Source organism: Prinia subflava, chromosome W (genome assembly GCF_021018805.1).
Source record: "Prinia subflava isolate CZ2003 ecotype Zambia chromosome W, Cam_Psub_1.2, whole genome shotgun sequence".
NCBI lineage: Eukaryota > Metazoa > Chordata > Aves > Passeriformes > Cisticolidae > Prinia > Prinia subflava.
In genome coordinates, this window is record NC_086282.1 from 8,985,563 (window position 1) to 9,129,741 (window position 144,179).

The 144,179-nt window shown below is 44.0% G+C and overlaps 2 protein-coding genes, 1 long non-coding RNA gene and 1 pseudogene across 5 annotated transcripts; 2 read left to right on the forward strand and 2 right to left on the reverse strand.

Moving 5' to 3' along the window:
- The first annotated feature begins 29,192 nt into the window (after window positions 1-29,192).
- On the forward strand, window positions 29,193-52,354 carry LOC134563458 (insulin-like growth factor-binding protein 7). Of its 2 annotated transcripts, none has more exons than XM_063421381.1 (5): window positions 29,193-31,893; window positions 45,461-45,567; window positions 46,847-46,963; window positions 47,326-47,456; window positions 52,086-52,354. In XM_063421381.1, exons 1-5 carry the CDS (start codon window positions 31,428-31,430, stop codon window positions 52,138-52,140), a joined length of 876 nt encoding a protein of 291 aa, XP_063277451.1. In that variant the 5' UTR covers window positions 29,193-31,427; the 3' UTR covers window positions 52,141-52,354. The 2 variants fall into 2 exon arrangements, with proteins under 2 accessions (XP_063277451.1, XP_063277452.1); XM_063421382.1 differs by lacking the exon at window positions 52,086-52,354 and adding an exon at window positions 48,828-48,964.
- LOC134563457 (DNA-directed RNA polymerase II subunit RPB2) lies at window positions 49,007-73,307 on the reverse strand. Of its 2 annotated transcripts, XM_063421379.1 has the most exons (25): window positions 73,152-73,307; window positions 72,849-72,921; window positions 71,864-72,014; window positions 70,255-70,367; window positions 69,780-69,999; window positions 61,209-61,367; window positions 60,022-60,186; window positions 59,323-59,519; window positions 58,499-58,618; window positions 57,951-58,137; window positions 57,111-57,254; window positions 56,725-56,864; window positions 56,486-56,597; window positions 55,869-56,023; window positions 55,425-55,623; window positions 55,144-55,312; window positions 54,577-54,673; window positions 53,443-53,537; window positions 52,919-53,169; window positions 52,743-52,832; window positions 52,361-52,468; window positions 51,778-51,891; window positions 51,533-51,693; window positions 50,149-50,344; window positions 49,007-49,259 (listed from the first exon to the last, which is right to left on the reverse strand). In XM_063421379.1, the coding sequence occupies exons 1-25, from the start codon at window positions 73,168-73,170 to the stop codon at window positions 49,170-49,172; spliced, it is 3,525 nt and encodes a 1,174-aa protein (XP_063277449.1). In that variant the 5' UTR covers window positions 73,171-73,307; the 3' UTR covers window positions 49,007-49,169. The 2 variants fall into 2 exon arrangements, with proteins under 2 accessions (XP_063277449.1, XP_063277450.1); XM_063421380.1 differs by lacking the exon at window positions 61,209-61,367.
- On the forward strand, window positions 73,227-91,966 carry LOC134563460 (nitric oxide-associated protein 1-like; annotated as a pseudogene).
- Window positions 91,967-103,620: 11,654 nt separating this feature from the next.
- On the reverse strand, window positions 103,621-106,497 carry LOC134563411 (uncharacterized). The gene is made up of 2 exons (XR_010083365.1): window positions 106,220-106,497; window positions 103,621-104,540 (listed from the first exon to the last, which is right to left on the reverse strand). It is a non-coding gene; the product is annotated as an uncharacterized LOC134563411 (long non-coding RNA).
- Window positions 106,498-144,179: the final 37,682 nt, after the last annotated feature.

The following is a 144,179-nucleotide window of genomic DNA, read 5'->3' on the forward strand; positions in this document are numbered from 1 at the left end:
AACTGGCTGTCCTGTTGCCGCTGCCCCACCTCGGGACACTGGCTACAAACTCCTGGTGCTGCTGCCAGCACCACCTGAAACACAAACCACAAATACCAGACTCCACAGAGCTTACAAAACCCAATGAGGTCTCTGCTTTGCATAAGACGTCTCTTATGACTTACAAGCTGTCTCTATTCAAAGGTATCCGTTTCCAATAATTATTAAACATCCCTTTTTCGCTGTAGTTTTGGCAGGTCCTGGTCTTTCCCTAGGGTGTCAGCGGGGCCGCGGGAGCCCTCTTCCCAGAAAATTCTGGGTGGGCACCCAGAGGGGTCCCAGACCCCGATGGCCCCTCGGCCAGAGAGAGGAGTCTCCTGCTTGGCTCGCCAGATGATTTATTAAAATATGAATATTGATCTCATATCAATATTCAACTGTGACGGACAAAAGACTCTCTAAAAAGTTAGAAAGTGTATGTTTTTTGCGACGCCAGGCAGCGGGTGGGATAGTTCCCTAATGCGCACTGCAAAGATCACAGGTAATTACAAAGCCTTTTATTTACAAAAATGTTGAATACACAAAATACAAATGCATAATCATACCCCTGTCACTTCCTCTTCTCCGCTTCATATGCTAATTGACAAAAAGGCTATTAAGCATGCATAGTTTGTTCCCTGAAATGGGGCTGTGGTCCTTTTGTGAGGAGTGGTCACCAAAAGGAGGAAGTAAAATGAATCTTCCTCGTTCTAAACTTTCAACCTTTTCAATGCAGATGTGATTGATGGCTGGTAGAACTCCCTGTTTCCTGTTTTCCAGGACTATTTCAGTGGGTTTCTGGAAACAGGAGGTCTTGTGTTGTATTGATTAGTTTCTCTGTTTGACAAGCAATGAGTTATTAGATCCGGGGTAGCTTATCTTAAATCCGGTTTCTTTTAACCATCCTATAGCTTTTAACTGATTTCAGCAAAGCTTATCTATTCATTTCAGCTAAATCAGCAACATCTATTGTTAACTGTAACCTTAGCTTTTCTCAAACCCTCAAAATTAGTGTCTCAGTATCATGAAAAACCCAATAGGATGTGAGGCGAGTAAAGAAAGTTTAGAAATAATGACAGAGAGAAACAATGAGTTTGAAGTTCCTATCATAAAAGATGTAGTGATTAGCAGAAATACCAAAAGATGGATGAGTAATATTTTATTAATCCCAGAACTAGGTCTCAGTGTGTTAGGAAAAGATCTGGAAGTGTTGTTGGGAACAGAAGTTGTACCAGAGAGATCGTGAAAGTGACAGAGTAGGATCCTCCTAGAAGGAGAGGGAATATATGTTGATAGTTTGTTTAAAAGTTTTACTAGGAAAAGAATGTCAGGATGTGCCTTTGTTGATAGAAGAAAGTGTAAAATATACTGATCGTGTGCATGCTTTTGGGGATAGTACACACTTTTAGAAAATTTGAGGAGAAAGAGAATTCTCAGGGTTACTGTTCCCTGAGATTCTCCTCGGGGTTGCTGTTCCCCGAGGTAATAAGGTTTTCTCCCAAGGTTGCTGTTCCCTGGGAGCCTCCTCGGGGTTGCTCTTCCCCTAGGTAATAAGGTTTTCATCTTCTCTAGCCCTAAGTGTTTCACACTGGAGCCAGAGAAGCAAAGCTGAGTCCGCCGGTGCACATTTCCAAGGTTGTTTATTCTTCATTATCTCTTAGTTCTTTCTCAGCTCTGCAAGGCATCTCCAGCAGAGTGGGACATGCGGCGGACTGGGGCAGATCAGAGAGTCCTGGACCTTTTGTACCATTTCTCTGACCCAACCACCATTCACAACGTACTTTTTATTTACAAAATCTTACCAATACTCACTACCTATGTTAACATGTCATTTCTATTCTAAACCAATCTTTGTAATACAACTCAGCAGAAAATGGGGGAAAAGAACAAGGAGGACAGGACCACTCCCCAATTCCTCCATCTTGCCTCTTCAAACCCATATACTAAAAATCCTAGATTCTACATTTACACTCTGTGATTAACTACTACTTATTTTGAATTCTCTTAGCTTGTGATTCTTCATATGATGTGGGCATTCACTCCCATGGACAGGGATCAGAGGCAGTATGCTCCTGGGCTCTGTGTGAGGCTAGCTGACCCCCTTGTACAGATCCCAGACCCCCCTGTCCGGTCTCCAAACACTCCAGGGTGGCCAGAGGGATGTTCTGGACTCCGACAGAGAATTAATTGAAAGAGAATAATACATGAGAGGCTCATTTTTACAAGTTTTAGAGGCATTAAAATAATTATAAGATATAAAAGAGGAATAACTTCAGAAATAAGAGAAAATAATTTGATAGTTTAATAGAGCAAAAATTAGAGTCAAAAGAGTTGTGGTAATTCTAATGTTTGATGGGGAAATTGGAAGTTTCAAAACATAGTGAAGAAAAAAATCAAAAAGGAATTATAGATGGAATTAGATTTTTTTTAAATGCCATAAGTAAAATCTGTATCTTTGGCTCTATTGAGAGTCCAAACACAACCCAGGTTAAAACCTGAAAGTAACACCCTATGAGATAGTGTTTTAGATTATGAAACTGTTGCTTATGAAGTAGAGAAAATGGTGTTTAAAAATATGCCATCACAATTGCAAAAACGGAAAGAACAGTCCTTTAACCCAACAATAGGAAGATGCTTTTTCAGGTATTACAAGCAACTAAAGCTGCAGTATGACTGACAACTGAGACTGCAAATATGAATCAATGCCAGAAAGATCAAGAGACAAGTTTAAGAACCTGAGAATGAACTATAACATCTGAACCAGGTGATACCAAGTTGAATTTTAAACAAGACTGAGTAATAATAAACTAAAAAGACACAAATAATTCAAGAAAATTGGACAAAGAACTTTCTAATCAGTGGAAAACGATCTAGTCTGTCAGGTCTTCCTACTTCTGTTTCTTCACAGCTGAAAAGAGAATAAACATTCAGGTGACTTTAACAAATGTAAAAAGCTAAAGTTAAGATATGCAGCATTATTTTAAAGATATTTATGCCATCCCACTGTGCAGTATTACAAGTGCATAGAGATCACAAGAAGTAACAAATCTAATGTAACTAACTTCATATTCTTGCCCCTTCTCACCACTTCAGTTAGTTGTTTCAAGTTAACACATGTGAATCAACTAGAATTTTGGCTAATTTAAGTTTGTACCTGACGAGACAGACAATATGTTTTTGCCTCTTTTATCTTCCCTATCATTTTGTGTATTTAAGTATATAGTTTGTCTCTTTTGTAATCAATCTTGTATGTTTCATACAATGTTTTAGCATGCCCTTTTGAAATTTCATTTGAATTTTTAACTGTGTTATGCATTTCGCTTGAAATGAGATTTTGGGCTTTTTTTTGGTACCTCTTGTGTGAGTAGAGACACTGCATTTCAGTTTGTTAAATCTTTAAGTGTTTTTCAGAAGGTCTTGGAGAGAGATACCTGAAGCATCATTGATGATTTTTCCATCAGCTGTTGATCCTGTGATTGTTTCGATTGGTACTCAACTGTTTTCAAGAAAAGTTCCAGAAAAGACAAGTTCCTGAGTGATCTGATCAATTTTTCATCTTAAATTTTAAATGTCTCTTTTATGTAAAAACGTTATGACAGTTTGTTGTATTTGGGGCATTTTATGCTCATTGTTGTTAGAGGATTTATTTAAAGAATATACTAAAGAGCATCACTCCAACTTGAAGTTTGAGTTCTGGCCAAACTCCGATTTTAACTTGGATGGATGCTGTTTGCCAACAAAGCCCAGAGATTTCTGCTCCAAAAAATAATATGCAAGTTATTTTGACTTGGCAATTTGATCTTATTAATATAACAGCTGAATCAACTTTGACATGAGACCTGATGTACTTGCCCGGGAAAGAATATCAGGATCTGCACTGAAAGAAAGTGTTTCAGCAGTTTGCAGTCTCTGAGGTGATGGCAAAAATGATTTGATAATCACGTTTCATTTTCATTGGTATGCCGAATTTTTCCTTTGTGTTGAGCATTTCCTTATAGAATTCTTTTGTCATGCTTTATAGTACTCATGCTATGTTTTATATCTCCAAAAAATTGAAATAACCTTCATGATGCAAAAGGAGAGGAGAGGAATGCTGAGTGTAAATTTAAGCAGAATGTTGAGGAAAAAATAGTATGTTTTAAACTTTTGATAAGTTCTTTTGTAGAGTCTACTTCACCGAGCAGCAAGTGGAACTGGAAGAGAAATGTGAAGAGAATCCTTTAGTCTTGAGCAGAAACCCAGAGACAGGATGGATTGGAAAATCATTTAAATTTAAGGTTTGGGGCAGGGATTGTGCTTGTGTCTTCACAGGAGCCGAAAATGAGCATCAGCAAGGCATGAGAACCTCTGCCAAAGTCAACGGAAGCAGGCGTTGGTCCAGAAATGGAAAAGCAGGCACACAGATGTGGCTGTCAAGACTGCGGACATTTCTTCATTCGGAATGCAAAAGATTTTGGGACTTGGGATTTCTCTTGGGACTTGAGTGGTGTTGCATTTCAGAGATTCCCACAGAGAGTGAGGCCTTTGAACAAGCAGTTCAATTAAGTGTTGTACTTGTGCCTTGTGTTCTCACCGATTGTCTTGGGCAGCTGAACAGTTTTGCCCATGATTCAGTCAAGGAAGAATGGTTGGGAAACTCTGGCCAATGTATCAGAGCTGAGCATCTTTCATTTGACATACACAAGATCAGGGAAATTCTTTTTATCATGTTCTATGAGTTTGTTAGTAGGCAGGTGACTGAACAAGTAGTCGATCCCAGAGAACATCCCTCCAGCAATTTCACAGTTCATTTTCAACCAAGTGGACAAATGGGATGTTCAAATGAAATTCTTTTCTGTGGTTCTTTGTGAACCTCGGGAATGAAAACTTTTGGTTCAGCAAAAGAGAATTTTTGCAAAAAATTTGGTCTTTCCTGGAGTGACACAAAAAAGATAACATCGTAGACGTCACTACAAATCACATGATTTGTAAAAGTGCATCATCTTGGTGTAACTACACTGAGATGTCAGATAAACTAGCAAGCCAGGTTTCAGTGTTATTCCCGAAAGGAATCTTTTTCATTTGTGAAGACAGGATTCAGTCTGTGCTCCCTGCAGATGTCAAGGATGGTCCATGCAGCAACAAGAGATGTTCTTTGTTAACACCCAGCATGACATTGATAAAAGAGCAAGAGAGGAAAGATCTGTTGAACAATATGATCCAAGTTGTGATGGCAATGCAGACAGTATCAGGGATGATTTTAATACTATTGGATCAAAGGGGCTCTTGTCAGAACAAGTATGCCCATGCCACTTCTCTTACACTGAATGATTTGTTAACTGATATTGACAGTGTGAGACAAAAACAGAACAGCAATTGATTATTCATTGCTGATGCTGAGACACGAGTAGATAAGTTTGAAGGAATATCATGAGAACATAAGACAATTGGAAAAAGGCTGTGAACCAACTTATGAGAACTGAGCCTTGAATGGATGGAGTGTTCAATGTGTTTAACCTTTTATCATGGTAGAGGGAACTTTTGAGAGTACGTGTGTATTTCCTGTTGAAGCTTGTGATTCTTCTGATGTATGTGCCGTGTTTGCTTCAATGCATACGGAGGCCAAGAACAGAGTTGTCAGAGAAGCATTTTTACTGCAAAGAGGAAGGGGAGATGATGGAGTCTAGAACAGCCCTCTAGCCACCCTGGAGGGTTTGGAGACCGGACAGGGGGGTCTGGGATCTGTACAGGGGGGTCAATTAGACCCACACGGATCCCAGGAGGACACTGACTGATTCCTGTCCATGGGAGTGAACACTCACATGCAGGAAGAATCACAAATCCTAAGAATTTAAAATAAGTAGTGGATGGTTTATTATAGAATATAAATATAGAAATTAGGATTCTTAGCATATGGGGCTGAAGAGACAAGATGGAGGAATTGCGGAGTGGCCCCTGTCCTCCTTGTTCTTGCTCTCGTCCCCCATTTTGTGCTGAGTTGGGTTTTAGAGATTGGCTTAGAGTAGAACTGACATGTTAGTATAGGTAATAGGTATTGGTAAAATTTTGTAAATAAAAAATACGTCTCGGACAGTGGTTGGGTCAAGGGGACCGTACATAAGGTGCGGGGCTCTCTGATACGCCCAGTCTGCCGCGTGTCCTGCTCTGCTGGGGATGCCTCACAGAGCTGAGAAAGAACTAAGATAAGGTACCCTGCCAGGGAAGTGCCTGGCAGAGCTGAAAAAGGACTGAGATAATGAAGAATAAACAACCTTGGAAATGTGCACCGGCAGACTCCGCTTGTCGTCTCTACCTCTGGTGTGTAACTGATATTCCCTCCTTATTCCCCTCAAGGGTCTCAGCTAGCTCAGCCCTTCTCAGGCCTAGGAAGATTATATCAAGAGAGACAGGAAAAGGATTCAAAGGAGGCTCTCTCACCCTTTTTAGCTGCAGGTCTTTATTCCAGGATGGTGTCCCAGGAGAGAGAGAGGAAGATCCCAGGGGACAGGGGTCTTTTCTCAGGGTTTCTGAGGGAGGGGCAAGCTGGCACACAGCCAATGGGGTCAGAAGGGGAAGGAAGGGTCAGACTACATGACAGGAGTTCCAGGGGTCCCTGAGGGAGAAGAAACCATTTCCCCAGGGGGATGTAACATCTCCTCCTTTTTTTGTTTAAAAAGATACAGAGAGAAACTCTCAAATTCTGTTTGACACGGAGTGTGGGTTTTCCCACCACTTATGGTTGGTAGGGAGATCAGATCGCTTTAGGTTTGCCAACTCTATATGGTTGACTTCTGAGGTAGAAGATATGAGGCCATTAGTAGCCTTGAAAATCAAACAGCATAGGATCCCGAATGCTATGGTTACAAGGAAAAGGATAACAAAAAGTAACAAAATTGTTTTGACTACAGAAGTCCACCACCCAGTGAATCCCCAGCCCTTGAACAGTTCCTTGATCCAATCTTCTGATTCTTGCTTCACTTGTCCGATCATGTTGTTCATGCTTCGGAGGGCAGCATGGATGTTTGGAGCCTTTGAGGACAAATTCATGCAACAGAGTCCTTCAAATTCCTGGCATTCATGTCCATGCAATAGCAAAAGATAATCGATAGCGGCACGGTTCTGGATGGTGGCCTGTCTGGTAATCTCCTCATCTTCTAGGAGGGAGCTGATGGCGATGGATGTTAAATTAGCTTGCTTGACCACTCAGCACTCTAGGTGGCCCAATTCACCTAGAGCTTTGGCTGCTGCTACCCACGGAAGAAACAGGGATACAGCAACTCTTTTTGACTTTGCCCAATGAAAAATGTCTGAATTACAATTTGGGTCCAAATTGTCAGCACTCCTTTTTTGAATTTTGTCAGCCGATTTGTTTTTGTGTGTCCATTCACGAATTAAAGTTTGGTTGGGTGTCAACACGGACAATCGCCCTATGGTACATGGCCCTCCGAAAAGCCGGGATGGAATTCCTGCCCATGCCCGATCCCCACAAACCAAGAACAATCCTCTAGGGAGGCTTCTGGGTTTGGAGTGAGATGGGTTGTCTGGTGCAATGTGGCTTATATTATGACACCACCTCTTTGCAGTAAATTCTCCCCGGAACTGCCTTATAAGGTGGTACTCGTCAGTGTTAGGGGGTATTGGGATGATAGAGAACTGGATGCAGTATGTGGCAGGGGAGGAACCCAATAGTTCTAACTCCTGGGGTTCATGAGCTACCCTGGGCAAACCCTGCACCCATTCCGCTAAGGGGTTCATGGCGAACACACCTTGCTTTTGATGATCTTTGTGTGGTTGTGGGGTGTGTGCCTCTGGAATTTCGTTGGACTTGTATTTGTCCAAGCCTGCTGGAAATTCTCCAGCCTGCAAAGGAATTCCTACCAGACAGGTAGACATAGGATTCTTAGCTGCTGCAGTGGACAAACATATGTTTTCTTGCTGAAGTGTCTGTGCCAGGGTTACCCAGACGTTCTGACGTGGTTGAGGGATGATCCATGCAGCTGCCAGACTGTTCAGCATTAGCAGGATGACAACTTGGATGGGGTTCATCATAGGGTTGAGTGGGAGGTAGGTTTTCTCTGGAAGGGAAAAATAAACATTTTTAAAACATGTTAAAAAGGTTCCTGTTTCTGCCAGAAGGAATCCACCTCTAAGGAGGTTCTTTCTCTTCCATCCGGCGGCGTCTTCTCTTTGAAGCATCAGTCACTTGCTTCTCGTCCCCTTCTGCTGGAGCTGGATTTTTGGGGACAAAAGGTTTCACCCACTTCTGGGGAATCCACCGAGGGCCTGAGGGAGTAGCCACACATGCATAGCCACGACCCCAGGTCACCAGCTCATAGGGACCTCTGGTTTCCCAAGTTTCAGGATCCCTAATCAAAACCGGTGGGCGCTGAGACAATTTTAAACTGATCACCACTGTTAAAATGACGTACCACAGGTGGACTCATGTTTTCAAATGAACAGTTCAGAAAACTGATGGTGAACATGGCTTTGCAGAGCTTCTGCTGTGGTGTCATCCACGAAGCCGAGGAGCTCTGCCTAGCCAGAACCTGTTTGAGCGTCTGGTGTGCACGCTCGATCACAGCTTGACCTGTGGGGGAGTGAGGGATGCCAGTTTTATGCTCCACTCCCCACTGCTGGACAAATTCTAGGAACTCCTTGGACACATACCCTGGGCCGTTATCAGTTTTGATTGTTTTTGGAACTCCCAACACTGCAAAGGCTTGCACTAGGTGCTGCTTGGCATGTATGGATTTTTCTCCTGCGTGGGCAGAGGCATACACTGCACCTGAATATGTGTCAATGCTCACATGAACATATTTGAGGCGACCAAAACTAGGAATGTGTGTGATGTCTGTTTGCCATACCTCACAGCTGCCCAGGCCCCTGGGGTTAACCCCCATGCCCATCGATGGCATGACCTGGAGCTGGCAGTTCGGACAGGTACCTACAATGGCTCGAGCCTGGCTCCGTGTTAGCTGGAATTGTCGGATCAGGGCTGGCACATTTTGATGGTAATGTTGGTGACTCAGTTTTGCCTGCTGGAAGACATCAGGGAGATGTGCCTTTTCAACTGGTGCAGCAAGGGAGTCTGCCTGGCGATTCCCCTCTGCGATCTCACCTGGCAAATCAGTGTGTGACCTCACATGCATCACATAAAACGGGTGCTGTCGATGAGAAACCAAATAGATTAGCTTTGAAAGCAACCTGAAGAGATGTTCATTCTCTATTTCTTTGAGCACAGCCTGCTCCGCTCTGGACACTACTCCCGCCACATAGGCAGAGTCAGTTACCAAATTGATTGGTTCTGAGAACTTCTCAAAAGCTCTTACCACTGCGGCCAGTTCAGCCACTTGGGGGGATCCCTCCACAAACTCAACATCAGCTTCCCAATGCTGAGTCTGTGGGTTCCTCCAAGTCATCACCGACTTGTTGGAAGCCCCCGATGCGTCTGCGAAGACTGTGAGAGCTTTGAGTGGTCTCCGACTCCTTTTCTCATGAGGAATGAGGTGGAATTCCTCATTGAACAACTTGTGGGACGGGGCATGGACTGATATTTGTCCCCTGTAGCTGTCCAGAGATAATTGGAGACTGGCATTACTCTGCAGCAAATGCTCAAACATCTCTTTGGTCAATCTCTCAGGAGAGTTCTTTCCCTCCTCTGAAAGTCTGACCGGGAGGTGAATGCATGCAAAGTCACAACCTGCCAATTCACACAATCTTACCCTGGCCTTCCGAATCAGCTGCACTATCAGCTCCTGTGGCTCTGTGATGGTCTTGGATCTTTGGTGGGAGAGGAAAACCCACTCTATTATCAACAGTGAATCTCTCTCTTCCTCGATCCATTGAAAGATCAAACCATGCAGGTGTGGCAGTTTTCCTAGAACAATGAACTGGAAAGGCACCTTTGGCTCACACCGGTGAGCCTGTCTCTCTGACAAGGCCTTCTGTACTTTTTCGATTGCTGTCTTCGCCTCTGGGGTCAGCTCCCTGGGAGACGTCAGCTCCTTCTCCCCCTTCAATAAATTGAAGAGGGGTTCTAGATCTTGATTTGTGAGGCCTAGCCAGGGTCTTACCCAATTCAAAGACCCACACAGGGAGTGGAGATCTGCTAGAGTTTTTGGATTGCAACCAATTTCTAAGCTCTGTGGAACAACAGTCCTTGCACTGATTTGCAAGCCCAGGTATTTCCAAGGTGGCATCCTTTGAACCTTGTCCTCCTGTAATTGAAATCCAGCAGAGGTTAAAACCTTAACCACTAGGTCAAGCGTGTGTTGGAGTATAGAGTCATTGGGGCCACACACTAGCACATCATCCATGTAGTGAAGGATGATGGCTTCTTTTCTCTGTGCGCGTATTGGAGACAGTAATGAGGCTACATATTGTTGGCATATGAAAGGACTCGATTTGAGACCCTGGGGAAGGACCCTCCAGTGATAACGCTTCATTGGGGCTTGTCTATTAACAGTGGGAACTGAGAAGGCAAACCTAGGGGCATCTTCAGGGTGCAATGGAATTTGGAAAAAACAGTCCTTGATGTCTAAGACAGCCAATTTCCAATCTCGGGGGAGCATTGTTGGAGTGGGCATCCCTGGTTGGAGGGGTCCCATGTCTTCTACTATTTTATTAATTTCTCTTAGATCATGGAGCAACCTCCACTTGTCCTTTCCCGGTTTCTTTATCACAAAGATCGGGAAATTCCAGGGGCTTGTTGTCTCCACAATATGTCCCTGAGCCAATTGCTCTTCCACGAGTTTTTCCAGCGCCTTGAGCTTTTCTTTACTCAAAGGCCACTGTGCTACCCATCTGGGGGTGTTTTCCAACCACTTTAACTTATGGGTAGGGCGCTCCACAGTGGCTACTTGCAAAAATCCTGGGGTGTTTTAGGAATGACCAATTGGACTCCCCACTGGGACATGGTGTCCCTCCCCCACAGTGGGGCCTTGTAATCTGCTACGAAAGGACGGACATTCGCCACCTTTCCATCAGGTCCCTCAATTTGCACCACGTTTTTCGAAATCCTTGCCATTGAGATTCCTCCTATGCCCTGAAGTTTGCCTGCCACCGGCTCTAATTCCCAGTTCGAAGGCCACATGCTTTGTGGCAGTACGGTAACCTGAGCTCCCGTGTCGAGCACTCCTGCCACTAGGAGGCGCTCTGACCCACAGGTAATGTTGCACATCATAGAGGGTTTAGGTTCCCCCACCACCTCTGTCCAGTAGACCTCTGGTGATTTACTGTCTGCTGTGATCTCTGCTGGAATCGGTATGGCTTGGGCAAGAATTTGCCCCGCTACCAGATAAAAGGGTGGGTGCATACAACGAGCCAACAACATGAGGCCTATTATTTTTCCCTTTATGGTCATGGGAGCTATCTCAATTTCCAAGGGTGTGTGTGCCGTGTCCCCAATAACAAAATACTCACTGTCCAATCCCATGTGGTAAACCGTCAGGTCCTGTGAGATGTTAGACAGGTCAACTGTTATAACCATCCACTCAGTAGATCTGAAATGGAAACTTTTGGTAGTTACAAGTCTAAAACGGCCAAGTGGCTGCCAAACCTTGTTAGTTGAGCATTTAACATTTACATTTTTCTGCACCTCCACACCCCGTGACCTGCCCTCCCCCCCCTTTTTCTTTACGAGAGAAGCTTTTGCCAATGTGAGTCCCGCTATATTTATATCTTTGCGCGTTGTAGTATCAACAGCGGGCACGTTCTGTAAATTCAGTTTTTTTGTTTGTGAATTTTCTTCTGCTTCTGCGTCTGGGGGCAGGATCTGGCGAAGTGTCCTGGTTTCCTGCAGCGGAGGCAGATGATGCGCTGCAGCTGGTCTGGTGGCATCTGTTGCCTGCTGGGGTGTGGTCCAGCAGGGGCTGTATGCTGTGGGTGTGTTGTTCCAGGATGTCTTTCAGATGTGCAGAACATTTCTGCCCGTCTGGAACAAGCTTCTATCATCTGGGACAGAGTAGGTGGAGGGTCCAAGGGGAGAGTGAGGATAATTCTACGACAGGTCTCATTAGCATTTCTTTGAGCCATCTCTTTGATCAGCTCTGCCTGCACCACGGGATCTGGTATTTGGTGTTCCACCTGTGTCCTCAGACGATCAACAAACTGTAAGAAATTCTCCGTAGCAAATTGTTTAACATTGACATAACTTCCTTTCCCTTCCCTTGATGGTAGCTGATAAAACATTTTCTCTGCAACATTGCTAATCCTAAGTAAAATTGGTTTGGATAATACTCGGGTTTGTTTTTCGGGGCAAGCCCAGGCACCTTCACCACACAGATGTTCTAATGTAATATCATTATTTTCAGTGTCCTTAGCCATATTAGGGTTTTGCTGAATCTCCTGTAAAAGTGTTCTTAAAGCTCTTTTCCACATATTGTCCCACAGATCATACTCTGAGGGAGATAACAGACATCTGAATAAGTCTTTAATATCACTAGGAACCATTTCATTAGAATCAAATGTGGCTCTAAACATCCCTTTAAAGATGGGAGTGTCCCTCCCAAACTCACGTTGTACTTTGCATAGTTCTTTCTTGTCTTGGTAAGAGAGTGGCTGGTATTGCCTAGAACCTTGCCTTCTACCTACATATGTAACAGGAGCAACAGAGAAAATGTGTTCATCTGCATTTGCCAAGGGTCTGGAAACTGTTGCTGATATCCCTGTACCCGAGGACACTGAAGTTACCGCGTTTGCAGTCCCTTGGGTGTTGGGAAGGGAGGGAGTGCTCTCTCCGTGCTGGCTGGGCAGCCCAGGCTGTCCCCCTCCCCCCGCCGTGTGGCAATCATACCCCCCGCCGTGGCTGTGCAGGGGGTGGGGGGCGGCCCTCTCCCTGCTGCCGGGGCAGCTGGAAGGGAGGCAGGGGGAGGAGGGGCCGGCCCCCTCTGAGCCGCCGCAACAGCCGTGAAGGAGGCAGGGGGAGGAGGGGTGGGGTGGGGCTGCCGGAGGCCAGCAGGGGTTGGCACAGGGGTATGGGGTGGGGGCGGGGGCAGAGGGAGGGGGTAGGGGGGGGAAGGGGTTGTGGGAGGAAGCTCGGGGCACATGGCAGCCGCCATTATTACCTGTCACGTGGAGGGATAGCCCCAGGGGCTCTGCAGCCTGGCAGGAGTCCCGGGCCGCCGCTGCCCCCCCAGCGAGATCATGCGGGAAGAAACTTTCTTTGTTAAAAGGATCCCGGGACAAAGGTAAACCCGGATATAAAGGTGGATCAGAGGGAGGATTACATGGGGTAAGTTTTTGCTCCTGGCTGAGTTTGCTTAACTCTAAAAGATGTTTACAAGCTTGCAAAAATATTGGGATAAATACAGAAGCGGCGTGATCATTATTTTGGACTTTATCTGTGATCACAGTACCCACGTGGTCCCAAAAGGGAACAGTATCTATCTGTAACAATTCAGCTTCAGTAAATTCATGTTCTAAGCAGCGAACAAATCGTTTTTGCAGCCTTTTGGAAATTTTAACGTTAATTAAAAGGTCCTGGAGTTGTTTTAATACACTCTTTTGAGGAGCCGATAGCTGTATGCCCATGATTCGATATTATTGAAAGCTATTTGCTCAAAATCCAGCCTCCAGTCGCTACAGTCAGCTGTATGTAACTCCTGTGTCTCCTGTAACCAGAGAGAACAGGCGGAGAAAACTCGGGGGCTGCGGTCGCGTATTCGCGCCGTTTCTCCAGCCCCGGTGGCACCGGGGGGTCCCCGCAGCCTTGCTTGGCCGATGGGATACGTGCCCAGGCCGGGGTTTCCCCGAAAAGCAGGGCTTCCTATGCGGAGCCGCTCCACGGGCCCGCGGGCTGCGGCAATCGGAAACGAAAGAAAAAAAAAGAAAAAAAAATCCCAGCCGCTGGGTCCTAAAGCCACCCGCTGCCACTTGCAAAGGTAAAATTACGCCCTCCCAGTTTGCGGTACTGATCAAACGGAGGTCTTTACCTGGTCCGTGGTATCATATGCTGAGTCAGAAGCAACTGAAGGTCCTGTCTTTTAGCTCACTCGTGGCTGGGCAACCACCAGCTACGAGCTTATCCCTACCCACCTATAGCAACAACATGTGGCCAAAGTGGCTAGGGTAATTGAACTTCCCAAAAAGCTTCTAAGACCCTGAAAGGTCTCCAGCTCCACATGGGTTTCTATATTTAAACCCAGGTTGGGAGCCAATTGATATTCCCTCCTTATTCCCCTCAAGGGTCTCAGCTAGCTCAGCCCTTCTCAGGCCTAGGAGGATTATATCAAGAGAGACAGGAAAAGGATTCAAAAGAGGCTCTCTCACCCTTTTTAGCTGCAGGTCTTTATTCCAGGATGGTGTCCCAGGAGAGAGATAGGAAGATCCCAGGGGACAGGGGTCTTTTCTCAGGGTTTCTGAGGGAGGGGCAAGCTGGCACACAGCCAATGGGGTCAGAAGGGGAAGGAAGGGTCAGACTACATGACAGGAGTTCCAGGGGTCCCTGAGGGAGAAGAAACCATTTCCCCAGGGGGATGCAACATGTAACACTTAGGGCAAAGAGAAGACTGAAAACCTTATTACCTCTGGGAACAGCAACCAAGAGGAAACTCCCAGAGAACAGCAACCCTGGGGGGAAACCTTATTACCTTAGGGACCAGCAACCCCAAGGAAAATCTCAGGGAAACAATAACCCTGAGACCTCTGGAGTAGATATGTTAATGCTAAAGAGATATCAGGAGTGGATTTCAGTTGGTGTTCAACAGGCAATACCTAAGAGTATGAACTGGTCTAAGTTGTATGAAATTGGACAGGAAAAGAAAGAATCTCCCACTGCCTTTCTAGAAAGACTTAAGGAAGCAGCTAGAAGATATACTGATCTTCAAGTAGACAGTGAACAAGGAAGAACTCAGCTTGCCTTTATTTTTCTGGGTCAGGCACAGGAAGATATTAGGAAAAAGCTACAGAAACTAGAAGGTGAAGAGTTAAGAAACTTGGATAAACTCCTAGAGGTTGCCTGGAAAGTTTATAATAACAGGGACAGAGAAGTTGCCAAGAAACAGGAACAAAGCCTTTTAGCATTTTTAGAGAGACAGGGGTGAGGACGTAGTAGAGGAGGTCGTGGCAGTAATAGAGGTGGCTTTGGCAGAGGTTCTGATCGTGGGGGGCTAGGTCTGAACCAGTGTCCGTATTGTCGAATGGAGGGACACTGGAAAAGGGAGTGTCCGAGTCGGTTTAGCCAGAATGGTCAGCCTCAGTTAGACAGCATGTTTAATCAGAGTGGTGAGCCTCAGTTAGATGGTGTAGCCAGTCATGGTCTTAGATAAGAGGGAGCCAGGATCAAGAGAGCCCATGGTGACTTTGCATTTAGAAGGAAAAGACATAGATTTTCTCATTGACACGGGGGCCACACATTCTGTACTAAATTATCTTGAGGGGCAAATCGGAAACAAATCAGCGGCAGTCATTAGAGCCACAGGGAAGGAAGAGGTACGGCCATTCTTGCAACCCCTAGAATTGAGCTTTGAAGATAAGATCTTGACCCATGAATTCTTATACATGCCAGATTGCCCAACTCCGCTCTTAGGGCGCGATCTACTGGCAGCACTGGAGGCAGTAATTACTTTTGAGAATGGTGAACTCGTAATGAAAATACCTGAGTCTAAGACAGGAAAGATTTTGATGATAAAAGAAAAAACAATTTCTAATATTCCTAAAGAAGTAGAAGATGCAGTAATTCCCTCTGTCTGGGAAACAGATGTACCTGGAAAATCTAAGTTAGCACAACCGGTACATGTAGAGTTAAAAGAAGGAGCAAAGGCTGTACGAATCAAACAGTACCCTATAAAACCAGAAGCACGACAGGGAATAGCAAAGACCATTGATAAATTCTTAAAATATCGAATTCTAGAAGAATGTGAATCAGAATACAACACCCCAGTTTTCCCAGTGAAGAAACCCAATGGTGAGTATAGACTTGTACAGGATTTAAGAAGTATAAATGAAATAACCAAAGACATTCATCCAGTAGTTGCCAACCCTTATACATTGTTAGCATCCGTAAAAGAGATATATAAATGGTTTACTGTAATTGACTTAAAAGATGCCTTCTTCTGCATACCCCTTGACCAAGAAAGTAAGAAACTATTTGCCTTTGAGTGGGAACATCCAGAAAATGGAAGAAAAATCCAGCTCACCTGGACCCGATTACTGATGGGGTACAAGAGCTCCCCCACTTTGTATAAGAGTCAGCTAGCAAAGGAACTAGTAATCTAGACCAGAGAAGTGCAAGTTAACATGTGTATAATTTAAGCTATAAAAATCACAAATCGACTCTGTATTCTTGGGCACAAGATTTTGGCCTATCATCGCCCCTGTGTCCCCGCGCGCAAATAAAGAACCACATGTAATCGCCTTTGTGTGGTTATATGTTTTCCTACGCTAACAACCCCATTGGCAGAGAAGGTGAGGGTATAGGCCATACCGGACCTCTGTTATTCCTTTTACCGTCACTCATTTTCTGTCATTTCCCTTATGGGATACCAGCAAAGTCATGTCACAAGTGTTACCGTAAGCTGTATATAGAAAGACACTGAAGTTCCTTTCTTATTACACACACCTATATCAACAGTCACTGTTATAACCCATCCAAAGTAGATAATTGCATTTAAAAAAATAATACTGGATTGCAGAAAACTTAGGAACAAGTAGTAACACGTTGAGAAGTAAATGTCCAAAAAGAGAGAGAGAAATTTGTTTTGCATATGCTATTGAGAACAAAGTCCAAGACTTAGTAAAAGAACAACTAGTAAACAAAAAGACAAAGTCAGCACAACTGATGGTGGAGGGTTAAAAAATATAATTTCTGTATAAGTTAACCACGGGGTTAAGTTGAGGTATATGTGGGGGGAGGAAGGTAGAGAACGTACAACTGGAACTTGACGCAGCTCGGCTTTGGAACAAGCGTCAGCTTCTGCAACCAGCTCCATGCCGTTGTAATGACCGAATCAAGTGTGACTGCAACTTAGGGGATAATTGAGAAGCATTGTTTTAACCAAATCAAGTGTGGATCAGGGTAGAAGCGTAGGTATGATTTAAGATAGTAACTAAGGAATAGGATAATCAGTATCTAGGGGTGGAGGTTAGTTAACATGTGTATAATTTAAACTATAAAAATCACAAATCGACTCTGTATTTTTGGGCACAAGATTTGGGCACTGTATGCCCCTGTGTCCCGCGCGCTTGAATAAAGAACCACATATGATCGCCTTCGTGTGGTTATATGTTTTCCTACGCTAACACAACCACCTAACTTTGGGCCAATTTCACTTAAAGATTTGTATATTGAATTGTATATTGATTTGTATATTGAACTTGAATAGCAACTAAGAAAAGAAAAAGATATCTCGAGATTAAAAAAAAATCTGTAGAATTAAAGGAAAAGATAAATAAAGAACTCAACTGTTAGATTTGTAGAGAGCTTAAATCAGCTGAGAAATGGCCATAGAAAGGTAGGAGTCTAGCTCCAGAGCAACTCCTAAAATAGAACCACACTCAAATTTCTAAGACATTGAAGCGACCTGAAGGGTGAGTTTTGGATCATCGAATAATTAGAACAGTTTGTATCAGCAGAGAAAGAAAAAGATATATTGAAGTAGTGAGATATACTCCTTGTATGTCCACTTTAGCAGTAAATTCAAATAATAACACCAAGGCCTAGCAACCAGAAACTCCTGCCGAGAATTCGGACTTTAATCAGAGAAACAAATTATGAATGGACTGACCAAATTGAGTTAGGTTGGTATAAAAGCCCTGGAGCTAACCCTTACCAATCCTTAAAAGGCCTGAAGGATTACTGAGAAAACCCAGAGGCTGTAAATGACAAATAGAAAGCATAAGAAAAATTATTTTGCAAGTATTTTGCTTGCCAATAGCCATAATAAAACTTAAGCTGCTTAGTAATAAGAACTCTAACTTTAGAATACAATATGCACATGTATTAGTATAGAAGAAATTTAATTGAAGATTGAAAACTGATAGAATGTAGTAAATCCTGATAAAAGAAATCAAGAGTTAGAGTGGCCTGTCTTATGAAAAAGTTGTTAATTTTATGCACTGATTAGCAGTATAGAAAATGTAGTTGTTGAGTTTTATAGATGCTAGAAATGAAATTGAAAAATGTGTATTGAATAAGCCTCATCAAAATTTGTCACAAAAGCACGAATTAATGAACTGATATAGAAGGGGAGGGATTGTAATATATGTTATATATAATTTGTGCTAAAGCTACAGCGTTTCTGAAGAATGAAGTCCCAGCAACAAAAAAAAGAGCAATATGCACTAGTGATAAGAGATGAATATTTGTCTACAAAAAGGGTATTCCCCAGTCTGGCACCAGCGACAAGGAAGGAGACATGTATTGGCATACAAAAAAGAAGATAAGATCAACGATAAGAAAGAAGGAAGAACCCCACCCCCCCCCCCCCCACACACACAAAGCTTGGAAATGTATAAAAAAGACCCTGTGAGACCTGTATTTTGTGAGTCAAGAGGGAGCGATAAGAGTTCCCGTCTCACCCAGCGCTGTCGGCCTTGCGCTGCTGCATCTTTGCTTGTGGTTTTACCAATTTTACTTTGATTATTTAATAAATTCCTTTTAATTCTTAAATTGGCTGATTCATTTATAACACAAGTTAGCCTGTAGGTAAAGCACAGAAAAAACTGCAATAGACATATATACAAAATTGAAGTGCTACAAACACGGTGGAAAATCCAAATGTTTCCAGCAGTAATGTGGACAGTGGTAAAATCAGAAGCTATCAAATGTGCACATACCTTGTTCTCCTCCTTGCAACGGGCAAAACTTTGCTGTACTCCTGCAGTAATTGTGATCCCTTTTTTTGATGCACCCTTTTCTGTGAAAGAACAAAAAGATTGTTGTAGGAACATTTGAAGAGACAGCTATTATCTTCAGAGAGTTGCGTGCACAAAAGCAGAACATTAAAAAAACCCTTCAGATAGTAGTTATCTGCTGAAAGTTTGATTCTATAAGGCCACTACCCATAATAATCAAGCAGCAAATAGAATAACTCCTGGTAGAATTTGTTGGGCTGGCCAAGCAAGCATGAGACATAATATTTGCCTTTCAGTGTAAACATGAAATCAAGAAAGCAAACATCTTCATGGAAGAAACAAATATAGATTGTATGCATCTGCAGTGGTCATTACTCTGGCAGGATTTTCCAGTATTCACTGGTGAATTGATAGGAAGTGGTATCAACTGATTTGGCTTCCTCTCATCTTCCAATTGTCCTTCATCACCAAATGAGACACTATTGGTGATTGATGAGAGATGGGAAGACTGATTCGGTGATCAGAATTCGATTTTACTCAGGTTTCCCAAAAGCTTATATACTATTTCAAACAGGTTAATAATTTCTACTACAATAATCAGGTTAAAAATCACACAGAAAACTCATGCATTTTACAATAATTCTTTGCTTGCAGAAGTTGATTGAATCTTCTCTCTTCCCGTAAGCAGGTTTAATCTCATCTTCTGTAATCTTCACAGTTCTGTTTGCTCCTGCCATGGCATCTTGGTTATCAAACCAGCTCTGCTAATCAAGTCTGTTTGACTCTCTGTCTTGTGTATTCCCAGAAGACACTAATTTTGAAGGTTTGAGAAAAGCTAAGGTTACAGTTAACAATAGATGTTGCTGATTTAGCTGAAATGAATAGATAAGCTTTGCTGAAATCAGTTAAAAGCTATAGGATGGTTAAAAGAAACCAGATTTAAGATAAGCTACCCCGGATCTAATAACTCATTGCTTGTCAAACAGAGAAACTAATCAATACAACACAAGACCTCCTGTTTCCAGAAACCCACTGAAATAGTCCTGGAAAACAGGAAACAGGTAGTTCTACCAGCCATCAATCACATCTGCATTGAAAAGGTTGAAAGTTTAGATCGAGGAAGATTTGTTTTACTTCCTCCTTTTGGTGACCACTCCTCACAAAAGGACCACCGAACAAACTACGCATGCTTAATAGCCTTTTTGTCAATTAGCATACGAAGCGGAGAAGAGGAAGTGACAGAGGTATGAATATGCATTTGTATTTTGTGTATTCAAAATTTTTGTAAATAAAAGGCTTTGTAATTACCTGTGATCATTGCAGTGCGCATAAGGGAGCTATCCCCCCCCCCCCCGCTGCCCAGCATCCCAATAAGCATACACTTTCTAACTGTTTGAGAGTTTTTTTGTCCGTCACAGATGGATATAGATATTAGATCGATATTTTAATAAATCACAGAGCCAAAAAAATAGAATTTGTCCAAGGAAGAGACATAGACCAGAGTGTATTTTCTATTCAGGGGGAAAAAAACATAAGTGAAAACCACAGGGCTAAATAGAATAAAATTCAGAAATACATTTTCAGAGTGTAGACCTGAAGCTCGTCTTTAAAAGTCCTGAAAGTCCAGACAAAGAATCCCTTTAACCAAAGTGTTAGAACTCTTCATTGCATAAGCATTCAGCAATAAAGACACATATGGACTCAGATTTCCTATACTATCCTCTAATGTTTGTGATTTACCTCGGTTCCACATACAAAAATAGTGTTATGCCATGCTTGCTTCACACCCTTCGGTTTTCAAACCTGCAGCTTCTGTGCTGCTCAGCCTGATACCAAGCCCAGGTGAGTTGTCAGGAGACTTTTTCTGGCCCAGTTCCAGAAGGGCAAAGTGAAATGGGTAATAATCACTGCTCTTCAATTCTTATTAAGAACCTAAGTTTGTCAACCTGGATGGGAATTCTGTGACTTTCCTGATGCAGGCTTTTGACAGTCCTTTGGCCTTTGGAACCCAGTACAAATGCAGTACTTTGTTTATTAAATGAGAAAAAGACCAAGGACTTCTGGTGGTTTTTGCAGCTCTCTCCCACTGCTCACCAGAGACTAAGGATTCTGCTGTCACTGGGGCTCTGGCAGGAGGGTGGCTTATACCTGAACAGTGGATGGATACTCTGACACTGCTGACCTATTGTGATACAGGGATTTGAACATCTTGGTGACTCCCTTCCCTACTGTTCTTCAGTGATTCCCCTAAGGCATTGACCTTAGAAGACAAGTCATTGGCACCTCCCACCTGCCACAGGCAATGTGTGAAACCCTTGCTCCCCACAGCTCAGCCACCACACAAGGCAGGAGTTTATTCCGGGTGGAGTTGTGACCCAGCTGGCCAGATCCTCCTGCTCCAAAGGTGCACATCAGCCCCTCCTTGAAACGAAGAAGCAAACAACAGGATCACTGCATTATTAACAATAAAATGGTCACAACCAAGAATGAGCGCCAGCAAGACACGTTATATGGGACTTGATTCAAAACATGGCTGATTCAAACATGAGGAGGGTTCACTTTGCATCAAGCCAGATCATACATTGTAAAGTCCAAATCATTTAGCTCCTGAGAAAAGCAATTTAACTCTTGAGAATAACTCCCTGTTGCTTAAGAATTTTACTTGTATGAGTAAACCCCAGTGAATTAGATATCATTCACATCTTCTGAAGTCCCCAATGTACTATAAAAAAAAATTCAAAAAGTACTGGGAGTTGAACTGCACCTCTGCCTCAGTATTCCCATTCACCATATCCCTGCAAAAGATTGCATGCAGGTGACAGGAATATGAGAAAAGACTAGTTTCCCCAAGAGCTTAGGTAACATCCCTTTGCGATCGCCTTCAGGCTTAGGTGGAGGCAGGCATTACCATCCCAATTTCTCCATGCTGACTTTTAGTAGCATATATTTTCGCACAAGGTGAGAAAACCCTTTCTATTTCAGACTCACCTTGGAGAGTACTGCAGTATGATCTGCCCCACATGAGATAAATACAGTCTTCCAGTGCTCTAAAGCTCCGACATATGTTGGGCAGTCCCTGTCTAGAAAGAAGATAATACTGCTAAATTGAAAGAGTACTGGAGGGTCTCATATACACAAAAAAATAGAAAACAGGAGGATTAAGTGCTTTTCAGCCCTCTCTTACAGCAATTAATGTAATTACAGCTCAGGTTTGGGTCGTTTCCTCTCCAGTATAACATATTCTTTCTCATAATGTTCTGTCTTTTTCATATTACTTTTTTTTCATTTACTTTGATCTGAAACAAAATGCAGTAGTTTCATATCTTCTTGCCAAATGGCACTTGGCTTCAAAATATCTGATTTGCAAGGTTGTGGACACATTCAGATTAGATGTTCTGTCTGTCTAGGGCAACTCTTCTCTAGCATTCTGTCTTGGGTTGAAAAATGTAACCAAAATGTGTATTCTATTTTCATCTGTTGAAACCAGTTGGGAGATATTGTTCTTTATCTCTTGTAACTCTAGGGGGGAAAGAGGGCAGATGCCTTCTGTTAATAGGACAACTGATAACACCAGATAAGGCAGTGTTTCTTATATCTTTCATTGACTTTTTCTCCCCCTCTGGGGGATATCTTCTGCAAATGGGCCATTAAGGCTCACCAATGACATGACACATTACATCATCCCATTGTGAGATGCACCACCCAGTAGGGAGGACCCAACCATTCCCTACCCAGATAAAATGGGGACACAGGGACCCCAGAGCAGCCTGTTTCCACTGGATTCCCAGCCGAAGACTGGACCTTTTTCTTGAGGATCATCTCTACTCCAACGGAGCCACATCTGGCACTCCAGGAGGACTTACTTCGGACTGCTTCCAACACCCTGACCAACAGAGTGTCAGGTTTGCATTCTGACTGTCAGGGGTCCTTTGTACTATTGCATTTATTTTATTTTATTTTATTTTATTTTATTTTATTTTATTTTATTTTATTTTATTTTATTTTATTTTATTTTATTTTATTTTATTTTATTTTATTTTTACCTTGTTGTTTGTTCTTCTCTCTCTATTAAATTGTATTTCTGACTCCAAGTCTCACTGGTTTTGCTTTCAAACCAGTACATATTCTGTTTGAAGACAAGAGGTGATTTGAATTCTTTTTTAACTTTGTGTTTACAGAGAATTAAAGCAGATTAAAAAATATAAAATAAATTTCTTTCACGCAAGACTTCCTGGAGAGGAGACAGGAGTGGAAATACACTTGTAAGACCTCAGAGGTTTTAAGAGCTCACACTATCCAATTAGCCACATAAAATGATTGCAAGTTCTCTATAGAAAAACAGTCCCTAAATACACTGTTCCTGCATGCCTTTCCTGGTCAGGAAACAAAGAACATATCCAGATATACTTTCTTCAAAAAGCTTTACTGTCCACCGCTGCTGCACAGGAGCTTGACAATACTGAGGAGCAATTTGGTGAGCTCATTGACCAGCAAAACACCATGCTGGTGCTCTCCTTCCTTACCTTTTGTGTCTCTGAGTCCCAGCTGTCTAAAACTGTTCTTTCCCCAGGAGTACACAGCTCCAGACAGTGACACAGTGGTGCTGTGAGCTCCTCCAGCAGCAATTTGAACAAGTGGGATGCCCTTTAGTCTTTCCACCAGCTGTGGTATGGGAGTAAGCATGGTTTGACTCCCCACTCCAAGCTGTCCATGGGTGTTCTGGCCCCAGGTAAAGAGCTCACCCCCTTCACACACAGAACAAAAGAAAACAGCTCAGCCTCACTACTTCCCTTGAGTATTTGCACTTAGGGAGTAGAAGCAAAACAGTTTTGTTTTCAGGGACCCAGCTCCAAGGCAAGACCATCATGTGTGGCCAAATTTGTTTTCTTCTGACCTCTTTGGGACAGTCCCATGTTGCCATGTGACTCAGCACAGCAAGAATAAAGACCCCTAAAGTCATACTTGCAAGAAGTTCCCAACCAGAAAGGTGTTGCAACTTAAGAACGAGCAGGTCTGGTGACCACAGAGTGGGGCAGCCATGTCTGCTCTCAACATACACCTTTGTGGAGGGGCAGTGCTCAGGAACTGGAGAGACAGAGAGAGATGCAGGTCCCTGGGTGCTGGGAGGAAGGACAGCCAGTGCACTTTGTGTCTCCACTGCTCATTACTCTCTAATGGTGTCACCAACTGCTGCAAGTAGTACAAACAAGGCCTTCTCAGAGCAAGCCTGACTACTGTTTGGAGGAAAAGTGTCCTTGAAAGAGGCTACCTCTGGATAGTGTCATGGCATGCTGGTCCCCACACGCTATTTGAACAATATTTCGGTTTCCCATTTTTTGCACCAGCCTACAAAAAAAAAAGGGAAAAAAATCAAAATAAATAGATGCTGTGGTGTGAGACAAAGTAAAGGACAATGATCCTTTGCTCACCAAGCCCTATCACTCTTAGCAGGAAATATGTGGGAAAATATAGGTCACCTGTAAGCTGATTCACCCTTCTCTTATACTGACCTGCTGTGGTCACAGCCTGCTGTGGTTTGCTCCACAAGAAGCTGGAAAAGAACCACACTCAGCCTGATTCTGTTATCATGCCCTGGGCAAGAAAGTCACACAGCAAACTGCTGGGCCATTTGTAGATGATGGTTACCCTCACAGCTTCATCAGAAGGTGGCAAGGTTCAGACATGCTTGTGTCTTTCACCTGCAGTTTTCCCAAGCCATGGGGGATTTGCAAGACATATGCATTGCTCTGGTATGTTCTACTGATTCTTACTAAGTTTGAGAGAAACCTGTCTCACATTGCAGCCCAAGCAGCTCAGATCTTGGTATCATCCTCAAAATCTGTGCACTTCTGCCTGAGTTAAAAAAGAAGATAAAGTTTTGGGTACTAGGAAGGTATGTGTTCCAGTTCCCTCTCTACAACAGGAACGTGCCTCAAACTCTTGGATGTTACCTTGAGGAAAAGCAGGCTGCATTTTCTGACCATTGCCATCCATACCTCCACCCTTTGAAATCTTCTTACCTTGTCTTGGGGCAGTTTGCTGAAGCTTTAGCCCAGTGTTCAGAAAGCTTTCCGTTAGGGGAGCGAATGAGCTTATGTGTTCCATTGTAGTTTGAGCACAGCACCTCCTCATTCCTCTGCAACTGTGTGCGCTCTGCAGGACACACACACAGACACAACAGTCATGCTATGGCAGCAGGCACCTCGGCCCCCTTCCCAAGATGTCAGTGTGCTACTGCTTTCAGCAAGAGCTTCTGCTTCTCAGGAGAAAGTGAGACAAGTGTGTGTGACCTATTTTCTCAGGCCCCTTAGGGTTTCAGTGTCCTGCCTACCCACTGTTTTGTTTCATGCTGGATGACTACACCAAAGGACCTTTCTCCATCTCTTAGGCTGCTGTGCCACTCCCAAGACAACCAGTGAAACATCAGCAGAAGCACAGTCTGTGGCTCTCGTACACCTATGGAGAGTGTCTGACGGAGACAAAGCACTTCCTGAGGCATCTGGCCATACCAGACTTGTCACAGCCTTGGGGATAGGATGCCTTCCAGCCAAGCACTTTACAAGGTGCTAGAGAAGCAATGACAGAAGATTCACTCATTGCCTCTTTACAGCAGAAGGAAGTACCTCCTCGTCTACAGCTGAGGGGCTGCAGATGCTCTCCCGACCTAGAGGCACCAGGGTCTCAGGTACTCGCATGCAGCTCTGCTCCAGCACAAGTGTCTGAGACCCAGGATGTCCAAGAGTGAAAGGTGGTCATCAGCAAAGCCTGCCCTAATTTACCTAACACCTCTGGAGATTCGCTGTCCACTCTTCTCACACATCAGACATAGAACTAGAGAGGAAAATCCCTGTCCCCTATTCTTCCTCCTTCCAGTCCCACCGCTCTGAGTGCTGCGCACTGGGACACGTTTAAGCCCTTCATGCCCCATCCCCGAGGGGTTGCACAGCAGATTATTGCAGTTTCAGCTGTTCCACCTGCACGGACCCATCCCCGGGGGTCTCCCGGCGTGCTCCCGACCGCGCCGATCCCGTCGCTCCGTACCTTCCGTGTCGCTCCTCCGGTCCCGCTGCCGTCGTTCCTTCACCATCCCTCGCCCGCCGACAGCTCGGGAGTGCCCGGGCAGCGCCGGGAACGCCTCGCCGGGGAAATGGAAACCGAAACTCATCAGGGGCTGCGGTAGCGGGAGGAGGAGCGGGAGGAATTCCCGATACTTGGGAGCCCGGAGCTGGGAAACTCTGAGGTGAAAAGGCATGTGAGCTACTGGGCTCCGGAGGGTTCCTGGCTCTCCTCAGCCTGCGGAGCTGCTGCTGCCCCGGTGGGAGGAGAGGGCAAAGCAGAAGGCGGGTGCAGGGATGCCGGGGTCTTCCATGGGGAGAATGCGCCCTTTGACTCTATTATTCACATCGGAGAGTGACCTGCCCGTGTCCATCCTGTGTAGAGTCGAGAGACCTACTCTGTCGCTCAGCTGTATCCCAACTAAGAGCCCACACACTCAGAGGGGCTGCTTGGCTGGGGGAAGTCAAACCGCGAGTGAAACGCTCGGTTTGGAAATACATCAACATCTAAAAGCCATCTGCTTCCATTCTCATATAGTCTCTGCTAAATCTCCCCCACCTTCAAAGACCCTGCGAGCTTCCTCCATCCCAGAAAGACCACCCTGCCTGCCCCACCTCCCACACTGTCTCACTAAAGTGATGAACACAGGACAATCTTGGTTGTGAAAAATGCATATTATATGGCTCTACGCAGATATTTATTATATGTATTATGCTAGGTTGGAAAGTTATGCTGTATTAACATTTTAATAATATAGTAAATGTAGTTTTGTAATTAAAATTAAGCTTTAGTAGTTAAAATAGAAACTATGTGTGTGAGGTATTCTTTTTATTAGCTCAAGAAAAGGAGAAGATAATCAAGAAATTCTTCGCACAGAGATAACAATTACAGAAACCCCTAAATTTTCCAGAGGAGAGGAATTTATGGCTTTCCTTATCAACAGAAACAAACCTCTTCAAGCCTGACTTAGACTCAGAGGCGCCTGGGGATTAACAGAAAATTTTTGACAAGTACCAGATGGATTTCTTGTTTTAAATAAAATATATGCATAATCATGAAGTGTTTTGTATATGCAATAGGTTACTCCTCTTAAGGAGTAAATTCTCTTTTAATGGGGTCCTTTTCCTCGCTCACTTTTGTCCAGGAAGAGGTACCCAGCCCGGGCTGTAACTCTTTGCTGTTATTGTCTCATTAATTGTCCTAACTCTAATTGTTTAACCTTTATTACTATATTTGTATTATTATTTTTATAACCATTTTATTTTTATTAAACTTTTATAAATTTCTAAAACAAGTGATTGGCATTTATTATATTGGTGATGAAATAAGGGATACCCATGTTGTTGGGAAGGATGAAATATGATAAATATGATTGCTTGGCAAAAGACTTTAAGAATATGAAACCTATAATCGAGGTAGAAATGAAGGCGAACTTTGAGATATAAGATGTCAAGCTGTTATTGAACAACTGGAAAACAATGGTTGAGCCGGTTGAAGGAGAATCCCTCTTGATTGAACAATACCCTTGGCAAATAAAGGGATGCCAAGGGTCCAAAGGTTGGGGAGACCCTGCTGACATGGCAGGGAAGAAAAAAAGGGGTATAGAAACTAGCTTTTAGGGTTTAAAATGTAACACGGTATGGTAATGTAGTACTTCTAATAGGCTGTATGTAGATTCTATAGGATTTGTGTATTTTACTGGTTGGATGATTGTAAATTAGCATATTCAAGACAAAAAGAGATGTAATGTAATGTAACAAGAACTTAATCATCATTTTCATCATTTTCCATCTTCTTCATCTTTCTCCTTCTTGCTCCATCTCTCTTGGGCATGCTTCTAGCTGTGGCTGGCAGCTTTAAGCAGAGCTCTTGTACTCACGACCCTATGCAATAAATTGTATGTTTCAAGAGCTGCCCAGACTCCAGAGATCTCGTGACCGTCCCGCGAATCTCCTACACCATGTGAATGATGAAACAGATCAAAACATATAAGATCACTTTTGTTGTATTCCTAATAGCTGCCACTGATGAATTAAATTCAATCCGTTTATGAGAATTTTATGCTGCTGAATACTAAGCAGAGATTTTGGTGGGGCGCTCTAGAAAAGTCCCAAGCACAACATGAATCTACAGATTTACACTGCTGTTCACTGAAATTCAGTGGAAAATTCATTACTGAGAGAGCAGGAGCATCTAACTTAATGTATTTAAATGCAGCAGCCTGTGGTGCAAAGAGGCACCTGGAGGTCCCTGAGGTGAAGAAAACAGGATGTGGAGGAGCTATGGAAGCAAAGCAAGGTGAGGCTGGGGCATATAGTAATTGACTTCTGCCCAGGGAGTAGCAACCAAGACTTATCTCTCCCAGCCACTTCCCTACACGCACTTTGTGGATCCTATCTCCTTCCACAGTATGCAGCAAAGTTTTGAGATAGAGGTCCTTCTGCACCAAAGCATGAATTAAGCACTCCTCCCTGTGAGGAAAAACTCCAAGCATTGCCTCCTGCCTGGCATGGAAAGAGATTCGAGGGGAAGAAAGGGAAGGAAACTTGCTGATGTCCTCCTTTCAGAGCTACATTCTTCCTCCCACCAAGTGGACTGCTGAAAGTGATTTCATGTCAGAGAGGCTCACTCTGGTAAGCTACTGCAGGTTCATTAAACTCCCTGTGGTTCTCTGCCCAAGAGTTGGCTTGTGCCCAAGTGGGCTTGTGATACTCTGATGAACAGGAACCTAGGGGCTTGTGAGGGAGATGTGTGGCAACTGGCAGGAGACAGCGAAAAGAGGTGAACTGTGCAAAATGGTTTCTGTAGCTGGAACTGACAGATGTATCCATCTGTACATTTTACTCCTTTCCATCACTCCTCTAGTGAATTGCCAATAAAACCCAAACCAAAGTAAAACACAGCACAGCAACAACCAAAATCTGTAAATCTCCTCGAGTCTGGGGTACTGCTTGCTTATGAGGGCAGCCCTTCTCCCAGGAGAACAGCACGGAGCACTTCCAGAGTGAGAGGAATGGAGAAATCCAAGGACATGTATGCAGATACCATGGTCCCAGGAGAAATAGAGGAATGAATCATGCTGAGCCCCAGGGAGCCAAGGAAGCATGTGGTGGGAGCCTGTTCCCACAGTGTCAGCAGCTGAACAGGCATGAGTGGGTCAATGCCTCCAGAGCAGATTTGGGAGCATGGGGAACTTGCAGCTCCTCTCAGCTGGCCTGAGTCACAGCTCCAGCTGCTCTCTCCATGGGAAGGGACATGGTGACCTGGGAGCTACCCATGTTAGAAATGAGATGCTTGACACGGCCAATATATCAAGCAGCAATTCGATTTAATAATTGATTAATTAGCATGGTAAACTATGAGCAAAGACAGCGCGCTGGGTACAGTGGTAGGGGTTTTCCCTTCCGACTACACACTGATTGCTGGACTTGCTGGTATTTTATTGGCTATATTCATACATATTCATAAACTTTTCTCAGCAGTTTCTATTTCCAATTTTTAACATCACTATTCAATACCTAATAATCGTAAATCTATGATGGTGATGTTTGTTTCCTCTTCAATTTCTATACTCTGTTGTGATCTTTTAGATTTCAATATTCAATATTCCAGGATATGGATCCCAGGTGGTGGGGTCCAGCTTCCAGATGTGGGGTCCAGCTTCTGTTTTCCAGGTCTATCAATCTTTCAATAGTGATGTCCAGTTTCCCTTTTTCAAGAACCATAAATCAGCGAGCTGAAATCCTTCTTCCATATCCAGGATGTTTTCACCATTCTGTGAGGAAGCTTTAAGATCATTCTTACTTCTTTCTTTTGTCTAAAGCCTTTTTACATTCTAAAACTACAGTTTAAAATTCTTTAATACAAAGCAAGCTTCTAAAGTTATAATTCAAAGACTCATTACAGAATAGCTTGAGATTTATAATAGGTAATTGCAAGCAAAAGGTTTGTTCCAAAACCTCCTTCCACGCTTTCCTCGGTTGTTTATTAGAACTCATCTTTATAACTGTCCCATGGCCGTGTTCCACAATTACAATTACAGAGATTCTCTTTATTTACCTGACGCAAAACACAACTTTGTATTTCACACCCAGAAGGGCTCAGCCACTGGCAACCGAAACCGGACAGTGCCAAATCCCTCAGTATCACAGCATGGGACACCAACTACCTCTATCCTCCTCCTCCCCGGAGTGCCAAAGCAGCATCCATTGCACAGACCCTGGGAGAACCAAGGCTCAACATCATCTTAGCCTGGACTGCCCCACCAGAGATGGCAGCTCCTGCAGGTACAGGCAGGCATGAGGGCAGGGAACGTGCTGCCCTGCTGCCCCTGCCTGAGGGATTTATCAGCACCATGGTGCTTTAGGTTTTGCATTTTCAGGACACTGTTTTGACATCAACATTGCCCAGTGATGCCTGAGGAATATTCCCAGTTTCTACTGGTAGCAACAGCCCCCCACTCTAGAAGACTGTTCAGGAGCCATTCCAGGGCAGGAGCCACAAGCTAAGGTAAAAGAAGGCAGCAGAAAACAATGTCGGCCCCAAGTATGGACAGGAGAAACCAGACAACTCTCATTTTCTTCCTTGCCTCCACTCCTGAAGGAACCTGACAGGCTCCCCAGCACCTTTGCAGCCCTCCACAGCCAGTGGCTGTGAGCTGAACATGGGTGGGTGGCAAGAATCATAAAATCATCAAGGTTGGAAGAGACCTTTAAGATCATCAAGCTCAACCATCCACCCAGCACTACCACTGTAACCCCTAAACCCACTAAATCATCATCCAGCACCAGATCCAGATGCCTTTTAAACACCTCCAGGGATGGTGACTCCACTACCTCCCAAGGCAACCAATTCCAGTGCCTGACCACCCTAACAGTGAAAAAGGTTTCAAATATCTTTTATGAATTTTCCATGCCCCAGCTTAAAGCCTTTTCCTCTCATTCTCTCACTGCAGGCAGGGCAGAAGAGACAGATCCCCCCACCTCACTACAGCCTCCTTTCAGGGAGTTGTAAAGACCGATGAGGTGCCCTCTGAACCTTATAAACAAACCCAGCTCCCTCAGCCCTTCCTCACAAGACATGCTTTCTATAGACCTTTCACAAGCCTTGTTGCCCTTCTCTGGACACGCTCCAGCACCTCAATGTCCTTCTTGTAGTCAGTGGCCCAGAACTGAACACAGCACTCCAGGTACAGGTGTACTCCAGGAGTACAGGGGGACAATCTCTGCCCTGATCCTGCTGGCCACACTTACTGACCCAGGCCAGGATGCCACTGGCCTTCTTGGTCCCCTGGGCACAGGGCTGTTGTTCAGCCGGCTGTCAGCCCGCTCCCACAGGTCCCTTTCTGATGGAAGAAGAAGGAACAGACGCGATGCCGGAGCTAAGCGTGGGACAGCCGGGAGGAGCGGCGCACGAAGGGCCCAGCCAGCGGTGCGGAGTGTCCGGCGGCCGCGGGATGGCGGCGGTGCCCCGCTGCCGTGGCCGCGACCGTGGCTGTGACCGGGGCCGGGGCGGAACCGCCGGGGAGGGGTTTCCCCGCCGCGGCTTAAGCGGCTGCCGTGGGTGGGCGACGCCGTGCCGCCATGCCGCTGCTGCTTCTGCCGCTGCTGCTGACGGCGCTGGCGACGCCCGCCCCGGGCACGACGGCGGTGGCGGCAGCGGGGAACTGCGGGCCCTGCGATCCGGCGCGGTGCCCGGCGCTGCCGGTGCGGGGCTGCCCGCTGGGCCAGGTGCGGGACGCCTGCGGCTGCTGCTGGCAGTGCGGGCGCGGCGAGGGCGAGGCGTGCGGCGGCGGCGGCGCTGCGGGGGGACGCTGCGCCCCCGGCCTGGAGTGCGTGAAGAGCCAGCAGCGCCGCAAGTCGAAGGGCGGCTCGGCTCCCCCCGCCGCCGGCCCGCCCGGCGTGTGCCTCTGCAAGAGCCGCTACCCGGTGTGCGGCAGCGACGGGCTCACCTACAGCAGCGGCTGCCAGCTCCGCGCCGCCAGCCTGCGCGCACAGAGCCGCGGCGAGCCCGCCATCAGCCAGCGCAGCAAGGGAGCCTGCGAGCAAGGTGCGGGGCAGGGAGCGGGGCGGGCGGGGTGCGGGACGGGGGATGTCCGCTCTGCTGCCCGGCTTCACGGGGGGAAACGCCGCGCCCCCCGAGTGCTCCTCCTGCCGTTTTATCCTATCGGGGTGCTTCTTTGTAAAATGGACGTGATTTCAAACCCACCTTAAATGGACTGGAGAGTCCCAGTCGGATGGCACTGCCTGAACTTGGAGCAACACTTCGGACCAGCCCCAGAAACTCAGAGGAACTTGGGCGCTCACTGCTGGCTTCCAGCGGTGCTGGAACTACACGTCTTCACTTTTCACACTTTGCCTGAAGCTTACAATTGGGGCTGCTGTGAGATGGAACAAAAGGGGTGAGCTATCCAGGGGAGTGTTCTGCCCAGGATGGTTGCAAGCAGAGAGGAAAGGAAATGATTAAATGGATGTGAAAGCCACAGAAATTCAGAGCAAACATTCACTGGCTTGCTTTGGTTCAAAATGAAAACAATCAATGACTTTCCTGTGAGCTGTACGTAGCAGTTTGCATTTGCAGCATTTCCAACCAGGAGCTTGATTCATCCCAAGCTTTTTCTTAGGGATAGTGCTCAAGGAAGAAATTGTTCTGTTGTGGAGCCTCTACTAGAAATTCTGGCCTCTGAGAGTGGTTTTTGCTGAGTGGGAGGGAGGGGTAAGACATAGCATGCAAACCATATACCAAACATCTCAAGGACAAGATTGCAGCACCAGTGCTGCTTTGATGGAGGAGTGTTCTCATAAACACAGTATGTGCAGGTCACAACCTCCACCTCCTCCTTCTCTTTGCTTCTCATAACTGAGGCCAAGTATGTTTGCAAAAAAATATTTCTGAAACTCTCAAGGCAGGCACGAAAGACTGGGTGAGGATTGGGTTATGTACTTTGATGTTGCTCATTAAATGCCCTGGGTGGCTTTTCACAAACCTTGTCCAAAACATTAGGCTTACATATTAGCCAAAAACAGTGAGGTACAGTATTAACTCTTGGAAGGAAGGAATTTCAGCCTTCAGGGTAATGTGGAATGAGATGAGAATGGCCTCAGTCCATGCCTCTGTCTAATATTTGGAAGGAGCTTTTCCAGCCCAGTGGCCTCAGGAATCCTAAAATGCGTGCTGCTTCTTGGCTCTGCCAGCCCAGACAAGTGAGCAGATGGGTTTGAAAGACGTCATGCTTCAGGTGTGTACTTGAGAAGGCGGCTGTGTTCTCACTTGTCTTGCCCAAAGTAATATGGGAATTCATTGCAAAACAGGTATTGATACTTGTAAGATACAGTCCCAACCCTTGGCTGCACTTCCTGATGTCTGTCCCAGACTGGATGCTGATTTGACCTGATTGGGCTTTGATCCAGACTACAGAGACAGAGTTTGATGAGGTCAATGCAAACATGAGCCACTGGCAGAGGATGTGGAAGGCCACTGTTCTGCCAGCCTCCAACAAGCCCCACAAGGCCTTTTCTGTCCTTTGATCCTCATAGCAGCAGCTTTGCTGAAGAAGGGTCTCAGAGTGCGACAGCCATTCCATGCACAAACTGCATCCCTTCCTTGGAGAAAGTCTCTTCAGGTGTGCAGGTCTGTAGCAAGATACCGTTGTGGGCTGTTACATCTGTTAAAGTATTTCACTGGAGCATGCGGTACAGAGCAACTGGCAAAATGCTCTGTCCTCCATCATTCAGGGGACCTGTTCTTTTGGCTTCTGCTGCTGGGAGAGATCTGACCCAGCATCTCAGGGAAGGGAGCAGGATGGACCTGGGCTGCTCAGCAGTGGTGTCACAACTGACCCTTCAGAGATTTCCCTCAGCTGCATGAACCTTCCTTGTGCCATGGGCCTTCTGGTGATATGAACTGCTATGTGGTTTGCAGCGGAGGCAGGGACTCATCCCACAACTGCACAACTGTGCTAGACATCTGGAAGTATTGCTGTATCCCTTAGGGCCTCCAGGCAGTTAGGAGCATTGGGTGGGAAGTTGTAATCTTCACATGGACTTTGAAACTGACAGGAGAGAACATCCATCCCATCAGCCTGACAGGATAGAGCCTTTTCCAGTATCTTTCCAGAAAGGAGATGGCACTTTTCTAGGTTTCTAGAAGGACCTGAATACTCTGGTAGTTAAATAGTAGAAATTCTGGTTTGTGCCATTTTCCACTACAGATGCAATCTCCTTAAGGCACTGTCTAGGGTGGGATCCAGCACAGGGAGACCACAAACAGGCAGGATCAGTCATTTTTGTGACAGTTTTTGCACAGAAAGAAGTCCTTGGGTGACACGGCACTTGGGCTTCCTGCTTGTGGTAGATGGGCTCTGAGGTGTCTGCATGCCAAGAGAGCCTTTCAAGATAGTATCTTAGAAGAGATACAGAAACATATTTCCAGCAGTGGGTTCTAGGTGTGTTTGATTGCTCTTGGGATCTTGAAAATTTTTTTTGTTCAAGTGGAGCCGGAGAGGGAAGACTTGTTTTGCACATCCTGTTGGATCTTTCTTTGATATTAAATAGCAAAAGGAATGAGCACATTCTCACCCCTGAAGAATTTGCCTTGACCTTGTCCTTGGTTGTTTCCCAGACCTCTCAGATGTGACATCTGTGTTTTGCACAAAAATCATGAAGCCATGCAGAAAAATGTACTTCTGCAGCAGCCAAAACTTCCTGCTGGAGGGCAAAGGAAGACACAGTTGAGAAGAGTTTGAAAGGACGGAAAGAACCCTTGCTCTACCTGCACTTGGCAGATGGAGAGATTCAGCTGGTCCTTTCTGGAGTGGGTTTTATGTGGGCAAGACTGTTGGGAATGTATGGGAAAAGGCATCCCACTTGACTGCCAACTCCTTGAAGCTGGCTGGCTGGTCTTGGTGCTGTGCCAGCAGAAAAAGCTGTCTTTTTGCTCTGGGGGAGCAGGCAGTGATGCCATGGTGTACCCTACTGGCTGGGTTCCTGCTTTGACCTCACACTTGCACTCAGAGCTGGCCCTGGATTTGCCCTGTTCCCTGACAGGGCACCACTACCCACATCCCATCTCTACCTGTATGTCCCAGCAGCCTCTTTGTATCTAATCACAGTGCTGAGGATGCTGGAGGCAGATGCTGTGAAGTTTTCCATCTGCATTCCAACACTGCCTTTGAACAGATTGTCTGTTTGCTCTCTACCTATGAAACTGCAGCTCAAGTCTGCTGCCAGGTCTTGCAGGCAGGGCAGGTCCAGACACAAAGCCAAAGCTGGTGGGGCAGGTACAGGCGGTCTGGGGTGCCTCCTCTGGTGGCCCCCTTGGCAGGAGGGGAGGCTGCTCTGACAGCTGGGGAGCTGCCCTCTGTCACTGCTGTCACACAGCTGTGCACAGATGTTCAGAAGTGCCTCTTAAGGAGTTGGTGGCTTCAGGAATATAGATTGAAATTCAATTTGCAGTGCACACACTGAGGCTGTTTGCAGCCAGCTAGGACCTGGGGCAGGAGGACTGTGGTACCCACTGCCATGCAAAGCCAGCTGGCATAAAGAATTAGGGTTACATGGCTCAGCTCAAGCCAGGCAGAAAAACAACCTCAAAGCACCAAGCCCCATAAAAAAAAGCTATCAGGATTCCTGATGATGATCTCTGAGCTGAAAAGTACCAGGCACTAACTTGTTGCCTAACCAACGCAGGAAGGGACAAGTACCCCTGAGTCTTTCTTATCTTTAGCTACCAGCAAATATACCTGCTTTGAGAGATGTATTGTGATGCTGGAAATACTGCCAAAGTTGCCTCATTATATGGTTTGAAGTCCCTAATGCTTGTTCCAACAGGGTTGGGGTCTCCAGGTTGTTTTGCTGTTGTCAGTCAAGGCTTTCTCTTTGTGTTATGCTCCCTTCTGTCTTGGTGGAAGCCAAACTCTTGTTCTTGCTCAAATGCAGCATACCACAAAGCAGCTCTCAGCTGACTTCAGAGTACAGCGTTTCACTCTCAGGGGAACTGGTGCTGCTTTGTACCTACCTACAAAGACCTCCAGGGGGTAGAAATTCAGGGCCTCTCTGTGTGAAGGGTAAATTTGCTGCCTTGCCAAGCAGTCTGCTTTATTTCTGTTCATCTGAATGTGGTTTAAAACTGTGGCTCCATGAAAGTGTTTTCCCAGCACTGGGAACATGCAGAGCTTTTCCTTAAGATGATGAGGGCTCACAGGATCCCTCCCACAGACTACAGATGAACAGCAGAACCAGGAGAGATTCTTTTACAACTGACTGTAACCAGCATTAAACTTGGCTAAATCTCACCAGCAAGGAGATACCAGTCACTGGAGCTGTGTTGTCCCCTCAGAGAGATATCATTTTGGCTTCCCAGAAGCCCAGAGAGCATCCCTCATGGTAGGGTTTTTTTGCTAAGGTGCCACATACCAGCTCTGAGGCTCAGAAGAAGGTGGGTGCAAGGTTTCTTGGCTGTCCACAGAGTTTAAAAAATAGGCTGATTGATGTAGGATTGTGACTGCCAGGCTCTTGTGGAGACTGGCAGCCTCAAGGGCAAATATATCGCCCCCAAATTCCTGCCAATTTACCCCACCAATGGTTTTGCTTTGCTGATGCTTCACTGTTCCATAAAGGTTTATCTGTGCTGGAAACAAAGAAGTGCCAGGTTCCCACAGGTCAACTTTAAAACAAGAAACATGAATCACATCTGTTGGCTAATTCCATCCAAATTCAGCTGTTGAGGCTTTGCCAGAAATATCTTAGTTTTGAGGGTGGTTTGTTTTATTTTTTTAATCCACTACCAGAGTGGAACAAAAACAGGAGTTTGGAAAAAAAAAACAACCCACACCTTGTGGGAAACATCAGACTGCTGTTATCACTGAGATTAGCTCATCTTCTTCTGATACAGCTGCCTTAAGTACAAAGGCTCCCAGCTCTAGACACCACAAAACATAGTTCATAGCCAGGCACATTTTGCTAGAAATTCTTCTAGGTTTGTTAACAAGAGGCTCAGATTACTTTAGTTCTTTCCTCCCATTCTTCCTTTCCTGTATTTTAAAGGACTTACAAGAATATACACATTTAAGGAGTGGTTTTGTCTTTGCCAGGGAAAGATTTAGAAAAGTTTTTGCTAAGTCATCTGTGGTTGGAAATTAACTGAGTTCCCTGATTCTCCTAGAAATCTGGTTTGAGTTTCTTCATCAAGGTGGGAGTGAGGGTCTGTGGCCAAGTTTCTCAGGTATCGTGGGCATGATATGCTCACAGATACGATTTGAGCTATTCCAAACTAGGCCGAACTAGGCCTCAGGCCTGGGTCTAGTAGGCCGCAGAACGTTCAGCATACGTAGTAGCAGATAAACTTATCTGCTACTAGGAATGTGTTAAGGTATGGACACTTACAGCATAGAAGTCATGGCACTAAATCTCCGTAGCTACCTTAACCCTGGATTGTTTACATACTTCTGTATGTCCACTGCCTATCACAGTGCACCTGCTAAATGTAAACGACTCGCTCTGTATATAACCCGCCATCTCGGAGAATAAACTGGAGTACGTGCTGGAACACCATATTGGTCTGGTCTCACGTTACTCTAGCCCCCGGTCTTACCAGAGCTCGGCTTCAAGGGTCTTGCAGCCATGGCCTGCTCCCTGCTGTCATCCACTGCAAAGGAAAATGTTGCTTTTGTAGGTGGATCTTTCCAGCATTTTTGTGCTGCATCCTGAGAGTCTGTGGCTGAAAACTCTGGGGTAGATCCCATCAGGGCCCACAGACTTGTGAGCTTCTAATTGCCACAACAGGTCACTAATTGTTGCAGCAGCCCTCTCGTTAGAGGGTAGAAATGAGCCAAGACACAGACTTCTTGTTTATCACAGCATGAAAAGGGTCCTGGTTTATTCTTCTTTACACCTCAGCCATCCTGACTCCAACCATTCACTGACTCTGGCTGCAGCAAGCTCCTACTGTGGGTTTCCCTCGCAGGCTCTGACTGCATGTAATAGTTTGCAGACTGTGACTGCAGGTTCCAACAACAGGCTCTAACTGCAGACCCAGACTAACCTCACAGCAGTGATTCTCACTCCTCAGGATCCTTCTTCTTCATGATCCTCTCATTCCCTCTTCCTCAACAATCCTCCTCCTTCATGATCTCCCCTTACCAGCTAACCCACTCCCTTTTATCACACTTGTCTTTATTGGCTATAGCTGTCACTCATCAGGGGTGAGGCTGTATTGGGTAATTAACACAGCTGTTACTTATCAGATGTGAGGTCACCTGTGTTCCCTTCTCTTACAACTAATCATTTCCTAATGGATCACGGGGGCTTTGTTTATCTCCCCATCACCAACTTCCACCTCTGGGAGATGGATATCTTGAGGACAACTGGCCCTGATATTTAAGACAAAAAAGGCATTAAGTGCCTCTGCCTTTTTCTCATTCCATTGCTATATTACCCTCTGCATTCAAACAATGATGGAGACACTCCTTGACCCTCCTTTTGCTGCCAATGTATTTATAGAAACTTTTTTTGTTGTCTTTAACTGTAGCAGCCAAATTAAATTCTAGTTGGGCTTTGGCCCTTCTAATTTTTTCCCTACATGACCTCACAACATCCTTATAGTTGTCCGATGTTACCTGACCCTTCTTCCAGAGATGATAGATTCTCCTTTTTGTTTTTTTTTTTTTTTTTCCTAAATTCTAGCCTAAGTTCTCTGTTTAATGAGGCTGGTCTTTTTTCCCTGTCTTTCTACACTTGGGGACAGTCTGCTTTTGAATAATTAACGATTCCTTTTTTAAAACACATGCAGCCTTCTGGGACTCTGTTGTGTTTCATGACCGACTCCTGAAAACTACTATTCATTGCTCTCGGTGTTCAAAAATACTGGTCATTTAAAATTCATGTGTAACTTTGGGGGCTTCCACTGTAGTAGCACAGGTCATAAATTCCTCTTTAAAAGGCATTCCACTATTTGAAAAGGTTTTGGTTCATTGGAGCTTGAGTTTTTATGGTTACAGTGCTAAAAGCTACTATGGAAGTTGTTTAATACATTACTTGTCAGAGTCCTAGAGAGCAACAGTATGTCAGGGACTATGCAAAACTTTCTCTGCTCAGGAGGATCCTGTATTTCACCTGTGTCTTCATTCTCAATCATCACAGCATACCCAAATTCACTAGGAAGAAATTATTACTGATCAGCAAATTCCACCTTATGTTTGTTTTTTCTGTCACTGGAAAGGCATGCTGTGTTTAAAAAAATGTGTTTAATCCTTTGTTGGGCTGAGGTTGACTGAGGTTAGAACTAAATAGATTACTGTGTAACAGGTCTAATCAGGTTGGATTTTTGAAAGCCCTGCTTGCTTTTCCATGCATAAATGCTGCCATGCTTTTTTTCTGTCTCCCACTGTAAGCTTTTCACATTCTTTCTAGGCTTTAGCTCATGGAAGTAGATGATCTTTAAGGTCCCTTTCAACCCACACCATTCTATGATTCTATGATATGAAGGTCATGCTCAAGGTCTCTGAAGGCAGCGTTCCTAAGGCACGATCAAACAGCAGGGCTGGGATTTCCAGTGGCAGTGGTGTGCACCACGCTGACCCCAGTGGCGAGGAAAGCAGGAGTTGCTCCATGGCAGAACAGCCCAGGACCCTTCCTCATGCTGGCTCAGTCCCAAGTCTCCAGAGCTTGGGGCAAAGCTGTGTTTGTGTTTGAAGCCTTTCTAGGGCCTGCTGAAGTCTGAGGGGGAGCGTCCAAACAGACACAGCATCAAACACTCGCTTCCTTCTCTAACTCCTTAGTCTCTTCAAAGGCAGATTACAGGAGGATGAGAAATGCCTTCAGAAGAAGGTAACGGAGGAGGCTTTCAAATCTACCAGAAAGCAGCAGGCAGCTTTGGGAGTGGGGAAGGCCGGGAGCTGCTTGCACTTCCTGTCTGCTGCCACCTCTCCCAGGGCACTGACCTGGGAGGGAGCAGCTGAGGCCATGCCAGCTAAAATGACTAGATGTTGCATATGGAAGGTTTCCCTTTTTCCATATAAAGTAATTTTGAAGGGAAAGTACTTTACCAGCAACTTAGGAGACTGGGGAGGGCTTATTTTCAGACTTGCAATAGCTTGTGAGAGTGAACAATGTTCAGCTTTTGCTTGGGTTTGTCTTCTCAGGGACTGTTCCCAGCCTGTGTGTAACCTGGGGCTGTGGCAGGGCAGTGGAATGTGCAGGAGGGCTGGCTGGGAGCCAAGCTGACACCCACGTGAGCTTCAGCATGTGGTACATGGCTTTGTGTGTTCATGGTCTGGGCTTCCACACATTCCCAAGCACCAGGACATAGCCCACTGTTCTTAATGTCCAGCTGATTTTTGCCTTAAGTCACATACCTGTAGGCCCCTTGATTTTAGCAAAAAAGTTACTGCTTTGCTTGCTGTGTGAATTTTATTTGATTGTGTGTGTGAACACCAAAGGAAGATTGGTGAGGACCTGCTAACCCTCAGTTGTGAGTGACCATCCAGGTATCAGTGAGGGACAAGTGGATGGGCTGGGACTTGCCAGGTCTCTGCCAGCTGAGGCTGGGCACAGAAGGGGTGCCTGGTGTAGGAGGGGTGTCAGGAACAGATGCCAAATAATATCCTCATTGAGGACGTCAGAGGCTCTGCTGTGCACATTGCTGTGGCAGAAAAGCAACTACACACAACAATGGGAACTCCTTTCCAGCTGCTATTCTTGACATAACACAGGTTGTCAGTTCCCTGTGTGAAAAATAGGGTTATTTAATTCATGTTCTATAAATGATTATAAGCTGGAAACTGTAATATATTGTATAAAGGTATGTGTGTATGCTCAACCCGCGTGTTTCACGGACTTCTGTAAAGCACCTCTCCTGATCTCCCTGGTCCAGAAATAGAAGGTGAGAACACGAGGCACTGATGAGACAATGAACATTGACCAACCTACCCCTACCTACGTGCAGCGAAAATTGCCTCAAAAGCAAGGATTTACTCTGATCGGTTGCATACATGCAGGAAAGTCATCACACACTTCTACGGCTCAAAGCAAGGATTTACACTGATCAGTCGCCTACGTGCAGAGAAGTTATAACACACTTCTACTGCGGTTAGATTACTCAAAGCAAGGACTTACTCTGGACATTAGCATTTGAATGGACCAAGGGACTTTTTCAGGGCTTAGTGTAAACACTCTTAATTGCCGGTGCTTAGCAGAAACAATGGGAAGAGTGATGCCGAGGGGGGAAATAAAGTGTATTTAAGTTAAGCCTCTGGACGGGCAAAGGTGTGTACCCAGCTAGAGACACAGACGGCCAGGGTCTATGTCTATGGGTCACCCTTGACTCTTTTTCCCGGGAGAAACTCTGTCAAGTAAGTGTCGCTATTTGTGTGGGTTTTTTCTATTGCTTAAAATTCTGTGATTTGATTCCAAATTTTGTGATTTGAATTTTTAATAAACCAAATTATTGAATTTGGTAATAAATTGTCCTGGCATTTATAACACCTGCAAGCTGCAGAAAAAGTGCTTTCAGGCTCTGTCCCAGGGTGAATGAGCTCTGGGGCTCTGTAAAAAGCTTCTTCCTGGGCCAGGGAGAGCTGTCTGTTTTACAAACAATGGGCAGAGCAGAGGAAATGCTTGAAGTGCCTGTGGAGAGCAGCTGATCTCTATCAACAGCCTGGGCTGTCATCTTGGTCAGGGAGCTCCTGTGCAGTCAGGGAGCATCTGTACATCCACAGTGTCCCTGGCAGGACAGCAGGGACCACTCAGCCACCTTGATGGTAGTGACCATTTTGATGGGCAGGTGCAGCCCTCAGGTCTTCAGCCTGAAGGAAGCTGAGGGAGAAACCATCCCTCTGTAGGCAGTGCTGCCAGTAGAGCAGCAAGGCTTCCGAGGTGCCGGCTGTAGGTTGATGGTAGTGAGGGCTCCTTGCTGGCAATAATCAAGACATCTGCCCTGTACAAGGTAGGCTTGTTTCCAGTCCCAGCTTTGCTCCCTTCACAAGAACTCCTGAAGCAAGAGGGACACTTGGAGGAGGGAATGTCCTCACGTCTTCTGAAGTGCATGCAAGGCTCTGCCCTCCCTTGCATCTCCTGTTGTGTCAAGTTGCCATATCATCTGTCCATCTCTGTCCACTTTGGGGGACTGTGGGAAGGGCCCATGAGTGGGACCAGCACAGGCAGTAAGCAGGGTGACTGCCATGCACCTGAGTGTCAGCTCACTGTGGTGAGAGTTTAGCTACTGCTGTGGCTGGTTGTGATTTGACTTTAAATCTTGATGACTTCTTGGCCTTTCCCATTTATTTTTAGTGGCGGAAGAAGCCCAGCTCTAGAGTTTTGGTTGTATGGATTTAAGTCAAATGCCCAGGGAGAGCTCATTGACTTTTCCCATGACACTTGCTGCATCTCTCAGGATGTGTATTCTCAGAGCTGTCAGACACAGGCAGAGTCCTGTGGATGCTTCCAGCTCATTTTGCAGCCAAATTTAGAACGTCATGTTCTGCCTGGTTGGATCAGGATGTACATCCCGAACTTGGGACTAGCTTGTAACAGCCAAGCTCTCACCGTGCTATGACTGCTGTGCCAAGCCAGACAGGGCTTTGCTGTGAAGCTGTGCAGGCAATTCCCCTGTTGAAGAAGATAAACAATTTCTCCTCACCCAGGAGGTGTGTAGAAATTCCTTGTTCCTTTTCTCCTGACAGCGGTTGCTGCTGAAAAATCATGGTGTGACCTGTTCATGCTGGCAGGGTGAATAAACACCTCTGGGCAAGTGGGTGTCTGAACTCTTGGCACAGGGGGAAACCCAGCAGTAACCAAGACTGAAACACCTCAGGCAATGGATTTAGTGGTGTGCTGAATGCTGCCAGTTCCCAACCAGGGGAGAATTGAGCCGGATCCTGGAAGAGCATAACAATGCCTTAAAATCCACCTGGCTTTTAATGTAAGAGTCGGGATCCCTCATCTTCTGTGGTGAGAGATGGTGATCATTGGGGGGCACTTGTGGTTTTCCTGCCTCATGGAAGAACCCCAGTGACAGGATGGTATCATACAGGGGTTGACATAGCCCTGCCAGCTGGGGACAAGTCCCAGGCTCTGCTTTAGGAAAGCAAATTTGCATGTGGAGAGCTGGACAACAGAATAAGGACAGCAGCAGCAGGCTTTGCTGGGTGCATATCAGCTGGAGGTCCCACACAGAGCTGCCAGCTGAGCTGCCTGAGGACATTGTGTCCCATCAGAGCTTCCAAGCACCTTATTATCCTTATTGTTTAAGGGACACCAGAAAAAGAACAGCTGGGCTGTGCAGGAAATGCTGCACTGGGTAAGGGGAGCAGAGTGCATGACCTGAGGTGGCCCCATCCTGGGGATGGTAATGCCCTGGGCTGGCCACTGTGGGGTACTCGGGGGAAAATCTTCAGCAGGGTGTTAAAACACTGTTTAAATCCTCTTCTTGGCTGAGAGACTCATCTCTGTGCAGATAACGAGCACCTGGGTTGTGGTGTCTGCCAGGAAACCAGCCTGTGCTGACTACTAGGTGTGGTTTCAACCATCACCCAGGGCTGCACATAAAACTTTTCTGCTTCTCCACAGCTGCCTCCTGTTAAAAATAAGAACTGGGATACTTCTGTAACAGAGAGTGTTGAGTGCAGCCACCCCACGTCTTTTAGCAGCTTCCCACCAGCAGGCTGTGTACAGTCATTCCTAGAAAGAGAAGTCTCAAAAGTGGAGAGCAAACACTTCTCTGGGTTTGCACCAGTTGCTCAGGAGCAGGGAACCACCTCAGCATCTCTAGGACTAAAATAGAAGCATGGCTGATACCCTTTGGCTGATGATACCAGTGTGGATCTGCCCCCAGATCATGAGGAGGAAGAAGACACCAGCTTTCTGCTGGAAGATGGTGCAGTGGGATGCACTTGCAACCTGCACCCCACTGTCTGCAACAGGGCTGCCGGGTAGAGTGCACATGCAGGGCTGAAATCAGTGCAGATTCAGGACCCCATAAGGAGCATCAGGACCCATATATGCCCCTCTTTTATGGGCCTGGGGATGAGCTCTGTGTGGTCTGTGAGCCAGTATACCCAGGAGCTTCTGTCAGGCTGGCTCTGGAGTACCTGTCTGCATAGGAAATGTCTTCTCCTGATGGAGTGTAATGGGAGCTTCAGTTTCCTGTTACTGCCTGCATCTTCAGAACAGAAGGGAGAAAAGCTGTTTGTGATGTTCTTACGTTATCAATAACTGGAAATAAACACTCTGTGCTCCTTTGGTCTGTACTTCCTATTGTGGGGAATTAACAGCTGTTTTGCAAAAAACAGCCTCACTAAAGAGGGTTTGAACAGAAAAGGCCTTTCTTCCCTTCCTGGGATATGGGTTATGTCTCTAGCATTTCCCAGCCTGAAGGATAAACATCTCCAGCCAGATCTGCAAAACAACCCTATTCTGATCTGCTTTAGAAATTACTCCCTATTTAACCAGTAATTGGAGCTCTCTGGAGAAAAAGAGCTCTGCATTCATGTTGGGAAAGATGAAGTAGAAAGACCTTGCAAATATGGTGGTTCAGATTCTGGGAGTCTGAGTTCAACAAGCGAGATAGAAATGAAAGCATGCTTTGAAATTTAGGGTGTAGGGTACAGAGCCATCAGCTTGTGAACAACGATGTGCTAAGCTGAGGGCCAGCCCCCTTGATTAAACAATATACTCCTGCTAAGCTGAGGGCCAGATCGTTTGATTAAACAATCCCCTTCTGCTTGCCTTAGGTGATGGGACATTTCTATTGGCTGTATGTAAATGTTATCTTGTATTAGATTGGTTGGTCCAACACAGACTATTCAACTTGGAAAGATATTTAATGTACGGTATTCGGGACCTTGTTCTCTGCTCTCGGCTCTGCTCTCTGTTCGCTGTTCCTGCTCTCCTGGCCTGCTTTAGCTGTGCCTAACAGCTACAAGCAAGGCCCTCACAATAAACCACGTGCTACCCCTGCTACTTTGCTTATAGAGATACTTTGTTGCCGACTCTACCGTCACGGAGATACTCCTTCACATTCACCTACTCCCTAGATCTTGCCCATGGAGAGCTCTGCCACCACCCAGCCAGCCTTCTTTGGCTGAGCATTGCACACAGGTAAAACAGGAACAGCGTAACATTGAATTCTGCTAGCCCACAGCCATGGGATTGAAATCATACTGGGAGAAATGATGCTGCAAAGTTGGGCAAGCTCTTCATGGTATGATAGTGAGTGGGATGCACTGTCTCCTGGGAGTCCTTTCCTCCATGCCAGCTGACTTGGTGACTGCATGGTAAGCAGAGCCAGCAGTTGTTACAGTTCTGCTTAGCCTCTGAGATAACAGAATACAAACTGTATTTTACTTCTAACCTCAACCTTGCGAGAAGGAGGACTCATCACCTGAACTGCTCAACACTTGAGTTTTCATCTGGGGCAAGTGCCCATCGGTCTGGATAGCTCAAGGCTGGGTGTGTGTGTCAGGAGAGAGAAGTGCTGTGATGTGGGATCAGTGAACTTTGCTCCTAGCAGGGATCACCTTCATCTCATCCTCAAAACCATGACTGGCTCCCACTTAAAAGGCTTAGCATGGAGACAGGCTTGCAGTCACCTGGGACTTAAAAGCTTTTCTCCCTTTTTGCAGGACCCTCCATTGTGACTCCTAAGGACATCTGGAATGTGACAGGAGCCCAAATCTACCTGAGCTGTGAAGTCATTGGCATCCCAACCCCTGTCCTCATCTGGAATAAGGTAAGGGCCCTGCTAAGAGCTCTTACAGCATAGCAAACCTGAGGTGGCTGAAAGTGCCTGGTAAGCACAAAGGCCATAGCAGATCCCTCTGTAGAAACACATCTCTTTGATGAGTTCTCTCATCTCTGCAGTTCTGTCCACCCCCAAACATCTGGTTTTGCTTACTTTTTAGACATTATTTAGAAAATAAACTCTTGTTGATCCCTAGCCAGGACAGGACTCATGTTTCTCTTGGTAGCGCCTGGTATTCGGAGCATGTAGGGAATGTCCCTTGACCTGACTTCACCTTCACCCTGCTGGCAGCAGTGACTCTGAGGTGGCTAGACATTGCCCACGTCAGGAACAGGAACCACATGGGGCTGTCATTTAGCTCCAGTAGCCAACAGCATGTTGATTTTGGCAGCGCTGGTAACATCTGGCTTAGGACAGGGGCCAATGTTGAATGGAGAGGATCCTGGCCGTAGGGCTGAGAGCCACTGCATGGCTCCTGCAGCCTCCTCAAGTGCCACAGGTTTGTGCACACGTGTGAAGGGTCTTAAAATCAAGCTGAAACATTACTACTTAAGGATACTATGGAGAAAAAAAAAACTAGATTGGCCCAGAATTTGCTGTAAGACAGCAAGCTTTATTTGTAGGGGTTCAAGAGCAGACTGTCAGGTGAGCATACAGTGTGGGCTTGTTGACTCAGGCAGCATGTTCTGCTTGTTTATGAATAGATGCTGAGTTTACACTGAATGTCAATGCTGTTCTGCTTTTCATGCCTCTTCCTCATGGCTGAGAGACTGCTTGACCTGGTGGTAACAAGGGTTGAGCACCACTTGTGCTGTGCTGTGCTCTGGGCTCAGGTATTGGGGAAGGACTGCAGGGGATGCTGCTTTCCCATTGATGCAGTGCCTGCCAGGAGGGACTGCCTGGTTTGCTGCAGCAGAAACAGGCAGGGCTGAGCACACCCTTGGGAACACACACACAAGTTCTGTGAGGCCAGATCAGCACAGGGCACGTTGGCACAGCTCACTGCCCAGCACCATCTGTACCAGAAAACTGGGCCACTCTGTTGCTGCTGAGGTGAGGGGAACACAGCCTCAGGGCTGAGGCACTGGGCTGGTGTGACAGCACTACACAGAGGATAAGGTGAAACTCTGACACTAGAAATACACTGCTGCTGCACAAAACACATTCATGTATATCTAATGTTGATCTGTGTGCAGGTACGGTTTAGCATGCAGTTCCAGTGTAACTAAGCCCCAAAGTTCTTACCTATTGCTGCCCCTCTGTTTAGATAATTCGAAGACAGTATGGTGTCCAGAGGATGGAGCTTCTGCCTGGGGACCGTGAGAACTTGGCTATCCAGACCTGTGGGGGCCCTGAGAAACACGAAATGACTGGCTGGGTGCTGGTAAGTACTCTGGGTATGCACAGGGCTGCACAGACAGCAGAGTGCAGTTTGCAAACTGCTCATGAACAAAGAACAGTACAGGAGACAAACGGCAACAGATAGGGAATTCAGAAGAAAACAACCTATGTGAGTTAGAGATGAAGGATAAGGGTGGCTGCTGGTTCCAGTCTTACCTGGTGCATGCACCCTTCCTCTGTCTAGCATGCAGCAGAAGTGTGCATACCAGTTGCAAAATCAGAGGGGGAATAGAGGGGAGGACAGGGTTTGACACAAAGAAGTTCTGTAAGATACCTGAAAACAGAATCACCTCTACCAGTGCACAAGATGCTCACTGGGGGAGCGGGGTGTGTTTCTTCCCTTAGATATCTCCTCTGAGCAAAGAGGATTCTGGGGAATATGAGTGCCATGCATCAAATGCCAAAGGAGAGGCTACAGCTTCTGCGAAAATCCACGTCGTGGAAATTCTGCATGAAATAGCCCTGACCAAAAGTTGGTAAGTGTGGCTGAATACTCAGCAACTCTCTCCCCTAACAGTTTATTGTTATTTGATACAAAAGGACCACCTCTGTTTAATGCTTAAAAAAAACCCCAACCCAACAAACCCTCCCCCCTGCACTAGAAATACCAGTTTAACATGCAGTATTTTGCATTTGATAAAACATTCCAGCAAATCTTAGCTGCTAGAGTTCTCAAGGGATGGTTAAATAACCCTCCACATGCTGTAAAGTACTGGAAATACTAAAGTAAAATTAAGAAACACATTCTGGGTTTTTTTATAGAGGAACTTCCAGTGGGTTTCCAGCCCTACATTTGTATCATCCTTTCAGTGTCTGGATGCTTTTGAACCTACTCCTCTCTCCTGGGAGCGAGTGTTGGCACAGCAGACATTCCAGTTCCTGACATGTTCTTTGCATGCTGGGATGTGAAACCTCAGAGATTTGCCACAGCATGTCCTCTTTGTTAGGCTGTGTGCAAAGCTGGTGGCAAACCAACCACCCTCATCCTGGCTGCAGAGGATGGCTCAGTCCCACAGCCACATGATATGCTTAGGAATAAATCTGGAGAGCCAGAACAGTAACTAACCCTGCTAGAGGCAGAGCGACAGGGAATAAAGCACCTGGCTAGAGAATACTGTGCTGCCCAAATCCCCTATTGGATGTAATCCTTAGTTTTAATCCCCGCTAGCTTTATCCAAACTATATAGTCTTGACTTTTTGGGTCCTTATGTCTGTGAAGAGCTAAAATACTTCCCTTAGAAGAACATTAGCAGCACCTGGCACTGAAATGAGAGCTTACAATGAATCTAAATATCATGCATAGGAACTTTGCTAATGGTTTTAAGGTAGTCTCTAATCCCTTTTCAAACATCTTATTTATGGATGCAAATGAAATTGAGTTTTACTGAGTTGTGCCATGAACAGCATGGTTATACACTAGAACAATGTTCACTCCCTCACAGTAACTACTGCAAGGTTGCAGTACTGTGCATAGTGCCTCTTTCTTATACACACCCAGCACATGCTACAGCTGGTTCTCTTCAGCTGTAGGAAAGCTCTAAGGCATCTGGAGCTAAGAGATAAGTAAATGTAGACTGCCACCTTAAAGGAAATTATTGATAAATTAATGGAACAAACTGTCAGACATCATAGCTACACTGTGAGAGTCTGTATGCCATGTCCAGGTGATCTCAGCACAGAAAAACGTGTCTATTATCACACCCCTGCAGCAGGGAGGGAAGGAAAGAAGGCAGGAAGGAAGGAGGGGTCAGGTCTCGCCCTCAGCCGAGAGATCCCAAAGCTATTGCCAAAGTTGCGATATTCCCCCTTGGAATAGGACAGAGTGTAACGTTTTTGTTTTTCCACAGATGATGGTGCAGAGCTGTGATGTAAGGACTTTCACTTATGCACAGTTTTAAATTAGTATTTGGGAAAGCTGCAAGCTCTGGCTTTTTCTAGCTGACTAATCAGTCCCTCAACTCCCTTTTTCTCTGAGTCTCAATTTGCTTGCACACTTCTTTCACAGATACACAAATAGATTCACAAGTTCGATTACAAATTTTAATTCTATTTACATGAAATAAACATACCTTTGAACAGCACACAGCAGATGAGTAAAACTGTAATTTTGAATGCAATGTATACAAAATGAAACAAAATCCGAGCACTTGAGTCTCATAATTAAAAAAAAAAAAAAAGCCCTTTTAAGGCTAAACACTCATCATACGAGGTGCAATACTCATAGACATCAGTTCTTGGAAGAGGAGTTTGCAAGCATAGGGCATTCGAACCAAAGATATCTGGAAAGACATTTCAAAAGTCTAGTGATAAACACTCATAAAGCATCAACTTTCACCATCCTCTACACAAATAACTTGTTGAGTTTTTGGCTTAAAAGCAAATCTGGAGTTATGCATGAAAGCATTTAACAAGAATTGCTCAGAGACAGTACCAAAGCAAGAAGGAAGCTGAGACTGTCTGTAGGGGCTACACAACAGTTCTGCAGAACACATTTTTATTGTAAAAATGCAGCCAAGGGATCTGATCCTAAACAAGAGCCATTTAACACAGAACATGTGCATAGCAGTGTGCCTGAGGTGCATAAATGCAGGTAAGGTTTTCAGCACACATCACTCTGTAACCCCAATGCCATTGTTAAGAGTTGCAGCAGTCAGTCCCTAGCACAAAAACAAGCCTGTTCAAGGCAACTATTTTTATCTCTGCCACCACTCTTCCTTGACATACTTCTGTAATCAAGCATGCACTGCATAGCTTTTATTAAATTAAAAAAACCCACCAAAGTGCAACACAAAAGACTTCCCATGGGGACCCAGCTCTGCAAGCAAAAATATCTTCATGGGACAGTCACAAGGGCAATGCCTCTAAATTCGTGTGATTCTGAGTTTTACTTCTAAAAATAATCTCTCAAGCATTTAAAGTCTCTGAAAACTGTGCTGTACAACACTTGAACAGCATTTCCTGCCAAGTGACATGTCAACACTATAAAATTAATAAAGGAAGCATCCAAATTGACTACAACGCTATAAACGCTTAAAACAGTTATGAAACTGAAATAGCAATTGTTCTGGTGCTTCTTTAAATATTCACTTCCCTATTCTCTTGCTTCACGCAAGTGGCATTTCCTCCTGCCCACAAGGAGAAACAATGGCTAATGAAAACCACACATACCTGAGTTTTATTGCGGCACCCGCGGCATTCGTAGGTGTGAGTCCTCGTGTTTGCAATTGCCATGATTCCACAGAGGTTACACACATGGACCTGGTATGGGTCTGAAGCTTCAAACAATCTTTCTCTCAAGAACTGGGCTGCTCCATGAGCAATCTGGCAATCTCGTTCCATTTCTCCAAAGCGAAGGCCACCATCACTAGAAGGAAGAGAAAAACCCCTCAACTTTTGAGTTCACTGGCAAAATAATCAGTTCTTGATGGTGGAACAAGTATCTGTATGTCATGGCAGGAGGAAAGCTGTGCGTTAATTTTCCTCTAACACCACAGAATAGAACTATGAAAATAGTTATTAATTAACTACTGATGAGCATTTCTACAGCTGGTGTCTGACAGCCACAGCACAACCATACAGCAAAATGAAGTGTACAATTAAGTCATCCTCTGCTTATCTGTGGTGGGTTTAACCTTGGCTGTCTGCCAGATGTCCCTCAAAGAGCTCTCTGGTCCCCACCATGTCAACAGGACATGGGGAGAATGTAAGATGGAAAAGCTCATGAGTGGACATAAAACCAGGGAGATTGCTTATCAATTACTATCACAAACTCAGCATGGGGAAATTGAGTTTATCACCCATTGAAAATGGAGTAGGATGATGAAAAACAGAGACAAAACTAAAAAGTTCACCTCCACAACCTTCTTCCCAGGCTTACTTCACTCCTTCATTCCCAACTCCTTCCTCCCCTCCCTGTGATGACTGGGAGAATAGGGATTGCAGTCAGTGCATCACAGCTCCTCTTGGCTGCTCCTTTCTCATCACAATTTTTTCCTGCTCCAGCATGTGGCCCCTTCCATGGGACAGTCATTCACAAACTGTTCCAGCATGGCCCCTTCCCATGGGGTACAATGCTTCAGGAACAGATTGCAGCAGCAGGGGTCCCCCACACATCATACCTCCTACCAGCAGCCTGCTCCAGCGTGGGCTTTCCACAGGCTGCAGGGCAGTTCCTGTTGCATTTCCTCACTCTCACAGTTGCTGCACAGCATTTTTTACCCTTTCTTAAATACATTCTCACAGAGATGCCACCAGCACCACTGCTGGGCTCAGCTCTAGCCAGCACTGGGGCTGCCAGGGCCAGCTCTAAGTGGCTGTGTCCAGCACGGGGCAAGTCCTGGTCTGTTCTCAGAGAGGCCACCTCAGCAGTACCTCCTGCTACCAAAACCTTGGCACCTGCACCCAATACAAGATCTTAAGCCAAACACATGAAAAAATTGGTGGCTATTTAAGGTGAGCTAATTAAGCTGCAAAGCTGAAGCAACTACTTGTTCAGGGCTAAAAACTGGACAGAAAAACAAAACACCATACAGAAACTAACAGGGATCCTTACCGAGATCTGCCTTCCATGGGCTGTCTGTTAAGGATCTGGATTGGCCCTCGTGCACGAGAATGGATTTTGTCATCCACCATGTGCTTCAAGCGCTGGTAATAGGTAGGACCAATGAAGATCTGGGATGTGATTTTTCGACCAGTGAAGCCATTGTAGAGGACCTGAAGGAGTCAGTGCAATCATAAGCCTTACTACAACTCAAATGTATATTAAAAAATTATAGTGAATCGATACTTTGATTATACCTCATTTCCTCTTAGATGATAGCCATAATCTGATAAGAGGTTGGAAATCTTTTGCACATTGACAGCGTCATTAAAAGGTGTAGCATCACCAATTTCTCCCTTGTTTGCAGACACCTACAGAGAAGACATTTGGAAAAGTGTCAGGTTTCCGAAGGACTGGTTAGACCATATTTAGCTGTTTCAGTTGTAACTCTTTATACTGGAATTTGAGATTCCATGCCAATGGTAGTACCCTATCTTGCTGTGTTTATCTGCCACATATTTTAAAAAATACATACTATAAACAATTTTGCTACTCCTTTTTCTAGGTCGGGGAAAATGTCTGGAACAAAAGCAACAGATGAGAGAGCACACTGTAGGTAGGCCTGACCTTCTGGATCAAACTTACAGGACTGTACATCTTCCCTAAGAAACATCCTTTTGCTGTCAAGTAACTGGAGAACAACCATTTTTAGGTGAATTAACACCTACTAGATAGTGTTTATCTTTACCAAAGGAAAAAAAAAAGCCCAAAGCAAACAACAATCCCCACCAAATTTTAATTCATATTGCTCAGACATGCAGTATAGAAGACTATTCTTACCTTGCCCTGAAGACACTCAATCAAGTGACCAATGGTCATGCGGGAAGGGATGGCATGGGGGTTGATAATGATATCAGGTGTGATGCCTTCACATGTGAAGGGCATATCCTAGAGCAAGGAAACATACAGTCAATTCTTCTCAGAACATCATGTTTAGGAAAAGTATGTGCCTGGATCCAAACTAAGTATTTTAAAGACTTTAAAAAGCTTTGAAATATGTAAGAAGCAGCTGTATCCCCTTCTAAAAATATTTATAGCTACATTGAAGTCAACATTACACCTGAGCAGATATTCCATAGACAATTCACTTATGACAGTTCCGATGCTAAGATTTTATCACAGATAAAATCTTCAGAAGAAGAAGAAGAAAAAAAATTACTACCTCTTGCCTGTACTGGATACCACAGGTTCCTTTCTGACCGTGTCTGCTAGCGAATTTATCTCCAATTTGTGGAATTCTTACAGAACGTACCTGTAAGCCCCAGGAAAACATGCAGTTGGTAACTTAAATACAGACTAAATATTATTAAAGCAGAAAGCATAAACGTCAGTGCTCACCCTAATCTTGCAGAATTTGTATCCTTCCTGGTTCAGGGTTACCATGACCTGATCTACAATCCCAGTCTCACTGGTCCGCAGGAAGGTGCTGCAGTCTCTCTTGGTGAAGCGTCTGTTGGTGCTTTCCAGCTCATCTTCATTTTCTGGCAGTGTGACCGTTTTGCCAATGATGACATCATCCCCAGACACACGTACCCCAGGGGCTATCAAACCATCATCATCAAGTTTGTCATAGATTGCGTGTCTCATACCTTTGGGGGGGAAGGAACATAAAAAGTAGACCTAAATTTTTCAATATACTGACTCTTGATGTTCTGCAGTAATTCAACAAGTCTGCTTGCAACTTCAGACAAGTGCTAAAATATCTAATGCAAATATCTCAACTGATACAGTAATTTCTATAAAATACAGAAACATCTGTATTAATATATCCCAAAATGAAGATGAAATCAGTTCAACATTAACTACCTTGCCCACAAAACCTTAATTTAAAAACTGTGTCTCCGTACACTCCTTTATCTTACCTTGGCAAGTTTCACGTGTAGGCTTTTCAAAAACTTCTTCTTGGTCATACCCTTTCTTAGACTCCTGCTCTTTGTATGAGCGATAGAACACAGACCTAAAACAAAGTTATAAAGTCTTCTCCAGTGAAACCAGCATCATTTTCTCCATCTGTATATCTCATTTTCACATATTATGGCTACTGTTACTAATAACAACCAAATCCAAATAATGAGCACATGCTGCACAACCTTTCCTCTGGTCTCCTGTTAATCTGACCTTCACTGAGGAGGGTAAAACGAAAAAACCACCCTCCAAACTAAAGTTTCAGAGGGCATTATGATGGTCACTTTGCAGATACTACCAAAGTATCCAAGATAACATGCTAATTTTTGATGAACTTCAAAGACTTTTGTACTGCTTGACACCTCAGAAGTAGTTATTATTCCTAATGATTATTCACATCTTCCACATATCATTCTCATATTACTTTCCTCCTTACGCATGCAATTTTGCAAACTTTTTTAGGCTTCAACTGCTACCTTGCAGTGCCACACTCAGTACAACTGAGTTGCAGTGAAAAACTTTCATTTTATATAAGGTTCATTCCGGTGCTTTAAGGGTTTTTGTTTGCTGCCTCAATTGCCAGCACACCAAAGTGCTTTCAGATACTATAATACACGAAGTCACATCAGGCACCAGCTGTGCCAACAGCAGTTCCTTCTAAGAAGAGGAACATTCTAATCCTAACTGGTAGCAACTGTCTCAGTAATAAAGACAATACTATGCTAAAATACTGCAACGTTGTTCTGGTAACTGGAAAGACTTATATGAAAATACACCAGGGAAGAGTCCAAATGTTTTTTCATTAAACCGTGATACAAAGGACCCTAAACAGAATAAAGATCATAATGAAAGATCGAGAAAACAAAGTGGGCAGTCAGGTTTCATGGTGTTTCGCTAAGATACACATTCACTATTTTCATTGTGTTGCTCCCTCCGCCCTCCTTAAAAAAAATTAAAAAGCTTCTCAAGTTGGAAAGATTTGGAGAATGGCATCTTCCAGCATAAAATGAACTTTTCTTGAGCCTCTGGACAACTCAGTATAGCTTTTTTTTTTTTTCTTCCAAGCAGTTAAAAAATTTACCAAGTCTTACCTGAAAAAACCTCTGTCAACAGCAGAACGGTTCATAATGACAGAGTCTTCCTGGTTATAGCCTGTGTATGATGCAATGGCTACAATTGAGTTGATACCTACAATATGCAGAGAAAATATTTTGAAAGAGTGCACACATGCCCAGACAGATACTATTTTAAATCAAAAGTAGGCTGTACTCTCTACAGCAAAGATGTTCTACCCTTTCTCAGATAAAATCCCTACATCCCACACACAAAAACATGCAGTATCAGCAAATGCAACTCTGGGTAGAAAAGACAGTCAAGAGTGACCCCTTGTGAAAAACCTATCAAACATCAATACAGAAAATGCATTTTTTCAATTAGATTTTAGCAGGGGTTTTTTGGGTCGTTTCAGCTGCAACACTACCAACAAATTTTTTGTGGTCTAGCTGTCCAACTACAAGCTAACACTTTACCTATACTTATGTCTTAAATTGCACACATTTGCTAAATGTTCAGGACCTCTACACACACCATTTGTGACATGTTTGAAACAAAACAAAATAGTAGCATTTTTGTTCCATGAACATGAACGGACAACGTACCTGCTGGTAGCTCTCTAAACCTCAAGTACTCCATGGAGCGTGTTGTTACCAGGGGCTTCTGGGGATAATACAACACATGTGCCAGCGTATCCATACGGACATGGAAGTTGGTAATGTAGACTCCCATAGCCTGTTTACCCATAGCAGACTGGTACGTGTTCCTGGGAGACTAGACAGACAAAGGGAAGACCAATAATTATGTACACAAAGCTCTTTACACACACACACCTGTGGGTTTTCTGTCAGCTTTAAAAGCAGGATGTCAGCAGAAGTGCACTGACCTGGTTGTGATCAGGGAAAGGGATAATAGAGGCACACACTCCCAGGATCATGGATGGGTGAATCTCACAGTGCGTGTATGTTGAACAATATGCCACACCTTTCTCTTGCAAGTCATCTGGAGTCATTGCCAGCATCACAGTCTCTTCTTCCAGGGTGTCAATGTACTCTACTACACCACTGGCCACCAGATCCTGCCAACTGAACAACCAATAACTCAACACCTGAAATGGGTCTCTTCAGCAGTGACAAGAACAAGGAATTCCCTGGCTTATTATTACTACCACTGCCTCAGTGTGATTAAAAAAACTGATTAAACTACCAGGCAGAGAAAGCATCTTTGTGCTGCACAAAGCTTTAAACATTCCTCTTTCCAACCTGAGGGAACATGCAGCTTCCAAGACGGAAAATGACACCTTCAGTTGAATTTCAGGAACGTATCTCACCTGTAATTGTTATACTCTCGTTCCTTCAGTTGGTCAATGTGCCTTTTCTTCAGCAGCAACTTCTGTTTCTCCACAATTAAAAGGGGCCGACAAATTCTGCCTGCATCAGTGTAGATGCGGATTTCTCGCTCACGAATATCTCGAATCATCGAGACCTGGGCAAGACAGCAGCATCCCATGAGTACAAAGTCTCAGCTTGGAATCAGAACCACAGAACACAAAACAGGATAACCAAATTCCCTAAAGCAAAGACTTTCCAGGCACTATCAGAAGCACAGAACAAAGAGTAACACTCCAACAAACAGAAGTGTTTCAGAAGATTATTTTCAACTGTTTTGTCTTTCCACTGGATCCTCTTTAAAAACAAACACCCCCCCATAAAAAAACCAACCCTACAACCAAGCAAGAAATATACACAATCAAGCATAAGACAATAAAAAAAATCAAATGCACCAAATACTAAAACCTCCCCAAATAAAACACAAAACAAACCCAACATGAAGTATATTCAGAAAGAGACTTGCAAATAATGCTACTTGAAACTTGCAAAGTAGTATCAAGGCATTATCCTCTCTTGTCTAAAAGGACACCCAGGTTCTAGATGTAAAGATTTATACCTCTGACACAATGATGTCCATCTGACGACGAAGCTTCCTTAGAGTATTCATCAGCTGCTCTGGATCTTTGTGTATTCCTACCCAGCAGCCATTAACAAATATCTTGGTAGCACTAGAAAGGGGAAACACAAACAAATAATAATTAAAAATATCCCACCCCACCAAATAACCCTAAACCCTTGAAGTGTTGTGCAAGATAAAAAACTTAAATCTTTTTTAGGAGTTTTATTTGCACGTACTCAGCTATTGCTGCTGGAGATATTTCTTCTAGGTTTTCCATACTCCACTCTTCCAAGAATTCCAGAATTGGGGATGGCTGAGACCCCACAGAAATGTAAGCCATCAGGGCTAAGTTCTTCACAAGTCCTACTGCATGACCCTAGCAGAAACACAAAGTTAACTTGCATTTTCAAATCAAGAGGTTCCCCGAAGAAGATTCAAGAATTTCAACTTAACTCCTCAAGGAACCGGACACAAAACATGCTTTCAACCACCAAGTTATCTATAAAGCTAAATATTTGCATCAGCATTATTAAAAAAAGTGCAAGGGATCATCACAAGTGTCATGGCTACAAAATGATCATGAGGGAAAGGCAGTTTAGTACACAAATCCTGCTTTCATTACCTCAGGGGTCTCAGCAGGGCAAACCATTCCCCACAGGGTGTTGTGCAGTTGCCGGGGTTTGGCCAGTTTTCCATCTCTCCCAATCGGAGAATTCAGGCGTCTCAGGTGGGAAAGTGTGGATGCAAAAGTCAGGCGGTTCAACACCTGCATGAAGGAAGGAGTTCAGTCTGTCAAAGCTTAAGTGTGTTGCTGACAGGCATCATGACACACTAGCACAAATGATCAATGCCCTCTAGAAATGGTATGCTTAAAAAGAACTAAAACAGCTCTGATTTTTGTTAGCTACACTTTTTGGTTCGCCTCCACTAATTTCCCACTACCCCTAGAATCTTAAGCTCCTAACTAGTGTTGTAGTGGCAGAAGTTTCCAGAGCATGCTTATACCACAGCAAGACCCTGGGCTAATGAAGTCAGTGCTCCTCATCATTTGCTATGGAATACATAACTTTTATATTATAAGGCGTCACTCAAGTTTTTTAAACTGCTTGTGAAGCACGGGAAGTAACTAAAGGAAAGAAATCCATCCTCCTTGATGATTCCCTGGGACTAGGAATTTACACAAAAGTGCATGATCTAACAAAAAAATCTTTACAAGAGTTGCACCAACTGTTGAGCAGTGAATGCAATAGCCAAAGCTAACAAACCATGACAAAAAAACCCCTAAACCACACACCTATGAAGATCCAACTATTTGGATTTTCATCTGTTTCACCTAAGGAAATTTCCTTTTTAGAATATTTCTGTTAACATACAACATGCATGGCTGCTAAGCAATGCTAAACTCTTCCTTGAGAACAGTTTTACCGTAAGAACTGTAAACCTGACAAAGCCCTTACTGTACCTGAGATACTCCTGCTCTGGCCTGATGAGCTTTCTTCTGGTCACCCCAGTTTCCAGTAGCCAACGAATATTTCAAACCGTCTGAAATAATTCTTGTTTTAATTGCCAACTCCAAGTTGAAATCTTTCCCTCTGTCAATGAACTTTTGTGCATATATTCTCACTTCCTTCAGCAAATTCTTGAACATTCTGTTGAAGAAAGACACCAAGAAATCTGATTAAATAGTGCTGTGCAATTCAGCCTACTCTGGGCTATTTGAAAAAAAATGTCACCAGCCTCCTGAAAAGAAGCAATTTGTAACCAGGGTGAGGGGGCAGAGGGGAATAAAGCAAATGAAACTATTTGTAAACATGCACAAAATATGCTTCAAAACAAGTCAACGCTAGCCACCTACTGTTATAGGAAACTCAACCACTCAATGAAAAAGTCAATCAGACAGAAGCTGTGTTGCCCAAGACTGGCTCTCCAACACAATAGAATTAGTCTGATTTAGAAGCACAGAGTTGGCAATGCCTCTACCATGAAAGAAAACGTGCATGTGATAGCTACCCTCTGAACAGGAAAGCCAAGAGTGGCCCAGCAAGATCCAGTCTTTTGTTGCCATAATGATCTCTGTCATCCAGCTCTCTTCTTCCCAATGCTGCCAGCAACAGTCTATGAACCATATACCTAAGCAAATAAGACAGTTTATGTTTTAAACTGACAGCAGACATTTACAACAAAGATTACATTACTTTCATAGATAAGTCAGTGAACTCTTTCTAGATCTTTAGGATACCACTGTCCTAAAATCAAACCTCTTCAGCACATCTTTAGAGGTAGATGACCCACAGAAACTTCAGGCTCCGGACAGAGAGAAGAAAATATTTACATCATGATGGTCATGCCTCCTCTGCTAAACATCTGTCCGGTACTGTAATACGGACTCTGTTTAAGCACATGCAATCAGGTATAAAATCACAAGTCTCCTGATGCTACAGTTCATCTACATACGAATAAGCAGTGACCAAGACAGTGTGCTACTAGTTTTGAAGACTGGTTTACATCACAGCTTATCAGTACTTCTCTACATCTTAGTTATCAATTTCTAGATGTTATTCATGCAACTGGATATCAAAAAGTCATTTAGCACTATCATAATATTTAAATTGAGATCCAAAATGTGTTTGAGGCTCATTTTGTTTCTTTTTCTTTTCCTAGTTTATCAAAATTTGTATTTTCTCAGCCTCAAAAATATACCAGTGCCCCAAGGTTTATCACAGAGTATCCAAAAGACTGAGGTTAAAACAAACTTCCATTCAAGGCATTTTTTGCAATCATATACATGAGTAAAAAATATCCATTTGCAGCTGTGAGACAGAATTCTGACATACCCTAGAAAATAGGCCTTTTTGGTTTCACAGAAGTCACTGACACCAACATGCGGGAGCATTTCTTTCTGCAAGACTTCTTTGGCATACTTGATTCTCTTTTCTTTGGTGACACCTGGCTTGGCACCTCTTGAGCCAATGAAGTTTAGGGCAACATTTTGCTCCTGAATGACAAATGCTTCATCCAGAGAAGGTTTGACCTAAGGCACAAAAATACAGCAAAATCCTGTAGCAACCAGTGCCTGTTGGGACTGAAGGAAACTACACAGTAGTTTGTTAATGATTCTTTTAGGATCTGCTAATTATTGATCCAGGTCTTTTTGGCGCTAGAAAACAGCAATGAAGCATGCAGGAAGAACATAGAAAATAGTTTAAACTTCAGAAAATAGTTTTCATTCAAGTTCATTCTAGGTCTGATGCTGTTTCAGATATAATCAAGATTTTACAATTAAAGTCAACAACAGTGGGAGAAGACCCTAACTCTTCAAATACATATTAACTCTTAAAAATTTCCACTTTGCTCTGTCTCCTTAATGTACTCATTAGAATAGATTCAGGCAGAGAACTTTCAACATTTCTACTACAGAACCCACAATAATAATAAATAATTATAACTGGAAAATGAACAATGCTTCAAGTGATGACTACCTGCACCAACACAGCACCAAACATGAGAATGGGAAATATTTTAATATATAGTACCATTTCCATCATTTCTGGGTCTTCAAAATCATATATAATGTGCTCTAGAATGTCCCTGTCAGACACAAAGCCGAGTGCACGAAAGACAATGATGATGGGGACCTCTTGTTTGATATATGGCAGAGTTGCTACAATGCGCTGACCAATGGCACTCTTCTTTGCACCCTGCAAAGATGGGGAAAAGCACAGGTTAGACATAAATCATCCTGCCTTTCAATAAAAGTCTTAAAAATAATCCTGCCTTTAAGTAGAAGTCTCTCTGGATTTGAATGACACAACACAAGCATATTTATTCAAGCACCACAGGAAAACATGACTTCTCAGCAGGCCAACTAAGGAGCTACTCTGCAACCTTACTCCAGCAATGACTTTTTATTTTAAAAACATTTCAAGCTTTAGAAGTCTGTAAAAACTTGTAAGGTTTTTGCTGATACAAAGGAATGTAAATACTACTCGTTCACCCATATGAATCATTTCTCTCCCTTAGTGCTAAGAGCAATCCTATCCACCTTCAGTGTTCGTTCTGTTGGGCTTAAACCCAGCTTTTCTAACCCACTGTGCAAGTGATTATTCAAGTAGTTGCTCCCCTTCTCTAGAAGGAAATGCTGTGGGATGCAGAGGAAATAAGGAGTGCCCAAGACATCAGGGGTGAGAATACTGTAAAGCTTCTATTTAAGTTGCTCTTGGAAAATTTCAAAACATCAGTGCAATACTAAATGAGTACTGACACCTTTTGCTTTAGAAGTTACAAGTAGCACTTGTTTCCCCTCACAGATGGCACAATTAGAAGTTAAATATGAATTAATATGTGGTCTATAAAATACATCTCAACACTAGCTTGGCCATCAGCAAAGAGAGGGTCCCTGCTCCTTTATTTATTCTTCGTGAAAAAAACAGGACACAGCTTGTCTGAATTTTCTAAAAACTCACGTACAGTAATTTAAAAATTATTTTTAGCTTTGCCCTAAAACCTGCCACAAATTGAGTCTTCATTTCAATCCTCAAATTATTTATCATAGAGACAGGCATAACGTAAGACAAACAAATTTTCATTTACTTTTATCTTCTTTACAACTTAGCATCAGAAGAAATTTCTTCTCAAAAACCCAAAAGCAAATGACACAAAGAGATAGGACAGTAACAAAACTCCTAAATCAATCTCTGGGGCTATTACTGCCTAGCCATACCTGTCCACCTCTGGCCAGCATGCTGACCCATATAGTACTTGTTGGTCGGGAGGAATTTTCCAGACAAGATCTACACTCTCCTGTGTATGCGTATTTTGAATCTTTCTTTGCAAACACATACACTGTGTTTGTAGCCATTTTCTCCTGAGCAATCAGAACCTGTGTTAGAAACAAGAGCACCAGCAAATAATTGACAAAAGAGAATACGGAAAGCAACGCTCACACTGTTTCTGCTATTCCTTCAGGTGCCTTAACTTTTGGAGCACTGCACAGCACGAAGTCAATTGGCCAAACTCTGTATTTTAAAAATACAGATTAAACAAAACATATAGCTAGTTAAGATGGAATAGCCAAAACAAGAGACTCAGGGAACACTGTTGTCTGTTATTACTTACCACACCTGCTGGCTGTGCCAAGACATTTCACACACTGATAAAGAAAGCATTTCACTGTCTGTTTTTCCAAGGCCAATGCACTACACAGGTAAATTTAAATGTCAGCCAAACAATCAATGCCAGATTTTTTTCCCCCAATAAGAAATATGAAATTCTAATTATTTTGCTGTGTTTTCCTGGGTTATCAGTTAGAAAATGCTGTCAGTTTCACTGGTGAGGCACTAACACGGTGTGGATATGATTTTCTGAAGCTTTTTCCACAGCAATGGAGGCAAGAACCTGTTCTTAAAACAAAATGCATCTATATAGCTGTGAACAACCTGGAGGACACTCCAAGTGAGGAAGTGCCTCATTTCAGAGTGCAAGCTGCTCTGCAGTGCTGGAGAAGGAAATAAAAATATCTAGAGCACTTACCGGCAAACAGATCACAAAACGCAAAGCAGTTCACAAAACTGAAGAAGGGAAGAACTGAAGATGGGAAATGTGCCTCAAGGAAAAGAATGTGGCTTGTGAAAAATATGGGATGTTAATTCGTGTTCTTATGGGTTATGGCATGTTAGAAATTATAAAAACCACTGTATATATGTTATATGGGAATATAGTCTTAAGTTTCAGTCTGCCTTGGAATTCACTGAGACAAGAGGCAGGCACCACTCTGGAATTTCCATTTAGAAAGGAGACAAAGGATTTATGGGAAAACCCTGGCCTTCTCTTTGTCATCAGAAAGGACACATTAAGATAAGCAATCAGTCCTTCCCCCATGGGCAGCAGAGCCATCAGAGCACTATCATCAGCCATCAGAGCACCGTCATCAGAGCACCATCATCATCCAAATCTCCGGAGAACTCTTTCCATTCATAAACTTTGGTGTCCATTCACTCACGGGAAACTAGAAATTGACACCTTGCAGCAGAGGAGGAAACTCTTTTCAGCTCAGCCGAGACGACTATGAATTCAAATAACCAGCCTTGAAACAAAAGGACTATGGGGAAATTTGTGCCAGAGGCGGAATAAAGTGTATAAAATCTAAGCCCCGAACCAGGCCAATGTGTGAACTCAGGGAGGACAGCAGTGTGCCAGATACTGCATCCCAGTTCACCCTTGATGATTCCCCAGGTCAATCATCAATGTAACTCTGCTGGAGAGGTTTTGCCGAAATTCTGTAATTCGATCCTTTTTAATAAACCAAAAATTATATTTCTAATTGGAATACTGTATTGGCATTTATAACAAATTTTTGGTGCCCAACGTAGGGCCAGTTTTGGAAATCTGCGGATCCCCGTTTCTGACCAAGTGGTGCCCCGCTGTTACAAGCAGCTCGGCAGATCGGGGTAAGTCCAGCAGAACCAACTGGCTAACAAGAACCCATAAACAAAAAAAAAACCCAACCCAACAGCGGAGGGTAGGACAAGCTAGCTTGGGGAAGGGCTCTGGGAACTCGTCAGGGACCCAAAGGGGGGGGTCTCTGGAACCGTGGTATTTTTGATTTTCACTCATAAAAATCGACGTGCATGAAGAACCCACGTGAGAAAAGGAGACCGTGAGTATTGTGTGGTTGGGTGGGGTGACCAAGTGTATGAAACGTGTGTGTGTGCGAATGAGACGTGAAAAAATCATGAAGCGAGTGTGGACCTTAAAGCTGTGGTTCCATTGTCCCACGAGGGTCGTGGCCGGCTACGAGGGAAGCATATAATACCTGTGGGAGTGTTCCCCGACGGGGGGTGCTGGTCACAAGGGGGCTGGAAGGAAAAGGACGTCTTGTTTGAGTTCAGGGACTGGTAAGCCTTCCAGATCGTGACCAGTGAAGGTCCACTTAATTTTTTGTTGCATTAGTAGTTTGAGAGCTCACCTTTAAAGGAACCTCCACGGGACAGTCCCCCGTTGGAGCAGTAGGTTAACAGCACCGAGTTGCTAAACTCAGGATTTTAGGTCTAATTTGTGTGGTGACCCGTGATTTCTCCGTTGCGTTAAGGATGGGGTCGTATTTTAGCAAAAAGCAGGAAGATCTCTCAGGGGAAGCCTCAACAGAGGCAGCTCCCGAGATCCCTTGGGAAAGCCCCTAGGGAAGGCTGTGGCAAGGTTGGCAGAATTGCCCGGTCAGGGGAAGGACATCTAGGGATCGGATGGTTTATCTGTGTATGAAGGTTTGGGGAGAAAAGGAGGTGAGATCGAATCTTATATGGCCTGTGTTCGGTACCTTTGATGAATGGGCTTGGGAGGCCCTGTGTATATATGTAGCAAATAAGGAAAGAAAAGAGCCAGATGAGTTGGAATATGTTCTGTTGTGGGATAGGGCACGAATCATGATGTATCTTGAGGAAAAAGATGAGAGAAAGAAGCAGGATCCCTTGAGGAGGCCCTCCTCTCCCTGCTCGGTGGCCACCCCTTTGTCTGTCCCTACCCCCGCTCCTTCCTCGGGATCCACTCAGGATCCATCCTCGTCCTCGGCCACCTCGGCAGCGGCGTTAGCGCAGCTGTCCGAGAAGCATGCAAAGCCTCGAGCTCTGCGGCCGTCCCAAACCCCCTCTCGCCCAAAGGGACCTCCGAAAAGGAATTCTGTCCCCTTTTCCGGTCCTGAACAACACACCCATACCAACCCAGTATCCTGGCCTCCGACGCAAACTTTTAGGGAAAAAGAAAAGAAGGGTAAGAAAAAGGAGGGACGAAAGAATAAATTCAATAGTCATACACCAGTTGGAGCTCTGGCTGGCACTTGGACCCCTGAAAAAGGTCCAAGGAAACCCGAAAGAGATTCGGGGTGGGACAGCTGGTACGTTAGAAAAAATAGTCTGGGGGAAAACGGGAAAAAAGAAACCCTCCCATGAAAAAGAAAAGTATTTTTCCTGTACTTTGTACAGAAAACCTTTACAACAACCATTAGAGGAAGTGAAAAGGGGACCTGGTAAGAAAAGACATCCATTTATGTTAGACAGTGGAGCGAAATGGGACATGTTGTTGGAACAAAAGGTGAATTGGGATGCATTGGAAAATAAATGGTGGTGTTGGTACTTGCACAAGCCGGAGTGGGAGGAGAGTTCACGCGAGTCGGCTAAGGGAGGAAAAGACAGGAAAAAGGATTAAAGAAGTGATTTTTCTCACTCTCTCTTCTCTCTGGTGGTGGTAGACCTTTTATCTTGAACTGAATACACTTGCAACCCCTAGAATTGTTTAGTTAATTTTAAAGAATTTTTATTTCCCTCTGGAAGGGATCAGTGGAACATTTTTTTTGTATCTTATTGGGATGATCTTGGGGATCCCTGAAGGCAACAATTTAATATAAAACCTCAGCCTTGGGGAAAAGTTTTTTTGGCTAGCACAGGAAAAAGGGAATAAGCCCCCACAAAAAAGGGACTTAAGAACAGGAGCAGCAGCATGGCGAGTGAGTCTAGTTCCTTGTTGCCAGGCAACAGTGAGCAGTGGCGGCAGGGCGCAGCGGGGCAGACGGCATTCCCCCTCTCTGTCCGTGGCAGCGCGGTGCTGCCCAGGGCAGTGGAACGCATGGCGTGTCTCACCATTCCCTTGGTGCAGCGCAGGGGTAGCGGTGTAGGGGTCCGAAGAAAACAGTATAATATGGAGAGGCAAGAGCGGATAAAAGACTGGGAAAAACAGGACCGGAAATAAAACTGTGATTTACTAGAAAGGATATTAGGAGTTTTTAAAAGGCTGTGGCTAGGCTGTGTGTTTTTGGGAGCGGACTGGATAGAATTGGTAGAACCCGAGAATGTAGGAAAAATTAAAAAGGAATATTGGTCTAAGCTCCTGTTTTTAGCCTTTGGGTTATCTGTGGATGGTAGTAAGTGTACAACACCTGGCGTGCTAAATGAAAATTAAGAAAAGGTCAGGAAATTAGTGGAACTAGTGTAAATAAATTATTGGATTTTGGAAGCAAAGGCTAGTGGATGGATAGGTGACTCACAGATGCTAAGTTGCTAAACATATTTGGTTCTTGTGGGAAACAGGGAAGAGATGTAACACTGGTTAAAGGTAGTGAGATTGCTGAAAGAGGTGACCAGGCTTAGAGGATGCAGAGCTAAAAAGTGAGCAAGGAATGCTTTTGAAAGTAGTTCAGTAAAAGAAACAGTAATCTGAAGAAGTTTTGTAACAGTGGAAAAACCTTTTCAAAATAGTTGTTGTAGCACCCATAAAGGGATAACGGATAAAAGAATTAGAAATAAAATTATCCACAACACCCTGGTTATTTTTCTTTTTTTTGTAGCCCGAATTTTTCAGGTCGCAGTCCAAGGTTAGGATTAATTTGTATATACTTCTTAAAAGGGTGCAGATTGGCTTTTCAGGGATGGCTCACTCTCCCTTCTTTCTGTTATTTGCTGTTGTCAAAAGTCAGCCACCAAAAGTCACACCTATGCACAGATAATTTTTTTCATCTGCTTAACATGAATCATTTGATGTGATTTCACTGTGTTAGTAGCTAAAAGCTTTCTGCTTTCCCTGCAGTCCTTAGTCTGTTTTTGTTTTTTTTTTTTATTTAATGTATTCTGTCTGGTGGGAACACTGGTTTTATTTCTGATTACTGATTTCTCATGAGAAAATAGTTAATGCTATTCTTTTGATATTATGCCTTCTTTTCCTGTCCCTCACCTTGGAGAATGCAAACCTTAAGATTGTTTTGATACCTGTATTTATAAGATGGGGGGAAATTAATTTCTGTTAAGCAGCTCCTGTGTTACATGTATTGGACATGGCAAATATTTGTTTACAGTCTTTTAAACCATGTATTTAAGTTTTAGTGAAACAAAAGGAAATTATGGATATGTGATTGAGATTAAAGTTAGTCTTAAAATATAAATGTGGGAAGTGTCTGAGGCTGTGCCATTTCTATAATAATCATGTAATATATGTACAGTAACTGTGGAAAACCAAACATAATATTGCTGCTAGTGTTATGTGCACCTTTTGTTCTTATCACATCTGTATGCTTGGTTTATTTTGAGAGGTCAAGATATTCCATATGTTGTAAGGAGTAAGTTCTGTCATTTGTGGTATCATTTCTTTCGCTTTTCTATGCCTTGTTAAAATATCCCCCAGGATTACGGTTGATGTCTTAAATTTCATCTCGTTTAAATATTAATCTTACTTAGTTGGCTCTTCTCCATTAGAATCATATTACCTGGAGCTAGTCTGTGGGATCTAAGGTTGTTTTAGTGTTTATTGTTTACTTGCTGTGCAGAACCCATGTACAGGTGGGCACTTTCAGATGTATCTATAGTATATAAATATAAAAGTGTTGTTGGTCTGTATAATCATAAACATTATTTAATAATAGGTAGAATCCCTTCCTGTTGTCAGGCATCCACAGGGATGTGGGGCCCTGTGTGGGTCCCTGTTCTGGCACCCTCAAGGCTGGTCAAGGATCATGGCAAGGGTTTGGTTTTGTTTTCTTTTTCCCTGCAGTAGTATAAAAAGAGGTTTTGAATTGTGTGTTGAGTTTGAAGCATTTATGGGTAATGTGGAGCTTCTGCCTCCAAGGGTAGCAGATGCTGAACCCTAAGTTACCTGTTTTTGCACATGCTTTAACTGGATAGCTGTAATAGCTTTATACTATTAAGAAATACCCTATCCTGAGGGTATTCTAATCAAACATCTGATGAAATTTGTCTTTTCTATCTGGAAATGATTCTACTAATGCACACCAATACGGTCAACTACTGTAATTCCAACAATTTTAGCTTCATTGCCCTGAAGGAAGTGGGAATCCTAGCTGCTTATGGGGACACTTTTTACCTAGTGCTGTATTAATCGAAGATCAGTTTTCTCTGTCTCACTTCAGATCATTTATAATTCTGTCCTACAAAGACTTTTTTTTCCCACCGTGCTCTCAGAGTGGAGAACACAACTGTTATGGGCTACAGCTTGTTTAGAACAATCATGGATTCAGTCTAAGGGAGTACTTTCTCTGTGAAGTTTCTAGCTGTGGTATTGTAACTGGAAAGTTATTGTGATGAAGTTCCCTCTCCTCCCTTCTATTGTTCTTTTGTTAACTTACTGATCTTCCCAAGTAAATTATTTGAAAACACTTTTACCTAAAAATAAGCGAACTACTATATGGGGCTAAACTCTGTAACCACCTCTCCATTACTTGTATAAACATAACTGGAATATTCTTGAAGGATCTAGGGACAAAACTGCTTTTGTTTAAAAATAAATGTGTAAATTTACTACTAGAAAACTCATTTTAATATTCAGATTGTCTGAATAATAGCCATAACAGACATTTCCTTCTGTAAAGCATTCCTGTAGACTTTTTAAAAGTACTGTACATATTTGAATTCACATTGTGCATAGATTCTTAATTGGTAGTTTGAATTTAAGTCTAGGTACAATAAACTGCAAAATTCTGGATTGAATACATTTTGTTAAAATATGTTTTTATCCCTGTATTATTTTGCTATTAATGATAGAAGGTTGGCTCAGGTTTTGACCGTTTGTCTTTTCTGTCCACAACAGCCACAAAAATGCGAACAAAGGTGGTTTTTTTTTTTTAACTCCTCAGTTGGAGAGTTCCCTTGTGCCCCTTTTACAACAGGTGCCATTGTGAGGATACCTAAGAAGAGGTGAACCCGTGCCCCAAAGATAAGGAGGAAGAATCACATCCCCAGGAGACCGGAAGACAGAACTACACCTCTGAGGCAGATGGCAGAGGAGGCTTCAGTTCGCTGCCCAGAGCCGGGGTGTCCCTACAATCCCTATATCCATTTTAAGTGCAATTACTGTCTTGAGATTTGGGTGGTTCGCTGTAAATGGGGGTGGAAACCATTGGGGTTATGCCGGAGGTGTTCTGAGGAAGAACAGATTTTGACTATGCGGTTCTTAGACAGTGCCACTCGTCTAGGGTTGATAGAACCAGATTCTCCTGGGTGGTATTCAATATATAAAAGGGGGTTGAAGGGCAAGCTAGATTTGAAGGCCCAGGTGTTGGCTACTGAGTGCCGGCGGACAAAGTGCCTTGTGTGGCGGAGCACGTAAAATTATCTCGGTGGGGGGCCTTTTAAAGGAGATATGCTGCTCGAACCACACCGAGGATCTGAGCAGAGAACCCCTGCTGTCGCGAAGATGATGGACTACCACATTGTTGGAAGCAACCCAACAGACGATGGCATAGACAGAGGGGCACATCTGTGGATCGCTCTAGTGAGTCTGAGCCAAGCTGTGCGCCCGGTGAGGGGCCAGCTCCATAAAAGAAACATGGCTTGGCCTAAGGTCACCCCTACCGGAAACAAACTAAATACTCAAGCTCCACACATGCAGAAGGTAATAAACTGTCCTTTTAAGAGCACTCAGGGCCATGGGAATTGAAAAAGTAAGAAATCAAAAAGGTAAATAAACAGACACTATCCAGGAACTGCTGGTCAGATGTGTTCTCTCTCAAGGGAAAGTTTTTCCAAGGGAAGGTATACAAAGGGGAAGATATACGGAGGAAGGGGGCATCATGGAAAGAAATAAAACAAAAAGGATTAATTTGCAAGTCTATTTAGAAAACCTAGAATAAGAGATTGTTGGGGGATAATGCGAACACGAATTAAATGGTTAATATATAAAAAGAGGGGGGAATTGTGAAAAATATGGGATGCTAATTCGTGTTCTTATGGGTTATGGCATGTTAGAAATTATAAAAACCACTGTATATATGTTATATGGGAATATAGTCTTAAGTTTCAGTCTGCCTTGGAATTCACTGAGACAGGCAGGCACCACCCTGGAATTTCCATTTAGAAAGGAGACAAAAGATTTACAGGAAAACCCTGGTCTTCTCTTTGGGGAAATTTGTGCCAGAGGTGGAATAAAGTGTATAAAATCTAAGCCCTGAACCAGGCCAATGTGTGAACTCGGGGGACGGCAGTGTGCCAGATACTGCGTCCCAGTTCACCCTTGATGATTCCCCAGGTCAATCATCAATGTAACTCTGCTGGAGAGGTTTTGCCGAAATTCTGTAATTCGATCCTTTTTAATAAACCAAAAATTATGTATTGGCATTTATAACAGGCTTGAGAAAATCCTAAGAGATGACTAAAAGCCCATCTTTCTGCAAGATCAGGAGCTCCGACAGTATCTCTGGTACAGTGGAATAAGAGTGTTTATGCTCCTAGCAAAACATATGGAAACAAATAACAGAACTTCCAGTGTCTGTAAAGATGGCTGTGCAAGGTATATCCCTTACCTTTTCTGATCCATTAATGATGAAGTAGCCACCAGGATCAAGTGGGCACTCATTCAGCTCACAAAGATCACGGTCAGTTAAGCCATTCAGCAAACAGTACGTGGAACGCAACATGATAGGAATTTTTCCTATAAAGGTTTTCTGATGCTGGGTCTGCAATTGGTCCTCCCCTTCTTTAATAACTGTTTTAGTTATATCCACATACAAGGGAGCAGAATACCTGCAGAATAAAAACACCACTGTGTTATCTGTCAGTTACTACCTTCCTGTACAATCCTGAGAAATAAAGGCAGTTATTCAAGCATTCACCAGTGTATTAAGCATTATTACCAAATCATTAACAACTAGACATGGGAGTTTAAACAAAGCAGCAATTATTATATTTTCAAGGCACTACTATATTGTAAAAGGCTATGAATTAGTAAGGTAGAGGCAGTTCTTCCTTGTGTTTATCCACCACAGAGGTGGCTCTTACGTAAGGTTTCTCAGTCTGGCTTCATTTGGCATCATAGGTGAGGGTGCTCCATCTCTTTCCCAATGTGTTGGTTTGGAGAGATAGATTTGTTCAAACTTCAACAGATACCGGGGCTGGAAAACAAGAATATATTTACTTGTAATGGAAGAAACATCTCTCCTATTAGCAACCAGAACTGTTACTGCAGAAGAACAGCCACAATAAATGAAAACACAGCAAGCAGGGTAACAGCGGCTCCCTAGGAAGATTCTATAGGACAAATAAACGAAGTAAGATGGGAGTTTTTTGAAACAATCTGATTTTAAAACATACAAAAGCTTCCTACAACAGGAGGTGGCAGACTCTTGTTGGCAAATGTTCTGTAGGTCAAAAATATCTTAATCCTTACATGAAGAAACACCTTTTCCTGGATTTGCAGCAACAGCCACATATAGTACTATTTCCCAAGTTCTCATGAAACAATCTTAAGGAGAATATGTTTACCATCACTCTTATCTCTGAGCATGGTTGCTAAACCCTCTCATGTGCTCTAAACTGCCTTCAAAATTTAAGACTGAGAAGTAGAGGGAGATAGAAAGAAAAAAATCAAGTTTTTCCCAAGATACAGTTTCCTTAAATTAGTCCAGCATCTTCAGATGTGGTGAGAGATTACCTGCAACTGACTCTGAAGGAAAAAGCAAGTTTTCTTTTTCTCATATCTAAATCTATTCCTAAAAACTTGCATTTAGTAAATGAGAATAAGACACTAACCTCTGTGATTTGAGAAAGTAAAATACTAGCTTTTGGGCAAAAAGAAGCCCAGCACAAGCCATGCTTGTGATCTGAACTGTGACCAGGCACAGCACAAACAGTTCTGCAGCTGCAGAACTGCACAAGTACAGAATTTTGCCATAATATACACAGAATAACAGAGCAAATATTAAGAATTAGTGAGCTAAACATTTATGGACTGTTTGCCTAGCAAAGAAACCAAAAGACATCTCAGTTATTCTCTACAGGATAGTTGGTTGCTAGCAAAAAAATGCAAATGCACAAGAAAACTGCGTAACAAATTCAATGCCCTGGTGTCCTAAAGTTCCTTTAAATCTGTAGAGGGAAGCATCAAGGTAGTGACTAACAGAAGGGCAATGGCCCATCAGCATTTGCACTTATGGAACGGAGATCAGACTACACAAGGGACACAGGTGAAAGCACCAGAGCCGCTGCAGAAGGTGCATACTCATTGTGGAGGAGCCATCACTGCACGCAGACTCAAGACAATCGGTCCTCTTTGGAACATGGTGCCAATGGAAGAAGATGAACCTGGACTTAAATTGAGCCTAACTTGAGTCAAAGCTGAGAGAGAAGTTTTCAGCCATAAACCTATCTTGCCATGGTAAAGCTGCTGAAGAATCAAAATCTCACCAAAACACAGCTTGCTCTTGGCTACCTGACCTGCTCTAGTAAATGTCTGTGCAGTTTTGCAGAGGAACTGACAACATGAGCTGCAGTAGCCACTTGTTCTTGGTCATTTCCCAATTCAAACAGCAGGACAGGAGTTAAATAAAACTCATGTAAAATGACTTTGAATTGTAAAAATACATCATCTCTCCCAAGGTTCTCCACTTACTGGCTCTTCCACTTCTCCTGAGGCATGCTGGGCTTCAGCTTGTAAATCAATTGGTGGAGCATCTTCAACAATTCTCTGCACAGACATCTGAATAAACTCATCAAAGGAATCCAACTGTTGCCTGACTAAACCCTTTTCATCAAAATAGGAGCTAAAAAAAAGAGAGCAGGTTAATAAATCTGAATTTAATTCATGTAGTTCATACATCGACAAACTTGGAATATATTAACTCCAAAAGCCATGAAATATAGTGCAGAATCAAACACATTCACTTAACCCAAGGCATGAGTTTCAAACAGATGCTCCTCACAAATGTTTAACAACACCCTCCCTGCCTGAAGACACAGAGACTTAGGAATGACAGACTTGCTGCCACCTCTTGGCTAAGCCACGACTGCATGCACAGTCAGTGCTTTAAATTTCCCTTAAATTGGAAGAGAAACGTGATTACAAACCTCACTGAAAGCAGCTTCAGCTCAAGTTTTCAATAACACCTGTAAATTACTTTGCTTTTACTAATTTTCCAAGCTGCAGTAAACAAGAAGCATGCTCCCAAGTCCAAGTAATAGTACTCAGAACTTTTAGCTTGGATCCCCTCTGTTCCAGCCACACAGGTCCTGGACACTCATGTATTACTAGAAAAAAACACCACTACTAAAATGGTGAAAATAACCAAGTACTGACTTCCTAATGCCAGCATCAGCTGTGAGATTAGTGGGCTAAACCATGTGCTTGATATGGAACCAAAACCACCTTTCTTCACTAGAAAAGTGTGTGCTGGAGGTCAGCAGAGCTTCTTAATCCCTGCCGACAACCCTTTGTTTCTACTAAAAGCCCTCCTTCTTTGAACGTGCTGCAACACACAGATTAGCATAACCAAGCCTGCAGCTCCCAGACATGTTCCCGGGAGCAAGCTGGATGTCACCTGCAAGACCGAGAGCAGATGTGCTGGGAGGGATAAGGACAGCGAGTTTTAGCAGGTCACCTAATAACAATCCAGCAGGCTTCTTGCCACAGGTCGGGGGTGATTTCATCATCGTCTTCATCATATTGCATATCTGTGGTGAAGCACAACGTGTGAGTTAAGCTACGACCACTGCGGTGTCCTCCCCTTGCTTGGCTCAGGGACCCTCCGGCTCCCCGGCTCCCGCGGGAGATCTCGCAGGAGATCCCACCGCATCCCCCCCATCTCCCGGCTCCCGCGGGCCGCGGCGCGCCCAGCGCCACCCTTGGCCCCCTGGCCGGGACGGGCGGGAGGAAAAGGCGAGGAGAAAGAAAAATTCCTCACCTTCGTCTGCGTCGTACATGGTGGCGGCGGGAGGGGCCGCGGGCGGCGGTGGCCGAACGAGGGGCGCGGCGGAGCACGGCGGAACCCGGGGAGCAGGACGACGGCTGCGCCACCCGTGACGTCACGCTCGCGTCTCCCGTGAGGCGCCCGCGCGCCCTGTGACGCCATGCGCGCACGCCCCGCGGTGCGGCGATGGTGGTCCGTGCGGCCTCCCCATGCTCCGCCTGGGCCCTGCGCTACTGGCCCGCCTGGCCCGGCCCTGCACCCCGCTGCGGCGCTGCGGGGCGGTGGCGAGGATCAGGAACGCTTCGTCTTCCTCGAGTACGAGCCGGACCCGGCTGAGAGGGCGGCGGCGGCGCTACTCCGGGAGCGGGAGCTGAAGCCGCGGCGGGCGCGGGGTGCAGCGGCTCGAGTGCCGAGCCTGGCCGACCCGTCGGTGCCGCCGGGTGGCGTGAGCTGCTTGGACTGCGGGGCCGAGATGCAGTGCGAGGACAGCGGCGCGACGGGCTTCGTGCCGGCCGAGAAGTACCGCAGCCTTCTGTCCGAGGGTCCCGCGGGGCTGCGCGGCGCTGTGTGCCAGCGGTGCTGGGCTCTGGCGCACCTCGGGAGCGTCCTGCGGCTGCGGCTGCGGCTGCCGTCCGACGAGCACCGCCGCGTGGTGAGCGCGGCCCTGCTCTGCCCGCCGCGCCACGGCCGCGGGCCGCTGCTGCTGTACGTGCTCGACGTGATGGAGCTGCCCGACCCCGTGCTGCCGCAGCTGCTGGCGCTGCTGGGCCCCGACATGCCCGCTGCGGGCGTGCTGGTGGTGGGCAACAAGGTGGACCTGCTGCCCGCAGACTGCCGCGGGCACCTGGGGTGGCTGCAGCAGCGGGTGGTGGCGGCCTGCTCCCTGGCCGGGCTGCGGGGAGGCGCGCTGGTGGCCATCTGCCTGGTGAGTGCCAGGACGGGCTACGGCATCGAGGGGCTGGTCAGCTGGCTGCAGCACTCCTGGAAGTGCGCCAGCGATGTCTACCTGCTGGGCGCCACCAACTCCGGCAAGTCCACGCTCTTCAACACCCTGCTGCGTTCCAACTATTGCAAGTCCCACGCCCCCAACATCATCAACGGGGCCACCATGTCCGCCTGGCCAGGTCAGGGTACCGCACGGCCCTTTGTAGCACGGGTAATGGGGGATGTGGAGTGCGCAGAAAACTGAGCTGTGGGCCTCTGGGCAGCCCTCGGCCACCCCTGCAGCAGGAGAACCTGTCACCAAAGGGGTACCTGCCACCCTGAACACCTCCGTGGTGGGCAGCAAGCTCCAGAGGTGTGCTGTGCTTCAAATTGTCACCTGCGAGGAGTGGCTGAAGTGTTTAACCCAGGGAAAAGGAGGTTTGGGAGACCTTATCACTCTCTGCATCTATCCAAAAGAAGTTGTAGCCAGGTGGGAGTCAGTCCCTTCTCTGAGGCAGCCAGTGACAGGAGAAGGGAACATAGCCTTAAGATGCACCAGGGCAGCTTTAGGTTGGACATTAGCAGGAATTTCTTCTCCAAAAGGATGACTAGACATTGGAATGGATTGCCTGGGGAGATGATGGAGTTGCTGTGCCTGAATGTGGCACTCAGTGCCGGGGTCTAGTCAACGTAGTGATGATCTCAGAGGTTGTTTCCAACCTCATTGATTCTGTGATTCCTCAAGGCAGTAGGAGTGGGATGCATGTACTGAGGGTGCTGTGCATCCTGTGGCACTAAGAGGCTCGATAGACCAGCATGGGTCTGTGTGTACCCCTGCCAGTTAGGATGGCACCTGATGTGCATGCCTTGCCCTGTCCCTATCCATTAGAGGTGCCCTCCATTCTGGAGAGGCTGGGAGGTGGAGTGGTGAGCACCTGTAGGCCAAACCAAGCTGTCTGGAGTTGAGACTAAGTACTGGAGTGTACTAAGTCAGCCTTGGCACCACTTGGCTTTGAGACCCTTTTATTCAAACTATAGGTGAGAAAAGGTCTTAAGCAGGTGGATGGCTTGTTTTTGCTTCCCTAAGTTGGGAGGCTAGTACTTTATGGGTACAGCTGTAGTTCCTTCTCCCTATTACTGGGTTTCACCAAAAAGTTAGAGAAGCAGTATCGGGATTTCTCCCGATAACTCCGAGGGTCCAGCCAGCGGAGAAATGGCTTAATAAAATAGCGAGACGGCTTCCCAGGATATGCTTTGTAAAATAAAGTTTTAATAACAGGAAAAATAATAAACGTTACAAAATGAAAAGAGATAAGCCGAGCACAGTGTACCAAGCACAGCTACACAGGCTAAGGCACTCCCAAAAAGCCTCGTGTACCCTTATGCAGGCCCTTTAGTACTCGATGGTCTAGGTGGGCTTTTTTGGCTCTTGGCCCAATGAGATGGACACTAGACTTTGAGGTGCACTTCTAAAGTCCTATCACTGTGTCTGTGCTGGGACCAAGCCAATTACAGCGAGCAGGCTATAGAAAATTCTAGCTTCACTTCCTTATATGGAAACACCTGCTCGGGTACAGAAATGCACGACTACATCTCACCCTGTAAAATCATATTAAAAAAAGAAAAAAAAAAGAGAAATAGTTACTTTGAAAAATTCTCACTTTTGTTCATAATTGTGATTGTGTCAATAACTTATTGTTATTTAACAATTTGGTTTATAGTTAAGCTTTAGTTTTATGGATTACAAAATTTTAAATTTGGTACTTTCTTTTTATTAGCCAATCTTTTAAAATTAATATTTAGTCTCAAATTACATATGAATCTTATTTTACTTTTTGTTTGGGGAGATTTTTTCAAGTGAACTATATTTTCTTTTTCTTTTGCATAAAGATTTGACAATAACTTTTAACATACAACAACGAACAATTTTGACATGACAATAATAACTTCAAAAATTTTAACAGTGCAACTTTTATAAAACTTAAGTCTCTGCTTCAAACGTATTTCAGTGTCTATAGTGCTGGGCTGTGTCAAAATGCAGAAGTCTTTTTGAAGACACAGTCTGTGGTCACTCTGGGTCCTTTTGCATGCTCTTCTTGAGGTGTGTTCTGCTCTCCTTTCTTCTTTTGTAGTTGTGACTCAACTTCTTTTGCAGGAACTTTCTTAGAGTCTGTACCTGTGGAGACAAACAAAACCTCTCTCCCTGCCATAAAGGACAGGCTCTCAAATTTGTCTTGTTTTCAGAATTTTTATGAATATGAGAGATTAAAAAACATATATATAACTTTGTTCAACCTTTCTATAATAGAAAGCACTACACCCTTTCCCATTTTTATCTTTTAAAGAGCATTTTTAGCTATTTGTGTGCTTTTTAACAATAGATTGGCTTTTGAATGAATTAGTTATAATATGTGGTAGATTTGATATGTTGAAAAACTTCTGTAATTTTAAGAACTGTACATTTAGGAATGAGAAATGTTTACAAGAGATGTTTTAATTGTCTTTTTTGGTCTTTTTCTCCTTTATGTGTTGAGGTAGAACATACTTTAAAAAGTGTGTGGTTAGACAAGTGAATTTGTTTGAATTGTTTAAATGGTTGATATTGCATGATACTTGTTTTTAATTTTGAGGGTTAACTTTTGCTGCTATTGATGGCGTAGTTAGTGTTTGGTAGTTTGGGCATGGTTGCACAATTGTCTTAATTTGGCTTTGAGATATATGCGACACTTTTTACAAGAGCTGATGTATTTTGATGTATGGTTAAAAGTTTGCTGTTACCTTGCTATTTGCTATAAAACTTAGGAGTTTAGTGTTTGCTTTAACATGTGACACAATACAGTTGCTGTTGAGAAAAAAGGAAAAAGATTAGTATTTTAATGTGAATTTTACAATTGATTAGAACTTTTTCTTGAGAGGTCTCTGCTCCCTCTACTAAACTTGCAACATAAAAATTTGTAAACATAAAATATGAACTTTGAAAAACATGTAGACAGTTGTTCTTTTTTGGTTTTGAGATATAGTTTTTAGACTTTCTTAAAATCTGATTTTTATTTTTTGGTGTTAGGATTTTACTACATGGTTATGAGACTTTAGATTTTCTTGACTTATTTATAAAACGAATTGTTTTTAGAGGAGTATGAATTTTGAAAGGTTTTCAATTTAATTATAGAGATGAATTTAATAATTTTTTTTTTTGTAATATTTATACGGGCCATTTTTTAAAAACTTTTGAATTTTGAATTAACTATTTCAATTAAAGATATGAGCAAGCAAAATATTTTTGCAGAATCTTTTCCTGTAAAGGAAAAATTATTTAGGAATTCGCTTTTATAATTAGTTTGGAATATAAATTTTTTGGGCAAGTTATTACAATCTTCTTGCTTAATTGACAAAACAGAAAAGAAAAACTTTTTGTATTGGAATTACTTGGTAGTCTTTTTCAGATCTTAATGAAAAAATTAACTTATAAAGTTCTGGGTTTCTTGTTAAAACTGCAAAATAAAAGAATAGGTCAGGGTTTTAAGGTATTTTGAGCTTGCTGCTTTGGTGGATTCTTGTGGTGGTTTTCATGACAGTCTTCTTTTGGACGAAGTCTACTTTGTATCTTGGCTGCTGGAATTGAACTGTTAGCTGTCTCTGTTCTGTTTTCTTGGAGGGTTTTAGACGATGATAAACTTTCACTGCTTCAGTCTTGCTCTGTCCTTGTTTTTGTTTTGTTTTGGTCTCCTGTCGCCAGAGCCGGGCTGGCTCTGGGGTGCTGGTTTCTTTCCTTATCTTGTGCCAGGGGTCTATGCTGGCTGATGAATCCTCTGAATCATCAGAGAAACTGCAGGACGTGTGGGAAACCTTCTGATTTTTCATCGGAGTTTGTTTACATTTCTCCGGCATGGGCGCCGCCATCTTGGGGAGGGCAAGTTCCGGGATGTCACATCCGGTTCCCACGCTCGTCACAGCCAGGGCGTGTCTGTCCAGGCTGTGGGTGGCAACCCGGGGCGGTGCCCGAGGCTTGGGACCGCCCATGGAGGGGGAGCCTCCCGTGCTGGAGTGGGAGGAGCTGAGCGACACATCAGATGGGGCGTGCCGCAGGGTCGGGCTGTACTGAGCCCGCCCACGTGGAGCTACAGTTTCTGCCTCAGAGATGGGGAGAATTCCACGTTTTTCATTGCTCTGTGAGCCCGCGCTTTCAGGGCTTTGTTCAAAACTCGCGCGCTCAAAATTAACGGACCGGGATCGCCCGTATCTCGTACCAGGAGACTGAGGGGGTGGGGAGGGCGGTTGGAATGGAACCCTAGCCTGCTTGGCCAAGGCTGGCACAGGTCCCACTCCGGGGGTCTGAGGAGGGCTCGGGGGAGGGCTTTGAGCCGCCCCGTGCCTTCTCCTCGGGAGTAAATCAAACCGGTTTTTTCTGGGACTTGGGGCATCAGAACTTGGATTTTTATCTTCATGTCTAAGGTGAGCAGGAGCCTTTTTGCATTTTACTTTCTGGGCTCCTTTTTTATGGTTGCTTTTAGAGGCTTTTCCCAAGGTTTCTCTTTCTGCAGTTTCAAGTGTTTTTTCACTGCTGAGCCTTTCGCCTTCTTCTGTTACAAAGTCTAACACAGTTTTAAAGATGGGTCTTAATTTTAACACAGATTTTTTCTTTGAATTATACAACTTCAATCCTATTTTGTCCCAAAATTCCACTGTTACTGTTTCAGCTGTATTAGTGTCCGGATACTTCTTATAGACCCATTTCACAAGTTTTTTAAGTTCTTTCCTCTCAAACTTATAGTCTTGAATAGTCAGTTTATAATTAAAATAACAAAAGGTGTCTCGCTGTTCTACGGATTGCCGGGTCCCCATTGTCACTCACCAGAATGGCTCTTGTGATCCCCCGGCAGCTCTTGGTTGTCTCCGACTCTCTCAGGTCACTCGGTGATTAGCTGTTCTCCAGCTCTGCTAGACTGCAGCTTCTCTCTTCTAAAGAGTAATCCACCTTGTACCAGAATCGGTGTCCGGCAAAGACCCCCTCTCACCGGTATAGGGGTTCAGTCAAAAGGCTCCCTCTCAGCCTTTTTGACCCAAAAATGTGGTTTTATTTTCACGACCAAAAAAACCACCACGAGCTCGCTTTTAAAAAAACGAAAACCAAGAGCAAAATGGCCTAGCTGAACGTGAGGGCTTGTCAGCAAACTTTGATTCAGTTACCCTAATGTAGGGTCCGTGTTCGAAGGCGCCATTTATCGGGATTTCTCCCGATAACTCCGAGGGTCCAGCCAGCGGAGAAATGGCTTAATAAAATAGCGAGACGGCTTCCCAGGATATGCTTTGTAAAATAAAGTTTTAATAACAGGAAAAATAATAAACGTTACAAAATGAAAAGAGATAAGCCGAGCACAGTGTACCAAGCACAGCTACACAGGCTAAGGCACTCCCAAAAAGCCTCGTGTACCCTTATGCAGGCCCTTTAGTACTCGATGGTCTAGGTGGGCTTTTTTGGCTCTTGGCCCAATGAGATGGACACTAGACTTTGAGGTGCACTTCTAAAGTCCTATCACTGTGTCTGTGCTGGGACCAAGCCAATTACAGCGAGCAGGCTATAGAAAATTCTAGCTTCACTTCCTTATATGGAAACACCTGCTCGGGTACAGAAATGCACGACTACAAAGCAGTCTTTCTGTAATCTTGTTCCTCAGAGCTGAAATGTATCAGGTAGTCAGAGACCCAAAAGTGCCCTCTGTTTTTCCAGGAACAACTCTGAACCTGTTGAAATTTCCAGTTATTAACCCTACATGTGACAGGATATTCTGAAGGCAGGAGAGGCTAAAAGAAGAGGCAACAAAAATAGAAGATCAGCTAAGCAGTGAAGAAAAAATAGTACCTTAATCAACTTAAAAAGCAAGGTTATTTAGTGGGTGAGTAAAGGTGTTAGTTTTCTGCCCCTAATGAAAACACTGCAATACACAAAGGTTATTTTGACCAGTGTTTGCTCCCAGATTAATGGGGGCAAGACCTCTATCCTACTCCATAAGTGTTGGAGTCTAGAACATCCCTCTGGCCACCCTGGAGGGTTTGGAGACCAGACAGGGGGGTTTGGGATCTGTACAGGGGGGTCAACCAGCCTCACACAGAGCCCAGGAGGACACTGCCTCTGATCCCTGTCCATGGGAGTGAATGCCCACATTGTATGAAGAATCACAAGCTGAGAGAATTCAAAATAAGTAGTAGTTAGTTTATCACAGAGTGTAAATGTAGAATCTAGGATTTTTAGTATATGGGTTTGAAGAGGCAAGATGGAAGAATTGGGGAGTGGTCCTGTCCTCCTTGTTCTTGTTCTTTTCCCCCATTTTCTGCTGAGTTGTATTACAAGGATTGGTTTAGAGTAGAAATGACATGTTAACATAGGCAGTAAGTATTGGTAAAATTCTGTAAATAAAAAGTACTTTGTGCACGGTGGTTGGACCAGGGAAATGGTACAAAGGGTCCGGGACCCTCTGATCTGCCCCAGACCACTGCATGTCCTGCTCTGCTGGAGATGCCTTGCAGAGCTGAGAAAGAACTAAGATAATGTACCCTGCCAGGGAGGCCTGGCAGAGCTGAGAAAGAACTGAGAGAAAATGAATAAACAACCTTGGAAACATGCACTGGCGGACTCAACTTGTCTTCTCTGTCTCTGGCTCCGGTGTGAGACCCATTGGGCAAGAGAAGCTCGAAAGCCTTATTACCTCGGGGAACAGCAACCCTGAGGAAAGTCTCAGGGAACAGCAACCCTGAGAAGGAGAGAGAGTCCCGAAAACCTTATTACCTCGGGAACCAGCAACCCCGAGGAGAATCTCAGGGAACAGCAACCCTGAGAATAAGTAGCATCCTTAATACTTTTGAATACCTGTCAGCTGTTGTAATAGCAGAGGGTTCCTCTGTGCAGTACATCTCCTGTCTGAATGAGGCTGGCAAATTCTGATAGCTTAGTAGTTTGCAAGGATATCATAGTATGGGCCATCTCTTGTTCCCAAATAAAGAAAATAAGTTTAATTTCAAATAATCACATTTGGGCTGCAGGGTACAGGGGTTGTACATCATTTTAATATATATTCAAAAGAGAGGGTTGCCAGAAGATAGCTCTGGTTTTCAGATAAGTCTGTGTTTGGCAGTCTGAGGCACTGAAAAAAGAAGGGAGCCTGCTTTACCATAAATTGGAAATAAAGTGTCTATTATCTGGTCCCTGCTGAGATTTTGGGGCATGAGAATGCTAAGCAAGAATTATAGAAGGGATTTTTTATCATTTTGGCTTTTGAACACACAAATTTCTAGCCACATGATGTCTTTATCACCTTTATATTAGTAATGTGCATCTCTTTTAAGCCATCAAAGGGGGAGATATTTGATTGAAGGAAAGCAAGTTAATAAGTAAATTACCAGGTGTGAAAAACGTGAGATGATTAATTCATGTTCTTATAGTAAATTGGAAAATTATAAAGCTGTATAAATTTATATCAGGTAAAAGTCTATGTTTTAGGAGGTTTCTCCATTCAGAAGAGAACAAAAGACTTTGCAGCCTTCTCAGGTATTGGGAGGGGACCTATTGAGATGAGCCAGTATCAGCAACTCACACCTCGGGAGCCACCTTCACAGACCATCAAGCAATATCACCCATATCTCAGACATTCATCAACTATAAGAATCCATAGAAACTGAACATTAACACATAGACTTGGGAGGGGAGCTCTTTTCAATCCGACCGGAGATGGATTTGGGTTTGAATAGCAACCAAGAAACAAAAGGAAATATGGAGAAATATTGCCAGAGGCAGAATAAAGAGTATAAAAACCAAGCCTCGAACATGGCAAATTCGTGTACCCAGCTAGAGACACAGACGGCCAGGGTCTATGTCTATGAGTCACCCTTGGCTCTCTTTTTCCCAGGAGAAACTCTGTCAAGTAAGTGTCGCTGTTTGGGGGGGGGGGGGAGTTTATTGCTTAAAATTCTGTAATTTGATTCCAAATTTTGTGATTTAAATTTTTAATAAACCAAATTATTGAATTTGGTAATAAATTGTCCTAGCATTTATAACACCAGGAAAACCTTTCATTTTAATCCAGGAAGAGTTAGAAGAACATTTCAACAGCAGAAGTCTAGCGCTGAGATTGACTTCGACCCTGACATGCTCTCCTACAGCATGGATGAAGATCCTAGAGATTCCCCTAAGAAGCATGAGGAAAGGGAGGCGTTCACTCACAACGAAGTGAAGGATGCTCAGTGGTGTTTTGACACTCCAGGAATTGTAAAGGAAGACTGTGTAGGTACTCTGTGGTGCTGTGTTTCAGGGTGACAGGGTTTGGGAGGACTGTTCTGCCTTAGCTGTGCCTGTGGGAGATTGTTTCTGCTGTAGTCCTGGCATTAGGATTCTCATAGTTTGGGAATTGTATTAAGGTTTGTATTTACTTGAGAGGGGTTCATGTGGCTATGCTGTTCCTTTTCTGAGAAGTGCAATACTGCCAGCTTTGCGAAGGAGCTGCAGGACTGCATCACCAAGCTTCCACAACCTCTGAACAAAGGGAAGTAAGCAAGAGTGCTCTCAGTAAGTTCACACCAGCATCACCCAATTAAGCTGGCACTTCCTTAGCTCTTCCAGCCTACGGAAAAAGGTGGAGCTTAGGAGGATAACCAGAGTTGTATGACCGAACCACATTTATCCTGAAGCTAGGAGGATCTACAGTGTTGCTGCTACTGGCTCCAATACATCAGGCTTTTGTCAGTAGAGCAATGCCCTACTGAAGCCGGTGCTGACAAAGTGCTCACATCCAAAACAGGCATATTTTGATTTTGGTCGTTTTAATACCCATGCCAAGCTACACGTCATCTTTTGGGGAAGATTAAATAGTACAGGGAGACAGGAAGGTTCTGAAGAGAATGAAGTGCAAGGACTGCACTGAGACTTTACAGCTCAAGTGCAGGTGCTGCTTTCATGAACACTAGAAGACTCCTGGTTTTCTAGTGATGTATTTGTCAGACCATAACCTGCTTTACTAACCTGCACTTAGGTCTCTGACAGCCAGTGTAAAGACTGGCATCAGTTTAGAGACCTGGCTTGATAACTTGAGACTGTGTGCGTTCTTCCCTTCTTCTGGAGTTGAATACATGTGGAAAATACTTCCTGCATCCAGAAATAGTTGCTGCTGTTTCTGATTCTGATTATCCTCACACTGTCCTTTAGAGAGGTCCGTGCCAAGTTTCAGAACAAGTTTTGTTCCTGTAGTCAATGTTCAATCTGAGTGAAGGACAAGCAGATTGTCTGGAAGATTTTGGAAGGGGAGATTTTTCTTGTTTCTCGCTTACTGTGTGGACCAGAATTGAACTGTTGTGTCAGATGTTCTTGACATTGCTTTACTTGGTCTTTTTCCTCTATCAATATAAGGCCAATACTAACTTTGTTGTTGCCATTGAAACATCTGGAATGAGTTATGACAATTTATTTTACAGGTTTTGAATCTCCTAACAGAGAAGGAAGTAAAGCTTGTTTTGCCATCACATGCCATTGTTCCACGAACCTTCATTCTCAAGCCAGGAATGATCTTGTTTTTAGCAGCCTTGGGACGTACAGACTACGTAGAGGTAAGGGAAGAAAGGATTTTCAGAGCAGGTGCTTCATCTCTTACTGTAGTACCAGCCATAAAAGGCTTTCTGGATAGCTTTCCCAGACCCTTTCATTGCTGCTTTGAAGATGATGAGTCAGTTACTGAATCACTGTATGAAGCCAGAATGCCTTGGGATGGGTAGTTGAAAGGTTTGTTACTTGTTACCAGCGTGCAATATTAGTGTATAATAGGACCTTGGCAAGGCCGTCTCTACAGGTTAATAGATCTTAAAGGTCCAAGAACATTTTAAAATTTTATGCAAAGTTGTTTATTACATGAAAGCACATATCTGAAGGTGAGAGAGTTCTAAATGAGCGGTCTTACAATCGGTTGTGAGCATAAAGTCTTAGAAATAAAATACCCAAATAAACAGTAGTCTTAACATGGAACTTAACATTCCAGCCTTAGGATAAAATAACCTCCAACTCCTGACCCCAAGCAGGGTTCCCGGCCGTGGGGTCGCAGAGGCAGGAAGGGGTCCCGGGATCATGAATCCCAAACAGGGTTCCCGGCCGCAAGATCACAGAGGCAGGAAGGGGTCCCGGCTGCAAGGTCACAGTGGCAGGAAGGGGTCCCGGGGTCTGAACCCACACAGAGTCCCCGGCAGCCCCGAACAGAGTTCCGGGGCAAATGCCACAAGGGGAAAAAGAAGGGGACCCCAGGGCCCTGATCCCAAGCGACAAAAGCTACAATAGATGGTACCTTGAGAATCCCGTTTCAGCTCCCTGGCAGGGCTCCTTCCCCAGGCTGCAAAAGGTGGAGGTTGGATCGATAGATCGGATTGATCAATCGATACCTCCACTTCCAACCCAGAGGCTTTTTATCTCTATGTTACAAATGCATATTCATGCCTTTATCTACACACTACCCAATCTAGGTTCAATTTTCTAAGTTCGTAAAACTACGAAAAACTACGAAAAGCAGTATCAAAAACCTACGCATATAGCATATCTATTAGTGTAAAAACTCTATCTTGCTAATGTAAAAATTCTATCTTATTATGCGTAAAAACTCTATCTTAGCATACATGAGAAACTTTATCTTATTTGCGCAAAATTCATACCAAAAATTATAAACAGTACTCTACTATTTTTGTTATGTCTAAACTCTATCACTAAGCCTGAAACTCTGAACTTCTACACTAACAATTAGGCACTTAGGGTATGTGAAGCTTAAAGCTGAAGCTTATATTTCTACTTTATGTTTGTGTGGCTTTATATATTTGTCATGGGTTGAAGCTGGCCAAATGCCAGTGCAGCCATGAGTGTATATTTTTCCTAATGAACTACTGTGAGATATGGTCAAGAACAGAGCAGAGCAGGCCTAAAACTTGAAATAGAAAGAAAATTTTATTAACCTACATAACAACAGACAATAGACAAGAAAAGAAAAACCCAAACACCCAAAAGCAGAAAAGAAAACTTCCCAGAACACTTCTTCTCCTCCCCCCAATTTCCCTCCCTTGCATGCTCTAACAGTTAACACAAGCACATTACCCTCATCTACTTGCTTAAACCTTCCACAACCCTGGGTTCCCAATCCAAGTCATCATCCCTTAAAAAAACAATCTTCAATCCATCCAGGGAGAGAGGAGTCTCTCTCGCACTACAGACCCCCCACAGGAAACACAGGTCCATCCTCCCGTGTTCCCATGTCACCCATGGCACCACCTGTAGAATTCTACCAGGGTGACACCCTCCTTTCCATGTCCAGTGCTCTCACCACCGTCCATGGACCAAAACCGCAATAGGGCTCTTTTAAGGATGTTTGGCCAAGTACCAAAAACCAGCCATCTTCTCATATTGGGACAGCAGTCCCCCCCACATTTACCCCTGGGGCCGAGGGTTCCAAGAACGAGGCCACAAAGTCTTTGGTTTTGAGCCAAAATGCATCCACCCAAATACAGTCTTATTTATGTTCAGGAGAGTCCAGGGTCCGTCTATGGCTAACATTACGCAAGAAAAGTACAGCCCAAAAGGCCACTCATCTTCATCTCTAGCAATCGAGGGGGGTTCTTTTCATCATGCTTTATCATCTCGGTCCCAGGCTGTCCCTCTCTCTTCTGAAACCACCAGCCATGAGAATCAATGTCTGGGAACAGTCTTCCTCTGCCTCAGAAAGAGTTAAAAGCTTCTATCTCCCGGCAAGGCCACAGGCTCAGGCACTCGCAGACTCTGGCAGCTCCCACACACAGCTCGCAGCTCAGCACCTTCTCCCTGGGGGGGGGAGACAGGACGAGGGGGGGGGACGGGACAGGGGGACGGAAGGCACCTCCAAAGTTCTCCACCCCTCCATCTTTGATGGGGCTGGCCCAGCTCCAGTCCCGTTCTCTCTCCCCCCCTGGGGCCCGAGGCCCACCTCAGCCAGGCCCATCTGGCTCCCCTCCCCCGCCCAGCCTGGCCAGGCTGGGCAGGGGAGAGGAGAAGGATGCTCCTCTCCGAAAGCGGAGCCAGAAAAGAGAGAGTCCCTCTGCCAGCCCCTGCTTTTAACCCCTTGTGTCCTCAGAGGCGTGTCCAACCCCTCAGTGGCCACCAAACGTGCCAACATTCAAACCTGACCAATGATTAGTTTGACCTCAGCTTCCTGAAAAAACTCACTTCCCGTCAAACCAGGACAATATTCTAATTTTTCTAAAGGTTTTAATTCAATCCCTACACTTCTCACTCTCTGCGGAGGATCCATGGAAACATGGACTCCAACAGGACCTGCTTTTGAATGCTGGTAAACATCTGTTTAATGCGTTTCCCATGACATACAAAGAGGCATGAGGGAGGGAGGGAGGAAAATGTCACAATTAACTGGGAAAATAGGTGGGTTTTCTCATTTCTGTGTTTTGTGAAAGCTCTTAGTAACATTGTGTCTTTTCAGTGTGTAGCTGCAGCCTAATTATCTCCCAGTCAGCCTCTCCAGTGGAGAAACTGCTTGAGAAGATTCAGGCAAAGCAATCAAGCCACACATCCACACACGTTACCGGCTAGCTCAAGCAAGGAGAGGCAGAAGGCCCTCAGCCACAGATTAGTTCCAGCGAAGTTTATTCTATGTGTCGAAGGAAGGTCCGTGGGCCAAAAGAGGCCGAACCATGTGATTTTTGGGTTATATAGTGTCTCAGGTTTGTGGGTGGTACAAGGGGCAGGGGGCAAGTGGCCATAGGGAAGCCCAGAAACTGGAACCCAGGCCCCACAGCCAATGGGGAAGCAAGGAAAGGGGACACCATGGGAGGGTGATGGACATTGGGAAACCCAGGGAGCAGATTGTGCAATGTTTGCGAAGAACCATGGGGGAAAACCTTGTTACATGTGGAAGGGGTATCTTTAATCTTCACTTTTCCAAGGCAAGGCAGTTGGGAATTCTTTTAAGGGCACTAGGGACTCCACAGCTGTCTGCTAAAAGAGAAAATCCTAGACATTTGTCTTTTCTGGCTGACCTCTGAAAAACTTGTCCAAGGAAGCAATTAGTTGCAATTGTATTTATCTTCTGTAAAAAATACTTTTCAAATGTGCTGTGTGTCTCTTCTGCCAATAATTTCTTCAATTTATTAAAAATCCCATGCCACACACCTTTATTGAACTGTGTGGAGCTGACCTCCCATGATGCTTCCTCTGTAAGAAGCAGTTTCTTTCATAAGAACATGAGACATTATCATAAGTTTTAGATCATTTTATCAGTAGCTTGCCCTGTTTTAGAGGTGTGTATGGTTGTTCCTTTGTTTCAGTCTGCTGTCACCATGAGATTTTACTAGTTGCTGAGCGTTCATATTAAAGTAGAAGGTTTGCAACTTTTCACGCTCCTTTCACGTAAACACCAGCTATGTTCTATAAACATAGCCATTGTTTTCACATTCCTTGCTGGGACAAACAAGACTGTGTGACAGACCCCTTGACCAATGTGGTGAGAGGTGGGAATGCCCACTCTCCAATCCATGGTCACCTTGCTAGAAGTATATAATAGGAAGTAATAAACAAAGCAGGAGGATTCTCCCTGCTGCTGTCTGATCTCCCCAAACTCTGGACTCCGTGTGTCTTTCTGGCAAGGCTCACAGCGACAGTCTGATTTCCAAGATCACTGCAGAAATGTTGAATTGGTACTTTGCTAAGGACAGTCTTGACCTGCTGGAAGAAAAACAGAAAGGTGGAGGGGGAAGGATTCTGTGAAGTAAAAAATATACTGGTATGGCAGGAGCACACATCGATGGATCAGTCTTGAGTATCCATATCTGCTTGAGATCTTGGAGGACAGTTGTGCTCAGATCATGACAGAAGCTCCTGCCTCAGCTTAGACCTTTGAGCTTGAAGGAATTCCTGCACTTACTTCTGGCTGCTAGTAGTGTTTGGAGAGGTCTCTCCTCTCTCTGAGCTTGTTTGCTCTTCCTGCAAATGTGATCAGAGTGCCTGCTGAAATTGCTCCACTGACTGCATAGCTTGAGAGCAGCTAGAACCAAGTACTGTTGAATGAGCACTGTGTGTGAGAAATGTAGAGTGATAGAAGAAGCACCAGACCAGATGTCCATCACCTCTTGTGCTGAATAACTGTAGCAGTGCATTTCCACACCCAAGCAGGTATCTCTGTATAAGGGAAAGAGTTTCAACTTACTTTGGAACATGTAAGGAAGTTAAATTAGAATTTTCTATAGCCTTCTCATTGTAACTGGCTCAGTGCCAGCACAGAGAGTGATTGGGCTTTGGAAGTGCATCTCAAAGCCTGTTGCCAAGTTCATTGGGCAAGGTGCCAAATAGCCCACCTAAACAATCAAGTACTAAAGGGACAGCACAGAGATGCTCGAGGCTTTTTTGGAATGCCTTAGCCAGTGTGTTTTCTACACTGTGTTTGGCTTGTATTTCTTTGTTCAATAATGTTTATTATTTTTGTCATTATTCAAACCTTTTATTTTACAAAGCATGTCCAGAGAAGTTGTCTCGCTATTATTAAGCCATTTCTCTGCAAGGCTGGACCCTCAGAGGTATTGGAAACCCCAATAAATAACCACACTGAGTTTGTTCTTGTGAATTAAATGAGAGCAAAGATCTCTCTTGGATGATTTACTTGAGCTGAGCAGCTGTGCTGGCAGTAAATGTGGCATTGAGGGTGCTTTGAAGCAGGATGGTAAAGACACGGGTCTTCTCTCAAACTTGAATCCCAATTTTATATAAACCCTGGCTGCTGTCATTGGCAGAGGCAAGCATCTCTCGGACAGGGAAGGGGCATCAAGCAGGAAGGTTTTCAACACGCAGGAAAAAAATGGGGCAGGAGAGAGCAATTTAGGGCTGCTTTTCTGTTAGCATAATTAGCATCCTTTTGCTATTTATTTCAGGGAGAAAAGCCTTCCTGTTTTTTTGTCTTGGCTTCTAACCTGTTGCCAGTCCACGTTACTACACTGAGTAATGCAGACACTATGAGAAGCATGCAGCCCAAGAATTCCTAAAGGTAAGGGGGCGTGATGGGGGGTGAGCTTGTGGCTGCAGGGAGTCAGGACCCCTGTCTGGGGCACAACTGACAGGGAGCATCCACAGGTATCAGGAGTTTGGGACTTGTGCAGTGGGTGAATGGAGATGCGCAGTGTGGAGCATTCTTGCGTAGACTGCATGGCTGAGGTGTGTTAAGAAAGAGTACTCAAGATTATGTGTTTTCGGCAGAGTTTCTGTTTCTAGCATTCAGGCTGATAAAATTTGCAGTACTCTGATTACTCATACTTGGCTTTTCTTGAACAGCCTTAAAGTGCGGGCAGCAACAGGGATATTTTCCTTGGCAAACCTACAGACTGGGGTTTCAGAACAGACTGCAGCTGAAAAATTTACCTTTCTTATTCTTTTCCTGCTGCATCTTCTGCACATATCTTGATCTCTTGGTGGTCTGGCTTTTTCCTTGGTATGGCAATGTTCTGTGTAGCACTTGCAGACTGATGGGAGGTGGGGTGAGCTGTCCCTGTCCTGGCATTTCCATTCCTGTGCACATGGAGAACAAGTGCTGTCACTCACATCAAGGCAGCTGTTCTGGTCCACCAGCTGCATCCTGCAGTGGGCACTCCATCTTTGCTCACTTCCCACAGGGTTCCTCTGGATGTGATCCTGACTCTGTTCTGTCAAACCTGAAATAACTCCTGGAGTTTATTCAATCCAACTCTTCATTGGCTCACAAATGTTTAATGTCTTTATTCTCCCTTGTGCCTTGCTTGCCAGTTTGAGGTAGGAGTGCTGAAGAATATCTTGACTGTTAATTCATTTCCCTGTGTTTTAATCTTAGGTTCCCATGGGTGGGGAAGAAAGAATGAAAGAGTTCCCCCCACTTGTCCCTCAGGATATTACATTGAAAGGAATTGGTACCACTGAGGCAGTTGCAGATATCAAGCTTTCCTCTGCAGGTGATTTAATATTTCTTCACTTGTTTGTTTTGCAGGGTCTGCATCCTAGGAACACTGATAGGAAGAGGCCTCTGAAGGGGTGAAGCCGTATTTCCTGCTCAGAGCAGGACAGTCAACAACACCAAATCATAGCAGCCATGACTGTCTAGCTGAAGCGTGGGAGCCTTTAAGAATGGAGATTGACAGCCATGCTTGTACAGGATGGTAACATTGGGATACTTTATGCTCAGGCTACCATACAGGTTCTACAGCATCAGGAATGGCTGTGACACTGTCAGCTGTCCAGGTGAGAGGGAAAGGGCCATTGATTGGAAAGCTTCATTCTCGTGTTTTTGGTAGTTCCCACTGTCCCTCTTAAATTTACCAGGAAAGATCTGTATCTGAGAAGAGTAACATGGCTTTAGGTGCTGCCTGTTGTTGGGAAAGGGCTGGATATGACCTTTGAGCTTGGTTTCTCAAGCAACCACACAAGGGTAGCTCAGATTTTTAGCCACTCTGGGAGGCAGTAATTTGTGTCAGAACCTTGTTTTGTTCCTAGGGACTTTTCTTCCTCACTGTCCCTTTTCTCTCTGGCTGTGCAGGCTGAGTGGCAGTGATGGCTCACATGGAAGAGGAATTGCTGCTCCGAGCCTACACTCCCAAGGGCACTGCGTTGGTGGTGCAGGAGCCTCCCCTTTTGCCTTACATCAGTACCATCAGAGGGGCCCAGATCCCAGGCACTCCTGCCTACAGGACCAAAAAGCCTCCTTCCTTTGTGGAAAACCTAAGAACCACAGAAAGCAGATAGCGTTTCTCATCATCCGAGCAAGGCAGAAGATAGAACAGCCCCTGGAGAACCCTGTGGCTTATTGGTATTCAGAAAATGTTGGACTTATTTTGAAAGGCCAGCAGGCACATTTTGGAAAGCAGGCCTGGTGGGGAGCTCCACAAGTCCACATCTGATCCTGCTGCTGAACTGCAGCCATTTTGAATGAACTGAGGGGCTGGGACCTTGCTGTGGGAGGGGAAACAGCTTCTCCCTGGGATCTGCATTGACGGGCAGATCCCTTTACCTGTCCCCTCTTAAAATACGGAGTGCAAACTCACCTGCCTGACCTCATCTGACTTTGCTGTTCATAGAGCAGGTGGTTTCTTGCAGGCATGCTCCCTCATGTCAGAAATCATCACCTTGTTGTTAAGGTGTTTCCATAGTTAAGGGGGTGGAGGGAGTTGGAAGGAGCAGGGAATGCTCCAGTGTGGGTATGGCCCTCCTAGTGGCTGATACTGATTCAACAATGTGGTAAATATAGTATGTTAATTCGTGTTTTGGTGCATGCAAACTGTAAATATGTTCTGTAAAATGTAACACTGGTTAAAGTCAGGCACAGAACTGACTAATCCCAAGACGGGCAACACCCAGAAACCGCCATTCAGAGGAGGACAATGCAATGCCAGGAATTGGAGACTTTGCCATTGGCATCAGAATAGAGGACACATCAAGATAAGAAATCAGTCCTCCTCCCATAACAGCCGAGCCGAGCAGTGAACACCCGGCCATCACACTTATCATAGGAGGGGAACGCCTGTTCATTCAGAATTTTGTCTTCCATTCACCCAAGGAGGAAAGAAATTGACACTTCTCCCTCCCAGAGAAAACCCCATTCAGCAGATCAACAACATCGATACATTCGAATAACCACCCCAAGAAAACAAAGAACTGTGGGGAAATCCTATGCCAGGGGCGAAATAAACTGTATAAAACCCGGACCCCAGAAGGGACCAATTTGTGAACTCTGGGGGATTGTAGTGCAATAGAGGCTGCTTTCCGTTCACCCTCTGATGATCCCGGGAATTGTCACCGTAACTCCACTTGTTGGTTTTACTGAAATTCTGTAATTTTATTTTTTTAATAAACCAAATTATATTTAATTGGCAAAGTGGATTGGCATTTATAACAAACAACATCGACCAAAATTCATGTCCTTTCTCTCCTTCAGCATCTGGAGCAGATTAGGGTGTGCAGTATCCTGCTTTTGGACACAGGAAAAGTGATTTAATGAAACACAGATCTGCTCATGTGCCTGAAGAAGAAAGTTTTACAATTCACTGCTTTGATTTGGTTTCTGTAGCTTGCGTAAAGGTTTTTGAAACCAAGGGTATAGAATAAAAGTTGTCAAAGATGCTCTTTTGTCGACCTAGTCAACAAAGCACTTTTTGTGTGGGCATAAGCATCTTGCTAAACACATGAAAGCTCCAGTGCAATAATAAACATGCTCAATCTGCCAAAGACAGACTGTGAGAGACACATGGCCAGCCAGTCTGGTGGAAAAGAGGCAAAAAAAGAGTATCTTCTAATCTCCTTACCATTTCACTGATGTTTTTTTCAATCAGTCCATTGGTCCCCAGAGGCAGCTCTGCTGTCTTTGGGTGCTTGGCTGTTGTCCTGAAGAAGCCTGGGTGATCAGCAGAACTCATTGGCTCATTCAGCATCCTCTTCTCACCATTGTTGCCTGTGGGATGTATTTGCATTGCTTTAGCAAAACCTGTCCCTTTTGCCCTGCTCTTTGTTTCCCCCCATTTTCAGCCCGGACCCACCATATGGGTCTGTCAGCAGCCCCTGCTCAGGGCCACTCTGATCCCCTATTTGAGTCTGCTGGGGCCTCCTGTGGAGCCACTTTCCATGCTCTGCCACTTCCTTCACCTCTTCCTCACCCTGCACTGCCGCCTCTTTCCCTGCTTCCCACACTGGGGTCCGGTGAGATAGGGTGGGTGAAGCAGGGCCAAGGTGGGGGTTGGTTTGAGAAGCGCTGGGTGCCATGAGGTTTGAAAGTCGACACTGCCTTGAGGGAGTTCCTTGTCCTTGCTGGCAGCTGCCCAGTTCACCCCATGTAGAAAATCAGTTGTTCTTTGGGAAGGTCAAGCTGCTGCCAGTGAACACAGGGAATGTGGTTCACGTGTTCAGTCTGTGTCTAGACTAGAGTTCCTCCCATACATTAGAGAAAATATGTGCACCCTCACACCTTGACTTCTCAGAAAGTCTTTTCTAGTTTTTTCTAGAAGAAAAAAACCTATGGCAGCATGTCCCTCACTGCTCAGGGTGTGACTCTGTCATGGGTTGGCACTGGCCAGATGTTAATGCACCCATGAATATATGTTTTTTCCCTAACAACTACTGTGGGATGTGATCAGGAACAGAGCAGAGCAGGCTTAAATCTTGAAAACAAAAAAAAACCACCAAAACTTTATTACATTACATAAGAACAGAGACAGAAAAACTCTTAAACACACACAGAGACAGAAATAAAAACTTCTCAGAACATCTCTTCTCTCAGTTTCCACCCCCCACACATTACTCTTCACAGACCAAACCTTTGGGTTTTAGATCAAACAATCACCACTTAAAAAAACACCAATCTTCAATTCAGCAAGGGAGAGAGGAGTCTCTCTCGCACCACAGACTGTTCTTCAGAAAACACGGGTCCACCCCTTATGTGTTTCCATGTCACCCCTGGCACCGCCCGGAGAAGTCTGCCAGGGTGACACTCTCTTTTTCTTATGTCCAGCGCTCTCACCGCTGTCCATAGTCTGAAACTGCATACAGGGCTCTTTTAAGGATACTTGCATGCCGAGCTGTCCCCCTTTTTACCCAGGGGCCGAGGTTCCGAGAGCAGGTCTCCCCTGAGGGCAGAGGGCGCCACCTCACCCTCCCCCTCTCTTCTCTGCTCGCTCCACTCTTCAAGCGCCAGTCACTGTAGCAAAAGCAGGGGCAGCTGTATACACCCAAAATGCAGTTTATGTTCAAAAGAGACTTAAGTTCAGTCCATGGCTAACATTATGCAAGAAAAGTCCAGCTCAAAAGCCACTCCTCTTCAGTCTCTGCCCATCTGGGGTTTTTTTTCATCTCCTTTTGTTATCTCAGTCCCAAGCCGCTTCCCTCTCTCCTCCGAAACCACCAGTCATGAGAATCAATGTCTAAGAAAAGTTTCTTTCTGCCAAGCAAGGGTTAACAGTTTCTAGCTCTCGGCAGGGTGCAGGCTCAGGCACTCCCAGGCTCGGCAACCCCCACGTGGCTGGGCATCTTCTCCCAGAGTTTGGGGGGGAGGGAGGTGAGCACACACAGAAGGCACTTCCACAGTTTTCCACCCCTCCATCCTAGACGGGGCAGCTCAGTTCCAGTCCTGTCCACTCTCTTCTCCCCCCGGGGCCCCAGCTTACTTTAGTTCCACCGCGTGGTTGTCCTGAGCCCGGCCACGTGGCTCCCCTCCCCCACTCAGCCCAGAGCTGAGCAGGGGAGAGGAGATGTTTCCACTGCTGAAACCAGAATCCAAAAGAGGCCGAACCCACCTGGAGTCCTGCTTTTAACTCTTTGTGTCCTCAGAGGCGTGTCTAAACCTCCAAGTGACCAATCCAGGTGCCAGCAGAAAAGCTGATTACTGATTGGCCTGCCCACATCCCCCTGGAAAAATTCACCTCCCCCTGCAACCACGACAGACTCACACAGCTCTCCTGTTTTCCTTCTGTTTATTTGTTGCGAAAGCCAACATGTGTGGCCACTCCTAGAGTGTGCTTGGCAAGCATCAGAGCACAGGCAGCAAGCTCCAGAATGTGTTTTTTCAGCATGGATATATAGGACTGTAGCTGTCTTCCTGGCTGGATTTCTTTGTGCTGTTGGCAGGCCTCACATTTGGCTGCCAAAATTACTGAAGGAGTTTCCAGCAGGACCGGTGTGAGGATTATCTGTTTTAGCTGTGCAAATCCTCACAATGCTGTGATTATCAATTTGCCTTTAACAAAGGGAAAAAGCATCATCTTTTTAATGTTTAATAACAAGATTCTAGAAGCTTTTTTTCTTTTTTGAGAGAGATTCTTTTAAAAATTCCTTTTGTGGTGATGGAAGAGAAGGTGCCATATTTATCTCAACTGTTGTAACACACACAGCAAACCAACCCCTGTACAAATTCTGCCCATTCTTTTTGAGCAGACCATGGATTTATCAAGTATTTCCCTTGACTTGTTCATAGCTAAATGGGAGAACCATGTTGCTTTATGTATTTCTTAAACATTTCCTGAACATTCTTAAGCTGGGAAGAAGCTAAACAACTTCTTTATGTGTCTAGAAACAGCATGAACAAGTCACATTGTTCAGTTTATGTCTTAAGCAAGAATACTGAGAAGAATGCAACAGAATACTGAGACAGGGACCTCTGCATCTTGAACAAATGCAACAATCCAAACTTCTTCCTGGATGAATTACATGCATCAGATGGTGGTGAGAGAGAAAGAGTATCAAGATCTGCCAGAACTGCCAGCTTAATATCACAACCCAAAAGCAGGTGAAGGTATTGAAAGTTACCAAAGTAACACCTACTCCTTTTCATCCTTGACTGTATGACAGGTGTGTGGATGATGTACATCATGAAAAAAGACTGGTAAGACAGCACTTGCCCTTCCTCTTACACGTCAGAGGTCTGAAAGGCACTGTAGCTTTTTGAGGCAAAAGCCACTATAATGTTCTTGTGGGGATGATGCAATTCTGCAGTGCCTGAATTCAGAGCTGTGCTTACAGGCCACAAGAGAATCCATCAGTCCTGTCTGTCTAGCTTCCAGCTTAAAAGTATCTTTGGTACTGATTTCCATAAAAACATCCACTGCTGAGCATAATAGTCATGGCTGCAGAGGTGAATACCCATGGCTCTGCCTTTTTGCTTTGTAAAGTTCTCACACATTTGGTGGCTTTAGTTCTTCCTGGAGCACTGCCTGGAGTGGTGTCACTCCATTCCCAATGTGAAACAGACTGTAATTTGAACAGACTGTTCCTCAAACTTTTATAGAAGAATAGAAGTTTGGATATGTTTCCATCAGTGAAGTGTCTGGAAAAAGAAAGGTAAAAAGATTAAGAACTTCAAACACTCAAAAAGTGAAGAAGAGGGAAAAAGCTGGAGCAAATAGAAGAAAAAAGTAAGCAGCAGAAATTGCTTAAAAGAGGACTGCATTTAGAGACAACAAGGTTTAAACTTTGTGGTCTTGTGTGCAAATCTCAGCACAGGAACATTTCCAAACTATGGCCTGGACTCTGAGCCCCACAGACGTTAAAACAGTTCTAGAATGGGTTACAATTGACAAGTGTTATGGAAACAGAGGGAAATATAAATAGCTACAGGTTTTTTTCACAAAACTGTCAGAAATCTGTCCACAGAGCTCAAATATCATGTCTCTCTTGTCTAATGTATGCTCCACACCCAAAACCACAAAAGGAAACATACTACATTTGTTTTAAGGGTGCAACTGAACTCAGCAAGCAGTTGTTGCGATCAAAAACAATACCTTTGCACATTTACACATTCACTAATTAAAAATAAAAATGTAACTACAAAATTAGTCCTGATTTTTCCCTCTGCATGGTAGATTGTACTGTATTTAATCTGAAATTAATAAACATGTATATAGTCACATGAATTTTGAAAATTTAAATTGAGCTATCTACAGTTATAAAAGAGAGAGGTTTTATTCTACACCTCTAGAACATTTGATGTGGCATTGGTTTATTTGTCTACAGAGAAATGAGATGAGAAAACCACTTCTACAGTACATTCTGTATTTGCAAAACAAACACATTTAATTTTAGAATTTTAGAAAAACACTCACAGTGAAGTGAGGGAAGCCTGATATATTTTCTAAAAGTCAAGGCAGGCAAGGTTAGATGTTAGAAGCAGGACCTTGGGCTTCTAAATGTCAAATTTGCCAAGACCTTAATAAAATCTTGCAAATACAAAATAGATTGTAAACATCAACAATGGGACAAGTGTCTTGGTTTGAAAGACAGGTATCTGCTAGGAAGGGGGCAGGACCTCCCTAGAGATGGAAAATTCGAATCACCTCCCTCCAAACTACTCTAATTTAGAAAATTAAAAGGGCTTTCGGACAGAGGTATGGGGATAGGAATAACAGTTCTTTACTAGTACATATGACAAAACAACAACCAAACAACAACTACAGCATTAGTAATAAACAGAACCAAGAACCTTGAGGGCTTTCTTTCACAAAAAAGCCCGGGGCAGTTTGATCTCGGTGCCCCTGCAGGACTCCGAGAGGCTGAGCTGAAACGGTGGAAAGTCCCAGGCTGGTGGATGAGATGAGGAGCTCTGTGCTGGTAGCTGGAATGGCAGGGGGTGTCCCGGCAGGGCTTGGCAGTGCAGGGCTACAGAGTAGCAGGAGATCCTCAAAGCTCCGAAGAAGCAGCGGCGGTGTGGGGAGGGCTGGAGAAAACAAGCTCAGGATTCCCGGGTACACAAGCAGATGATGGTAGATTTCCCAGGATGAGGCAGAGGCAGAGTGATGGCTGTGAACTTTTCCTGCAGCGAGGGGCAGCTTGACTGTCTTCCTCTATGCTGAGAACAAGAGTGACCCCCTGCCACCGCCCCAGCTCTGTCTTTTTACCTTTCCCAAAGCTCGTGCTATCTCTCCCATCTGAGGGACACTTGTTGTAGTTTAAATTTTGGGGGGGATTCCGGGGAGGGCTCCCCAGGAGCTCCCCGGGCTCTAGGGTCGTGGGTGTTCGTGTGCTGGCAGGCAAAGAGACTCCAGACGGTTGGTGGGGTGCTGATGAGATGAGGGTTTATTCACTGAGGAAGAGGGGGAAGGGAAGGGGAGAGGGGGAAGGGGAGAGGGAGAAGGGGGCCTCCGGAGACCTCCAGGGGAAAGAGGGGCAAAGAGAGAGAGTCCTCTGCATTTGCACTCTTAACACAGAGGTTCAAGGTGGGCGCGGTAAGATTCTCCAGCCAATAGAGTTACAGATACACAATACTGCAGGGAGGGTACAGACTTAGGATAAACCATACATTTTCCAGGGGTGAACAAGAGCATACCATTTCAATAAAATGCAATCCTACAGACACTCTCAGAGACTTAAAAACAATAGGTGTAGCCTTGTGCTGCCATGTCCTTCAACTACTCTCTTTGTTCTGGCTAAGTACTGTCAGTAAGGTTTCTTAGAAACTTATGGGGAAAAATTCTGTAACTGAAAAAGAGGCAAATCTAACCCCCAACAACAAGGAAATAACATGTCAAATACACATGCAAAATTCTGAGAATTTGCTGAACCTCTTGCAGTTATGACAAGCAGAGGAAATATGGGAAAAGAGAGAAAAGAAAAAAAAAGTGTAAAAACGTGGTATTCAACAGAGGGAGGTTAACCTCACTGACATGCTGTTCATACTTCATTACTCTACAAGGTGAGGGAACCCACAGATAGAGCTTTGAGCATATTACTCCTTTTTGTCCAAAAAATAAGGGAAATTTAGAGAAGTAAAGGAAATTCTTCCCAATATGTATTAGAAAGCATGTCAGCATTCATGCATGCATCTAAGTCTTTCAAATTAGTGCCTTAGAGGACATCTTTTTTCTAATGTGAACTAACTGGGAAATGCAGTAAATATCTGACTAGAACCTACCAGGCAATGAACTGATACAGGGATTCACTGGGCAAAATTTAAGGTTTATCTACACTGACAAAAAATCCCACAGATTTTAAGGTTAGAGATTTTTGGCTAAAACTGTAGTGAACAGGCAAATGCTTTTAAATTTGGGACTCCAATCTTTATGAATCCAGCAAGCATTTTTGAAACAATCATTTGACATCCATGTTACAACACATCCACTTGTCGCTGGGCTTTGTGCACTCTGGGTTCCCCCCATGGAACTCTAGGACTTGTGGTTACATCTGTATAGTAACTCCCAGGAATTCTTTTGTGACAATACATAATTCAACCTTTTTAAAAGAGCCTATGACACTTTGAAATGCTGTGGTAGTCAGTACTGCTGAGTATGGAAGTCATAAAAAGGAATGTGTTTCAGGATCACTGGCATTCGTATGGACAAGCACCTTTGGATGAGTGAGGGAAATGGCAGACTGTCGCTGTTAGCCTCACTCGAAAAGACACACAGAGTCAGGAATTTGGGAGAGCAGCAATCAGCAGAGAAGAATCTCCCTTTGTTTATTACTTCCTATTATATACTTTTAGAAAGGTGACCATGGATTGGAGGGTGGTATTCCCACCTCTCAACCACACTGGTCAAAGGGACTGTCACACAACCTCTCCTCTCCTTGGAGAGGAATGTGAAAACAATATCAATGTTTATAAATATGATCTGGTGTTTACATGAAAGAGCGTGAGAAGGTGCAAACCTTCTACTTTAATATGAACGCTCAGCAAACTAGGAAAATCTCATGGTGACAGCAGACTGCCACTTGGTTTACTGCTGGCAGTCCTCTTTGAGAAGCAGGAGCTGAGAACTGGCCAATTAAGCCAGTTCACATTCAGTTTCTTCAGGCTGCTCAATTTATTTAAATGTGATACTGGTGGGCTACATCCTGAGGATGACCAACAGTGATGTCAGAACTTCACAGCAAGGAAAGCTTCTGTGGCAAAGAAGGGAATGAACTATATGCTGTTTATGAAAAAATTATGCTATTAATTATCTTACAATAAGTCAGTAGGGGCTCTTGTAGGATGAAACCCTCAGCAAATTAACAGTGTGTAATGACCTTGACAAATGAAAACCCTGGGAGCTGGGCTAAGAATACCGAGTCATTGAGAAAGTAGTTGGGATACTAATAAATGCCATTCATTAGCCTAACTCCACAAGGATTGGCAAATTCTATTCTCCCCATTCCTAAGCCTACAAAAAAAGGAAAGTTAAAGACAAAGGGGGTCAGGAGGAGGCTGAGGGCTGTCAGTGCCCTCTGAAAGAGGGACATGTAGAGGGGCATGCTTAAGACACCAAAACTACAGTAAGCCTAGAAATAAAACAACCAGAAATAAAATTGCTGATGTTTCCCAACAATGCAGGCCAAAACATTCCTATTTGAACAATTCAGAGACTTAGGTTAGGGTTATGATACTTGATTCTGAAAAGGCAGCTGTCAGAGTCCAGGACATCCCTCTGGCCACCCTGGAGGGCTTAGAGACTGGACAGGGGGGTCTGGGATCTGTACAAGGGGGTCAGCCAGCCTCACACAGAGCCCAGGAGGACACTGCTTTTGATCCCTGTCCATGGGAGTGAATGCCCACATTGTATGAAGAGTCACAAGCCAAGAGAATTCAAAATAAGTAGTAGTTAGTTTATCACAGAGTATAAATGTAGAATCTAGGATTTTTAGTATATGGGTTTGAAGAGGCAAGATGGAGGAATTGGGGAGTGGTCCTGTCCTCTTTGTTCTTGTTCTCGTCCCCCATTTTCTGCTGAGTTGTATTACAAGGATTGGTTTAGAGTAGAAATGACATGTTAACATAGGCAGTAAGTATTGGTAAGATTTTGTAAATAAAAAGTTTGTTGTGGATGGTGGTTGGGTCAGGGAGACTGTATATAAAGTCCGGGACCCTCTGATCTGCCCCAGTCCGCCACGTGTCCTGCTCTGCTGGGGATGCCTTGCAGAGCTGAGAAAGAACTAAGAGATAACGAAAGAATAAACAACATTGGAGGCACGGACTGGCGGACTCAGCTTGTCTTCTCTGGCTCTGGCGCAGGACCTTTCGGGCAAGAAAAGCTCAAAAACCTTATATACCTCGGGGAACAGCAACCCCGAGGAGAATCTTAGGGAAAAGCAACCCTGAGAGGCAGCCTTCCTAAGGAGGCCCTTATTGAGGAGACTCTATGGAATCAGTGCAGAGTGCACTGCACTTGGATGGCTAATGGAGCATGAGAGAGGTGAAGCTGATGGTCAACGGAGCAACACACTACAAATTAAAGGAACTGGCTCAAGTGGAAATGAACACCACTGAGAGTGAGCACAGAACTGTTGCGCTCAAAGTTATCTGTGTGTACAGATCATTTTGCTGTCAAACTGAAGATCATTAAACATGCCTAACTCTTAGATAAATAATGTGAGGTTAAAGCTGTTATTTCTGCTAAGCAAAGAGAAATTCTAGAGAAACAACAAACAAATAAAACCCAAGCAAGCCCTTCAGCACATTTTGGGAAGCCTCACTGAAAATCAAGGTCAACCAACACAACAGGATGAAACTAATCACGTGTATAAATCCTTAGAACACTACTTTTAAGGGAAAGTATCCATTAAGTTCAACTAGTTACGAAGAAACCATTTTGCTGTATGTGACTGTAATTTTTGAAAATTATGTTCTTTTCAGTCTTAACATGTTTATCTTGAACTACACATTGGTAAACAGATGCTTGCACCAATCTATTTCCAGTCTTGGGTTAGGACTAATGTACACGACAAAATCTAAGTGTAAGGAAAGTGACATCGTTCCATTTTCTGCCAACAGGTTAGCTTTTGAAAAAGCATAAGGAATACCTATGCTTCTGATATTCAACAATCTAGCAAAAAAGTTTTATGTTGTTTTGAGTTCTCCTGAAATTGCATCACATTTACACCAAACCTCAAAAACATTTGTCATGCTGGTAAGAAGATGAAAACCTAGATGGAAATGGATATAGGTTTAAAAAGGAAGGAAAACCTTCTCTTTTATTGCTGTTAATCTTCTAACTTCAATTAAAATTATTTCCAAGAGAGATGCCAGAGGCTGCCTGAAGGAAATACATTTTCTTTTGATAACAGTGGTGACTGTATTTTATTCATATTTGTGATAGAAGGGATACTGGTTTGACTGGAGCTTATTTACTTAAATGATTCTTTCTATGTGTTTAGACAATGAGTAAATGTAATAGCATTCCTGCTGATACTGCCACTGATTTTTATTTATTTTCCAGAGTATGATGCATAGTGAAATTTCACAACACACAGTTCATTTGAGCTTTGCTTTACTTCTGCTTTTACCTAAACCCACTTCCACTTAAAAGCATCTAAGCACTGCATAATTACTGAGCTACATGGCCCAAGGAATCTGTGGATTTGTGATTGCATAACCTGCCACTAAACATTACACCTTTACACCCCTGAGTTGTGGATGAGATGGGATACATCTTCCTTAAGCATCCAGATATTTTCTATTTCCAGAATGTTAGAAATAAGCCAGAACTACTGTGTTTAGATCTCTTTTTCTTCCTGGAGATTTACCACGGTCGAAAAAGAAGGACCTGCAGAATAATTCATACCTAAATGTTGTTATTGATTTTCAGATGGCACAGGAATAACAACATGACTCTCCATGCTGTTAAAGATGAGAGTAAACTTTATTCTTCTAAATTCTACTTTTATAGAGTAGTTCGGTACAAAGAACGTGATTGGTTATTCAGCACCTACACCCTTTTGTAAACATTTCTTTCCAGTAAACATGCTGGAAAAACACCACCTGCAGATGGTTTCTCACTTCCCAAGGTTTGTTTGAATTCCTCCTTAAGATTTCTCAGGCTAACATGAGAAAGTTGCTCGCTTGCCTTTCACACAGACACTGGCAGAGCCTGAAGCCTAAGTTCAGACCAATGTCAGGCCCACATCTCCCCCTTTTAGTTTTTGCTGAGGGCGGCATCTGTGTCTGTGTCCTCTACTGCAGGGCCCTTGCAAGAGAAAAAAAGACAAACATGACACCAGAAGTCTCTTTAGTAATCAATCACTAAACAAAACTTCCATTGGGCACCGACTTCAATGGTCAGGGAAGTTCTGTGGCATTTGGTGTTGACCCTTCACAACTGAAGCCAGGGTCTCTATTAACTATATGGAAGCTGGACAGAGCAACGCAGAACACAATCAATATGGTGAAATCATACGTTCTCCTCTTTATTCCCAAAATGCCCGGTTATATACAGTTTCAAATAATTTACAGTTTCAGGTGTTTTTTAATTGGCATTCAGTGTGAAAAGGAATTCAAACAATCTCAGTTTAAGGTAGCTACCATAAGTCTACCCTAACTATCCTATCTAATATCCATACACACACCTTAACCTAAATTCTAACTGCTCCACAGGCCTATCTACTTCTACACAGGCCCAAACCTCAGGCCTAGCAGGCCCAAACCTGAGGCCCAGTTTGGGATAGCTCAAACCGCATTCCATAATACGTCATGTCCATGTTCTCTAAGAAATCCTGTTACACACAACCATGTCGATGCACCAGTGTCAAGCCCAGCTCTTTACTAATACAGAAAAACAAAACATCATTAGCCTGCTAAAAAATGGCAGTCTAATTCATAAAGATCCATCACTCTAGGAATCATCCTTTCAGATAACAAGGGCTTTTCCTGCCTTTTATCAAAAGATGGTGGTCCTTGCATCACACCTGCAACAACAAACTGGGGTTTTTTTCCAATTATTTGGACAATCTGAGTTGACCTCCTTTTTGTTTGGTTTTTTTTTTTTTTTTTTTTTTTTTTTTAATGCAAAAATGCATGCGTTGTTTGAAGGGGCAGAGACCCATTGCAGGATGTGCAGGATTGGACCATCGTTCACTCAACTGGCCCATGATACCTGTAGGATGTCACCTAGAAAAAAAAGAAATAGTAAGAATGATAAAATTAATAAAATATCAATAAAGAGATATCTGACTCCAAAAAAATTTGATCCCAATCACCACAAAGGCAAAAACCACAAAGTGAAACAACAGTCCTTAATAACTACAAAACATACACCGAAGGCACGTGAAATATTACCTAAAATGCAACTACATCTATGTAGGAAACTTAAATGAAGCAACATCTACTATAAAATTAAAACACATGAAAAGGAAAGGGTCCATTGAGCCAAGATATTGATCCTTGGCATCACTGGATGTCTTCTTGAAGTCTGAAGCAGGGATTGACTGGAAGAAGATTGAGGAAACCACGACCATGCTGCTGACACAGGACTTTTGTTGTCTCCATAACTTCCAACCACATGGTCATCTTGTTGCACTCTATGTGACAGCCACTAAGGCTATGCAATGTCCCTTTTCACTCCTCAAAGGTGATGGGTAACACGACTGCTGAACCTGCTAATGATAAAACAGGCACATCTTCTCCTTAAGTTAACAAACTTGTCAGACTCCACTGCCCTAAACTGATAACTTGTCAGACTCCAATGTCTAAATTCAACATCCAGGTTTCATAATTATTTTTTCCTCAGATTCATAACATAAATGTTACATTGTTGCAAGTTATCTTTTTGATAATAATTTTCATCAGCCCAGAAACTGCAAAAGCGGAAGTGCTTCTTTTCCAGTGACAACCTGTTCATCCTTCCTGGGCAGGAATTCCAGGTTCACCTCAAAGATCAATTCAGTTATTATATTTAATAGTCAAATTGCTGAGTCAACTCGTATGTATTTTTTTGCTAAAAGATCTGGGCAAACAGGCAGTTCCCATCCAGAGAGAGCCAAGGCATGGCTGGTGCCCAGCTCTAACTGCAGAGGAATCACTTACACCAATTTTAAAACAAGCTTCTTAAAAATCTTATGATAAAAACTAATATAATAATTGACACCTCCTAAATTTGTCAGGGTAGAGACGCTCTGAGCTCAGCAGGCTCTTGAGATGGTCTGTGACCAGGATTGGAACTGCATCCCAAACCGTCAGGACAGAGGAGGCATTCTTACAAACTCAGATAACATTGTCCAGAAACCTAAAAATATTTAAAAATCATGAATGCAAAACTAGCATAGACAGCTAGAAAACAAGGAAAAATTCTTGGGTGACACGTGTCTTACAGGCAATTATAGACAAATAGCAAAGTACATGAGAAGAAGAAGCAGCAGCTGGCTATAAAACTGTGATAACTTTATCATATCAGTGAATTCACATTATATAATTATCATCAACAAATATCTGAAAAACTAAGATAACACTTAAAACTCATAACTGATAATTATAATATAGAATTATTAATAATACTTGTGTTATCTGCAAAAAGCAACAAAGGTTGCTCATTTGATTTTTATTTTTCTTTTCATTTTTCTTCTATTATGAACAGGCATTTAAAGCTCCAATTCTTTTCACTGGAGACACCTTGAGAAGAAATTTTTTGAGGGAGGGTGGGAGGGAAAAATCCAAACAAAAAAGCAACTGTCCCTCTAAAAGGAAAAGCTTCCGCTTGGCTCAAAGTCAGCGGAGCTATTTGGCCCTGCCCTGAGTGGCGCTTCAGGGGCCCCAGGGCCCCACCGCATGGCTGCAGCTCTGCGGGGATGGGGGAAATCCAAACAAACGAGGCCCCCATTTCTCTGTAAAAAAGAACTATACCTTAAATTTGAAGCAAAGCAACTCCCACAGCATAATAAGCTGTCTAGAAGCGGCAAACACCGCCTCATGCCCTATTCGCAACATCGCTCAGCACACAGGGAAGGAGGGGGGAAGCGAACCCCGCCGCTCATGGCGGGGGGGGGGGCGGGGGGGGGAAGGGGGAAAAGGAGCGAGGAGATTGCCCCAGTCGTTCTTATGACGGCTTCCTGCACAAATTCACATGGGAAGGAAAATGAAAACAGCGGCGGCTGTTGCGAAGTGTGTGCCGGCAGGGCAGGGGCCGCTGCCCTTGCTCTCATTGCCACTGCACATGGCGGGGGAAACAGGGAAGGGGCAACCAGGCAGGCCCGGCCCACCCCTGCCGCCAGCCCGTCTTTCAAGCAGAGAGCTGGCAGCCCCCCTTCACTGCCCTGGGAGGAAGGGGGGGGGGGATGAAGCCGCAAAGCCGCGCCAAGCCGCCCGTCTCAGCTGCACCATGCAGGGAAGGGAAGGGACCCGCGGGCCCCCCTGGCCCACACGCCCACAGGGAGCAGGGAAAAATCGAGTATGGAAAAAGTGAGAGACAGAGAGAGTGATTGCAGCCGCTGCCGGCGCTGGAAGCGGCAGCGCTGCCGGCCCGGAGTGCCTGCCGCCCGCCAGAAAGCTGGAGAGGAAGGCGGGAGCCAGGCCGCCGGCAGCACCAGCTGCAGGCTTCCCTCCAGGGCACTGGTCTCCCATCTCCCACCACGCCCACGAAACCACAGGGGTGGGGAGAGAATTGCGCGTAGGGAAAACAGAAACGGGGGGGGGAGGGTCTGACCCCGTCCCACCACCACTGCGGGGAGAAAGAGGGGGCTGGGCTCAGCAAGAGGCAGAGAGAGAGAGAAGGCAGAAAGATTGAATCTGCTGCCCTGGCCTCTGTCTCACCGCATCCCCCAACTCTGCTGAGGGAAAGAAACAAAGTAAAAACACAGAGAAACAAAGAAAGACAAGCCCTAAACTCACACAGGCAATCTTAAAAAACAAGCACAGGTAAAGTTAAAAGCATAAAACACTCATAAAGTGAACTTTTCGCCCTAAACTCACACAAGGATACAGAGGGGATTAAAAGTTTCAGTCCCGGTCCCCACCAACCACAGGCCAGGTGTTGGGCCATGCAGAGGAAGGAAGAATTGTTGTGTCACACTCAGGGTCCGGGAATCCAACCAGCTGTATCTAGGATGGGCTGGCGTCTTTTAAAGTCACGGTACAAACCAGTCGCAGTGGCTGAAAAAGCAGGAACCACTGCGTAGCCATCCGTGATACGAAGAAAAGAGAAGGAAAAACCCAAGGAAGCGCCTTTTCTGCCGGCCGGGAGAGGTGGCTTGCAGATGCTCGCTTTGATCTCGCCCAGGTAGAAGCAGAAGAAGTCGGGGGGGGGGGGGGGGCCGGGGGCGAAAGGCACAAGCTGTTCTCTCTCAGGAGAGGCTGGTTCCCCAGGTTTTCTGGAACCTCTGCCCAGCTGTTCATTCTGAGGAAGCAGGTAGCAAGTTTTCAAGCTGTGCTGCATGAATCAATCTCGGCTGCACTGAACTTCTTTGAAACATCAGGTCACCAGATGTTGTTATGATTTTCGGACGGCACAGAAGTAACAACATGACTCTCCATGATGTTAAAAAAGATTAAACTTTATTCTTCTAAATTCTATTTTTATAGAGTAGTTCGGTACAAAGAACATGATTGGTTATTCAGCACCTACACCCTTTTGTAAACATTTCTTTCCAGTAAACATGTTGGAAAAACACCACCTGCGGATGGTTTCTCACTTCCCAAGGTTTGTTTGAATTCCTCCTTAAGTTTTCTCAGGCTAACATGAGAAAGTTGCTCGCTTGCCTTTCACACAGACACTGGCAGAGCCTGAAGCCTAAATTTAGGCCAATGTTAGGCCCACACCTTAACAATACTGGATTCTTTGGGAGTTTTTCCTCTATCTTTTTGCAAATGGAATAATGAATTACCAGGAACACAGATATGATTAACTGGTTCTCCAGGCAGTCAGATTACCGGGGAAAATAGAGACAAAGGTAAATCATACTGGAAAAAATATCCTGAAAAAATATTCTGGGAAAGTTTCAAAAAGGGAAAACAAAAAGCCATTCACTGAGCATGCTGTGAAAGCTGAAATACTTGAAAACAACCTAATCAGATTGATCATATCACAGGTTTTTCATTAAAACTTTATGTGATCAATATATGAGTAACAACATTCTGGATTCCCACCCATAAGTGCTCCTGAATATTTCTTTCTAACTCTGATTTCTCAAGTGATATATACCTCTATTTATGTTTGCTCTTGGGTTCTTCAGCTTTCTTCTGCTAAATGTTGATGCAACTGAATTTTCATATAAAATGGCCTTCTGAACTTTCCAACTTGTCAGGAAAATTAATATTTTAACAGCACGCACAAATAACTGCAGGCCAAGTATTTCCAATCCGTTGCCTCTCAAACAGCCATAAAAATAGCCAGTCACAGAATTGACCATAGACGTTCAAAATTTTTCCATTTCACTGATTTCGTCTTCCTCTGAGTGGCTCATGACAGAGATGAAAACAGCAGCAGAAACAAAAAACAAAAAACAAAAGTAGAAGCACAGAAGTCACAGAACTGACCATAATTCAAAAGAAGTCACTAATTATGGGTATAGGAGTGGGTCATGCTGAAATGAGACCAAGAACTGACATTTATGGTTCCTTGGTTCTCTGTATGAAACAATGATGCACTCTGGATCAGTGGATAAGTGGATAAATGAATGAAAATGGAAGAAAAAAGAATGAAGCATGGAAACAAGAACCATCCAGGCCAAGGTGATTACCAGTAAAATTGCTTCTTTCGTACTTGCTCTTTCAGTGACTAGCTATTGCCATTAATTTAATCTAAGATGACATGGTGCTACACATCTGTCTTAGTTTTGGAAAGACAGCTATCTGTCAGGGAAAACTGGAGTTTCCCTTGGAATGGAGAATTTAAAACCCCCTCCCTCCAAATTATTACAATTTTGCAATTAGGAGCTTTCAGGCAAAAATATGGGAATAGGAATATCAGTTCTTTACTAAGAATAATAATGCAAATGCGGTAATACAAAAAAAAAAAAAGCAAGCAAGCAAACAAAAGTCCTAGAAAACCCTGACAGAGTCAGGAATACGACCTGCCACCCTGTCGGCCAGGGTGTTGAATGCAGTCCAAATAAGTCCTCTTGGAGTGACAGATGTGGTTCTGTTGGAGTAGAATTGATGACAGATGTGGTTCTGTTGGAGTAGAGATGATCCTGAAGTGGAGGTGAGATGAGTCCGATCTTCCTCTGAGAATCCAGTGGAAAAGAGGATGATCTGGGGTCCCTGTGTCCCCATTTTATCTGGGTAAGGAATGGTTGGCTCCTTCCCACTGGACAGTGGATGATGTAATGTGTCATGTCATTGGTGGGTCTTAATGGCCCATTTGCAGAACATATCTCCCAGAGGGGGAGACAAAGTCGATGAAAGAGATAAGAAACACTGCCCCACCTGGTTTTAACAGATGGTCTATTATCAGAAAGCATCCACCCTCCCTCCTCCACCCCCCATCCTCCCAGAGTTACAAGAGATAAAAAAGAAACCATCCTCCAACTGCTTTCTACAGATGAAATAGAATAATAGAACACACATTTTTTTTGGCTACATAACCCAAGACAACATCAGCCTAGGTATCAGTCTGATCAAATGGCAGAATCCAAGGAGCACGAACCATGACTGGCCCTCAGGTGCTCTAGGAATGCAAACGGTCCAGTTATGGCTCATGGGTGAGACATAGGATACAGGAAAGGGATGTTCTAATGTTCTACAGACCCTTCAGCATTAATTAAGCTATTGCATACTGGTCTGCAATGACAGCAAACACATTCTACAACACATTTCAAAAATCTGTGGTGACTGGAAAAACAAATATAATACTAACATTTTCTTTTCAAATATTTGGTGCAAGTGAAGAACAATTCTCTAATATCCACAGTGATGCCTTCTTATTAAATTGAGTGTGGATATATTTTAGATCTGTAGGTATTTGCATAATGAGCATACTTGATAAATAATTACTAAGTTACAGTTAATTGTCCAATTAATTATGAGAAAATCAATTTGAAAAGTTGAAATTGAGAATTCTTACAAGTTGCAGTAAGAGGACATGAAAAGCAGATGAAAGGAAAAGGTAAATTCAATTAAAATGTAATCTAAGTCAAGCTCATAATTTTTAAGACAGCAAAGAGGGGTGGGCAGCTTCCATCCTATTGCTGTGAGATACTTGTCTGCCATTGAAATTTCTAACACCATTAGCTCTGATCCTCTGAACCTTTGCACAGTAGCTCTGTCTATTCTACAGAGACCATTAGCGTTGGGGGTTAGATTTGGTTTTTTTTTCTTCTCACAGAATTTTTTCCCATAAGTTTCCAAGAGGCCTTGATGACTACTTAGTCAGAACAAAAGGGAGTACTTGAGGGATATGGCAGCACAAGGCTACACCTATTGTTTTTGAGTCCCTGGGAGTGTCCCTCAGAGGGGAGAGATGATGAGCTTTGGGAAAGGCAAAAAGACAGATCTGGGGGGGGGGGAACTCACTCTTGCTCTCAGCGCCGAGGAGGACGGTCAGGCTGCCCTCTGCCTCTGTCTCATCCTGGGAAATCTATCGTCATCTGCTCCTGTACCCGGGAATCCTGAGCTCGCTTTCTCCAGCCTCTCCCCCCACCGCCGCAGCTTCTTCGGAGCTTTGAAGTTCCCCTACTGCTCTGTAGCCCTGCACTGCCCAGCCCTGCCGGGATGTCCCCTGCCATTCCAGCTACCAGCACAGAGCTCCTCATTTCATCCACCGGCCCGGGACTTTCCTCCCTTCCAGCTCAGCCTCTCAGAGTCCCGCAGGGGCACCAAGATCAAACTGTCTCGGGCTTTCTGTGAAAAGCCCTCAAGTTCTTGGTTCTGTTTATTATTGATGCTGTAGTTGTTGTTTGTTTGTTGCTTTGTCATATATACTAGTACAGAACTGTTATTCCTACCCCCATACCTCTGTCTGAAAGCTCCTTTAATTTTTTTTTTTAATTGGAATAATTTGGAGGGAGGGGATTCGAATTCTCCATCTCTAGGGAAGTCCTGCCCCCTTCCTAGCAGATATCTGTCTTTCAAACCAAGACAATTAGTGTCACTGAACTAGGCCTGGTTTCCCTGAGGGAGGTTTGCACACATAAACAGAGATGCTTGAAAGCTTCTCTGTTTAATAATACACTATTGCGTTCTATAAATTGGAGCATTTTCATTCATTTTTGCAGGCTAAACACAGCTAGATCACTAGAACATATGTGATGGTGCCTCCAGCACTGCCCTCAGCTTTGATGGCCCTTATTTAACACAGATCTGTCAGCAGCAAACTTCAGACCAAATTCTACCAAAAGCAAGAGCTCAGGCCAGTCTGGCTGTACAGGATGGAGCAGCACACTGGCCACAACTATGGGGAACAGAAAAGCTCATTTAAGGTTTGTTTTTTTCAAGATGAGAGAATAAAGCCAGTGCCTTACAACAGAAGAGCTCAAGAGCAGAGGGCAAATTGCCCTTTCCATGAATCAGCATTGCAGTCACTCAAGCATGCCAAGACAGAAGGGGGGAAGGCAGCAGCTTGGAAGAGTTTGGGAATTCTAATGTTCACTTTCCTTAATCACTTTAAAGCACAACCTCTACTTTTCACATTCTGTTTTCCAAGTCTCCCATGTCTTAGTCATGCCTCCATGCATCAGCAGATTTACTTTTCCAACAGCACTTGAGATGAGGAGAGAATATCTGCAGTTTTAATAATGAGCATTTTCAGATGTGCATATGTTTTTTAGTGAGCAGAGTGCTCCTTTCCTTGCTTTCCCAGGTAATTTGGTATACATCTCCTAATAAATCACCTTTCATTCTTTGCCATTATCTTCTGAGGAACTGTTCTGTGTCACTCGCACTTCCTTAGTAGCTTAGGAGGTCCGCCAGTGTGCAATATGTTTTATTTATAACAAAGAGAATAGACTACCTGGCTATTTCACCATGCCAGTGTGACAGTCTTCAGTGGGTAAATGAGGGCTTCCTTTATGCTCCTGTGACTTTTTTGCTAGGGAAGGTGGGCTGTGGGTGAGGAGTACAGAGAGCTATTCCAGCTCAGCTGACCATGGATTGTTGCAGCAGCCCTCTCATTAGAGGGTAGAAATGAGCCAAGATACAGACTTCTTGTTTATCACAGCATGAAAAGGGTCCTGGTTTATTCTTCTTTACAGCTCAGGCATACTGACTCCAACCATTCACTGACTCTGGCTGCAGCAAGCTCCTACTGTGGGTTTCCCTTGAAGCCTCTGACTGCTGGTTATTTCCTGGTAAACTATTTTCAGAATTTCCCTTCTGTGATCCCCTAATTAGGGTTTTTTTCTTCTGAAAGTCCTGTACCAGGGTTTGAAAGGATGAACAGAACTTGCAGCTTTGGTTTTTAGTGATGTTTATTCAGTTTCTTATCTCAAGGTCTGCACGCTGCTTGTTGCAAGCTTAACGAGCTGAAAAAAAAACAGCTAGCAAGCCCCCCAGACAGAAGATTCAAGGTCTTTTAAAGGTCTCTAGTCCAATTAACTCTCAAAACATACTATATTTTAAATTTTGTACCAATAATCACTACCTATTCTAGACATGCAAGTTCTGCCTCAAACCCATTCTACCAATGTCTCTGTGACACTGCCATGGCAGAAGATGGAGTCAAATAAGAAGAACATGAGAGACCACCCAAAATTCTCCACCTTGCTCTCATAAACTTCTATTCTAAAAATCCAAAACTACACATTTTCACCCTGTGACAAACTAAACTACTATTTATTTCAAATCTTTGTTGTTTGTAGTTAAATTCTGAGTGTTGGAAGTTTTTCCCATGGACTAAGGTCAAAAGCAATGCCTTCCTGGGGTCCCAGCCAGAGTCTCAGACCCCCCAGGGCAGCCCAAGGGGTTCTCCACATGCCCTGGACTCCAACAAGCTCTGATTGCATATAATAGTTTGCAGACTGTGACTGCAGGTTCCAACAACAGGCTCTAACTGCAGACCCAGACTAACCTCACAGCAGTGATTCTCACTCCTCAGGATCCTTCTTCTTCATGATCCTCTCATTCCCTCTTCCTCAACAATCCTCCTCCTTCATGATCTCCCCTTACCAGCTAACCCACTCCCTTTTATCACACTTGTCTTTATTGGCTATAGCTGTTACTCATCAGGGGTGAGGCTGTATTGAGTAATTAACACAGCTGTTACTTATCAGATGTGAGGTCACCTGTATTCCCTTCTCCTACACATGCATAACGGAACTGAGTGTAAGTCTTCACAATCACTGTAAAAGAGGAAATCTGGTTGTGTCCTAGCACTTTTCACAGTGAGAACAAGCTGATTTGTAATGGTTTGTTTGGTTTTAGGAAATTACCAATTGTCATCCTGATTCAAACATCTCTGTGTTGCTAATCATAAGTTACTGATGCTCCCAAATCAATCTTTCAGTTACTGCTCATATTGTTCTTTTTCCTTGGCATTTTCCTAATGTATTTCAGATGTCTGCTTCACCACTAACCACACACTGTCTTACAGGGTTGCACTGTAACACACTTTTTTCACCAAAGGAAGCAGACAGTGTTAAGATGTGATTGGCATCACGTGATACTGGGGGGAAAAACCTGCGTAGGGTAACATTTGATACTCAGTTCCACCAGAATGGAAACTGCAATGGTAATTCATAAGTAAGATATATATATGTGAGGTAAAAGAAAAGCCAGGCTAGTCTGAAAAATACAAGATCTGCTGTAAGATGCTCTTGGTCTTACCACTCACCACACCTGGAAAACCATACCACCCACCAAGAAAACAGTGGGTTTATACAATGTACTTGTATGCTCAGAGACAAATCACCTAATACCATATTTGTAAAGGTATTTAGGGGCAGTTAATTTCTAGTGATTTTACTGAGTTACAGGTGCCTTAGCAGCTCTTGAAGTATGCTATTTTCTTGTATGTGCTCAAATTACCTGGATGTAAAACTCCCAAAACAAAGTAGTAAAACATTTTTTTCAGAGTTACAGAGTTATATGGCTTTCAGGTTTGAGATGCTGAGGTTGGGTGATGGAAGTGGTGTGGTATGCTCAGAAATCACCAAAAATGTTTCTTTATGTACCTGAATTAATCCCTAATCCTTGACCCCAATCAGACAAACTGAGCCAAACTCATCAGCTCCAGCATGGCTGAAAGCAGTGCAAGGATGAGGATGGAGAATCGCCTGGTGTCACCACATTGGTGCACAGATCTTTCACCAGCCAGGCACTACCAGCAGGTCCCAGATGGCAGGGACAGTTTCCCTTCTGGGCTCAATTGAGCTGCATTGAAATCAGCATCATCCTGCTGCTCACCAGTTCTTCAGAAGGGTCATTCAAAGGCTGCTTTGTTCTGTGATGTGGGACATACACCTCACTGGGTGGTAATTAGGGCCTTTGGCAGACTTAAAAAATGTCAGGCTTTTACACAAGCCTGTTACAAGAGCCTTTTGAATTCATAGACATTTGCTCCTGCAGCCATGCGCCCAGCAACCCCAGGCATACAGCTCTTTCCCATCTAGTTTTACAGCGGCACATTGTAACCTTGGTTTTGAAGACTTTTCTAAGCCTTCTGTAATGTTCTTCATATTGGAGTCAAAAATTTTACCTTATCACACTTTCTACTATAAACACTAGCCATGTTTTGCTGTCTTTCATTGTTTACATATTTCTAAGTAGGAGGAGAAAAGTGATTGACAGTTAGCTTGACCAATGTGGTTTGAGAGGTGGAATTCCATCCTCCAATCCACAGGCCCCATAAGAAATGTATAAAACTGAGTTTTGTAAATAAACTCATCCCTTTTTCCTGCTTCGCTCACCAGTGTGTCCTCGTGTAGTTCTTTCCGTGTCCACTGTGACAGCACGTGACTATTTGTCCCTGGTTATTTATGGATAAAAAGGTGGCGTTTCAGGAGACACTCGGTCTCCTGTCTTTAAGGTGGAGGATCAGTTCTTTGCTGAATTCTTTCTCTCTGCACCACTTGATGACACACTTGCATAGCACAGTGCAGGCTGAAGGCAAGAGAAATCCACATGCAAGTCCTGTCCGAAGTTGTTCCACTTAATTTGTTCTGCATCATGAATGTACCTGTTTAATTGATTAAAGAAATCTAACACTGTAGTATTGAGTAGGAATAAGCAGGGCATACAAAATAATTACATCAAGAAAGCCCTGTATTTTGCAATTTTAATCCCAGAAGTTTGCCTGGATAATTCACTATTTTTTCATTATTTCAATAAGTTTGGTAAGAAACTTGCCTTTGTCCTACTGAGCCTTTTCTTGCAAGAGGGACAAATTTTCCTTGCCCAATATTTTATTCTTCCTTCTAGAAGGTTTGTAGCAGGTTTGCTCATTGCATGTGTTCATATGTGGTTCAGGGTTTTCTTTTGTCATTTCAGTTCAATAAAAGCAATGGATTGCTATTGAAACTAAACAATGATACCTTCTGTTTGGCTAAACTGTAGGTGAAAATTAGTTTATGTCCTTTGAGTATTAAAATTATTCAACTTCATATCAAAGTAACATTCTCCAGTGGTCTATTTGAGTTTAGTAATGAGTATTAAATGTTGTCACATATGCCACTTTTCTCTGGATGATTATACATACATCAGTGAATGCTGCAGATGGTTACAGACCACAGGTAGGAACAACTTGCTGGTCTGTTGGATTTTATGACTTCATGAAGAAGGCATTGAAACATTTAGCAGCTCTTTATGGGTAGAATCTTAATGGAAAAATGTAAATGACCAGGGCTTGAAGTTAAAAAATTTCAGGGACTGGGGTGAAATATGTAAAGAATGGCTGTCATAGGAGCACCTTCTGTTCAAGGGCTGGCATCCAGGTTCTGAAGGAGAACCTCAGGGGGGAAACTGGAAGCACCTCAGTACAAATTACTGAGCGCCAAGTGACGCTTGTATTTACCAAAGCCTAAATCCCACCATCATTTCTTACAAAACCTTTATCTGGTCCACAATGCAGTTGCTAAAAGTCTTTCCTGGCAATGACTTTAACTGTCTGTTACTTTGACAGTTCATCAGCTCCTCAAGGGCTAAATTAGCAAGGGCAGACTTCTTGCCTTTGTTTTCTAATTATCCTTGTTTAACTTCGTGAATTTCTTCCCCTCCTCCCCCAGCACTCCTTCCCTACTCCTTCAAATTCACGGGTAAAAGATGAGCTGGATGTTTAAACCAGGGAGAGCTCATATTTTTATTTTTCCTGAAAAAACAAAGAGCAGAGTGGGAGCCTCATAAATAAGTGTCATGGGTAGGTAGCACCTGAGAGGTTGTGAAGTGTATACTGTCCTGACTTCCTCCATTACCCACTGAATTGCATTGGCAGTGATAATTGCAGCTTCAGGAAAAATAACTGCTAAACAATGATAGCAGTAAAGCCCTACAGCCTTTCTCAATTAAATTAAGTGGAAATTTAGTCCTTGAGTACTACTTCTGAAACGGGCTGAGCAGAATAAGAGCGAGCACCTGATGGGTTGCAAGATAGTGTAGGGCAGGAAAAACACTGCTGGCTTTGCTCTGTGACCACTGTCCTTGTGCCCTATCTGAAATGTCAGTGTCCACCTCTGCCCTAGAGATAATGTTGGCATGAGAATAAAAACAACAGATTGCAGGCTGAATCTGCTCTAACAGAGGCCATGTAAGCTAGTGAATTTAGGGGAAGGCAAATGCCACCTCTGTAGCCATCATTTCTCTTCTGGTTTTGCATCAGCAGCTTGTGCTTCCACCATTATTCATTGATCTCAGCTGCAACCTCTTGATCTTTGAAGGTTATTTTGGTATTGTTACAATGTCCTTTCTACCTCATTTATTGCTATGTTTTCTGCTTATCCCAGAACTTTTGCTTTTTATCAACACTATCTGCAAACATCTCACATTTGCTAGTGGGTCTTACAAACTTTAGTCTTACAAATAAGGACTTTTTGTCTCTGTACATTCCTGTGTGAAGAGGTACTGGGGTAGTTTTTGGAAACAAATGAAATATCTTGACACTCATTTGATGTAAATTACCCAAAATGAAAGAATGAAGCAAATGAGTAAGAGGACTTTGTCATAATACTCAGTGAATACAGTTTTTCTTCAAATAATATTGTTATAAATGCTAGTCTAATTCTAATTAATAAAATAGAATTTTATTAATTAAAGAATTACAAGACAAAATTTTAGGCAAAACCAACAATCGGAAGCACAGTGCCGATGCCTGGGATCAACACTGGGGGAACTTCAGCTACGGCCTTTATCACACCATAACCCCCTCGTCCATGAATTGGCTCTTTTCGGGGTCCTTGTTTTATACATGTTATAAATGCCAGGACAATTTATTACCAAATTACATAATTTCATTTATTAAAAATTCAAATCACAAAATTTGGAATCAAATTACAGAATTTTAAGCAATAAAAAAAACCCCCCACAAACAGCGACACTTACTTGACAGAGTTTCTCCTGGGAAAAAGAGAGCCAAGGGTGCTCATAGACATAGACCCTGGCCGTCTGTGTCTCTAGCTGGGTACACGAATTTGCCATGTTCGAGGCTTGGTTTTTATACTCTTTATTCTGCCTCTGGCAATATTTCTCCATATTTCCTTTTGTTTCTTGGTTGCTATTCAAACCCAAATCCATCTCAGGTCGGATTGAAAAGAGCTCCCCTCCCAAGTCTATGTGTTAATGTTCAGTTTCTATGGATTCTTATAGTTGATGAATGTCTGAGATATGGGTGATATTGCTTGATGGTCTGTGAAGGTGGCTCCCGAGGTGTGAGTTGCTGATACCGGCTCATCTCAACAGGTCCCCTCCCAATACTTGAGAAAGCTGCAAAGTCTTTTGTTCCCTTCTGAATGGAGAAACCTCCTAAAACATAGACTTTTACCTGATATAAATTTATACAGCTTTATAATTTTCCAGTTTACCATAAGAACATGAATTAATCATCTCACGTTTTTCACAATACAGTTTATTTGGCCGGTGGCAGAGGATTTCTCTACAGTTCTTTGTTTTTGGGGTGGTTTCTTCAAATTCATATCTGCCGTCCAGTCTGCTGAATGGGGTTTCCCTGCGAAAAGATGAGTGTTAATTTCTTTCTTCCGTTGTATGAATGGGAGGTGAAGTTCTGAATGAAAGGCATCTTCCTGATGGTATTTTCGGTGATGCCTGGGCGTTTCACAGTTCTGCTGCCTCTGGAGGACTGATTTAGATCTTGATTTGCTTTTTATTCTGATGTCAATAGTGGGCTCCTGATTCCCGGCAAGGCATTGTCTTTCTCTGAATAGCAACCCCTGGGTGTTGTTCGTCCTGAGATTAGTTGGTTTTGTGCCCGACTTGCTTGTATTTTATTTTACAGAACATATTTACATTCTACATACACCGAAAACACTAATTAATATACCATATTTATTACAATATCTGAGATCATCTACTTCAGCCTTCATAAAGGAAAGGGTACTTTACCTTAATAAACATTATTTTAGCTAAAGATGAGATAGGAAGGACATGTTTTTATGAAAGAGAACAACCTGCAAATTCGTAAAGCCTTTTAACGTCTTTTTACAGTGCTTGGAAACAATGACCCAAATATATAGAAAGGTTTTTAGACAACCTTTACATATTGCTGTCTCAGAGATTCTGAGCACGGATTTCTGCGTCCAAATTATTAACAGTGCTTAGAAAAAACATCAAAAACTTTGGGAAACAGGTAGAGCACATGGCTGTATCCTAAGAATTCTATGTGAATTCATCTTTGTCTATCATCTAAAGCTTGTCCACTGACTTGAATTTGAACTGTTCTCCCAGTAAAGTGACTAAGTTCTTCACAGTCCTTGGGTCTAGCCTGAAGTTCCTTTTCTCCCTTTCATCATTTCTTGTGCCAGTTCCCCATTGCTTTTGGTGTATTTTGAGCAGCACTTATCCCCAGCACTCAGTGACACGCACTTTATTGCTGCAACAAAACGTCTCTGGTCTTGTGCAAAACAGAAGTAGTCATCTGTCTGGAAGTTGCCAAGGCTTACTACAGGTTGTAATGTAGAGTCAGAGGCTGAGAAAAGAGAACTTGTCAGCTTTACCTTGATAAGCCCATGAGTGTGAAAGACATGTCACATGCAATTTCCATTACAGATATCATCAGGAATCCATGAGAAGCATGAATGAGTGGAAGGAGTCAGGCATTCAAAAAATTATTTGAACTGGAGTCCTTGGACAGTTACAGGTGTGGCTGCTTTCCATAGCAATCAAGGGGATTCTCAAAATTGCTTTACAAGATCAAAGAGATCATGCATTACCAAGTGCATCAAAATAGCAACACAACATTTTCACATTAACCTTCCTATATCCCCCCCCGCCCCCCCAAGAAAGTAATAAATTCTCTCACAGTAGGAAAGCAGGTTTAGTATCATCCAAAAATGTTTTAGTGCTTTTTCTACCTATTTGGGACCATCTTCTTGGTTCACTGAAGGGCAGTGTACCACATCCTCCTCACCTTTCCCTGTTAATCCACAGGTACAAGCATCCTCTCCCTTTGTGGTGTAGGAGCGATATAGACTGCTGGTGCAGTCAGCATTCAGAGGACGAGAACACCAGCTGTCCTGTCAATGAGAGATCAAATACATGCACTGTGGCACCACTGCCAAGCAGTAGATGTCACATCCTTGAATTTGGGGGTTTTGTCATATTGTCACGATCCGTTCAAGGTGTCACGAGCCAAAGGATGGTCGTGATGGTTTGTTTTGATTTCAGAGTGCAAAAATTGATAACTTAGTTCAAGTAAAATCAATTGTATCTTTATTGATACACACAATTATGCGATAGAAAAGACGGGAAAGAGGGAGAGAGAGAGAGAGAGAGAGAGAAAGGAGGAAAGAAAGGGTGATAGCTACCGACTGACAGACGGGAGTCCTCGTGACGCTGGAAGCCAATAGACCACCTTCGCAGTCCTCGTGGCGTGCAGGTCAATGGAGCCGTTGTCCGTCGGGGAGGGCCTCAAAGTGTGAGTCGCAGGGGGAAGCTTTTATAGTCATTTCAGAAGCAGGGGGCACCTGGCCAATGCAGGCAGAAGTGGGGGGCACCTGGCCAGCGTGGGGGGAGCACCCAAGAGTCACTGTGAGGAGGCCCGTTGCTCTGGGAATCAAGTGCAACCATTCAGATCAGGCAGGTTTGGGGCAAGCAGGTCTGGGCTCTGCAGCAGGTACAGCACAGTCAGTCAAAGCAAACACGGCCTCTGCAAACACGGCCAGGAACCGTGACAGTGTCCATTGTTCCTGCATGGGTCCCTGAGGAGGGCGTCTTGGTCCAGTGGGTGCAGCTGCAGGGAAAAACTTGGATCTCTCCTGTGCTGTGGCCCAGGGTCCATGGGGGTCTCAGCCTCTGACAGTCGTGAGGCAGATGAGGGATTTTCAGACCGACTCTTACACAAGGGTCGTGATGGTTTGTTTTGATTTCAAAGTGCAAAAAGAGGCAAAGAGAACTCAGTTTAACCAAAAATCAATGTATCTTTTATTGATACCCACAATGTGCAATAGAGGAAAAAGGAAAGAAAGAAAGGGAGAGAAAAGAAAAGAGAGGGAATTATAGCTACCAATGGGAGACGAGAGTCCTCGTGATCGCTGCCAATAGACCACGTTTGAAGTCCTCATGGCACGCGCCAATAGATCCGTCTTGTCCATCAGGGAGATCTCAGAGATGGCAAAATTGTGGGGACTTATTATAGTCCATTTCGAGGCGAGAGGCAGCAAGCCAGGAAGGAGTGGTAGATCTCATGAGCAGTGCCATCTTGGTCAACGAGGGGGGCAAGACAGGCTGGTCTTTGCAGTGGATACAGCACAGTTAGTTCAGAGCAAACACAGCCCAGGCACCCATGAGGGATCCATTGTTCTTCCCATGGACCAGTGAGCACACCTGCAGGACTGGCAGGTTTCTGCCTCAGCCTGTGCCAAGCTAGGGGAACTGAGTCTGGGTGTCTCTATGGTCTCAGCCTCCTTTCCCCTCCTGTACTTCTGTGCCGATTGGGAGGCAAACAAATGGTCTTTGGACCAACTCTCACACAGATGAGCAGTCATAATTTGAAGCATTTTGTACCTACATCTGTAGAGCAGTTTAATTCATGCTTGAACCAGCCTACAGTAGAAGAGGTTGTGGAAAGAGCAGGCCAGGCAATGGACTAAAGCAGGTATTGTCCCCCCCAGATACTGTACATATGCCCCACTGCTGATCAAGGGCCATTATGCAGCTCAGCATCCTTCCTGCACCAGATGTGAGACCTGCTAGGGGATTAAGGCTCATCTTCCTGAAGATGGGTGTTTGGTATCAGCTGGGACAGATGCAAGGGCCATGCAGCTCAAACATGTGACAGTGCTTGGTTTCCAGGCACTGACTTTGTTTTGAAAGCTGATTGTAGTTCAGGGAGGAAAAAGCTTTTGTTACTTGCATTCACACTCTCACACAAAAGGTTCTGCATGTGGAAGCTGGTAGCAGCACAGCATACATATACAGAATAAAAATACTGTTTCACTTAGGAAAACTAATGTCCTTTTCAAACCTGCACTTAGTTGAACAAGCAAGGTAAGATGTATATAAGACCTTTCAGACCAATGCTACCTGTAGACAAAGTGTTTGTTCATCAGTACAGTGATAAAATAGCATCACTGCAGAAGGTCAGCAGCCCAGTTTCAAGAACTAAAGTCAGATAACGGGTAATTTTGTAAGACAAGTAGAAGCAAAGTCAGCTTGTGTCAATCAATATGAAAATGTAATTTGATTCAGTGCAACAGAAATCAATTTTTTTCTCCCAGGATGTAAGATAACTAAATAACACACAGTCAGCTTAATTAGTTTCTGATATTTGTACAACTTCACCTTTAAACTCTGGGGGAAAACCCACAGTTCATGTGTTTATTCTTTGTAATTCCTTTCTGTTCTGCTTTACTGCTTAGAAGAAGGAGACTTACAAAGCTTTACTGTGGCAATAAAATCTTATTCCAATTCAGACTTCCAGTTGGCAACCAGGAGATGGAATCAATGCTCCATCAGATCCATCAGGCCATCTCTTTAGTATCACTAAAGCAAGCTCAACAAAAGAACACTGAAATATATATTTTTAAGAGAAATCTTCCTTCCTAGGGGAGATCTTTCCTTTGTTTTCCATCACTTAAACTGTTTTAATTCTGCTGCTGACAAAAAATAAGTACCATTATGGCTACAGGATTATTTTTCTCTCCCTATAATCCAATGTGAACAGCCCAAAGTCATGCAGGTAGTATAGGATGAAGCGCTGATTTCAACCCCCATATAATTAATGTCATGTACTCAACACCACAATAAGCACTTTTAAAAAGCCATGCTCACCAAAGGGGGCTCCATATCATAGTGTGATCCAGATCTATCCAGAACTGTCTTGAAGACTTGGCTGGAGAGAGAGGGGATGGTTGCTTTAGCACAGCTAAGTGCTTCTTTAAGTGCAAAGTCATGGTAAAGTGAAAGATGGAAATGTGCATGGCTCTGCATTGTGCAGTGATAAAGATTATTATAACTGCCAGTTATCTTTAAACTTACCAAGGGCAATAGGGTGAGAGCTTAGTTAATCAATCCTGAAGAATCCTTTCCTGCTATCTTTACCATCAGCAAAAGAATGAAATCAGAAATGATGATGATGATTCATATCCAGCAAAGGCATAGGAAGCTCAAAGTGCAGTTGATTCAACACAGCTTAATTAAAGCAGGCATTGCAGGAGACATTTGATAATGCCCTCTCACATTTCTTCTTTTTGAAGTGGCTGCATCCAAATTAGATAGGGTCTTGGGGTAAAACTGCTCTAAAATTGAAGGCCAACAGCTTGTCACTACCCTAACATTTAGATACACTGGGAAGAAGTCACCACTAGTATTTGAGTTCAGTGTGGTTTTGCATAACCAAGAGGTTAGTCCAAGAGATGATTTTTTCCAGGAAGTCTTAAAAATCTCAAAACTTACAAGATTTGTGCTTAATATCTCTGCAGAGATGATTTACAGAACGGGATAATTTTGGAGAAAAGTAGTCTGTGCCATAATGGGACTTGTTTTTGTCAGCAGTGGAATTAAAACAGTGTAAGTGATGGAAAACAAAGGAAGGATCCTCTCCTAGGAAGAAAAATTTCTCTAACAGAAAATAGAGTTTGTTTTTCCTGTATTTCATTAGTTTAAAAATTGTCTAGTTTCAACCTGCAGCTTTTAAAGTCCAGGATAATTTGCAGTGCACTAGCTTGTCAGAACTTCTGATGAGAGCTTGACTTTCAACTCAAGTCTAGTTTTGTCTTTTCAGCCTTACTTGCCACTTTCTCTTCCTATAACTTGCTGGGTAAACTACTCAGATTTCAGCTTTTTCCTGTATTGACTTCTCTCTTATCTTCTTAAGTCATTAATCTTTCATGTATACTGAAAGTTGGCTGGACTTTGCTACATACAGCTTACTTTATGCTACTCTAAGGCCCTGAATTAAAATTACAACTTCTGTGTGGATTTTCCTTTCATTAAAAAGGCATCCCAAAGCTCTAGGATTGTGTAACAGCTGGAGGAAAATGGTGTTTATGTGGGAATGGGAAATGTTCCTGTCAAGAGTTAATAACAGCATTAATTTCTGGATCACTGTAGCTGTATCCACATTTAGCATAGATCAGGGCCAAAGTGGCTGAGAGCAGAATTGACCTCTGAGATCACTGATAAGACAAATATTAGCACTCATTACAATATTGCTAGTGCCTAATAAAGAAAAAAACATGCAGCCCATATGGAAGGAAGAGCATATCTGTCTGGGACCTGCTGGTTTCCTGCACTGGTACTGCCTGTGATAAGATCCTGTGTGTATTGTGCAGCTTAGAGCAACCCCAGAGCAGCTTTAAATAATGTGGCCAGTTCTGGACTCGAGAATGAGTGTGTTGGAAACAGCTTTCTTATAGTCTGCAGTTTCTAATGTGTTAATCAGTCTGCTTCGAGAAGTTGAGTGTTCAGCCTGATGTATTTGAAGGTAAAGAACAGGATTTTCTAAAGCAGTCGTGATTAATTTTGGTTATTTAGTAAGACATAGCAAGGAATTGTCTAATTAGCAAATCCAAATATCTGATTCTGTAACTGCTCTTTGGTGAGCATGAAAGGCTGTTTTATTGCTAGTGTTATTTCCAGTGTGTCTTAGAAGACAGTTTTTATTTTGTTAACCTGCACTCAGGTAATTCTTAGCTCACCATCCTGTTGTTGCTCTGTGGGATAGATGTACATACCTTATGGGTTGCAAAAGGTGTTCAATTTTAGTGTGGAAGGACAAGAAGCAACTACAGCCATCTCTCCAGAAGCTGGCAGTCACGCCACTGTCCCTTATGTTGCTATTCTGAGAGAATGGGTAGGATGCAATTCCCTTCATCTCATGCAGAAATTACTTGGCCATGTTGACATTTGCGGCCCTCTGGGATAGCCCCAGCTACTGACCTGTTTGCTAAACACTAGTTCAGCTGTGTCAGTTCTGTCAAAAACTATTTCCTAGCATTTGTGTTCAGCTCACACTATTTTGCAATACCCCAGTCATGATTGTTTTCTTTCTTGAGGAAAATAATCACTCTGCTTAGGCAATTGAAAAGCTAGGTGTTAAACTCCTTTCATGTCTTTTATCAGCACTGCGAGCCTGCCTTGTGTTTTGAGGAACCATTGCTGTTCATAGCATGCCCATTTGTCATGCTTTGCATCCGCAGCCTGTTAGTGGGGTGGTTTCTGAGGAGCTGCGTGGCACAAAATGACCTCTGAACACTCTGGACTCTGTGACTGCATTTATGCTTAGAAACAGAACTCAGAAGCACAGTCCTTGGAGCAGCAGAAACAGCAACATCTGCCTTGGGCTGTGAGGGAAGCTCAGTCCTCAGAGACACAGAAGCCTGAAACTATTTCCTTCTGTCAGCTATTTAACTGAAGTCACTGGGAAATTACTGAGGACAATACATCCAATTAGAGAAATCAGTTCTGCACCTCGTGACAGCACTATGCAGCAGGCACAGTTCCTTCAGTAGCAAGCAGTAAAATTACTCCCAGGCAGGCCTGCAATTCTTTGAATAACGTGCTGCAAGCAGCATAGACAAGGACTAGTTTTCAGTTTGCACAGCAGCTCTAGCATTACTAGATAATAATTCAGATCGGAGGACTTTAGCTTTGTTCCTTCACTTCTGCACTGTAGACATCTGTAAGCATCACAGGTGTCCCCTACATCTCTCCTGGTGAGCAGGTTTGAACAGGTTATGCCATTGCATTTCAGAGGTAGCTAATCCCAAACACTTAATTGGTGCATGCTCTAAGGAGATTTGTTTGGAGCTTATGTTTTACTGAATGAGCTAAACAGACCTGAGAGTCCGTGACTCAAAAAGACAGACGAAAGCATTGGAGAGGGGAAAACCTACAAACTTATACATGGAAGTGAGATGAGTTTTATTAAATTGTATATTCCCCAATGATTTTTATCAAAACCATCCACACATACACAGCATGGAAAGAAAATACTGAAGGAGACAGAGTCTACTAACTGGATAGCAGACCAAAATTAGATGTTGGCTTGCAACCTGCTTAGAAAAAGCCAGTGGCGATCTGGGTTGCCTTTACACAAAAACCCTAGTGCACTGTGCTGGTTTGAAAGCAAAACCAGTGAGAGACTCCAAGTCAGAAACACAATTTAATAGGAGAGAGAGGAAAAAAAAAAAGTAAAATAAAATCAAATAAAAGCAATAGCTCAAAAAACTCCACTGAGAGAGTAAGAATACAACCTGACACCCTGTTAGTTAGGGTGGTGGTAGCAGTCCAGATGAAGCAATCTTGTTGAAGCAGTGATCCTGTAGAAAGGTCTGGTAGCTCTTGTCCTCTGGGAATCCAGTGGGTAAGACCTGCTGTGCTGTTCCAAATCCCAGATTATATCCAGGTGGGAATGCTTGGCTCCTCCCCCTGAGCAGAGCATCTCACAATGGGATGATATAATTTTATGAGTCATGCAGTGGGTCCTTGATTGCCCATTAAACAGAGATAGCTCCTGGAGGGAGTTATGGATGAGTCATGGGCAAGGCCTTGATGGCCCATTACGAGAAGATAGTCCGGTGGGAGGGGGAAAGGAAAACACTGCCCTACCTAGTTTCAACAGCTCCTGAAGATGGTGATAGAATACATGCTTTGGGCACATCTTGCATTGTAACCTAGGACATGCACTCATTTCTTGAAGGTTGTGCTGAGTCTGGGCATTGTGTTATCAGTAGGGAGAGGTCAGAGCTGAAAGCGAAAAAATTGATGAGCAGATAGCTGACTTGGAATGAATAAGTTGTACAGTATAAGAAAGATTAAAAGTACTGAAGTGAGTTATGCCAGCTGAGGATCTGAGCTGGCTAGTTTAGTTTTGGCCACTAGCCAACCTAAAGGGTGAGAACAGGGTCCAGCGGTCTGCAAATAACTGAAGGCTATTAAATAACAAGGAGGATATTAAATGATATAATGAAGCACACAAAGGTGTAACTAGAAGTAGTTGGACTTAATTAAGGAAGGGAAAATTGTAAATGAGTATCCAGAAAGCTTCTTGCTAATGAAATCTGAATGAAGTCTGAAAATCACCTTTGCATGAGACTTAAAACTGGATGTGACAGAATACAAATGTCTTGAAGGTTGAGAAATTTATAGTGTGGTTAATTTATAGTTGCTTGCAGACTTGGGCTCAAATATATGCATCTTACCTTTTGCATGCCATCATGTATGTTTGAGGGTCATATGTACAAACCCACTAGATTTTTTGCTACCTTTAATGTGTATCTGCTCCTCTTTCTTTTGAGAAGAAAAACCCATAACCCAAACCAACAAACAACTCTAACCCAAAATATCATACTAAGGTATGCTTAATAGAGAACTGATTTTATAGCTAAATGGAGAAAAGTGATGATAACTATGTGAAAGAGTAGCCAGGATAGTCCTTGCCAAAATTCTCAGATTAAGATGTTTTCTGAGCTGTCTCAAAATTCTTAGAAAATGTCCTCCCTGCAGTGAGGGCAGTGCAAAGAGACCGTGCAGTCCCAGGCAGGAAACTTGAGTTTGCCTGGAGCATTCAGGTACCTCTGTGATGTAAAGAAGAGACAGAATTGTTGCTACTCTCCTTACATTAAAACCAGTATGGGTGCAGACAATTGGTCTGAATTTAGGCTTCAGGCTCTGCTAGTGTCTGTGTGAAAGGCAAGCGAGCAACTTTCTCATGTTAGCCTGAGAAATCTTAAGGAGGAATTCAAACAAACCTTGGGAAGTGAGAAACCATCCACAGGTGGTGTTTTTCCAACATGTTTACTGGCAGGGTTGTTGACAAAGGGTGTAGACACTGAATAACTAATCATGTTCTTTGTACTGAACTACTCCATAGAGAATTTAGAACAATAAAGTTTGCTCTCATCTTTACCATCATATCAAGAGTCATGTTGTTATTTCTGTGCCATCTGAAAATCATAACAACAAACCAGTAGCAACAGGCTAGGGAAGTGACATTTCCATTTATGAACAAACTGTGAATCAGTAGCTCAGATATTTGAGAGACAAAGATTATTCTGAATTTGCTAAAATAGCCACATGGGAATTTATTTCACAGTTCATTAGGGAACTGTGTATAATAAATTATGCAGCATGTTATGTTTAGCCAAGCTGCCAGCTCCCTGGTTTGTTTTATGCTCTGGGTTGCTGAGTGTGAATAAGCAAATAGTGCCTATTCAACCATTGTCTCATTGTGCAAATGACAGAGAAAGTGATTTGACAGAGGTTTTTTTTTTCTTTCCATCAAACCTGTTGCAGCCATGAGGCCTGAGAGGCCTCCCTGGTGGTCAGTCGCCTAAAGGCAAAGAAATGCCTAGTCATGGTGACTGGACCAAATAACCCCTCTCCTGCTCACAGACCCTCCCATCTCCCTGTAAGACCATAGGTCACTTTCTACCCCGACTCATGCCATTGGACCATTTCTCAAAACCTCGGTACCCTATAAAAACCCCACTTTTGCCCAGCTCAGTAGAAGAGCTGTCCCTGAAACCCTTCACAGAGGATGCCAATAAAGATTCATCTGTGGAACTTCATGCAGCGCTTCTCCTCTCTCTCCCTGCATCTGCCAAGGCGCTTAGCAAGCTTATGAGCTGAAAATCACTAATAGAGCTGAAACTGCAAAGAGCTGAAATCACTGATAGCTGAGCTTGCTAAGTATTGCCTGTGCCTGGGAGCTTCACCTGAGGTACTTGGACAGGAGGTACTTAGCAGTACCCCCTATCCAGGAAACCCTAGGGCAGCCGGGATCGGACTGATCTTGAAAAGCTCCGGGAAAGATAAAAAACCTAAAGTGGTTTCTTGCAAACTTAGAGGTGATTTTTCTGCACTCTACATCCATGAGGGCTGTTTCCAGTTGATAAGAAAGGACACGTTAGCAGGAGGACAGAGCTACCTAAAGGCAGGAAGGTTTATTTTTCTTTCGTAATTGTTGCTTACAGGGATGGTTCTTCTCTGTCCAATATTTTCCACTGCCAAGTGGGCAGGATTTGCAGAGAGGCTGGCAATCTCTTGTAGACCTCAAGGACATGCTGGACAGAGGCTCAGCCTTGCCATTTTGCTATTCATGTTGGGCTGTAGTTTCATCTGTGTGCTGCACAGCACTGGGCGGAGGGAAAAGGCTTCACTTTCCGTATGTAATAGCTGCATGTCTTGGTATTTTTACTTGACTGTGTATTGGGGGTTAGATTTGCCTCTTTTTCACTTACAGATTTTTTTCCCATAAGTTTCTAAGAAACCTCAGTGACAGTACTTAGCCAGAACAAAGGGAGTAGTTGAAGGACATGGCAGAACAAAGCTATACCTATTGTTTTTAAGTCTCTGGGAGTGTCCCTCAGATGGGAGAGATAGAGCAAGCTTTGGGAAAGGTAAACAGAGCTGGGGGGGCGGCAGGGGGTCATTCTTGCTCTCAGCATCGAGGAAGACAGTCAAGCTGCCCCTCGCTGCAGGAAGAGTTCACGGCCATCACTCTGCCTCGTCCTGGGAAATCTACCATCATCTGCTCATGTACCCGGGAATCCTGAGCTCGTTTTCTCCAGCCCTCCCCCCACTGCTGCTGTTTCTTCAGAGCATTGAGGCTTTCCTGCTACTCTTTAGCCCTGCACTGCTCAGCCCTGCCGGGACGTCTCCTGCCATTCCAGCTACCAACACAGAGCTCCTCATCTCATCCACCAGCCTGGGACTTTCCACCGTTTCAGCTCGGCCTCTCGGAGTCCTGCAGGGGCACCGAGATCAAACTGCCCCGGGCTTTTTGTGAAAGAAATCCCTCAAGGTTCTTGGTTCTGTTTATTATTGATGCTGTAGTTGTTGTTTGGTTGTTGTTTTGTCATATATACTAGTAAAGAACTGTTATTCCTATCCCCACACCTCTGCCTGAAAGCCCCTTTAATTTTTTAAATTAGAATAATTTGGAGGGAGAGGATTCGAATTGTCCATCTCTAGGGAGGTCCTGCCCCCTTCCTAGCAGATGCCTGTCTTTCAAACCAAGACAGATTTTTTGGGGCCCAGTGTGGGGCTTGAGGGCATTGAGAGGAAAAGGAATAACAGTTCTTAAGTGACCTTGTGCACTGGGTATAGAAACCTCCCTAAATAGCATCATGTGGTCTAGCTTACCTTGGTTTGGGTGGCATGTGGTTGTGGCTGTGTTTCTCCCATTTGCAGGCCCTTATTTAAACATGGGCCCTATAACTAAGGCTACTGTGGCTGTTATCCAGTTTGCACTATGGGTTAATAGGGTGAGGAATTAATGGATTTTTAACTTCCTCTGGAAGGCGGGCACATGGATGCATGGCTATCACACTCTAAGTGTTTGTTTGTGGGGTTACTTTAACTATGGTACCTACTGTGAGGAAATGACACCAGGGGAAATTTTTTCCCAACCCTTCACTCAGCTGTTTGGGTCTATTCCACCAGTTTTTGAAGGGTTTAAATCTTCTCTGAATGCTAATGATATACAATGGCTAGTATTGCTCACAGGCCTATTCTATTTAGTATTCTGAGATAAGGGGAGATTGACCTGGATAACCACCCTGATACCTACCCCAGAGAATAAGGATACTGCCCTAGAGACTAGGGATGCTGCCATGGAGCCTGACACTGCCCCACAGACTAAGGATGCTGCCCCACCACCTGACCCTGCCATGAAGCCCACCTCAGAAATGAACCACCCAGATTGGGTGGGAGTTCTGGTGAAGGAGATAGGCCAGATGCTGAAGGAGCACACTTCCCTAGTGTAAGAGTCAGTCTGAAAACCCCTCATCTGCCTCACGACTGTCAGAAGCCGAGACCCCCAAGGACCCTGGGCCGCAGCACAAGAGTTCTGGCCTGACCGAGGTGGGACCCAGGTTTCTCCCTGCAGGTGCCTCGATTGGACCGAGAGGCCTCAGAAACCTGTGCAGGAACAATGGACACAGTCATGGTTCCTGGGCCGTGTTTGCAGAGGCCATGTTTGCTCTGACTGACTGTGCTGTCCCAGACCTGCTTGTCCCAAACCTGCCTGCCCAGAGCAACGAGCCTCTTCACAATGACTCTTGGGTGCTCCCCCCATGTTGGCCGGGTGCCCCCCACTTCTGCCTGCATTGGCCGGGTGCCCCCTGCTTCTGAAATGACTATAAAAGCTTCCCCCTGCTGTCACGGTGCTGTGTTTCGAGACCTCAACGTCTCCACGCACAGCAAGCCCAGGACACCGCGACACGGGACGAGGATCAGTTCTTGCGCCGTGCGACGATACTGATTCCTGTGGGTTCTTGTTTCGAGAGATCTTTGGCAGCGGTCTGAAAGTGACGAAGCAGAGGCAGGATGGGAGGCAGTGAGGTAGAAGTGTTTATTGTCCGGCAAGCGCAATATTCGCGCCTGCGTCTGCTCTCTCAACTGCCCCGAGGGCAGTTCTGCATACACTTTTATACAGATGGTGTCAGGGAGGGGTAAAGGCAAAACAACCAATAGAGGGAATTCTAGGGACTGTTAGACAGGTGCAATGTTCAACTTTTGCCAACCAGGGGACAAGGAGAAATACAAAACTCACGGGCTTCGTGAGTGACAGAAAACTGACAGTTACGTCACTTGCCTCAGGGGTACACGTGGATGAGGAGGGAACAAAGGAACATATAACAAACTTAATAAACTAAATTTCACACACCGCCACACCCTGCGACTCACACTCTGAGGCCTCCCCAGCGGACGACGGATCTATTGGCCTGCGCCACAAGGACTGCGAAGGTGGTCTATTGGTACCAGCGTCACGAGGACTCACGTCTGTTCAGTCGGTAGCTATACCACCCTTTTTCTCTTTTCTCTCTCTCTCTCTTTCTTTCCCTTCTTTTCTATCGCATAACTGTGTGTATCAATAAAGATACAATTGATTTTACTTGAACTAAGTTCTCATTGCCTCTTTTTGCACTCTGAAATCAAAATGAACCATCACGACCATCCTTTGGCTCGTGACACCTAGTGGTGGCCTCATTGGCCTCATTAGCTCCGGCTGGTGGCAAACCCTCCCCCTGCCCTGAAGAGGGAGAGTCTGAAGGTGCAGCAGTGGAACCCACAGACATTACAACTGTCCAGGTCCCAGCTGAACCACAGGGGCAGTCACAGCCAGCAACAGTTGCCCCTGTGGAAAGGAAGAAATATAAGATGAAATCAGAGCACCCAGGTGATAAGGATAAAAAAGGAAGGCCCTCACAACCCACAGGGGAGCCAGAAGTTGAGATCATCACCGAGTCCCTGTCATATGAAAATCTCCGTAGTCTGCAAAAAGATATTGCACGACACGGACGTGAGCCTTATACAGCCTGGTTACTTAGGGTCTGAGACCTTATGGGTAGAGGTGTGCAACTGGATGGTGGTGAGGCAAGGAATATGGGACCCTTGACCCAAGACTCAGGTGTGAATCAGGTATTTGTAAGAGAGCAAGGACCCCTTTCCCTTTGGGAGCAGCTTTTAATGAGTGTAAGGGAGAGGTTTGTCCACAGAGACAGAATACAAGAGCACCACCATAGAATACGCTAGAAGTCTTTTGAAGCAAAGATCCAACAGCTGAGAGAAGTGGCAATACTGGAGGTAGTTTTTGGGAGGGATGGACAGCATTATAATCACCCCAACAAAGTCAGGTGCACAGGGCAAATGTTGTGGAATCTAGCAACTAAAAGGCCATCTGAATACACATTAATGTCAACGATTAATGCTGATACCAACTGAGAGACTGTAGGTTCTGTAGCCAGCAAGCTTAGAAATTTTGACAGTATGATCAGTGGCCCAATGCAGACTCAGGTCTCTGCCATGGTTAAAGAAATCCAAGAGGAGATAAGGGAGATAAGGGAGGAGATGAGGAGGAACAGTTCCCATGTGGCACCAGTGCGAGTCACAGGCCCCAGAGTCAGAGCACAATGTCCCTTGGCGAGAGAGAGAGGGTACACCCCACGAGCTGACCTGTGGTCCTTCCTGCGTGACCATGGGGAAGACATGGGAAGGTGGGATGGGAAACCCACTTCTGTTCTAGCAGCACAGGTGCGTGAGCTCAAGGAGAGAAACACTAACCGAGGGGGTTCCACTAGAATGAAGGTAGCCTCAGCCTCCCATGACCAGGCTGTCAGGTATTACAGAAATGAGGATGCTCTGTCAGATCCCCTTGAAGGAACCTCTATTATGTATGCACAAGAAGAGAATAGTAACCAGTGCTAGAGGGGCCCTACCTCTAGCCAGGAAGAGGCACGGGAAAACCGAGTCTTTTGGACTGTGTGAGTTCTATGGCCTGGCACATCAGCGCCACAGAAATATGAAGCTTTAGTTGATACCGGTTCGCAGTGTACCCTAATGCCATCGAGACATGTAAGAACAGAACCTATTTCCATTGCTGGGGTAACGGGGGGATCACAAGAATTGACTCTGTTGGAAGCCGAGGTGAGCCTGACTGGGAAGGAGTGGCAGAAACATCCGATTGTGACTGGCCCAAAGGCTCCGAGTATTCTGAGCATAGACTTTCTCAGGAATGGCTATTACAAAGACCCTAAGGGACTCAAGCAGGATTTTAGAATAGCTGCTGTAAAAGAAGAGGGCATTAAGAAATTGAACACCTTGCTTAGATAATCAGAGAACCCATCTGCAGTAAGACTCCTGAAGGTAGAAGAGCAACAAGTACCTGTTGCCACCTCGACGGTGCATCGCCGGCAGTATCAGACAAATCGAGATGCTGTGATCCCCATCCACAAGATGATCTGAGAGTTAGAGAGCCAAGGGGTGGTCAGCAAAACCCACTCACCCTTCAACAGCCCTATTTGGCCTGTGCGCAAATCTGATGGAGAATGGAGACTGACTGTAGACTATCGTGCCTTGAATGAAGTGACTCCACCGCTGAGCGCCGCTGTGCCAGACATGCTGGAACTCCAGTACGAGCTAGAGTCCAAGGCAGCAAAGTAGTACGCCACAATCGACATCGCTAATGCATTTTTCTCCATTCCTCTGGCAGCAGAGTGAAGGCCTCAGTTTGCTTTCACCTGTACGGGCATGCAGTACACCTGGAACCGACTGCCCCAGGGGTGGAAGCACAGCCCCACCATGTGCCATGGACTGATCCAGGCTGCACTGGAAAAGGGTGAAGCTCCGGAACATCTACAGTACATTGATGACATCAGTGTGTGGGAGAACACGGCAAGGGAAGTGTTTGAGAAAGGAGAGAAGATCATCCAGATTCTCCTAGAAGCTGGTTTTGCCATCAAAAAGAGCAAAGTCAAGGGACCTGCCAAGGAGATCCAGTTCCTGGGAGTAAAGTGGGAAGATGGGCGGCGTCAGATTCCCACTGAGGTCATCAATAAGGTCACTGCAATGTCTCCACCGACCAGCAAGAAGGAAACGCAAGCTTTCCTAGGCGCCATAGGCTTTTGGAGAATGCACATTCCTGAGTACAGCCAGATTGTGAGCCCTCTCTACCTGGTTACCTGCAAGAAGAACGATTCCCACTGGGGCCCTGAACAGCAACAAGCCTTTGCCCAGATCAAGCAGGAGATAGCTCATGCAGTAGCCCTTGGCCCAGTCAGGACAGGACCAGAGGTGAAGAACGTGCTCTACTCTGCAGCCGGGAACCACGGTCTGTCCTGGAGCCTTAGGCAGAAGGTGCTTAGTAAGACTCAGGGTCGACCACTGAGATTCTGGAGTCGGAGCTACAGAGGGTCTGAAGCCAACTACACTCCAACAGAGAAAGAAATCTTTGCTGCCTATGAAGGAGTTCAAGCTGCCTCAGAAGTGATTGGCACAGAAGCACAACTCCTCCTGGCACCCTGACTACCAGTGCTGGAGTAGATGTTCAAAGGAAAGGTTCCCTCTAACCACCACGCCACCGACGCCACATGGAGCAAATAGACTGCCCTCATCACTCAGCGCGCCTGTATCGGAAACCCAAATCACCCTGGGATTTTGGAGACAATCACAAACTGGCCAGAATGTGAAAACTTGGGTCTCACTGATAAAGAAGAACAAGAGCAAGCGACACGTGCCGAAGAAGCTCCACCGTATAATCAGCTGCCAGCAGAAGAAACGCGCTATGCTCTTTTCACTGATGGTTCCTGTCGCATCGTAAGGATGAACCAGAAGCAGAAAGCAGCCATATAGAGCCCCACAGGACAGGTTGCACAAGCCATTGAAGGAGAAGGTGGATCAAGTCAACTTGCAAAACTCAAAGCTATTCTATTGGCCCTAGACATTGCTGAGAGAGAGAAGTAGTCAAAGCTCTACTCTTGCAGCCATGAGGCCTAGCAGGCCTCTCTGGCTGTCAGTCGCCTAAAGGCAAAGAAAGGCCTAGTCATGGTGACTAGGCCAAATAACCCCTCTCCCACGCTCGGACCCTCTCTTATCTCCCTGTAAGACCATAGGTCACTTTCTACCCCGACTCATGCCATTGGACCATTTCTCAAAACCTCGGTACCCTATAAAAACCCCACTTTTGCCCAGCTCAGTAGAAGAGCTGTCCCTGAAACCCTTCACAGAGGATGCCAATAAAGATTCATCTGTGGAACTTCATGCAGCGCTTCTCCTCTCTCTCCCTGCATCTGCCAAGGCGCTTAGCAAGCTTATGAGCTGAAAATCACTGCAAAGAGTTGACCACTGCAAAGAGGTGAAATCACTGATAACTAAGCTTGCTAAGTATTGCCTGTGCCTGGGAGCTTCACCTGGGTTTCTTTGGGCAGGGGGTACTTAAGTGTACTCCCTATCCAGGAGCACCTAATGCAGTTGGGATCGGACTGAAGCTACCAGGAGAAAACAAAACTCTACCTCTACACTGATTCATAGATTGTAGCCAATGCTCTGTGGGGTTGGCTGGAAAAATAGAAAAAGGCCAACTGGCAGCATAGGGGAAAACCAATCTAGGCTGCTGATGAGTGGAAAGACATTGCTGCTCAAGTAGAGAAGTCACCTGTAAAAGTTCGCCATGTCGATGCCCACGTCCCCAAGAGTCGAGCTAATGACGAGCACCAAAACAATGAGCAAGTAGATCAAGCTGCCAAGATAGAAGTGTCCAAGATAGATTAGCAACACAAGAGAGAGTTGTTCCTAGCTCGATGAGCCCACAACGCCTCAGGTCATCAGGGCAGAGATGCCACCTATAAGTAGGCACGAGACCGAGGGGTAGATATAACCATGGACAGCATTTCTCAAGTTATCCATGACTGTGAGACGTGTACTGCAAGCAAGCAGGCCAAGAGAGTGACGCCCCTATGGTATGGCAGGCAGTGGTCCAAATACAGGTATGGGGAAGCCTGGCAAATTGACTACATCACCCTTCCCCAAACCCACCAAGGCAAATGCTACGTACTGACCATGGTGGAAGCCACCACTGGATGGTTGGAAACCTACCCTGTGCCTCATGCTACTGCCCGGAACACCATCCTGGGCCTGGAAAAGCAAGTTCTGTAGAGACATGGCACCCCTGAGAGAATCAAGTCAGACAATGGGATCTATTTCAAGAACAGCCTTATAACAACCTGGACTAGGGAACACGGCATCGAGTAAGTGTACCGTATTCCTTATCATGCACCAGCAACCAAGAAACTTGAACAGTGCAATAGCCTGCTTAAAACCACCTTGAAGGCACTGGGTGGGGGGACTTTCAAGAACTAAGAGATTAATTTAGCAAAGGCCACATGGTTAGTGAACACTCGAGGTTCCACCAACCGAGCAAGCCCTGCCCAATCTGAGCCCCTGAGAACAATGATGGAGATAAAGTTCCAGTAGTACACATGAGACGTATGCTGGGAAAAACTGGATTAATTCTGCCTCCAGCAAAGACAATCCCATCTGTGGGGTTGTCTTTGCTCAGGGACCAGGTTGCACCTGGTGAGTGATGCAAAAGGATGGAGAGACCCGATGCATACCTCAAGGAGACCTTGTTTTAGGATGAACTACCCACATCACATGTCTGTACCCATATCTTTATGTATATATGTATATAATTTAAGTAGTGCATGTGTGTATATATTTTAAAGGTTTAAATTCAGCCTAATAGGTTGGTATGGAAAAAAATTTGGGGTGGATAATTTTGGGGGTTAGATTTGCCTCTTTTTCACTTACAGATTTTTTTCCCATAAGTTGCTAGGAAAACTTAATGACAGTGCTTAACCAGAACAAAGGGAGTAGTCAAAGGAGATGGCAGCACAAGGCTACACCTATTGTTTTGGGTCTCAGGGAGCTTCTCTCAGAGGGGAGATAATGCAAGCTTTGGAAAAGGTAAAAGACAGAGCTAGGGGGGCAGTTGCCCTCTCTTGCTCTCAGCATCGAGGAGGACAGTCAAGCTGCCGCTCGCTGCAAGAAGAGTTCACGGCCATCACTCTGCCTCGTCCTGGGAAATCTACCATCATCTGCTCGTGTACCCGGGAATCCTGAGCTCGTTTTCTCCAGCCCTCCCCCCACTGCTGCTGTTTCTTCAGAGCTTTAAGGCTCTCTTGCTACTCTGTAGCCCTGCACTGCGCAGCCCTGCCGGGACACCCCCTGCCATTCCAGCTACCAACGCAGAGCTCCTCATCTCATCCACCAGCCTGGGACTTTCCACCGTTCCAGCTTGGCTTCTCGGAGTCCTGCAGGAGCACCGAGATCAAACTGCCCCGGGCTTTTTTGTGAAAGAAATCCCTCAAGGTTCTTAGTTCTGTTTATTATTAATGCTGTAGTTGTTTGTTTGTTGTTTTTTCATATATACTAGTAAAGAACTGTTATTCCTATCCCCACACCTCTGCCTGAAAGCCCCTTTAATTTTCTAAATTAGAATAATTTGGAGGGAGAGGATTTGAATTCTCCATCTCTAGGGAGGTCCTGCCCTCTTCCTAGCAGATACTTGTCGTTCAAACCAAGACACTATGCAGTCCCAGTTAGTTTTGTGGTCCCTATGAGAAGGCACAGTTGCTGATGTGAGGGATAGCAGCAAAGCAGGAAGAATTTATCCTTTTTTTAACCAGTTCAGCTGTTCAAAGGAGAGGGATTTTTTTTTTTTGTTTGGTTGGTTTTTGTTTGTTTGTTTTTGTTTTTTGTTTTCCCCTCAGAATTTGAACCCTGTTCTTATTTTTGGTTAATTATATTTTCCTTTTGTGTTTCACAGTTATTATCCCAAAAAGGTCTCTGTAGAGTGAGAAAATATTTCATTGACTTCTTCGGTGCTTCCTAGGAAAGAATAACTCATTACTGGGATTAGTAAAAAAACCACCCAAATATATACATATATATGTTTGTATGTCTAATAGTATTTATACATTCTCATAGCAAAAGCTTTTCATAATGAACAGGGAGATTTGGGGAGATGTCTCACTGTGGTGTGTTTCCCTTTTCTGTCAGTACCATCCAGGATAATTTTTTTTCCCAGGCTGGCTGTTCTAGGACATAATGACAGCTGTGGGAGATTGTGTGGGGACAGCTCCTGCTTTCTGTTCTGGCATGTCTGAATTAAATCTGGTCTAAACACAAAAACTACATTGATGGTCTATACAGATTTCCCAGCTGGTTTCATTAAATCAACTACATCCATGAAATTGATATGTATTTTAGATTGGGGAGTTTTTTTCAGTGTGCCAGGAGTTGTTAAAAGGAAAAAAAACACCCCAACAATTATTGGATAGTCTTATCTCATAGAAGGAGTGTCCTGTGAAGGAAATCAAGTTTCAAACAGATAGAGGATTTGTGCTCAGATGAACTCAGATTCTTCCATGTAATAAGTCACAGTGCAGACTTTAATTTCCAGGCTGGTGTTAAGGGGTCAGTGGCTTTCACAGGTACATGAAAGCAATACACAGGTCTTAAGGCACCTGAAACCAGTTGCTGCATTTTTAAAACCAGCCACTTCCAGCTGCTGAGGTGAGGTTGGGCTTTTGTTTGCTGGTGTGGTTGTGCAGCAGACCAGCTGGTGTGCTGAGCCAGCATTTGGGAACTGTAGGTGCCTTGCAGCAGGCAGGAGCTGTGAGTATAACTAGAGGCAGACTCTGCCCCGCCTGTTTCACCAGCTGTGGCCAGGGGAAAAAAAATTGCATTCGACTTCTTTATCCGTGTGTTGATGACAAGTGCTCTGTTGGAGCCAGGCACTGAGGCTAAGAAACCTGTCTTTATTCCTCTAAGCAACTGGTAACACTACTAAACAACCATCCCCTCTACACACACGTAAACAACCATCCCCTCTACACACACGTAAACCCAAATAGCTCTGCAAATTCCTGATGTTTTCTGACACTGAGCTAAGTAAAGGTAGAAACAATCTGCTTTGTGCAACAGAATAGAGGGATTTCTGTTTTCTTGAAACTGTACATTCCACCTTAATTGCCTTCCTATAATAATATAGCGATACGGTGTTGGCTTTGTATAAATAATCCAGGGCAGTAAAATGATAAAGTTATCAACAGAAGATGGCTTACAGTGATTATTTAATGCATTTCATAGATATTTCAAAGACAAAAAGATATATCTGCAGGTGGAATGTGACATGTTACATTGAGAATGTGTGCAAATGTACTAACGCTATAACTGGGGTAGAGGAAAAATAAGTCAGCTGAACATAGTGAATAAAACATTTTTATATTCCCTGAATGTATGCTATTGTTTTCTAGTAAATAATGAACAAAAGATCTTTGCAAAATTCAGATAATCTTTTGTGCAATTGGTACACTATATTTTATGCAAAGGAATGGGAAGACTGGAAGAAGACACAGGGTTCTTTTCTGGTGAGGTGGTTAATAAAGGTGGCAGTATGTGTGCAGCAGAAATTTATAAGGGGGTAGATTTTATGGGTGGGCTGCACGTATCAGAGGGTGCTGGGGCTTTGCAATAGAAAACATGCCCTGTGTGCAAAAGCTCTTCTTTCTTTATTCCCCTTGCTGCCCCCAGTCTTCCTGCTCTGCATGGTGTGGGAGCAGTGACACAAAGGAGCAATTGAGGGCAGCTTAAAAACAAAACATGAAATGTTACAGCCCTTAGCTTCCAGGATGCAGTTGTGTTTTGTGCTGCCTCTTGAGCCCAAGCTTGTGCTGGAACCAGAGGAACCGAGGGAAACAATTTGTTGGAGCAAAATCTGCTCCAACTCCAAATTTAGTGGCTACTAAAATCTTTCTGACAGCTTCAGCTGTGTTAAAAAATGTGAGCTGGGGGTGAAGGGCAGCTTACATTTCCACAGGTCCCCAGTCCCCGTGGTGGAGCAGATTTGTGCATTTTTCCCACTCAGGAGGCACTGTGGGCACAGTGGCACAGCCAGCCTGCTCAAGAACCTTGAGAACTACTTGGCAGACCAGCTGCTGTGGAGAACAAAGATTGAAAAGATGAAGGCTTTGAATTTTTAGGGATGAGTCTCAAGCCTGTTATAAATGCCAGGACAATTTATTACCAAATTCAATAATTTGGTTTATTAAAAATTCAAATCACAAAATTTGGAATCAAAACACAGAATTTTAAGCAATAAAAAAAAAAAAACCCACACAAATAGCGACACTTACTTGACAGAGTTTCTCCCGGGAAAAAGCCAAGGGTGACCCATAGACATAGACCCTGGCCGTCTGTGTCTCTAGCTGGGTACACACCTTCGCCCGTCCAGAGGCTTAACTTAAATACACTTAACTTCCCCCCTCGGCAGCACTCTTCCCATTGTTTCTGCTAAGCACCGGCAATTAAGAGTGTTTACACTAAGCCCTGAAAAGAGTCCCCTGGTCCATTCAAATGCTAATGTCCAGAGTAAGTCCTTGCTTTGAGTAATTTAACCGCCATAGAAGTGTGTGATGACTTCTCCGCAGGTAGGAAACTGATCAGTGTAAATCCTTGCTTTGAGCTGTAGAAGTGTGTGATGACTTTCCTGCACGTATGCAACCGATCAGAGTAAATCCTTGCTTTTGAGGCAATTTTCGCTGCACGTAGGTAGGGGTAGGTTGGTCAGTGTTCATTGTCTCATCAGTGCCTCGTGTTCTCACCTTCTATTTTTGGACCAGGGAGATCAGGAGAGGTGCTTTACAGAAGTCCGTGAAACACGCGGGTTGAGCATACACACACCTTTATACAATATATTACAGTTTCCAGCTTATAATAATTTATAGAACATGAATTAAATAACCCTATTTTTCACAAGCCTCAAGTCTTACGTTTGGACCATCGTTTGCTTTATGTAAATGGATACAGCAGGTTCTGTTTACTCTTGGGAAGCACCTTGAAAGTACCACTAGAGATGTGCCCCTGAAACAAGCTTGAAGATTTCTCTTGTATTAAATTACCTTGTTAAATATGTCTCTTTCTCTCTCTTTTTTACATTCCTCCCCTTTAAAAGTGAGCCAAAGGGGAATCTTCACTCTACAGTGTCAGAGAAAAAGAAAAAAGTCTTAACTTAATCCTCTGGTCTCTTTTTCCTCCCCATTCTATTACTCTTTACACTATTCATTTACCTGTTTACTATTAAAATAACTATCTGATGGTGGCATTACTTGGTGAAGTGATACAATTATGCTGTTATGCAGTTATGCTAAGTGGAGTGTGACAGATGAATTCCATAATTTGAAAACCTGCTAGCTATGAGGTAGCAAGCAGTGTCTTTTTTTTCTGTCTTTATTGACTAATAAAGAGCCACTTTGCAGCTCATACTATTCCAGTGACATGGTTTTCCATGCAAAAAAAGTTCTGGTTTTTTTTAGGAAACCAAAAAATCTTCTCATCTGTCTTCATCTGTGTAATAATAGGATAATTTGTTCAGACCAGAGAAAATGGTTTGTTTTGTTAAGAAAATGGCTTTTCATTACCTTCCTAGAGGGTAATTTTTAAAATATGTAAATTAGAACCTTGCATATTAATTGTAGGGCATTCAAGTGCCATTTGCATTGTTTCAGTATACCGGTGCCAGAGCTGCTGCTGGCCAGGATGTGACAAGGTGAAGGGAAATATATGAGGTTGTATGAATACAGCTGGTCCAAGTGATCCTGGTGGGGAATCTGACCACCAATACTTAATTCCCTTCTGTGATTACTTTCTGGTCTAATTACTTTGAGAGAAGATAGAATGATTGTCTTCTCAATATGCTGACATAGTTTTTAGACTGAAACTGTAAAGCATTTTTCTTCAGTGGAGGTTTCCATTTTAATGGACTAGGAGTGCTTACGAACTCAGCTTGTCTCATTTTGGCTCAGTTCAGTAACAGCTGAGGAGTAACTTCATTAAACATGTGCAGTGTGGCAGGGGAATATTGCTTTGCCAAAATCTATACTTATTGTGAAGTATATTATTTTACCAAGGGAAAACCAGGATTTCATTATACATTTATTCCCATAGTAAAGATAATTGTATTTGTCTCTCATATAGAAACTTTCATGGACCTTAATAAATATGAATTAAACTTAACCAGCCATTTACTCTGCAGAAAAATGAAAAATATCCATCTTCAAAAATCAGTTCTTAAAGTAGGCTGTGATTTTATATTTGTATCTGCCATTAATTGGACTGTGTGGAGAAAGTGAAAGCCCAGATCTTGATATTGGTTACCCCCTAAGGAGTGTCAATAAATGTGCTGGGGGTAACAGGTTTGTGCAGGTGTTTCCATAATAAAAAGCTTGCCTGTAAGTGTTGATATTGGAATGGTGGCCTTGTCCTTCCCTTTCTGGTAGCAGGTGTTTACGTGCACTGCTCTGAGAATGGGGTAGTATTTTAAGTCTAACAAGTCCTGAGGTACAGGAAGGCTTTTTTGTAGCTGAAATCTAAGGTGCAGTTTCTGATTATGTACAGCTTGGTGGGATCCTTGCCTACTTCTGAGATGTCTACTAGTCCCAGGATTTCAACCATGCAGTGACTAAAGCAGAGCAGAAAACAGAGCTTCCATTCCTTGCAAGTTTCTGGTGGTGGGCATCTAGAAGGATATTCAAATAGCCCAACCTTACTTGTGCAATTGCATGGAAAAGGAAAGAGGTTTATTTCTTAGGCCTGATTCAGATGCCTTGATTTACCTTCTGTTCACTGTATATGTAGGAAAGGTCACTGTATATGTAGGAAAGGTATAAAATGCAGTTTCCTGTGCTGGATTGTATAAATAGCTGTATTTTATTAATTTATAGGCCAAAATAATCTGAATGAGATAACTAAACTGAAAACTCTTTAAAACTTTTATTCCATAAAATTTTAGTATCTCTTTTAGGTTTCACAATATTTCATTTTTTGTGTTTCATTTGGTTACTTTTAATCAAAGACACAAACGTTTTGATATTATTCAAGCAAAAGCAAGTCTCTTCTGGTTGCTGCAAAGAGTTTCATCTCAGTTTATGTTGTTTCAGAGCTCAGCCTCCAGGTCCCTGTCCATTGAGCCCCTTGAGGCCTTCAGTTTTTGGTAAATTCCCTCCAGCCAAACGCCCAGTCCATGCTAATGCACTTGCTGTGATTTTCAAAATTCTGCCCAGATGGTCTTTTCCTCTGGAATAGTTTGTGATGCTCAGCCTCCCATTTTCCTCAGGGGAGTTATATATAATTTATTTGTGGGTTTCAGTAGTCTTACTAATGACTTTCTGCTTGTTCTGTTGTTTTTAAGTAGTTACAGATTCTTCACTGGCACTTTTATATTGTCCTGCATTGTTTCCATCAATTGTTAGATTTCAGGAGGGAGAGATGTAAACTGTGCTTCAGCTTCTCTGAGACAAAGCTGACAGAGCTATTGAAAACGAGGCACATGCTGCTGCTGAATATTTCGCCTTTCTGGGTTGCATTTTGCAAGAGAGAGCTGGAAAAGTATATTCATGAGAGAAACTACTGATTCAGAAATGCTTGTCTCTCAGAGTCCAAAGGGCATCAGGCAGGAAATCATTAACTTTTGGCTCAGAACTCACCCTTTAGCAACACACAGAACATTATTAAAAAACAACTTTTAAGGATTTTTCCAGTGAAGATGTCTGGCTATTTCTTTATCACCATCTCAGCAATGCTAACTCAAGGTGTGGGCCTGAGGAGCTCAGCCTGTCTCCCAATCCGAGTGTGCCAATGGCAATGACTCCAGCCTGTGCATCACCTACAAGAGGGGACCTGCTGGGTTCTGTGTGTAGCATTCCTGGGTGTTATAAATGCCAATACAATAATCCAATTAAAATATAATTTTTAATTTATTAAACAGGATCGAATTACAGAATTTCGGCAAAACCACCCGCAGCAGAGATACTTGACGATTTACCCAGGAATTGTCAAGGGTGAACTGGGACACAGTATCTGGCACACTGCCGTCCCCCCTGAGTTCACAGATTGGCCTTGTTTGGGGCTTAGTTTTTATACACTTAATTCTGCCTCTGGCAAAAATTTCCTCATAGTCCTTTTGTTTCCAAGCTAGTTATTCAAATTCATAGTCATCTCCGGCTTAGCTGAAAAGAGTTTCTCCTCTGCTGCAAGGTGTCAATTTCTAGTTTCCTGTGAGTGAATAGACACCAAAGTTTATGAATGGTAAAAGTTCATCTCCGGAGATGTTGATGATGATGGTCCTCTGATGGTGGTGTTCCTATGCTCGATGCTCGGATGAGGGTGTTGGCTGAAGATAATGATCTGACAACTGTGTTATCCAGGGAGGGGAAGACTGCTTATCTTAATCTGTCCTCTCCTGATACCAAGGAGACGGCCCGGTTTTCCTGTAAATCCTTTGTCTCCTTTCTAAATGTTAAATTCCAGGGTGGTGCCTGCTTTTTAATCTTAGCAAATTTTCAAGGCAGACTGAAACTTGTATTCTCATAACATATATACAGTGGTTTTCATAATTTTAATGTCATTACCCATAAAAACATGAATTAACATACCATATTTTTCACACTGGGGCCTCTAGGGTGTTCTTAAAAACCCCTCTCTGTTTAAAAGTGTTTTAAAACAGTGTGCTGCGATAGTTAGCATATAATAACAAAAATGATAAAAGCAGAACAAGTAGAAATTATTTTATCCTTGCCTCGTGGTAAGCTGTGCAAAAGAAAGAAGGCTGCTATGTTCCTGTTCTGACAGAGACTTTTTCACCCTTGAGAGCTACAGCTAGCTGAAAACAGAAATATTTTCTGGGAGTAACATCAAGAGAAAGTAAATTTTTTTGGCCCTGTTCAATAAAGCTGTATTTTTGTTCTTGATGAAGAACCAAGTAATTAAATTTAAATGGGTATTAGTCTGCTGAGGGAGTGCTCTGAAAGAAGTATTTCGAGGTGGACTTTGTGGTTTTCTCTAGGTAGGTAGTCCTGTGCTTAGCTTGCTTACAAGCTGACACCAGTGGTCAGTCAGCTTTGCTCTAACTGCTGTGAATTCAAATGTTCAATTAAAAATCTGAGACTTTAACACCTAAACCTACAAAGGCAGTGATCAAGTCTTTTAAAAAGTTTATTTCCTTGTCTGTTCTTGGCTGTTGTGCTTTTGCATGCAAAATCAGCTTTATTATTAT

Bases quoted from the DNA above. Each gene is read 5' to 3' on its own strand.
- LOC134563458 (XM_063421381.1), top strand. From the start codon at position 31,428: ATGCCGCTGCTGCTTCTGCCGCTGCTGCTGACGGCGCTGGCGACGCCC. The intron at 45,568-46,846 runs GTAAGGGCCCTG...CCCTCTGTTTAG, and splicing joins CTGTCCTCATCTGGAATAAG to ATAATTCGAAGACAGTATGG. The intron at 47,457-52,085 runs GTAAGTGTGGCT...TCCTTTTTCTAG, and splicing joins ATAGCCCTGACCAAAAGTTG to GTCGGGGAAAATGTCTGGAA.
- LOC134563457 (XM_063421379.1), bottom strand. The intron at 52,833-52,918 runs GTGAGCACTGAC...TGGGGCTTACAG, and splicing joins ACAAATTCTGCAAGATTAGG to GTACGTTCTGTAAGAATTCC. The intron at 51,892-52,360 runs GTAAGAATAGTC...TCTTCTCTGTAG, and splicing joins TTGAGTGTCTTCAGGGCAAG to GTGTCTGCAAACAAGGGAGA.